Below are 134,266 nucleotides of genomic sequence, written 5' to 3' on the forward strand. Positions count from 1 at the left end.
ATTTAAGTGTCAAATTATATCTAGTTATAATTGTATTTTCCTTTCATTTTATTGATGTGCTCATATGACGCACATTAATCAAGCATCATGATGCTATTAAGAGAACACAATTCAGTTAACTGATCAAATTGATGTAGTCAAAAAAGAAACACCATGGTAAAACACAGATGGGACACCAAGAGGGAAGAAATGAAGAATACATCTTCAAGTGCTGCCAGGATATCATAATGGAAGCAGCGCATTAGAGAACATAAAAAAGACTCCGTTTGATTCTAAGACCAGAATCAGTGCCACGTACCTCTTTGTTTGATCACCCAACAGAAATGCAAATGTCTTTGAAGACTTACTCAATTAGCAGGATAAATTTATGCCTGAAAGCTTTCATGCTAGTACTCATGGATGGTTTTAGTGTTTCAACAGGTGTTGCTATTTTCACTGCATTACGATGTCCAGCAAAGCAATTAACAGTGATGTTCAAATTAACATTCAACAATTTGAAAACTGGAAAGGAAACAAGAGACAGAGCAGACAATCCAGAAGCTTCCAAAATCACTCTGCCCCTCCTTGACCTTCTTGAACTGCTGCAGTCCATGTGGTGAGCCTACTCTGAGTTTGCATTTTGGGCAGCCAGAACTGGACACAGTACTCCAGAAGAGTACTCCTCACCAATTTCCTGCACAACCTGAACATGATGTCCCAACAGTGGTAAACAAGAAACTGATGAATTCCTCGCCCATTTCATGTTTATATGTATGCTGAAATGGTAGCTTCTGGTGTATTCAACCACTTTAATTCTCTCTTCTTCACACATAATTCACTTGTTTTCTAAAATTAAATGCTTCCTCCACTGCCCAGTATCTATTTTCCTGACTATTTCTATTTGTTCCTGACAAAGGGCTTATGCTTGAAATATCGATTCTCCTGCTCCTCGGATGCTGCCTGACCTGCTGTGCTTTTCCAGCACCACACTCGCAACTTTGATCTCCAGCATCTGCAGTCTTCACTTTCTCCTATTTCTATTTGTGACATAAGCTGCAGACCATGTATGTTGTAGCTCCACATAAATATCACTTGTTGCAGTGCTGAATTGGTCAAGCTTAAAAAGTGTAGTTTGGTTAGTTTCCAAATAAAGTCCACTACTTCACAGAAAAGGATAAAAGGCACCATTAATAGACATCGGCTTTATTCGAGAAATTTGGCAGTACACAGAAATATCCATGCTCTGTGGACTCAAACCTTCCCATGATTCCTGTGCATAAAATAAGGAGTAAGCAATGGCAGATTCACAAATATAAAAATGCAGATGTACATGAACAACAAAGCAATTAGGACTGCCATAAAGGACCAAAACATAAAAATGAAAAAGGTTAGTAAAGAATATCAGATGGTAACAGCAAAAATCCTATTTATTTAGGATACGGTCAATCTCATTTTATTCCCTATCTTCTAACAAATTGCAAATTAGTAAACAAAGGATTGCAAGGGAAAGGAAGGCTAAGGGGACAAAACTTTCAGCATTTACTTTCCAGCTATTAATGACCATTTGTTTTCCATATTTCCATCTTTAAACAAGATGTCACCCAGACAGGGGATGAAACGTCTGCAACACAAATTCCCAGCTCGGCGAACAGAACCACAACAATGAGCACCCGAGCTACAAAATCTTCTCCCAAACTTTAAACGAGAAAAGCTAATTTTACAAGGTGAGAATGTCACATCCTCCAATTTATAATTCAACAGTATTTCACATTAATACTATTCAGCTTCTGATTCACAAATGTGGATATCCAAAACTGAGATCATCTTAAGAGATGCAAGGACATTTCCCAAATTTACCAACTCTGTACATTCTGTCCAAACGTTAGCTGTTTAGAAAACAATTTGCAATTCTTGGACATGATCTAAACAAATTTATTGAAACACAGTAAATACAAATATGACTGTTAATATTGTGTATACAAATACAATGAATGCATAACCCCATTATTCAGGATTTACTAGCTTATGCCGTGTAGTTGGGAATTTTCAATGCCATTAGTGCTGAAAATGCAAGCACAAGGAAAAAATATTTTAAAAAATAGCAAAACATGATTCATACAACTTAAAAGAGGTACTCCTGGTTTCACAAAGACCTAAGCAGAAACAAACGTTATGCTGAGTTCCTGCCTGCAGCATTCATCTGCAATGGGAAGTACTATTTGTGAAAGGAATGCCATAGCTTGCAACAACATACTTTGTTTCTTTTGCTGCTTTTTGTGAAATATATCTTCCAAATGTCAAAGCGATGAGTAGTTATAATGTAGTTTCCCTCCAGATTATTTTGACAAATTAATATATACATACCAGATTGCAATCCATTTTCCTAAACTACAGTTCATGTAAATATCAGGTACTCAGGCATTACAAACAGAAGCAACATAATTTTGGCTTATCTGGTGCAGAATGAACTCCAAATTAGGCAGATGTTCATTTGACCTACACTAATCGCAGTTTTCTCTCACATAATCTATTGCTAGGAACAGACGGGTAAGAAGCGCCTTTTTTTAAAAAGCTTTTAATGCATGCAAGTTTGAAAGCTGCCGCATCTGCACTACAGCAGAAATGCTTGCATTTATGAATAGTTATGATGCAATGAACACACACTGCTTGATAAGTCGCATTCTTAGGTCCACCAGCACTGTTCTTGCTCTAGGGATCAAATAAGTCCTACAGTAGCACACACAGATTATCAATAGCTAGAGATAGTCTCACTATGAAGCCTGTTGCCAATTAATTCTACATACTATCATACAACTTGAAGAAACTCGTGAGTATATAATACAAAACTTAAGACTTGTTCCAATACTTAATGCAATTTACATCTATAAGATGACAAATATAATGAATAGTTCAAATGTTTCAAAATCAATACTCAGAACAGGTTTCTGAGATAATGGATGTGTTAATAATGTTAAAAGTATTCTGAGCTGATAAATTTCTTGATCAGAAACTGCACTGGCTAATTTACCTGGAATTGTAAAATCTGTGGTAAGAACAGTATTAAAAAGAAAACTGTGCTGAGATGCCGATGTAACTTTGAAAAGTACATCTCATTAGCATCACCATTCTAAAACTTAAGATTCTAGTTTTACTGCCTATAATTAGCCACCTATAAATGTTCATAACAGCTCATTCAATACACATGAACGTCACGCTAAAGCAAAATGCTGGAAGCAATCAGATCAGATTGAAAGTATCACAAAGATTCTAAAGACATCCATCAATAGTTTTGTTATATTAGCAGCTACATATAAGCAGATGACAAAAACTATAAATACTACTCAATATATAATTAGTGAGTATGGTAAAGCAACCAATGATTGGTCAGAAAATTTGAAAGATTGCCATTTGAAGTATGTTTTTAAATTTTCTTTGTCCAGTAGATCTTTCACAGTGTCCAGTTTAAATAAAGTTCCCCCCCTCTGGTGTTTTCCAGAGCCTTAAATTATATTTTGCTGTTAAGATACAGAAGAGATAGGATTATGAGGAGAGCCCATCTGGGTAAGAACTTTGTCTAGCCACTGAAGTGGACCATGAAGATGAATTTCTATCCAACACGGTGTACTAGTTACATCCTGCCGGTGGTATTCTGCACCCCAACCCTGTGGAAATAGGAACAAAATCATGAAATAATCATTTAGAATGTCCAAAAAAAAATCATTCATACCACAAGGCAGAAGCTAACAATGAACATTAAGCTCAAAAATTATTAATGTGCAACATTTCAAAGCATCTTCATCTTGCAGTTTCAGGACAGGAAGAATGAAACATGGAAAGAAGCAGAGCATGCTTTCTGACATGCCTCATTATGTTTCTGTAGCATATAAGGTGAGCTTTCATGGATGGAGTAAAGAATAGAATTTCATCTGTTTACACACCCTATTAGATGCACAGGAAAGCTGGCTCAACCAAGAAAGCAAACACACTATTAATATTATCATTACTCATCACAATATATCATGTCAAATTATGGTAGGATTTCTTAAAATCCTAACTTCAACTGGGTGGTAACTGTCAAACATATTTCACACTGGACAGTTTAAATGAAGTGTTAGAGCACCAGCACGTAGGCTACGTAATGCTAACTGGAAAGAATCCAGTCATAACAACAGGTTTACATCTCTAACTATTAAGGACCTCTAAGCCATTGCCAAATTGTGGATGAATCCATTTTTAGTCTTGCACAATCCTAAAGCATAATACTCTACTGAATATGCTTCTCTTTCAAAGAAGACATTCTGCATTGACGTATTTCACAACTTGCCCCTGACCAATTTGTCTAAAATATGGTGTACATTTGATCCTAATCTGGTTCATAGAAGGTATCAAAAAACAAAACTTTCCTTGTCATGACTAGTGCTCATAATTATCTTCCTGTGAAGATTTCTGTCTCTCTGCAGGATTACACAAACTGCCCAGTTAATTTCAGGACTACATTCTTTAAGGAGCTGCACCCAAAAGCAACAGCAATATGCTTTTGCACAACTTTCCCAAACAGTAGATGTTTCTCTTCAGCACGATACAATGGATTTTTCAAACTCTTTAAACCCCATATAAGAAGCTCACTTAAAATTAAAAGTTTTCTTAATTCATAGCTTAACGTCTCAACTTCTTCTCACCTTAACAAAGCTCATACGAATGGTACACATCTTGGTAAGTTCATAGACTGCTTCAAAGCCATGATTTACAGACTGAGCAAGAAGCTGGGCAAATTCTTGGTTGTTGAATATCTTTAGGCTGCAACCACTAGGTATCTTACAGACAGTGGTTGGGTGAAAACCATGGTGATAGTTGCAATTTCGACTTTGGACAAAAATGCTGCTGTCACTAAGGCATTCAGCATAGACTTCACCTCCCACATAGTATAGGTGGACACCTATAAAAATCGTAAAGAGAGAATAAAATCAAATTGACACTGGACTCACTGATTAGCAACTTGCTGGTCATCGTTTTATTAACATTCAATATGCTTAATGAAACTAAACAAACTGTTTTGAGTTGTCGCAATACACATAATATTGAAGGAGAATCTTAGCATATTTTTCAAGCTGTTTTCACAAAGTGGAACCAGCTTCAACTACTTAGGTCATTACTGCCTTGCAAGCAAGCAACTTAGAGCAAAGCACTTATCCACTTAGCTATCTTCAAATATTTTTGGACCAAAAAGAAAAATATACATACACAATAAATCAGGAAAGCTAATGGAATGCTGGCCCCTATTTCAAGAGGTTGGGGCATTACAGTAGGGAAGTCTGACTGCAATTGCATAAGGTACTGGTGAGACCACAACTGGAGCACTAGCAGTTTTAGTTCCCTTATTTAATAGATACTATTTCATTGGAGGCAGTTCAAAGAAGGTTCACTAGAATGATCCCTGGTATGGAGGGACTGCCTTACAAGAAAAGGTTAAACAGGTTGGAACTCTAACTTATTGAAGTTTAGAAAAATGAGTGGGGATCTCATTGAGCATACTGATTCTTTTGGGGCTTAACAGGGTAAATGCCGAGCGGATGTTTTACCTCATGGGAGAGCCTAAGGCCATAGGGTACAGTCTTAGAATTGTGGGGAGCTAATTTAAGAATGAGATGAGGAAGAATTTACTCTCAGAGGGTTGCGAATCTTTGGAACTCCTTGCCACAAGCAGACGTTGGGGCAGAGGAGGGAGTGTGGTGCTTTTCATAAGGGTAAGTATTACTGCTGTACTTAGGGAGGATATTCCTGGGAATACAACCAGGGAAGTTATTTGGGTTGAACTGAGAAATAAGAAAGGGATTATCACCTTGTTGAGATTGCATTATAGACCTCCTAATAGTCAGCGAGAAATTGAGAAACAAATTTGTAAGGAAATTGCAGTGATCTCCAAGAATAATAGGGTAGTTAGGGTAGGGGATTTTAACTTTCCAAACATTACTGGGACTGCCATAGTGTTAAGGGTTTAGATGGAGAGGAATTTATTAAAAGTATACAAGAACATTTTCTGATTCAGTATGTAGATGCACCTACTCTTGGGAAATAAGGCAGAGCAGGTGACTGAGGTGTCAGTGGGGGAGCACTTTCAGGCCTGCAGCCACAATTCTGTTAGTTTTAAAATAGTGACGGAAAAGGATAGACCAGATCTAAACATTTAAGTGCTAAATTGGAGGAAGACTTATTTTGACGGTATTAGACAAGAACTTTCAAAAGCCGATATTGGGTCAGCTGTTCGCAGGTAAAGGGACGGCTGGAAAATAGGAAGCCTTCAGAAATGAGATAGCGAGACTCCAGAGACAGTATAATCCTGTCAAGGTGAAATGAAAGTCTGGTAGGTGTAGAGAATGCTGGATGACTAGAGAAATTGAGATTTTAGTTAAAAAAAAGGAAGCATATGTCAGGTAGAGATAGGAGAGATTGAGTCAACCCTTAGAAGCTTACAAAGGTAGTAGGAGTATACTTATGATGGAAATCAGGAGGGCAAAAAGGGGACCTGAGATAGCTTTGACAAATAGGACTAAGGAAAACCAAAGGGATTTTATAAATACATTAAAGGACAAAAGGACAACTAGGGAGAGAATAGGGCCTCTCGAAGATCAGCAAGGTGATCAATATTTGGAACCACAGGAGATGGGGCAGATACAAAATGAGTATTTTGAATCAGTGTTCACTGTAGAGAAGGACAGGGAGGGTATGGAATGTGGAAAATAGATGGTGACATCTTGAAAAATGCCTATATTACAGAGGTGGTGCTGGATGCCTTGAAACGCATAAAAGTGGATAAATCCCCAGGATCTGATCAGGTGTACCCTAGAATTCTGTGGGAAGCTAGGCAAGAGATTGTTGGGCCCCTTGTTGAGATATTTGCATCATCGACGATCACAGGTGAGGTGCCAGAAGACTGGAAGTTGGCTAGCGTGGTGCCACATTCAAGAAAGGTGGAAAGGAAAAGCCAGGGAACTGTACAGCCTGACATCGGTGGTGGGCAAGTTCTTGGAGGGAATCCTGAGGGACAGAATTTAAGTATTTGGAAAGGCAAGGATTGATTAGGACCAGTCGGCATGGCTTTGTGCATGGGAAATCATGTCTCACGAACTTGATTGAGTTTTTTTAAGAAATCAGAGAGGATTGATGAGGGCAGAGCGGTAGACTTGACTTCAGGAAGGCATTCGACAAGGTTCCTCATGGGAGACTGGTTAGCAAAGTTAGAAATCATGGAATACAGGGAGAACTAGCCATTAGGATGCAGAACCAGCTCGAAGGTAGAAGACAGAGGATGGAGGGTTGTTTTTCAGACTGGAGTCCTGTGACCAGTGGTGTGCCACAAAGATTTGTGTTGAATTCGCTACTTTTCATCATTTATACAAATGGTTTGGATGTGAACTCAGGATGTGTAGTTACTAAGTTTGTAGATGACACCAAAATTGGAGGTGTAGTGGACAGTGAAGGAGTTGACCTCAGACCACAATGGGATCTAGGTCAGTTGGGTAAATGGACTGAGTAGTGGCAGATGGGGTTTAATTTAGATAAATGAGAGGGGCTGCATTTTGGAAAAGCAAATCTTAGCAGGACGTTTACACTTAATGGTAAGGTCCTAGGGAGTGTTGCTGAGCAATGAGACCTGGGAGTGCAGATTCAGAGCTCCTTGAAAGTAGAGTCGCAGGTAGATGGGATAGTGAAAAAGGCGCTTGTTACACTTTCCTTTATTGGTCAGAGCACTGAGTATTGGAGTTGGGAGGTCATGTTGCAGCTGTACAGGACATTGGTTAGGCAACTTTTGGAATACTGCATGCAATTCTGGGCTCCTTCCTATCGGAAAGATGTGAAATATGAAAGGGTTTATAAACATTTTACAGGGATGTTGCCAGGGTTGGAGGATTTGAGGTATAAGGTGATGCTGCATAGGCTGGGACTGTTTTGCCTGGAACATCGGAGGCTGAGGGGTGACCTTACAGCGGTTTATAAAATCATGAGGGGCATGGATAGAATAAATAGACAAGATCTTTGCCCTGGGGTGGGAGAGTCCAGAACAAGAGGACATAGGTTTAGAGCGAGAGGGAAAAGATATAAGAGAGACCAAAGGGGCAACTTTTTCACGCAGAAGGTGAAACATGTATGGAATGTGCTGCCAGAGGAAGTGGTGGAGGCTAGTACAGTTACAACATTTAAAATGGGTATATGAATAGGAAAAGTTTACTAGGATATGGACCGGGTGCTGACAAATGGGACCAGATTAAGTTAGAATATCTGGATGACATGGACGAATTAGACTGATGGGTCGGTTTCTGTGCTGTATATCTCTATGGCTCTACGACTCTATATCTTATGGTCTTATAAAATCACTGGTTGACTTGATATACTCACGTAAACAAAGGATATGTAACAGAGTCATAGAGATGTACAGCACGAAAACAGACACTTCAGTCCAACTTGTCCATGCCGACCAGATATCCTAACCCAATCTAGTCCCACCCCATCTGCCAGCCTGTATCTCTCCAAACTCTTCCTTTTTATACGCCCATCCAGATGCCTTTTAAATGTGCTTTTAAATCTAATTCAACAAAAAGAAGTAACTCTGCTTAATGATAATAAATTATTCCAGTAATATTTTGACATAGGTAGTTTATTTACAAATTAAACGTACCTTTACCAATGTGCCGCCTAGTGTTCTCAATAGTAGAGTTGCGATTTACATTGGAAAGAAGACCAAGGCAGAAACGATTTTTGTTGTTAGATGGATCGGTGAAGCCATCCACTAAAACACTGGTGGAGGAGGCATGGAAAGCTTCTCCAACTCTATTGTTTAGCTCATAATACACAATGGAACACCAGTGCTTAGGCTCTTCATAAGCAACAGGTTGAACATCTGAAACAAAGCATGTTACAGCAGATTAATTTACTATATTTTGTATCACAAGGTATTATCTTCTTTCATGTTTCTCTAAAAGTATTGCCATGCCAGCTTGCATTTGAACTACCTATACATAGAAAAACAGAATTTTAAACTTAAGATTTTCATAACTAAAAATAAAAGATACATCATAGTTCTAAAGCAGTTTCTGGTGTATATTTTTAAAACATTTATTTTCAGAAAAGTAAAAAAGACTGCATTTAACAGCTAAAAGTTGAACAACTGCTGTTGCTCAAAATTCTCAAATTCATCACTTATAGTCTACAAAAGAATGCAAACCTCTAACTACTTTGTTAATTATCTTTATACATTGTACAGATCCTGCCTATCGTCTTTACCAAATATACTGGTTGCATCTATCCAACATCTGCTCCAAGAAATAAAGTAACACTCCATCTATCACTTTGTTTTTGTTTTGCGGATGAAGGTTTCATTCAAGTGTTTACAACTATTAAGTATAGCAAAACAACAGCATAGAAGTTACAAAAAAAAACCCACAAAACTCAAGTTAGAAAGTGAGAATATCAACCTGCTTCTTCAACAAACTGTTCTAATATTGTTGGGGTGTTCCTTTGGGACTGCTGAACATTACAGAATAGTCATTCAAAGACAGGTTGTTTTCATGTGAACTTGAAAACGCACATGACATTTAAAGGTTTAGAACTGAAAGACAGCATCTTAATTTCTTTCCAAAATATTCAATTTCTCATGTCAGATGCACCGAAAACTTTGGAAATGAGTATGCTTGACAAAAGACAGTCAAAGCGAGAAAGTAATGACACATATGAGGTGGCCCAAATTTCTGCTGCTTTCTTTTGCATCAATAGCAACTGTCAACATTGGAATTGAGGCAAATCTGCCATGAACTTCTAATTCTATTAGCTACAAAATTATTCAAAATTAGAGTCGGTCTGTGGGAATACCTCTGGTTTATGGAGAATCGCTAAAGGTTATAGCTTATACGCATAAGTTGAAGGTGAAGAATCAATAGACAATGGAATGTATTGAAAATATTCATTCGACAACAATATTATTTAATTGTTAGTTGATTGTGGACATGATTTTCATACACAATTTAACAGGATCATTTCAGCCTTTTCTTGAAGTCAAAAAGGCACAACAGCAATCTTAATCTGAAGAATAGCTATCAGTGAAATCAGCAACGTACAAATGAAGTCGCATTCAGTTCAATAAAAATTAAACCAGACTGGACTAGCCATATAAAAGCCATGGCTTCAAGGGCCATGGGAACTGAGCAGCAGATAACTAATCTCTTGACTCTGCAAAGACTACCCACTTCTATAAGGCACAAAACAGGAATGTGATGGAATACTTCCAACTAGCTTGGATGAGTGCAGTTTCAACAACACAAGAAATTTTACTCCCATCAGGACCAAGCAATGCACTCGATGGGGCATCACATCCAAAATCAACTGGGATCTTTTAATAATAGGAAATTTTGAAAGACAACAACAAAATATTCACCATCACTGCAGCCATTTCAATTAACATCCAAGCATACCATAATATCCAGGGGATTTATCAGCCTCTTACTTCAATAGTTTTTCTCATACTTTTTCCTTCACAATCTTGATTAAGTAGCTTATCAATCCTTCTTGATTTTCAAACATTTTTGGGACTGTGTGCGCATCTTCCACAGTGAAGAGTGATACAAAAATCACTGTTCAAGGCTTCAGTCATTTTTGTTTTGCATCAACAGCTCCTCAAACTCACCTGCTAACGGAAGAATGCTCTCTTCATCTAATCTTTTCCTTCTTATAAATTCATAAATTAGTCAATAAGAGCCCTGATATTTATAGCTAGCTTTCTCTCATTGTCTAATTTCTCTGTCTTATCTAGCCATTCTTTCTTGGTTTCTAGAATTCATCCAATCTTCTGACTTGCGACAAAAGTACACAATTTTGAACATGTTTAGAGAGGAATTCCCTGCCTCGCAGCTGAAGGTACAGTCACCAATATTGCAGCAATTAAAGTCAGGTCAGAGTTTTACAGGCAAATGCAATATTAACATTATTGAAATGTTGGGCATTTAGTGAGAGGCTTTAATAAGAGACAAGACCTGAAGGAAATCAGTATTATTAGGGAAATCGATGGAACTGAAAGTCATAAATTCCCAGAGTCTGTTAATCTACAATCCAGAGTACTTAAGGAAGTGGCCACAGACTTGCTGAATGCAATAGTGATCACTTTCCAAGATTTTATAGATTCTGGAACAGTTCCTACAGATTGGAAGGTAATGTAATACCTCTATTTAAAAAGGGAGGCAGAGAGAAAACTGGAATTGCAGTCCAGTCAACATGACATCAGTAGTGGAGAAAATGTTAAGAGTTCATTATAAAAGATCTAACAGAGCAGTTAGAAAACAGCAGCAGAATTAGGTAAGAGTTGGCACGGATTTATGAAAGGGAAGCATGCTTGGCAAATCCAGTCAAATTCTTAGAGGATAGAACTTGTAGAATTAATGAGGGGGAAGTCAGTGGATGTGGTTTATTTGGACTTTCAGAAAGCTTTTGATAAAGTTTCATTTAGTAGATAAAGTGCATGGGATTGGAGTAATGTATTGCAATGGACAGAAAAAGAAAGATGAGGAATAACAGGTATTTTAACGATTAGCAGTGACCAGTGGGTCAATGCTAGGACCCCAGTTATTCATCAAATATATTGATGAATGAATAAGGGAAATAATTGAGCATATAACATTTTAATATTTTTAAAGGGCTTTGACAGGGTAAATACTGGAGAGTCTAGAACTAGGGGTCACAGTTCGCCATTTTTAATTTCTGGATTGTGGAATAAAAGAAAGATACAGCTTTAAACTGTTGCAATTCCAAAAAATATTACCAGAATCGCATTGGGCATTCTATCTTCAAAGTTGCCTTGTTGAAGCAATGGGATATAATGCTAGATACCTAGTCTCTGGATATTTGCCCAGTGACAGACCTTTAATTCATTTTTCAACTAGGATATATTATGCTGAGCATTCATAAATATGTAAAATAACAAATTCTTGACTGATCCCAGTATGAGTAACCACAGATGTGTGTTGAGACAATACAGCAAAAACATCCAACCCATGAAAGCAGAAGTACCTAAAGCTTTCTTTCCCACTTCTGCATGGAAAAATAAAAGAAAATTCTGAGCAGCTCTGTCTCTCTGCAAATTACCTTAAAAGAAAAACCGGCGAAAGAACATCTTCTGAAACACTGAAAGGCTGAATCACCAGTGAATCTAGGATTAAGAATGTGTGCCCACAACCTCGTGCCCTTAACGAGTCAAAGGGAAATTGGAAGGGAACTGAAGGAAAACAAGACACTCAATTTGGGCTGGTGTCACAACTGATGTCTTGTTTTAACTCTTAGTGTCTGTTTTTATGTGTACTATAATTTTTAAAAGGGGTATATAGTTTAGGTTGTAGAATTAAAGTCAGCAAGTCATGTTACTTTTTTGCCAGGTAAAGTGGTTTGATTTTTTTTTACAGATAATGAGTTTCTTGTTAAATGATAAAAACTTAGTGTGCATGTTTTGCAATATGAATTGGACAGATCATATTGAGCAATTGAGCGAGTTAATCGAATTTTCACATTTACAATAATTTCAGGAACAGTCAGGTTTAATTTCCAGTGCACTACCCAAGAGAGTTTTGATATAGACGATAGTTTAGAAGCATTAATTGCTTCTACCTTACCTCGAGTGGATATAATGGGCAGATTGGGTATGCTGGAGGTCATCATGACATTTCCAGTATCCATAGGTTGTGTACTGTCTTGATTCATCTGCTCTTCTGGTGGCATGTAAGCAGGTGGAGGTGTATCAGCTGGAGGGAAGAGAGCATTCACAACTTAGCAGCATACTGAGGGTCAAAATAAGCTCACGAACCACCAAGTCAACATCACCAAAGCTCATAAAACATACTAATATATCAAGTCACACATATTATGACACTCCAGGTGATATTATTATGGCCACAAATGAGAGACAGAGGAGTCATGGAATTATTCCTATTCATTTTATGAATTTCACTTTTGAGTGCTAGAGTATGAATTAAAGCAGGAGAAAGTGAGGATTGGAGAGTAAAGACAGGACGGCTGCTAAGTGCTTTAGAGAATATCTCCAGGACTCATGCACGAAGCAACCCCAACCGCCCCGCGGCCGAACACTTTAACTCCCCCTCCCACTCCCCCAAGGACATGCAGGTCATGGGCTTCCTCCATTGCCAAACCCTTAGCACCTGCAGCCTGGAGGAAGAACGCCTAATCTTCCGCTTTAGGACCCTCCAACCACATGGGATCAATGTAGATTTCACCAGTTTCCTTATTTCCTCTCCTTCCATCTTATCCCAGATTCAACCATCCAATTGGTATCACCCTCTTCACTTGTCCATCTTCCTTGCCCACCTATCCGCTCCACCCTCCTCTCCGACCTATCACCATCACCCCTCACCTTCATCCACGTATTGCACTCTCAGCTAACTTACCCCTAAGCCCCACCCTCCTTAGCCCACAAGCCTCATTCTTGATGAAGGGCTCATGCCCGAAACCTCGATTCTCCTTCTCCTCAAGTGCAGTCTGACCGGCTGTGCTTTTCCAGCACCACACTCTCAACTATGAATTAAAGCAGTTATGTCACAAATGGTTAGGGCCACAGTACAGCTACTCAAACATGTAACAAAAATTACTAAGCAATTTTTAAAAAAATTCATACTTTGCAAGCAGCACCAATACTGGAGTCCAAAGGTCCTAAACAAACATTTAACTGTTAAAGCATATTACAACAGGCACATCTTCAGAAGTTGCTCCAATTAAACAATTACATCAGATTTTGCTGCTCTCCCTGGAATACAGGCTGTGCACACTGATAAGCACATTTCTAATGATGCACCAAGTTGATTGACAGCAATGCTGCTAAATAGGTATGATGTGGAGGTGCCAAAGCTGGACTGGGGTGGACAGAGTTAAAAATCACAATGCCAGGTTATAGTCCAACAGGTTTATTTGAGAGTACGGGTACACAATTCTTTATCCAAAATTCTGAAATCCGAAAAGCTCCAAAATTGTTTGGTGGAGTGAGGAGTGTCATTTTTGCATGCAAACAGATGACCAACTCCACACCCACTCGAACCACGTTTCTCAGATGTGATGTGGCAGTGTGGCCCAGTGCTGACAGGCATCAATTGTGTCTCAGTGCTCGTACTATTATACAGTCTGCTGTTCGATAATTTTTTTTTATTTCACTGTGAAAATGTCATTTATTCCAAAATCCGAAAAACAACTGGACCCAAAGATTTCAGAAAAAGGATTGTGTACCTGTACTAGCTTTCGGACCGCTGCTCCTTCATCAGGGATCTGTGCTACAAATTCTGTGTCTTCTGATCCTGCTCCACAGACAACTGAAGGAGTAGCACCCTGAAAGCTAGTACTTCCAAATAAACCTGTTGGGCTATAACCTGGTGTTGTGAGATTTTTAATGTTAAATAAAGATGCAATTCCCTCCAACCAAAACAAATTGTAAAAAGTCACGTTTAACAGGTGAACAATTGCAAGTTTTTCATTTTCACCACAACATTCTAATGAACATACATGTAGACATCATTAACTTTCTCAAAAATAGATTTCCAAATAGAAAGGCATATCAAAAGATGCAGTTACATATTAATGTATGCTTAGTTAGAGGAGAAAGTGAGGTCTGCAGATGCTGGAGATCAGAGCTGAAAATGTGTTGCTGGAAAAGCGCAGCAGGTCAGGCGGCATCCAAGGAACAGGAGATTCGACGTTTCGGGCATAAGCCCTTCAGCAAGGTTATAGGACCAGGAGTAGGCCTTTCAGCCCACTCCTCAATTTGTTAAGATCTGAATTTGATTATGGTCTCAACTCTACTTCCCTGCCTGCCCTCCATAATATTAGATTCCCATGTCTGTTAGGCATAACCCACTCTCCTATACAGATCCTGTTTGTTGAGAATCAGTCCTAAAACCTCAGAAATGTAAAGCCTTATTTTCTAAACAAATTTCCAGCAATGTCTTTCTTTGCTTAGACGTCCTATTTCTATTTCTACTATCAGGTACTACTGGGAATTATCCTGAAATTTGACTTCAAAGTCTTGCTTCTTAATCTCTAACTTCCTAAACTCTGTTTTCAGGACCATATCACTTTTTCTACCTATATTATTGGTACCAATGTGAATGTCAACACCCAAAACAATGTTCTGCAGCCACTTAATGGCATCCTTGATCCTGAATCCAGGAGATAACATACCATTCTGCACTATCTACATCTCCTTTTTAGCATTATTCCATCAATGGTAGCTGTGCTAACAGTAGTCTAGGATTTATGCTTTGGAATTTTGTCCCTATTTCATAGTCTCCTTACGTGATATATCTCCTCTGAGTCACTCTTCAAAATCTATCAAAGATTCCATCACACAGCCATCATCTTCTCAAATGCACTTTTGGAGCACTTCAGACAGTTTTATTATGTTAAAAGGTGTTATTTAAAAGCAAGTCAGGAAACATTAATAGAAAACTATTAGGGATTTCAAATCTGAATGATTAAAGACTCCAGATTCAACCTTGGAACTCTTTACACTAGCATTATTTGCATCTATCTGCATACTGGTGAACAAGAAAGTAATTTCAATTGCGGTCTGCAAATAATCTATTCCAAACAATCCAAATACTAGCATTTAGAGATACTGCAAAATTCCAAGATCAATTATTCCACCCGATAATCAGTCAATATAGGATCTTTAATACTCGAGGAACGAAGGACTGCAGTGATTGGAAGAGAGCTCCAAAATATAGAGAAGTGATCATTCCCAACTTCTTTCAGTTTCACTATTTCACAATCGATGGGGAAATTCTCTCGTGTTTACTTGTATGCGGCTGTTCATGCAAATACTTTCATCTTTGAATACTCTGCATTGCTGTATGTGTTGGATTGGTGATTGACAGTTCAAAACTAAAGACAGTCTTGCTGACAAACATTATTTGGTGAAGGAAAGAAAGAATTGTAAAATGTAGTCTTGTTGAAAAACATATACATTTTTTTGTGCATTACTAGCACAAGATATGGCCCAAATCACAAACTAAACTTGATCATTGTGGTTATACACCATTAAAATGGAGGAGGGCAATGCAGACTTAAAGTTGCCTGATTTTTAATAGAATACAAATCTCACATAAATTTTCTTAATTCTCCAAACATTACACATCGTTTGCATACCTTAGTTAAGCTTCTTTTAAGTGGTTCTGCAATCCATGGGATTTTGAATGCACAAAGCAATATCAAAGAAAAAACATCTTGCCAGAAGTGCTCAGCAGATAACTCTGCTTACCCACCTTTATGGAACGGGGGCACCACTGGCTGGTCATCCTGAATTGTCCAGAGGGAATTTAAGAGTTAATCATGTTGCTGTAGGTCTAGGGTCATATGTAGGGCAAACTGGATAGGAATGGCATATTCCTTCCCTCAAGGATATAGTGAACCAGATTTGTTTTCTTGACAATCGACAATAGTTACATGGTCATTATTGAACACTTATTTCCAGATTATCAAGTTCAAATTATACTATCTGCATCGTGGGATTCAAAACCAGATCTCCAGACCATTGCCTGGTCTCTGAATTAATATTCTAGTGATAAAACCACTAGGCTGTCATCCACAATATAGCAAAGGCACTAGCATCGACTGGATTGCTTGTGAACTTGCTCAGACACATTCTTTTTACAAATGGAATAATTTCAACTTGATCAATTATCATCCTAACAGCCTACTTTCTATCATCGGATAGTCATGGACTAGTGTTACGTAGGGTACTTAAAACAGACGAGAAAACAGATTTCCAGAAGCAAAGTGCAAGTAACTGTCCCTAATTTAAAGGTGGCATTCAACAGTATGGTACTAGGAACCAGAGTAAAATTAGTGTTGGTGCAATCAGGGAAAGCCTCTCCACTGGCTGCAGTCATACCTAGCACAAACCAAGATAATTGTGACAGCTGATGAAATATCTCCCAGGTGCTTACTGTACTTGTTCCTTAGGGCAACATTCCTGACTCAAATGTTCAGCTGTTCGGTAAAATGTTTTTTTCTCAAACATGAACACAAACAGGCTGATCGAGTGCTGAGTATTCAGCTTCATTCATAATTGCCCAGAAAATGAAGCAGTTACATGCCCAGTTGATACCCGGACAACACTAAGCTTGGACTGACATCCATGAAGAAATTATGGCCTTCAGCTGGAGAAAGCTAACCAATTATCCAATATTCAATGCCATTACAACCTCAAGTCCCCATCAACAATACTTGGGGGCAATACTGACGACACACAGTGACGCAACCACATTAAATACCTTGGTAATTTGCAAAAGTCAAAAGCTGGGCATTCTGCAGTAAACAGGGCATTTTGCAATTCATCCAATTCTCTTCACCAATCAATAGTTAAATTGTTGCAGCACCTACAAAATTGTTCTGCAAGATTTTTTGGTACTGTACCACAACATAGAAAGTAATTAAATTGTACTCTTAAAAAATATTATCTGGTAAGAACAGTGATGTTTTAAACCAAAGCATGGAAACCTGAAATAAAAAAAACCAGGAAGTGAGCCAACAAAAAAAAATCAAAATGCAGTCTAAGAAAGAAAACTAACAGATCAGCAAAGCTAATTTGCAAACTGGCAAAATTGTATTAAAAAGATTGCTTTGATTGAACACTTTAAAAACAGGTCATTGGGAATGCAGAACATATGCTCTTAGTTGAGAAAAATTAATGTTGTTGCAAGTTGGAGCTTTACAGGATGCATCACAACCTCTCACAGACATTACATCAATTTACAAGCATGCTAAAACTTGCATTTGTATAGTATCATTAAACACAAAAAGCATCCTAAATTCCTTCAGGTGATGCAAAAATGCACTTTCCCGAAAACCAAACTAAGCTATTAATTCCTATGATGCCTGAAGATGAGAAACATCCCTCAAAATAGTTCCTACCTTATACAAAAGCATTTGCAACTCAACAGAAATGCTATGCACCGCTCCGTTTATGAAAAGCTTATTTGATATGGCTTAAAAAATTTAAAATAACCCGATATAAGTTAACATAGTACCTATAACTCCGTTTACTTTTGATCCTTTCAATAAACAAATGTGCAACTTTGATTGTACATTAAAATGCGTCTAATTTGAAATAAGTTTTACTGTGAAGAAACAAACAATGCTTCACATTAACATCAAGGATTTTTCTGATATTAACATTTCTAAAACAGAAATTAAAAAGGTCCTTACCTGGCAGCTGGAAAGGACTGCTTGGTCCAGAACTGGCTGGTGAACTAGGGTAGGTGCTGCTTGCAGGAGATGGAGGGTACGGGCTATTCGGTGAAATAGGAAATGGATTACTATTTGGTTGTTGGAAGGAATCTGGAAATGTGGCATTGTGCGGCATATGCGGTTCATTATGACTCAAATTCCTGAACTGGACCAGAAGGCTATGCTGTGGGTTGAATTCACTGTGTCTTGGAACCAAAACTGGAGGCAGAACTGGAATAAAAAGATAAACATGTCAAATATTAAGTGCTCTATTGTATAAATTTCATTACAGACTGAAAATACCCTCATCAGATTATTTTGTTGATTTAAATGAAAAATGTATTAAGACTTTCATAAATGCAAAATACACAGGCATTTGATTTTCTGTATAATTTTCAAGTTGATACATAAAAAATTAGGAGCATTTAAATCAAAATAAATTTGGTGGGGAACAAGTTATGGTACAGATGCAATTTCACGGTGCTCATCAGCACAAACAATTGCTCACTTCTTGTGTTATATCACTTCTTTCCTGTTAAAAATCACACAACACCAGGTTATAGTCCAACAGGTTTAATTGGAAGCACACTAGCTTTCGGAGCTACGCTCCTTCATCAGGTGATTATGGAGGGCTCGATCACAAGACAGAATTTATAGCAAAAATTTGCAGTGTGATGTAACTGAAATTATGCATTGAAAAATTGATTGTCTGTTCAGCCTTTCATCTGTTAGAATACAGTGACAGTTTCACTTCTTTCATGTGTAAATCACAAAACCCTTCATTTTAAAGTTGCATTCTCGGATTAGCTGCTAACAATGGTGATAGCTAGACAATACGTTGAAGGTGTTAGCCCCCTGTGTTCTCTGTCTATGATCTGATGTTTAGATTGATTCTAATCTAATAAGTGAGATAACAGTGTTTTACATAAATTTCTGCAGTTTTTGAGCTCAGAGTTCTACATGAATATATGCAGTTTTTGAGCAAAGTGCAATGTAACTCTGCAATATAAATTCAACCCACAAAATGTATGTGTGCATGTGGGTCTTTGTCTGTCTGTGTATGTGCGCCTGTCTGGGGTGGGGGTTGCGAGTGCGTGAGAAAGAGTGCATGAGAAAGAGTGCGTGAGAGAGTGTGCGAGTAGTGGGTGCAGAGTGTCTTACGTCTGCGAGGGGGTGCATGTGTGAGCCTGTGTGCGCATCTGTGTGTACGTGTGTCTGTGTCCGTGTCCGTGAAGGAATATCTGTGTGTCTCACACACACACACACACACACACACACACACACACACACACACACACACACACACACATCTCACAAACACACGGACACAGGTACATACAGACACCCACACACACTCCCACCTCACACATGCACCCCCTTGCAGACATAAGACACTCTGCACCCACTACACACACACTCACAACCCCCACCCCAGACAGGCACACACACACAGACAGACAAAGACCCACATGCACACATATATTTTGTGGGGTGAATTTATATTGCAGAGTTACATTGCACTTTGCTCAAAAACTGCATATATTCATGTAGAACTCTGAGCTCAAAAACTGCAGGAATTTATGTAAAACACTGTTATCTCACTAATTAGATTAGAATCAATCTAAACATCAGATCATAGACAGAGAACACAGGGGGCTAACACCTTCAACGTATTGTCTAGTTATCACCATTGTTAGCAGCTAACCCGAGAATGCACCTTTAAAATGAAGGGTTTTGTAATTTACACATGAAAGTGAAACTATCACTGTCTTCTAACAGATAAAAGGCTTAACAGACAATCAATTTTTCAATGCATAATTTCAGTTACATCACACTGCAAATTTTTGCAATAAATTCTGTGTTACGATCGAGCCCTCCACAATCACCTGATGAAGGAGCGTCGCTCCGAAAGCTAGTGTGCTTCCAATTAAACCTGTTGGACTATAACCTGGTGTTGTGTGATTTTTAACTGTGTACACCCCAACACTGGCATTGCCAAAGCATCACTTCTTTTCTGCATTTCTTCACTGCTTTTGCCCTTAAGTAACATCTGTCTAATTCTGCACATTGTGTGTAACCCTGTTCATAATTCACAAACTTCAAGCAATTTAATGAGAAAACTTGTTTAGTAAACTGAATGAGTCCACAAACTAATGTTCTTCAAGGATCTTGAGATATCCTCCCAAGCTATTTTTTGGTCTTATAGGGCCTCATTTTCATTCTCAGTAACATATATCAGGTAATTGGGGGTCAGTAAGTTCAGTTGGCCAAATGGCCAGTTTACAATGCAGTGATGCCAACAGCATGGATTCAATCCCTGCACCCCAGCTGAGGTAATCATGAAGAACTTCTTCTCAACCTCTCTCATGATGAGGCGCAATGGTCCTTGGGTGAAACCACCACCAATTGTCTCTCTTTAATGAGAGGGGAGCCCCATGATCTTCTACAACTTTATCAATAGGTGATACAGCTGCATAGTAAGAATACGCTCTGCATTCATACTTTGGTTGACATGGATTATTCAGATTTATGCAGAAGCAAAATTAGAAGAATTCATCAATATCCTCAATAACTACCAACCTTTATTAAAATTAAAGCCACAATACACCATGAAATCATCAATTTATTAATCAGCATAATACTTAAATTGATATAAGACAACAAGCAAATGTCAGCAGCAAAATTTATTTTCAAAATAACTGACACATTCGCAGGCACAGAAAGACATCACTCGAAACACACTTCTGCAGACTAGTGGGATGATAACTAGCTTTCAATTCGATATCAACAAAACCAGTAGATGTTATTCAGGCAATTGCCACCCTTTACTGCATCTTAGATTTAAACTTAACGGACAATATTAACTACAACAGCATCTAATAGATTATTCCTCTGAATATGTTCATCCCTAAACTGCTCTAATATACGTTTGCAAGGAATTCATTACCTCAGAGATTTCATGTTTTTCAGACTCCTCCTTAGCGAAGTACTCTTTTGTTATCATATTCACTAATTAATTAGTACAAATTAAGGATGGCAGGATAAGTAATGCATGGCAAAGCTCCTGGATGACAATTTGGTCCCCAGCAAACACACCTAATGATGATCAGGGAGGGGAAAAATTACCTGAATGCTTTGTACCATGAGGCAATCACATGGTCAGAATTCAGGGAAAGAAAGGTGCAAGTGACAGTGAGGCAAGGAGGAGGGCACAAAAGACTACAGCCTCAATTTTTCTAACTGCCCAACATGGTTGAGATTCATTCAGCTTTTCTGGATAATTTTAATCTACATATCAACTGGAAAAGTCCGATGGACAAAGGTAGCACAGATAAGCAGTTCAGAGATTGTTTGAGGATAGCTTCTGAGAGCAGTATATTCTGGAACCCACCAGACTGCAGGTTATAGTAGAACTGATACTCTGCAACAACATAGAATTAAGTACTGATCTCATAAGTGAAGGCACTCCTAGATAGCAGAGACCACAATACGATTGAATTTTACATTCAGTTTGAGGGAGGGGGAAATAGGTCAGAAATTCTTTTTAAATTTCAGTAAGAGTAATTACGAAGGAATTAAAGCAGAGTTAGCCAAAATTAACAAATTGGGTAGGTCAACAGTGATCAGTTGTAGATGTTTAAGGGAACATTTCAGAACACAGAATAAATTCAATACAAAAGGATTCCAACTGACACTTCCATTATCTGTAGTTAATTAGAAAGACTAAAGATAATAACAGGCTGAAACAAAAAGCAAACACAGGTGGGAGACAGAGTATATTAAAACAAAAAATTCAGAGAGAGATAATACAGTGTGAGAGAAGAGCTAGCAAGAAACATAAAAAAAAGTAAGAATTTCTAACTATTGTAAGGTAACAAAGTGAGCTATAAAAGAGGATTCTGGAGAATTCGTAATTGAAAGAGCGAGAAAGTAGCAGATAAATTGCACAGTTAATTTGTAAAGGATAAACATAACATCCCAGAAGCAGCAACAATTCAGGAAATGAAGTGGACATGGAACTCAGGAAATCACAATTAGCAAAGATGTGATATTTAGTTGGAGTGCAGACTGACAAATGTCTGGGTCCTAATGGACTTCTACATAGGGTCATAAAAGAAGCACCTAGTGAGATAGTTGATGTACTGGCTCTAATTTTTTTTAAAAATACTTCCTTGAAACAGCAAAGATCCCATTTCAGTGGAGGATACAAATTAAACTTTGTTATTCGGAAATGGGAGGAAAACAGAAAGCAAGAAACTACAGAGGTTACAGCAGTATACATGGTTAGGTACAAAATCAGGCAGGGTAAACATGGTTTTGTGAAGGATAATCATTTTGACCAATCTACTTAAGTCCTTGAAGGAGGTAGCACATTCTGTGGATAAAGTGAAACCAGTAGATGTAATGTATTTAGATTTCCAGAAGGCCGACGATAAAGTGCCACATCATAGACATTTTGTAGAAAACAAAAGCTCTTGGTGCAGGTAGTAGCATGCTGTCATGGACAGAAGATTAGTTGGGTAACAGGAAGTACAGAATTAGTGTAAATGGGTCATTTTCATGTTGCCAAGAATGATGCCAAAGGGATCTGTGCTGGCACCTCGACTGTTTAGAACTTAGATCAGTGGCTTGGAATGAAGGTCTCCTATGAGTCCCAAATTTGATGATGACACAAACACTGTCCAGAAGTATGTTATGAAGAGGACATATCGGTACTCCAGAGGGATATGGATAGGTCGACTGAGTGTGCAAAGATCTGGCAGATGGGATTATATTATGGGAAAGTGTGAAATTGTTCACTTTGGTAGAGAAAATAAAAATGAAGTATATTATCTAAACACCGACAGATTGCAAAGCTACAAGATGTAAAGGGGATCTGGGTGCCCTAGCACATGAATTTCAAAAGGTTAATGAAGTGCAGCAAGTAATTGTAATAGCTACTAGAATGTTATCAGTTATCATGAGAACAGAATACAAAATCAGGGACCTCCAAGTTCTGAAATCAAACGAGACTTAAAGCATTAACTCTGTCTCTTTATCTCCATTTAGTCCCCTTACTGAAGGAAGGATGTCAATGCATTGGAAGCAGTTCGGAGTGAGTCTACCAGTCCAGTTTATGGAAGGGGCAGATTGTTTTATGAGCAAAGGTGGATGGGCTAGTCTTGCGTCAGCTGGAGATTAGAAAAGTGGGAGGTGGCTGAACTGAAATATATTAAATCCTGGGTCATCTTGAGAAGGCCGATGTGGAGAGAATGTTTTCTTTCATCAGAGATCTAAAACTAGGGATCACTGTTTAAAAGTCAGGGATCATCAATTTAAAACAGATGAGGCAATTTTTGTTCCCCACAGATGTCCCACAGAACTCTCTTTGTGAATACTGGTGCAAGAGTCCTTAAGTGCTTTTAAGGCCATGGCAGATAGATTCTTGTTCAGCAAGGCGATGAAAGGTTACAAGGACAGCCAGAAATGTGTATTTGAGGTTACAATCAGATTAACCACGACCTTATTAAATCACGAAGTAGGCCCGAAAATGGCCAACACCTGCTCCTTGCTCCCGTTCAGAACTGTTTTTCCTCCTTGGAATCTCCCTTTCCCCAACTGTGCAGCTGCCCTCTTCCACACCTTCACGTGCAGCTCAACTCCCTCCCCCTTGCCCAACTGCTCTTTTCTGCCTCTTTACACACTCCCCTCCAACGATCCTGGTGGACAGTGCTCTTCCACCTGGCAGTTCAGTTACCTTTTTTACTTAGCTCACTGCTCCTCTAATCACAGACCGTTTTGCTCTTGAAATTTCTCCTCACTGAATCTGTCAATTCTATGATTGGGGTGATCATTCTCACAATGGTCACCCAGTGTTTAAATATTCTCACATTTTAGGGAGCACCCACTAACCCCATGCATTTAAAATTGCTGTGGATATTTTCTTAATTTTAAGAAGGGCATCAATACTGCATCAGTTTATAGCTTTTTTTTTCCTCAACTGTATTAGGACAAATTTTGTACTTCCATGATATAGGAACATCTCGCTCCAAACTTTAAATTATTTTCGAAAAAGCAAGGATTCAGTTTGGTTGGCTGGTTTGTGATGCAAAGTGACACCAATAACAAGGGTTCAACTCCCATTTTGGATGATCACCATGAAGGTTCCATCTTCTTGACCTCGCCCCTCACCCGAAGTGTGATGACCCTCAGGTTAATCACAATCTGTTGTCTCTCTCCAATGTAAAAGGGAGAAAGACAGACAAAGCAAGTGAGCACATGGGTCTGAAAGGGAGAGAGAGAAGAAACCCACACTGCTAACTGACACAGAAATGAATCTGTGCAGTTATTGCCTTTGCTGTTTGAATTCATGTATTGCTGGACATCAGAGTGTGTCTAGGAAAACTTAAACAACAAAATTCACAACTATCTTGGAGGAAGCTGTTTGGGAGAGGTCACAGCACAGAAACAGATAAGTGAATAGTCTAAGTATAGCTTTACTGTAAATCTACAATAGTGAGTAGAGTAGGTTCTTTCTTAATTATATGTTTTATTGTGATCTGTCTCTTGATTAAAATTTGAAAAGATAAACCATAAGTATTAAGTTAGCCTGGAGCAATGTTTTGTACAGCAAAAAGATGATGCTATTTTCTGGGTCTGTCGATTGGAAGGAGTAAAATGGCCTTTACTAGAGTGATGTGCTCTTCTTGTCAGATGTGGCAGTTTCAAGAGTGTTTCTGGGCTACTGAGGATTATATTTGCACTAAATGTCGTTGACTGCGAATCCTGTCAGGTGAATGGATTGGTTGGAGAGACAGAAGGTGGAATTTACAAGAGTTAGGGGGTGTGATGGATGGCAGTTAGAGGAAAGGAGAAAAGCCACAGATACAATGAGGTAGATGGGTTAACTCCAAGAAAGGTAGGCAGATAGTACAGGAGTTTTGTGGTTAACCCCATTTCAAACAAGTATGCTGTTCTGGAAAATGTAGGGGGTGATGGACTTCGTGAGGTATGTAGCATGAATAGCCAAGTTTCTGGTATCAAGACAGGCTGTAACGTAAAGAGAGGGACATCGAGTTCCAGGCAATCAATTTGTTAGGAGACCCTCTGGTCAAAGGCACTCACAGATGTTTCTGCAGCCAGCAGGGTAAAATCAGAATGGGTGTGTTGCCTCCCTGGTGCCAGGATGAAGGGTGTCTCAGAAAGGGTGCAGAATGCTCTCAAAGGGGAGAGGGACCAGTAGGAGGTCATTGTACACATTGGTACCAACAACATAGGAAGGGAAAAGGATGAGATTCTGAAGAGCGAACATAGAAAGTTAGGCTGGAATTTAAAAAGTCGGTCCTCAAGGATAGTAGTATATGGTTTACTCCCGGTGCTATAAACTAGTGAGGGTAGGAATAGGGGGATAAAGCAGATGAATGCATGGCTGAGGAGCGGGTATATGGGAGAAGGTTCCATATTTTTTGGGTCACTGGAATTTGTTCGGGAGTAGAAGTGATTTGTAGCTGACAGTTGGACTGCACCTGAATTGGTAGGGCAATAATATAAGGGCAGGGAGATTTGCTAGAATTGTTCGGGAGGATTTAAACTAGTAATGCAGTGGTTTGGGGGGGGGGGGGTGGGGGGGGGTGGGGGTGGGGGGTCAGGGAGAAGAAACGGAGTTACTGAGGAAAGACGTTGAGAAAAGAAACAAGTCAGTCAGGGCAGCCAGGAACAAAGCAGAGATCAAGGCAGAATTGAGAAATTAAACTGTATTTATTTCAACGCAAGAGGCCTAAACAAGGAGGGTAGATGAACTCAGGGCATGGTTACAAACGTGGGACTGGGAAATAATACGAATTACAGAAACATGGATCAGGGATGGACAGTACTGGCAGCTTAATGCTCCAAGATACAACTACTACAGGAAGGATAGAAAGGGAAGCGAGAGGAGGGGGAGCGGCGTTTCTGATAAGGGTAAGCATTACCGCTGTACTCAGGGAAGATATTCCCGAAAATACATCCAGGGAGGTTATTTGGGTAAAACTGAGAAAGAAGAAAGGGATGATCACCACCTTATTGGGATTGTACTGCAGACCCCATAACAGTCAGCAGGAAATTGAGAAACAAATTTGTAAGGAGATCGCAATTATTTGTAAGAATAACAGGGTGGTTATGGTAGGGGATTATAACTTTCCAAACATAGACTGGGAATGCCATAGAGTTAAGGTTTAGATGGAGAGGAATTTGTTAAAAATGTACAAGAAAATTTTCAGATTCAGTATGTATATATACCTACTACAGAAGGTGCAAAACTTGACCTACTCTTGGAAAATAAGACAGGGCAGGTGACTGAGGTGTCAGTGGGAGAGCACTTTGGGGCCAGTGACCATAATTCTATTAGTTTTAAAATAGTGATGGAAATGGATAGACCAGATCTATCAGTTGAAGTTCTGAATTGGAGGAAGGCTAATTTTGACGGTATTAGGCAAGAACTTTCAAAAGCTGACTGGGGGGCAGATGTTCACAGATAGTGGGACAGCTGGAAAATGAGAAGCACTTTGGGGTAAAAGGAAAGGATGGTAGGTGTAGGGAATGCTGGATAACTAGAGAAATTGAGGGTTTGGTTAAGGAAAAAGAGGCATATGTCAGGTTTTAGTCAAGAGAGATCGAGTGAATCCTTAGAGTATAAAGGCAGTAGGAGTATACTTAAGAGGGAAATCAGGAGGGCAAAAAGGGGACATAACAGAGCTTTGGCAATTAGAGTTAAGGAGAATTCAAAGGGTTTTTACAAATACATAGAGTCATAGAGATGTACAGCATGGAAACAGACCCTTCGGTCCAAACCGTCCACGCCGACCACATATCCCAACCCAGTGGGAGCAAATAGAGCCCCTCAAAAATCAACGAGGTGGAAGTGGGTACGGCAGATGTTGGAGATTAGAATCAAGACTGGAGTGGTTCTGGAAAAGCACAGCAGGTCAGGCAGTATCCAAAGAGCAAGAAAATCGATCTTTTAGACAAAAGCCCTTCATCAGGTTTCCCTCTTGGCCCCTCAAAGATCAGCAAGGCAGCTTCTATGTGGAACCACAAGAGATGAGGGAAGATACTGAACAAGTTATTTTGCATCAATGTTCACTGTGAGGAGGACAGTGAAGACATAGAATGTGTGAAAATACCTGGTGACATCTTGAAAAATGTCCATATTCCAGAGGTGGTGGTGCTGGATGTCTTGAAATGCATAAAGGTGGATAAATCCTGATCAGGTATATCTTAGAATTCAGTGGGAAGGTAAGGAAGTGATTGCTGGGCCCTTCGCTGAAATATTTGTATCATCGATAGTCACAGGTGAGGTGTTGGAAGACTAGAGGTTGGCTAACATGGTACCATTATTTAAGAAATGTGGTAAGGACAAGCCAGGGAATTATAGACCGGTGAGTCTGACCTCGGTGGTGGGCAAGTTGTTGGAGGGAATCTTGAGGGACAGGATGTACATGTATTTGGAAAGGCAAGGACTGATTAGGGATAGTCAACATGGTTTTGTGCGTGGGAAATCATATCTCACGAACTTGATTTTGGAAAAGCAAGACAGAGCACAACTTATACATTTAATGGTAAGGTCCTGGGGAGTGTTCTGAATAAAAACCTTGAAGTGTAGGTTCATAGCTCCTTGAAAGTAGTCGCAGGTAGATAGGATAGTAAAGGTGGCGTTTGGTATGCTTTCCTTTCCTTTAACATCCATGCCTGTTCTCTCTCGTCTAGTTGTGTGAAAGACTATCATGTGATTCCATTTTTGCCTGTCATCAGCAATCACTTGTGTCCACCTAGGAAACTCTTATCACTAGTCATGGGTGCTATGTCCCCTTATGTGGTGTGAGCTTTGAGTATGGGAGTTTGGGGGGTCATGTTGTGGATATACAGGATGTTGGTTAGGCCACTTTTGGAATACTGCGTACAATTCTGGTCTCCTTCATATCGGAGGGATGTTGTGAAACTTGAAAGGGTTCAGAAAGGATTGACAAGGATGTTGCTAGAGTTGGAGGATTTGAGCTATAGGGAAAGGCTGAATAAACTGGGGCTGTTTTCCCAGGAGTGTCAGAGGCTGAGGGGTGACCTTGTTGAGTTTTGTTAAATCGAGAGGCATGGATAGGATAATTCGACAGTCTTTTCCGTGGGGTGGGGGAGTCCAGAACTAGAGGGCATAGGTTTAGGGTGAGAGGAGAAAGATATAAAATAGACCTAAAGGGCAACTTTTTCACGCAGGTGTTGCGTGTATGGAATGAGCTGCCAGAGAAAGTGATGGAGGCTAATACAATTACAACATTTAAAAGGCATCTGGATGGGCATATGAATAGGAAGGGTTTAGAGGGATATGGGCCAAATGCTGGCAAATGGAACCAGATTAGGTTGGGATATCTGGTCGGCATAGACGAGTTGGATCCAAGAGTCTGTTTCCATGCTGTACATCTCTATGACTGAGTGTGCAACCTTGTTATCCTCTGGGACTATGGTAAGTATCTTTTATCCACAGACACACTAAATATTATATCCTTCCAAGGTAATCACAGAACCCCTGCAGTGTAGAAGCAGGGTATTTGGCCCATCAAGTCCACACTGACTCTTTGAAGAGCATCCCAACACGACCCCCACCCCACCCCACCCCCAGCCTATCCCTGTAAGCTTGCTAATCCACCTAGCCTGCACAGCCCTGGACACTATCGAACAACTTAACATGGCCAATCCACCTAACCTGCAATCTTTGGACTTTGGGAGGAAACCGGAGCACCTGCAGGAAACCCACACAGACACTGAGAGAATGCGCAAACTCGTTACCCAAAAGGTGGAAATGAATCCGGGTCCCTGGCATTGAGAGGCAACAATGCTAACCACTGAGCCAGTGTACCGTGTTTGGTGCAATGTGAATAAGCATTTTAAGAACTGGTTCTCACAAGAACTGAATAAGATTAAAAATGTTCTAACTCACTGTCGACAAAACTACTTAAGAGATTGACGTACTTCAAATAGTACAGCATTTTGATGCATTGAAATCGAAGCACTATAAAGTGTTCTACTGCTGAGCTGGCAAACTCAAAGTATGATGAACTTCCTTTTCACAATGGGAATCACAATCAGAAAAGAAATACAAACTGTGGACAAAAAAACTTGATCCAAATAATTGGAGTTTTATGTAATTCGATAAAATGTTCTAAATTTTCAAAAACAAAAAAGTTGCTGGGGAAAAAAAAAATCAGCAGGTTTGGCAGCATTTCTGGATAAAAAGCAGAGTTAATGTTTCAGGTTCAATGACCCTTCTTCAGAACCCAGGACAAACATAATTAACAGGTCCTTCTCTTCATGCGTTGCCCATCTCATCCAGAAAGTATTCTTTATTCCTCTGTCCTTACAAACTATATTCCAAATCCAAACCTATTTTTTCTTTGGACACCTCCCAAACCTGTCCCCCACTTTTAGAATTCCCTGCTTGAATCCTCCAATCAGGTTTCCATCCCTGTAGCAGTATCAAATGGCTCACATCAAAGTTACAAATGACATCTTATTTGACGAGGACAAAACTAAAATTTAGCTTCTGCAGCTTTCTCAACATTAGACCAGACCTTTCAATATCCATGCCTGTTCTCTCGTCTAGTTGTGAGAGACACTATAATGTGAGTACATTTTTGCTTCTGTCATCAGCAATCACTCGCTAATTGAGTACAAGTGCCCACCGCGGAAACTCGTCACTGCTCATGGGTTCTGTGGCCCCTTATGTGGCTGATGAGTCCAATCCCTGACCGCACATTTAGCAGGTATTTCTGGGAGGTGGGATTGTTGCATGGTCTTAGGATTGTTGCCATTCCTTTCACCAGCTCCTTTTCCGTACTTCCTCATGCCACTGCATGAACTGTGTCCCTTCACCAGCTTGTGTCCAGGTTGATTTATTCTGAACAACTGTTCCCCCATGCATTGACATCTATATTGTATTTCTTGAGGGAAGTTGAGCTTGAAGAATGACTGCCTTGTACAAAAGGATCTTTGCATCAGCGGAAAGGTCATGGTTGCTCACAGACAGGATACAATATTGAATCTCCATCCTGATGTCACTCTTAGACAAGTGGAGCTTCCCAGGTAGAGGTAGTGTTCCAGGTTTGGGAGGATATCTCCAATTATCTTAATAGAGGGATGGACTGGAACGTAGCATGGGATGGTCGGTAAAGAATTTGAGTCTTCTTGAGGTTGAGGCTGAGACTAATTCTTCAGTATGCTTCTTCAAGAAAGTGAGGCTTGAAGGTACTCTTCTGGCAAAGCAAAGCAGAGATAACACTGCCATCTGCAAACTCAAGTTCCACAAGCAAGACTGGTGATATTTTCTTATTGGATTTCAACCATTTGAGGTCCACACCACTGTGATGCTCGTTCAGCAAGCAACACCATGTCCCATGAGTGAATTAAAAGAAACAGGAGGGGGCCTGCATGGAACAAACTTCAACATAAAATCAGTTGGACTAAATAATGTGGTCTGTGCTGGAAAGTAAAGGACAGTAATCAGAGATTCCTCTTATTTAATCGGATTTGGAAGATCCAGACGAGGAGCCTTGAAATGAAAACATTTTTGTCAACAGGAATAGAAAGCAATTTCTAATGGAATCTGGTGAAGATTCCAAAACTTGGGGATAGGAGTGTATGTGTTCTGGCACTGGAGAGGAACTAAGAGGAAAAGAAAATTTCAGGGTAAAGAAACAAGGTATAAAGGTTGCATCCAAAAATGACTCAAACATGACCTTAACCTTTCATCCTGAAACCTACACCCGAAATGTTGACTTCTCAGCCTCCTGATGCTGTCTGGCTTGCTGTGCTCTTCCGGTTTCCTGCTTATCTACCTTAGGTTTCAGGAGGCCATCACTAAGTGCATCATTGGGTAGTGATATTAATCAAAAGATGGCATTGGGAATTTCTTGCTCGATGAGTCACTTTTTGCGTTAAGACCTCGTACTTGCCAAGAACACCTAGTGATGGCCATCTTTGGAACAAGACATAATAATAACATACAGAAAGGATGCAAAAAAAAGGCCCCTAGGGCCAAGAGATAGGATGGCAACTATACCTGTAATCTGAAGAATACATTGTGCTCAAAAATCACCACCTTAGGGTATTAGGTAAAGGCTAGTTATTTCAAAAGAATGAATCACTCCTGTTGAAAGGCTTATGCCCGAAATGTTGATTCGCCTGCTCCTCGGATGCTGCCTGACTTGCTGTGCTTTTCCAGCAGCACACTCTCGACTCTGATCTCCAGCTTCAGCAGTCTTCACCTTCTTCCACTCAGACCAATTATAGTTCACTTTAGATGTGCAACTCAGCCAGGTTAGCTGACAGTTGCTTAGACAGCCAAAGTGCATCTTCCTTTCAGGTGGCAGCAGTTCATACTGGAGTACAGTTTCATGGTGCCAGTGACTCAGTGATCCACTGATCTAATTCTTATCTGTGCCTAGTGACCAACGTCAGGCACTTTTCATAACTTGAACTCTATTTGCACCAAGACATTCAAACAAACATACATAAGAGCGAGGAGGTTCATTGGACAGCAAGAATATAAACTCAGATCAAAATATACATTTTTTTTTACTTAGCCTAGATTAAATATGAGTGCTTCAAAATAATCAACTTTTAATGTAAACTACAGACTGAAAATGAACACGTCCTTTGTGGTTAGATACTCTACCACATGGGCTATTTACATATTCGGGAACAAGCATTTAACAATCTGCTGAAAAACTTTTTTTTTCAAAACAATTCCATTACTTTCCTAAAATTTAGTAAAAGTGACAATTTTCCATCCACAGAGCAAAACACCATTACCATCATATGGTGTCAAAAGAGAGTACAGAGGAACCTCAATTATCCGAATCTTGATTATCCAAAGAAGATTTCAAGGTCCCACAAAAATGTTACATCAAAGAGGTAAGTGTATTCAATTTACCTGTACTGAAGATGATGTGAAAACGCTGGCAAGAACAAAGAAACACAAGCAGCTCAAGCGTCAGCAACTGGATATTTTTTAGGTAAGGGTTGTTACACAGCCCTTTGCAAAAGTATTTTATAGTATTCCCAGCACTTTACCAGGCTGTTCATTTTTTTCAAAATGGCCGAGAACGTAAATGCACACGTGAGGCAAGACTGAGTTCCTAGAAACTGATAGTGGAAATGGTCTTGCAATCGTAGAAGACGTATGGGACCTTGTTTAATGCTGGGATTTCATCATAAGGGCTTAGTTCTTCTCATTTTAATCTGTAATTTGCAGACTGCAAGGATTAATTTATTTAAATGGCAGACTCATTAAAATTATAGATTTAAACAAATTCTCCGGTACAGCACAGCATTCGATAAGTATGGCTTCCCCTGTTTAAGCTAAAATCGATGGTCCGAATAATCAATTATCCGAACTAAATAGTGCCTGCCCATCTCATTCAGATATGAAAATGTGTTGCTGGAAAGGCGCAGCAGGCCAGGCATCCAAGGAGCAGGAGAATCGACGTCTCGGGCATGAGCTCTTCTTCAGGAAGAGGCTCATGCCCAAAACTTCGATTCTCCTGCTCCTTCGTTGCTGCCTGGCCTGCTGCGCCTTTCCAGCAACACATTTTCAGATCTGATCTCCAGCATCTGCTGTCCTCATTTTCTCCCTCTCATTCAGATATCTGAGGTTCCTCTATATACAAAAAAAATCAGTGACCCAACAAAACAGCTACTTCCTGACAACTGTTTTCCAATTAATTTTTAATGGCAAAGTCTCATACCTTCAGAAAGCTCTACAGATACAGCTTTGTCCTTCAACACCTATTTGTTATCTATGGAATGAAAACTGGCTAACCCATCCAATTTTCAGACACTGGGAAGTATCACAGCAATCTCAATCCTCTCCTCAGTTCATATTCAGCTACATGAGCTTTTTTACATTTGAAAAGAACTACAGTTTATATCTGCAGCACACAATCTGTGATTATTCCCCATATAACAAGAGTACTTTTGTTGAAAAAGCTAATTTCACAAGGACCAGAAGCAAGCATAAGACCATAGTGATCTGAATGAACCAGAGCAACATCTCAGGGCTGCAAAGTCCAAAGTTTCCAAACTTGTATGCAAAATGTCAAACAATATGCATTTATACTACATTGAATTATTCTCTCAACACGTGATACCTAATGACAATACATTCTTTTACAGGATGTAGGTATCACTGGCAAGGCAGCATTTGATGCCTATCCATAATTTCCCTTGAACTGAAGGGCATGCTAGGTCCCTTCAAAAGGCCAACCACAATTCTGTGGCTACGTAACTGTGCACAGTCCAGACCTGGTAAGGATGGTAGGTTTCCCTCCCAGAAGGAGATTAGTGTGCCAGATGAGTTTTTACATCAATCAATGACAGTTCACATTGTCACCACCTCAAGAGACCTACTTTCTGCCCCAGATTTATTTACTGAATTGAAATTTCACAGGTGTCATGATGGAATTTGAACCCATGCCGCCATACTATCAACCTGGCCATTTAAATTACTATCCCAGCAACATGACCAATATGCCATCTGTACAAATTAACCACTGCATGCATGATGTTTGCACACAGCAAAGTATATCCTGAATGTGTAAACTAATTTTCCAAAGCAAAAACGTGGAAAATTAACTATCTAAACAGAAACAAATCTGAACACTTACATATATCTATTTATTTTTCCAAGGGTCTTTCCAAATGAATCATACTTGGTACCTGTTCCAGACATTTCCATGACTCCAAGATGTTGGCTAAACACTGAGTTTCCATTTTTATTTGAGTACTTTTAAACAAAATCTATCAGAGCAACATATACATTTCCAAATAGGCAAAGTCATTTGATTCCACTATAACATTTTTATTTTCCCTCCAAGCCAACAACACATTCAAATTTAATTAACTAAAATGTATCAGAAATAATAGTACATTTTGAATACATACCAGGACTTTCCACTCGCTTATAATGATAAGGATTGATACAAACTTCCTTCTGTTTCGATCCAAACGGAAATTCGCAAATGTCTAATGGCTTCAGCTCATGATGACTTTGAAGATCTGGCCATCGCCACACACGGCAATAAATGACATGAGGCAGGCCTTTCCTATGAGATACCTGAAGTCGCCCATCTAGAGATCGTGGGATGGTAACACATCTGCTTGGTTGACCTGGACTGCTCAATGCCTTTTCCAAATCCTCCATGGCCCCCTTTTTCTTCTTCAATTTTTTTACTAGAGCATCAACTGCTTTCTCTGCCCATTTTTCTTCTTCATCCCCTTGCTTCCAGCCCAACAACCGTTTTACAGCTGGGCTAGTAAAGGAGAACAAGCTTGCCATCGTCATTGTGAAAAATAAATGGCACAAACACAAGCATGCAGAAATGTGCTTCCAAAGCAAGGTCTGCAGCTGCAAGCAGCAGTGAACTGATTCAAAAGACGAGGACTCAGCTTTAGCAAAAGGAAACCTCAAACATACAAAATAGCATGAGAAGTTTTCTTTCTTCAGTCGTCACAATTGTTTCTTTAGCAGCTGACAATTTAAAATCACAACATCTCAGTACTGGTTTCCAGACTGCTTCCTCCGGCAACAGCTCAGGCAAATGAAAAGCCCACCTGCAAGAATGTCAAATGGCAAAAAAAAAGACAAGTTAGTCTGAAAAAATAAACAAAAGATCAAATGCATTTCATTACAGATGCTAAGCAATACTTTCAGCAACCACCTGCAAACAGCCAGATATTATTTTGGGAAATGCTGCAAAATTCTGTAAGACTTCAGAGAAGCAGACAGCCACATGGAATGCCATCTACTTCAGTTTTGATTTGCCTGTGTTCAAAGTGAAGACTGCCTTGTAAGTCTGGATATTTGCCCAATGTAGTCTGCTTTTAACAATTGTTTGCAGATCAAAAAAAACAAACATAAATCCATCCAATGTTTAAGTTTTTGTTTTAAAGAAACCTGGAACTTTTCAGGGGATTTTTAAATTCTATTTTTAAGATAAAAGAAAATAAGTCAGAAAAATTAGCATGGACATTTGGCCTCAAAAATCAATGGAACTGAATTTATTTTGACCATCAAACACTCAAAAACAAAAAAACTCAAGTTATACCAAAACAGGGTGCAAAACTGGACTCACTAACCAAAGACAAACCCCTGACCCACCTTAGTACAAGGTCCTACTTACAAAGCTTTTGTATTTGTGGTTTTAATATACTGTACCAGAAGCACAGATGCCTGGCCTTCAAGTTACTCTGTTAAAAATAGGTATAAAATATTTAAAATCTTAAGGTTACGAGAAATTGAGTGATTAGAATTCCACTGATTTATAAAAATTATTGATCTATGAAAGGATTTGTATAAAGTTTGGGCTCTTCTACACATTATGATGCTATAGATCCCTTTAATAAATCAGTTTCAGACTGCATAGAAAATTACAAAGATACCGAAAAGATGTGAGACTACATTAAACTATCAGGCAGATACAAATGATATCCAGTTTATCTCATTTCACCTAGCAAAATGATACAGGATGCATAAATAGTGTTTATCAGTGACTATTGCCAAACATTTGCCAAAATTTATGGTCAATTCATAAATTAATCTTTATCACTCGCCATATAAACATCATGTCTGTAAATACACAGTTTTCCCAGTATAAAGAATACTTTAAAATTATTTCCTTCAGACGTATTAACATTGATATGCACCGCCTTCAATAATCATAGCCAGCTGTAACAAATACTGCAATCCTATGCCCCACAGTAAGTGGAGTGAGATTCCGGTTTAAAATGGATGCATTTTATTTTTGCGTGGTAGGAATTCTGATATCCGCTGCAGTGTTTCAAATGACAAAAAGCAACTCAGCCAACAAACTGCTGTGTTGGAGGCATTAGGAGGCAGGAGAAGCAAAAGGGTTAAAAAAAACTATAAAAATAACCCAAAATGATGAGGTGATAGGGAGACGATGGTGAACTGCAAATTAGTGACAAATGCATGGAAATTACAATATTCTTTGAAAACGCAAACTGCACTGAAGGAAGTGATGCAGTACTTCAAGAACACAAGTCTTCAACAGATAGTACAAATAATAGTTGCTGATTTAATCTGGCGCAGCAAGTTATAAAATAAATAGCAGAAATTCACAAGGTCCTGAAACAGTAGCATTCATCTTTATTTTCGTTTATTGTCATTTTTTGTCAAAGAAAATTAGTCAATTGAGTTAGATAGAAAGCTACAATCTTAGAAGGCCCTTGCCCAGAATTCTTCTTTTTTCAAATATCAACATAGTACCTGCCCAAACCACCATTATAAATTCAATGTGCTTGAAGCCAAGACAAAAGCTCTAATTAATATCAGGAAAAAAAGGCAAAATAACAAGGCATGCAGTTTATATTTTTGTTCCATGTCACCAATCAACTTTCTTTTTTCTCCTCCCCATTATTTCTGAAGATGATCAGTTCCACAATTTCTCCCATACCTGGTCAAAGTACTATCTTTCAATGAGGCTATACAGGACATTGGTTAGTCCACATTTGGAAAGATGTTGTGAAACTTGAAAGGGTTCAGAAAAAAATCTACAAGTATGCTTCCAGGATTGGAGGATTTGAGTTATAGGGTGAGACTAAATAGTCTAGTGCAATTTTCTCTGGAGTGTTGGAGGCTGAGGGGTGACCTTATAGAGGTTTATAAAATCACGAGGGGCATTGATAGGGTGAATAGCCAAGGCCTTTTTCCTGGATAGAGGAGTCCAGAACTCAAGGGCATAGGTTTAGGGTGAGGGAGAAAAAGATTTAAAGGGACCTAAGGTGCAACTTTTTCATGCAAAGGGTGGGGTATGTGTGAAATGAGCTGCCAGAGGAATTACAATATTTAAAAGGCATCTGGGATGTATACGAATAGGAATGGTTTAGAATAAATGGGCCAAATGCTGGCAAATGGGACTAGATTAGTTTAGGATATCTGGGTCGGCATGAACGAGTTGGACCAAAGGGTGTTTCCATGCTGCTCATCTCCATGACTTTATGTAGAAGCGAAATTAATGATTAAAACAAAATTAAACTGCCTAAGTAAATTAACAGTGAATGAATACATATCAAACACAAATTAAGAGTAAGATACATCATTGCCAAAAAATCTTTAATTTCTAATTTAAAGCAATTTCAGAAGTAGCACTGGAAAATGGTGAAAGCAACAAGTTCTAAAGTTCAGGAAAATATTGACACTATTCGAAGCCATTACATTGAGGAACATTGCTTTTAACATTCAAATGCCACCTGCAGTTATTGAGAACTTTAACCCAAATATTGTCTAGCAACAAACTAACATTTTTCATCATTATTCAATCAAGTCTGCCTAGAAAGAAATTTACTGCAGACATTTTTGGGAATTATATAGCTTTGCGAACATTATCTTTTTTAAAAAATTCTTATATATTTCTTGTTCGATATGCATTTGTCACACTGCAACTTCCTATTAAATGTAACAGCATAAATGTTCAAAATTAAATTTTGAAATCACAGGTTTCTGTTTTTATTAGCTTGGACTTGAACTAAAATTAACTTTAGACCCAAATGTTTTGTGCTCTGCAGAACAACACATTCTCAAGCAACAATGATCCAGTACATTTACAGGTCACTAATTTCAAGGAAGCTCTTATGGTGATATGACGGAAGCAATGTGCCGTGCCACTGTGTTGATAAGCAATGGTAAAATCTGATCCGGATTCCTTTGTGAATTGCTGCACAAGTCTGTATGAACAATTAAAAGCTGGCAGAAGGCACATGTGGAACTTGGCAAAAGGATGTCTGCTGTAAAGATGTTTCCTTTGTTGCTACTCAGGCTGACAAACAACATTGTTCCCACAATTAATATCTTTACCTTTTTCAAAACTATTCAACAGCTGATAAAAAAAATCATGTAATATTCCCACATTCAGCTGTAACACATGAACAGCAAACATCACTATAAATATCACAAACTCACTCTATTTTTAAGAATTATCATCTTTATCAAATCATTCTTCATCTTATAAATAATTCTTCATATTAAAAACTACTCAGCTATTTTACAACACAGAGTAAACCTGGAGTTGAGGCCATGGAATTTAGTTAATCATCCCTTCCTTCCTAAACTCCCTCCACCTAGAGTTCATCACAAAAGGGAATTAAATATTCCTCAGCCTTAGGCTGTTCCAAAGTATCTGATAGCTGATGAATTGATTTGTGCTCACTGTTAGGTACAACATTTACAACAGCAAAGTTTCAAAACTAGCAGTGAGATAAATCATTAGTGGTAAGGAGGATAATGGAACATTTAACTCAAAAGATACAATTTTAAAAATATCTAGAAACCGAAAATATAAGCATCTGCAGAAATTTTAAATGCAACATTATGTTTAGTTAATTTTACTGAATGCCTTGAAGCAAAGGCAAATAAAGTTATGTCACTGACACATTTTCAAAAGGCCTTGTTAAATTATGGAACTAGCAATTTGGATATAGAACTGGCTCAAAGTAGAAGAAGAGGGTAGTAGTGGAAGGTTGCTTTTCAGACTGGAATCTGTGACCAGCGGTATGCCACAAGGATCGGTGCTGAGTCCACTGTTTTTATATAAGTTGTATAATATAAATTATAAATATATTATATATTTAATATAAATTGTATAAATTTATATAAATGGTTTGGATTTGAACGCAGGAGGTGTGTTTAGTAAGTTTGCAGATAACACCAAAATTGGAGATGTAGCAGACAGAGAAGGTGGTTACCTCAGAGTACAATGGGTACCTTGATCAGATGGCCGCAGAGCGGCAGGCGGAGTTTAATTTAGATAAATATGAGGTGTGGCATTTTGGAAAGAAAAATCAGGGCACAACTTGTATAACTTAATAGTAAGGTCCTGGGGAGTGTTGCTGAACAAAGAGACCTTGGAGTGCAGATTCATAGTTCCTTCAAAGTGGAGTCGCAGGTAGACAGGATAGTAAAGGCAAGGTTTGATATGCTCACCTGTATTGGTCAGTGCATGGAGTATAGGAACTGGGAGATCATGTTGAGAGTGTACAGGACATTGATTAGGCCAGTTTTGGAATACTGCATTCAATTCTGGTTTCCCTCCGAGAGGAAGGATGTTGTGAAACTTGAAAAGGCTCAGAAAAGATTGACAAGGATGTTGCTAGGGTTGGAGGGTTTGAGCTGTAGGGACAGGTTGAATAGGTTGGGGCTATTTTCAGTGCAACATCAAAGACTGAGGGGTGACCTCACAGAGGTTTATAAGATCATGCAGGGCATGGATAGGGTGAATAGACAAGATCTTTTCCCCAGGTTGGGGGAGTCCAAAACTAGATGGCATAGGTTTAGGATGAGAAGGGAAAGAGGCAACTTTTTCACACAGAGGGCAGGCGTGTGTGAAATGAGCTGCCAGAGGAAGTGGTGGAGGCTGGTACAATTACAATATTCAAAAGGCATCTGGATGGGTAAATGAACAGGAAGGGTTTACAGAAATATGGGCCAAATGCTGGCAAATGGGACTAGGTTAATTTTGGACATCTGGTTAGCATGGATGACTTAGATCCAAGGGTCTGTTTCCATGCTATGCATCTTTGTGACTCTAAATCACCACAATGCAGACTCCCAAGATTAGAACATGCAAATTCAGAAGACAAATACTGCAATTGAAAATAAACTGACTACAAAACAGAAATCAAAGTTAGGGTGACAGGAGTGTTATTGGTGGCAAGGTTAGTTAGTCACACTGGTAAAAGTCAGGAAGTAATATTCCAAACGGATTGCTGCCAATATCACCATGCAATTAACTGATTCATACTCTAGAATCTTCTTAAATGCATCTATGTTAGGTCAATTGAAATTGGTGTTTCACTTCCAACCATTCTTTGGGTAAAGAATTATCTGCTGAACTTCCTTTTGGATATATTAGTGACTACCTTCTCTTTATGATTATAAATTCTGGCCTCCCCTGTGAGTAGAAACACTATCTGTCTGGCCACCTTATCAGATTTTTTCATAATCTTAAAGACCTCTAACAGGTCACTCTCAATTTGGAAACCAAAATTTTTTCAGTTCTGATATTATGATAGTAAATCAAGTTCTCAAGGCTTCTGTATCTCTGTTATATATTGGAATACATAAATCACCCTGTGTAAGGTTAACTCACTCAAAAACAAAAGAAAACAAGTATTTCGGGTATATTTCTCTAGAAAACAAATAAAGGTGGTTATATTAAGCTTATATAAATCCTTACCTAAACAACACGGAATACTGTATACAATGCTGATCTGTATATAACAAAAAGGAAGCACCGAGGAAGGTGGAAAAAGATTTACCAGAATGATACCAAAGTGAAAACCGCACCAATAATGTACACATTTCATACATGAACTTTTAAAAAACTTTAAAGATGATCTCTTTAAGATGTGGCTTGCAGCATAAATGTTAGACAGGACATCATAATGAACTTGCAGTTCTTTTTGAAATAAGCCATAGGATCTTTTCCATTCATGGAAGATGGCAGATAAACTCATTTTAACAGGTCATCCTTTTGTACTGCACTCAACTGTCAGTAAGAAACACTACAGACAAATTACTGTCTTTATTTTCTGGGCATACAACTAGGATAAAAGGAGAAACTGAAAAAGCAAAACTAATTTTTATTTTAAGTATTCAATCAAACTTTCATCAGGAAATAAGAATCCAAAGTTGGTTTCAAGGCCAGAGCTTGCTCAGCAATTAACGAAACTTTTTGCACAATTAAGTTTCTTACTGGCAGATTAAAGTTTAACATTTTAACATGAAAATCATCTTTTAAATTAAGCATTATACATTAAAAACCTTAACTGGATATCTGTTGATTGCATCTGTGAAGACCACCATAGGTATTGTGTGGTGAGCTGAGTACCAGTGAAATCAACATCTAATTCCCACATCTAACGCACACTGACATGCCAGAAGTTGTCAATTTTACACAGTAAAGAGTGCAAGCACAAGATTTTTACCATCATTCCAATTACGATGAGAGAGGTAATGTGCAGTGCTTTAAATTCTGTTTTACTTTTTCAGGACAACTCTGCTAAAACAAACTGCAAAGATAACAAAATCAAGTCTTCTCACTTCAGTTTTTCTTGTTAATCCTTCTCATCAGATTTTGTCACTTCCATCTTGCATCTGTCTGGTTTTTTTTTGCAGTTTTGCTCTTATTCCTTTTTTACTATGGTTCGCATTCCCTTTATTTCCTGTATACTTAACTTCTCCTTATTCTACTGTGCCACCTGAAATTGGATTGACTAGAGTTATTTGAACCACCTTAAGTTTCTCAAGTTGCCAGCAGCAAGTCAAAAATCTGACCTACATTCACATACATGGAAAACAGGTAACAAATGCATGCATTTAGATGATACAAATGCTTTTAAGTTGAAACAAAGGCTTGGGGAGTCTTGCAGCTCATGAAGTACTTTCAAATATTTGAAAATATTCACATTCAGAGGTGACAAAACATCACATTTATTCTGGTTTCAGATCTGCCGTTGACACATGTTTGAGTATATTCACAGAAACAGTATAGTGCAACTGGGTTGTTTATTTTCCTGAAGACAGACACAGTTCTTCCAGCTTGTTCATCTTTTTCTAAATAAGCTACTTGTAACTCTATCACTCTTACCATCACCTAAAACAAGGTAAGCCACATCAAGTTCTGAAGAAAGGTCAGTGGACCAGAAACACTGACTCTGCTTTCTCTCTACAGATGTTGCCAGACCTGCTGCATTTCTTCAGAAATTTCTGTTTTAAGCTAAATCAAGACTGTCTCGAGATCAAACGGAGTGAGAAGTGCCTGAAAAAGTGTACTTTAGCCATATTAATTTTATAATACATAGGCTAGTACTGTGACTAAATGGTATTTGACTTTAAGAGTCCAGTGCTGGTGTAATTTCAGGCACTGTTTGATATTAGAGAGGTAAAAACAGGGGGAATTTTTGTGAAATGCATGCAACATCAACATTGGCCACATTGTAATGTGTTAAAAAAAATGAAATGCTGATAAAAAATCTCTTTGCTCAAGGACATGAGCCACTTCTGCAGCATAGTAACACAATCACATGGTTAGCTATTCTGCCCCTTAAATGGATCATAGCAGATCTGCATTGCAGCTCAACAAAAAGATGAAAGTAACTTAACCTATCTCTCCACACAAAACTAAAGCAAGACCTGGTTAGAATGCAAGCTTGTTGTGACACATGACATTTAAATAACACGAAGTGCAAGGTAAAATCCAAAAAGAAAGCACAGCCTCTGTACATGGCTTAAACAGCAACATCTGCATCTTAAGGGTTTACTGACGGGATAATCAACTGGCCTAGCCATTACATGGGTACAAGAGCCACACAGGTACTTGAAATAATAGATCTTTACAAATTGACACAACACTAACTATCAATATTGGTGAAAATAATTAGCATGAAAATTCAGCAACCTTTTGAAAACTGAAGCATTAGACAAACACTAACATGAAAGCAATACTGAAAATTTTCAATAATTAACAGCGTGGCAAAAATTCAGGTCATGAAACATATTTGGAGAGCAACAGAGGTAATGTTTCAGATTGACGACGATGCATCAGAATAGAGACAACACAGAACGTAACATAGGTTTTGAGGAAGTGAAACAGATTACAACAGGATCTGGACCAGATGGGCCAATGGGCTGAGAAGTGGCAGATGGAGTTGAATTCAGATAAATGCGAGGTGCTACATTTTGGGAAAGCAAATCTTAGCAGGACTTATACACTTAATGGTAAGGTTCTAGGGAGTGTTGCTGAACAAAGAGACCTTGGAATGTGGATTCATAGCTCCTTGAAAGTGGAGTCGCAGGTAGATAGGATAGTGAAGGCAGCATTTGGTATGCTTTCCTTTACTGGTCAGAATATTGAGTACAGGAGTTGGGAGATCATGTTGCAGCTGTACAGGACATTGGTTAGACCACTGTTGGATTATTGCATGCAATTCTGGTCTTCTTCCTATCAGAAAGATGTTGTGAAACTTGAAAGGGTTCAGAAAAGATTTACAAGGATGTTGTCAGGATTGGAGGATTTCAGCTATAGGGAGAGGCTGAACAGGCTGGGGCTGTTTTCCCTGGAGCGTCGGAGGCTGAGGGGTGACCTTATAGAGGTTTACAAAAATTATGAGGGGCATAGATAGGGTAAATAGGCAAAGTCTTTTCCCTGGGGTGGGGGGAGTCCAGAACTAGAGGGTATAAGATATAAAAGAGACCTATGGGGCAACTTTTTCACAGAGGGTGGTATGTGTATGGAATGAGCTGTCAGAGGAAGTTGTGGAGGCTGGTACAATTGCAACAATGGCAGGTGGGACTAGAGTGGGTTGGGATATCTGGTCGGCATGGATGGGTTGGACTGAAGGGTCTGTTTCCACGCTGCACATCTCTCTGACTCTAACTGGGGGCTAAGAGAAAAACACAATTGAAGGATAAATCAAATGACAAAAGGTAAAAGGAATAGCAACGATTAAAATAAAGAAACAAAAATATGTTGATATATATGAAGTATGAATGACTGCAGTTGTCAAAATGCAAAGTGCATTTTTATTAAATACTGCTCTTTTTATTAAATTTTGGTATGAAGAATGAGGGAAGACAAAAGCTGCTAACAGAATATAGATGACGGAATCATAAAACAGTTGGGACTAACCAGATTGATTGCCAAAAGCAGCATAGACCCAATGGGCATGATGAAACAATATTTTACAAAAGGAAGCTAAGATTTCAGTAAAAGAAATCAGAAAACCAAAGCAAAGAATCACCGAAGCTTAACGATGCAAAAGGTCATTCAGCCCACTGTGTTTGCACTGACTCTTTGTTATTAAACAAAATGGAGGTAGATCACAGAAAAGTACTTCATTCATTTTTCTTTTACACATTCTCCAACTATTTTTTCTTTCTTTTCTGAAAACTGTGGAGACACAAACATTGGATGAAATACCATAATGTTTTGTATGAAGAATTGAATTAATAAATGGCATTATGAAAGGCGGAGTTTTACTATGCCTAAAATTGTTGAATACAGTACTGACTCCTGAACACTGCAGGTGAAGTGCTGTTCCCTGATCACAGGATCATTATAAAGCAAAATGAAGCCCACAGCAACAAGCTAACGTTAGGCCTAACGATAAAAAGCTTGGTAAAGAGACAGGTTTTAAAGAATTTCATGCAGTAGTAGAAAGTTGGAGGGGTTTAGGGAGGAAAGCTAACATTATAATTGTAATTATGTAGCTTCAACATTATTTAGAAACTAATGGAAAGAAAACATATAAGCAGCAGTTTGACAGGATGCTACCACAATTTGAGCCACTGAAATGTCTGTCCTTTATAGAATCTGTATTGACTTTGTTTTAGCAAATAAATGTTAACTTATTTATGTTAACCAAGCGTATAATCTTGACAACATTGCAATGATAGTTTTAATGTTTTGTCCACAGATTTAATGTTTTAAACACTAATGAAATAGTTTAAGAGTATGCACTGATTAAAACTAAAGGGCAGATTTACCACAAGTTCTTTCCCCAATGTTAGGAACATCACAAGGTTGGATACTACATCACCAAGCTAAAACAAATAGCATGAGAATTTACTTTAGCATGCAGCAATAATATGGAAATTGGCTTTTTTAGTGAATTGCAATACCTTCAAACTGATTAGCAATTCACCTTTTCACATTGTAATTAACAGTGAATATAATTTCATTATTGTACTAAATTAGATTTGTAAACATTATATATATTAATGAGGAGAAAAAAAATGACTGCAATACTAATCACCAGTACAACACAGAAGAACAGCATAATAAATGGGGAAACACAACTTAGGTAAATTAACAATAATTACCATAACCTAAGCAGGCCACATCATTCAAGGACAAGCAAGGAATATGTGAAGAAAATTGTTCTTCCAAGTTTTATACTCTGATAGCAACTAAAATGAAAGGTGAACATGTGCAATATGAATATGTAACTACCTTGTACTGAATTGCATATTTTGGATATAAGCATGGCAACATATTCTCATGTATACACAGACACGCACTTTGGAAGTACGGCCACAACTTTAATTGACAAGATGCACTGCTTTAGCAGATGAATACTGATGGGAAAAAAAATAATGTTGTGCATAAGGTATGCATTCATTGACTAGGCATTTTTAAAAAGCTGACAGTCTCAAATCAAATATCAAGGAATTCTACCTATAAACAGTAACATCAGCTGCCATTAAAAGTAATGCCTTCAAGCAATGACACTGCCATTATAATAAAATTGCCAGATTGCCAAGGCCTGCTATTTTAAATATGATTGATATTGAAGTCAATGTGGCTTATTTGGCTTACAATAATTTAGTTGTGAATATATTCAAGTGCAAAAACTGATCCAAAAAGGCAATCAAATGGTAATATAACAGAAGGCATGCCGATCAAAACAATGAGAAGTGCTCTAGCAAAATAAACTTCTATACACAAGTTTTCTGTTAACTTATACTCATTACATCAGAATTCTCCATTTTATAATAACTTAGAGCACCATTGCTCCTGTACCATGTATTTCAAGCACATGAATTATTCAACGTCTTACAACAATACGATCAGATTTGCTGAACCACATTAACGGGAAGCAAAGTTTCATTTTCCAACAGCCAAGTCTTTTGCTACAAAATCAATACAAGATTACAATAGGTCAGAAAATACTGGAATTCTTGCTTTTACTATGACTCCTCCTGGGAGATCACATCAGAGAACCAGTGCATTATTTATAAAGGCTAAAAATTACATCTCCCTTTGGGCTTTGCTTACATGCAGATCTTAATATCTTCAGATCACAAATTTTTTTTTGTTTCATTGTGCCGGTATTTATTCTCATTTACTTCTTCTCTGCAAATAGTTAACGATCGGTCAACACAAAACCTTCAGAACCTTTACTTCCGAAGAAGGGTCACTGGTCCTAAAACATTGTCTCTGCTTTCTTTCCACAGATGCTGAGTTGCTTCAATAATTTTTGTTTTTGTTACCTTCAACAATTCTTCCTTCATAAATTACTATCTTTATAAATTCTACTTAATACTAGTTTCATTTTAAATTGTTTAATTATTGCTTAGAAGCCTCCCCATATTTCATTCAACAGCATTAAAAGCTGTACTTTATCCTTCTCACATTGTCATTTAATGATCTGACAAATTTGCATCTACAATCTCCCACACAGCAAATTTCTATATTCCTATAAAAAATTCAAACATTAAAGACCATCAGATTAAGTCTGGCATAGGCATGAACAGTAAACTTTGAACACGTGCAAATACTTAGAAATGTTGTTTAGGTAAATCAAGCAACATTAAGTATGAGGAAATCATTAGGAAATGTAAAGAGAGGGAAAACAATCCAGTTAACTCATTTTTCTTAGAAAATAGGTTGAAGATAGTCAGAGCAGAAAAGAATGATTCTTCAGTGAAAAAGTACAGGCTACTGGTTAATAGTGTACTACCTTGAACAGCTATGAAACAGAAAACTCAAAGTTAAGGTAATGACGAATACAAATAACAAGAGGTTCCTACTAAAATCTGTGACAAGATATCAGTATATATCATGAATGACTACAGACTGTGGTATGAAGCATACAACACATGAAGTTGCTTCTCACAGCTGGGCTGCACAAACTGGAGAAATGCACCATTTTTAAAACCAGGTACCAAAGGCTGCTTCAGAAAACCTATTTTCAGCAACCACACATCAGAATATTAAGCTTCCTTCAACAATCAGTGAATGATGGATATTTAAGGCTAGCTGAAGGGCTCAAACTAATTTCATTTTTTTAAACAAGGCATAAGGAAAATCCAAATTAGAACATCCAAGAGCACAAATTTCTATCAAGCTTTTGCCATCTCTGGAAAGGTTAAGGACTCAAGAAGATGGGGTCTTTTGCCTTGATATTAATAGTTATTTTAATAAAGTAACATTCAATGGTGAGTGACAGTTGGTAGACTTGCATGAGTGGAATTTAGAATGTGGATTTGAAACTTATGCTTTACCTCATTTAGGAAAACAAAAGTTTGATTGAAATAATTTACTGCCTTTATGAATCTCTCTGAAGTACTCAAAGCAATCGATCCGAATTCCATACTCTTCATTATTTGCTCCTTTGCAAGGCTCATTCTCGGCCATCTATCACAAATGTTCTTTAGAACTGCAGTAAGGTTGATGGGAACAATATCAGAGACATATGATACCAAAAAGAGTAGAACAGGATAGTTTCAGATTTGTTTACACTGAACTGTACAAAGTCATTGTGTATCCTGTAGGACAATGTCAGATTGGCAGGTGAATTATAAGTAGCGAATCAATTGATCAAAAGTGGTGCAAAGATGAGAGTTGGATATAACTGAAAAAACAAAAGTTTGTATTTCGACAACATATTATCAAATCTTCATGCAAGTCAAAGTACTTTAGAGCCAATTGATTACCTTTGAAATGTAGTCACTGTAACTCCTACCAATGTCTTCTTCCCAGTTTTATTTCTTACCTCTATCCATAAAGATTGTAGCTGAAAATGTGTTGCTGGAAAGGCGCAGCAGGTCAGGCAGCATCCAACGGGCAGGAAAATCGACATTTCGGGCATGAGCCCTTCTTCATTTCCCTGATTTCCTGAATGGCTCATGCCCGAAACGTCGATTCTCCTGCTCCTTGGATGCTGCCTGACCTGCTGCGCCTTTCCAGCAACACATTTTCAGCTCTGATCTCCAGCATCTGCAGTCCTCATTTTCTCCATAAAGATTGTACACAAATGTATACAATCTTAATCTCTTTTTGTATCATAATCATTTTTGTTCTGAATGCCACATGCATGAGACAGGTTTAACCTTTTCAGAGTAAGAGATCCCTTAGGGCACAGTGCCCAAAATATATCTCCTACCCATTCTAAATTGTACCACTAGATACTTTACATTTATCTGAGTTTGTAAACATTCTGAAGTGGAACATTTAACAATACACTCTACCAATAGTATATATAAGGTTACAAATTAATAGGGGTAGAAGTAGGTCATTTGATTCATTATACCTGCTCCACCATTCAACGAGATCATTGCCAATCTGATCATTTCCTGCCTTTTGCCCATAACCCAGTTCCCTTAAAGATCAAAAATCGGTCTTCTTTGCCATTTCCTGGTTCCCCATTATTATTTCTTTGCTATCCAAGGGGTTTATGATCAGATTAGCTTTGATTTTCCTTTTTAAATCTTTAAAAAGGTCTTAAAATCTGTTTTAGGATTCGTGGCTAGTTTGCCAATAGGTTATTTTCCCCTTTTTTTTGGACCATCTTTTATTGGCTTTTAAAACTGCCCAATCCTCTGGATTATCAACAATTTTTGCCACATTTTGTGTGTATTTCTTTTGAAATGATACTATCCTGAATTTCTTTGGACAACCATGGTCAGTTTATCCCTTTCCTAGATTCCTCCTCCTTCAAAGAGAATTGTCCTTGCTGTGAGTCACAAACTATTTTCTGCCATCGTCCCTCAACCTTTTTATCTGCTAAACTCCTTTCCCAGTCCTCTCAATTAACTCAACACTCATTCTTCTGTAATTACCCTTATTTAAAACATTCAGCACTGTTGTTTCCATCCCAAGTTTCTTACTCTCAAACCTAGCTCTAAATTTTACCATATTATGGTCACTGCCCTAAGATCATTTGTTAAACTTGCCTCATTACACATTACAAGATCCAAAACAGACTGATCCCTTGGGGGATCCACAATATAGTATTCCAGGAAACTGTCCTGAATACACTGTATGAATTCTTACTCATGGCTACCTTCACAAGTTTGCTTCTTCTAATCCATATGATGATTAAAGTCACCTATGAATAATGTACTGCTTTTACTACATGCCCTCATTATTTCATGATTTATTCTGTGACCTACAGAAAAGTTACCACTAGGGTCATCTTCATCTTATTTCTTACGCCCAAACATATGACTTCTACATCATCCAATCCAAAATCATTTCTTGCAATCATACTTATTACATCTCATACTAACAAAGCTACCCCACTCTCCCTTCCTTCCTACATGCCCTTTCAAAAGTTCTCAGAATCCTGAATATTTAATTCCCATTTTGATCTTTCTAACCACATCTCTGTAATCACTATAAGACCATGCCCATTAATCTTTAATTATGTCATTAATTATTTTGTTTCGAATAACACATGTATTTATGAGCCATTAATCATGCCATTATACCAATTTGTCCCTCTTTTAACATATTTGCTGCTATTTTATGACTGTATATGCCTGTCCCTTACTGCTCTGATCTGGATCTTATTATCAAAACAGTTCCCTGGCAATGGTGCTATATCCTTTGCTTTGTTATAGAATTCTTAGATTATGGAAAGAGGCCATTCAGCCTATTGAGTCTGCACCAACCTGCTCAGACTCAACACCCATCTCCATCCTTTCCTGTAATCCTGCATTTAACATGGCTAACCTACCTAGCCTGTACATCCTGGACACAATAGGTCAATCCAACTAACCTGGACATGTTTGGACTGAGAAACCCATGCAGATTCGGGGAGAACATGCAAACTCCACACAGTCGCCCAAGACTGGAATCAAACTAGAGACACTGGTGTGAAGGCAGCACTGCTAACCATTGAGCTACTGTGCAACAACCCCCATCCTCGCTATGCTGCCCTTATCTTATATATCCTCCTGCCTGAGCACCCTGCTCCCCAAAAGAATTTGTTTGAAGCCCACAGTATAGCCGTCGCAATCCAAATTGATGTGACACAGATCCTACTACAGTTCAAGGGAAGCCAATCTCACTGAAACTGCTCCTTTCTATCCAAATTCTAGTGCCAGTGTCCCCTGAATGGAAACCCATTCCTGCCACATTAATCTTTAAGTTATGTATCTAACTCCTTGACTTTAGGTACCCTGAGCTAGGATGTCTGTGGTCCAAGCAATAACTCTAAGATTATCTTGGAGGCTCCGGCTTTTAATTTAGCTCCTAAATGTTCACAATCTTTCAGGAGAATATCCTTTTGAGTCCTATCAACGTCATTAGTACCAACATGGTTGGCAACAACTGGATCCCTCCCTTTTCACACCAAGTTCGATAGGTATGTACCAGTCAGGCATGGTGTAAAGGGCCTTGTGAGGCAGCCGTGGTTTAGTAAGGAATTGGAGTCCCTTGTGAAAGGGAAGAAGGCGGCATATGTAAAGATGAGGCGTGAAGGTTCAGTAGGGGCGATTGAGAGTTATAAGGTAGCCAGGAAGGAGCTAAAGAGGGAGCTAAGAAAAGCGAGAAGGGGACATGAAAAGTCTTTAGCTGGTAGGATTAGGGAAAACCCAAAGGCTTTCTATAGGTATGTCAAGAATAAAAGGATGACTAGGGTAGGTATCGGTCCAGTCAAGGATAGTAGTGGGAAGTTGTGTGTGGAGGCGGAGGAGATTGGAGAGACATTAAATCAGTACTTTTCATCAGTATTCACTCAGGAACAGGACACTGTTGCTGATGTGAATATGGAATCACAAATAATTAGAATGGATGCCCTGGAAATATGCAGGGAAGAGGTTTTGGGAATATTGGAAAGGATGAATATAGATAAGTCTCCTGGGCCTGATGGCATTTACCCCAGGATCCTATGGGAAGCTAGGGAGGAGATAGCTGAGCCATTGGCCTGGATTTTTATGTCGTCATTGTCAACGGGAATAGTACCAGAGGACTGGAGGATAGCGAATGTGGTCCCATTGTTCAAGAAAGGGAGTAGGGATAGCCCTAGTAACTATAGGCCAGTGAGTCTGACTTCAGTGGTGGGCAAAGTCTTAGAGAGAATGGTAAGGGATAAGATTTATGAACATCTGGGTAGGAATAACGTGATCAGGGATAGCCAGCATGGTTTTGTGAAGGGCAGGTCGTGCCTCACAAACCTTATTGAGTTCTTTGAGAAGGTGACTATGGAAGTGGATGAGGGTAAAGCAGTAGATGTTGTGTATATGGATTTTAGTAAGGCGTTCGATAAGGTTCCCCATGGTAGGCTAATGCTAAAACTTCGGAGGTATGGCATTGAGGATACATTAGAGGTTTGGATTAGGAATTGGCTGGCTGGAAGGAGACAGAGGGTAGTAGTTGATGGATTATGTTCATCTTGGAGCGCAGTTACTAGCGGTGTACCACAAGGATCTGTTTTGGGACCATTGCTTTTTGTTATCTTTATAAATGATCTAGAGGAAGGACTTGAAAGCTGAGTAAGCAAGTTTGCGGATGACACGAAAGTCGGTGGAGTTGTGGATAGTGAGGAAGGAAGTGGTAGGTTACAGCGGGATATAGATAAGTTGCAGAGCTGGGCGGAAATGTGGCAAATGGAATTCAATGTAGCTAAGTGCGAAGTCGTTCACTTTGGTAGGAATAACATGATGATGGATTACTGGGCTAATGGTAGGCTACTTGGTAGTGTGGATGAGCAGAGGGATCTTGGTGTCTATGTACACAGATCTCTGAAAGTTGCCACCCAGGTAAATAGTGCTGTGAGGAAGGCATATGGTGTACTGGGCTTTATTGGCAGAGGAATTGAGTTCCGGAGTCCTGAGGTCATGTTGCAGTTGTATAAGACTCTGGTGAGGCCTCATCTGGAGTATTGTGTGCAGTTTTGGTCGCCATACTATAGGAAGGATGTGGAAGCTTTAGAACGAGTGCAGAGGAGGTTTACCAGGATGTTGCCTGGAATGGTAGGAAAATCTTATGAGGAAAGGCTGAGGCACTTGGGGCTGTTCTCATTGGAGAAGAGAAGGTTTAGGGGAGATCTGATAGAAGTGTATAAGATGATTAGGGGTTTAGATAGGGTAGATACTAAGAACCTTTTACCGCTAATGGAGTCAGGTGTTACTAGGGGACATAGCTTTAAATTAAGGGGTGGTAGGTATAGGACAGATGTTAGGGGTAGATTCTTCACACAGCGGGTTGTGAGTTCATGGAATGCCCTGCCCGTATCAGTGGTGAACTCTCCTTCTTTATGTTCTTTTAAGCGGGCATTGGATAGGCATTTGGAAGTTATTGGGCTAGTATAGGTTAGGTAGGACTCGGTCGGCGCAACATCGAGGGCCGAAGGGCCTGTACTGCGCTGTATCCTTCTATGTTCTATGTTCTATATGTTCCTTTCCAGCACTGAAGAAATGCCCTTAATCTGATCAGCTCGTCATTGCAGTAAGTGCCAAAGTACATCGCAACATCTGAATTTAGTATGAATCAAGAACATTGTTACTAAGCCAATTTGTCATAAAGTTTGTCATGGTTACAGGTAACTGCAGAATCACAAAAGTGCAACAGCACAGAAGGGGTCCATTCAGCCTTTCGTGGCTGTAGTAGCTCTCCAACTGTATATCATGACTTAGTGCTAGACGCCTGCCCTTTTCCATGCCCTTGCATATCGCTTAAAAACAATAATCTAATGCGTTCTTGAACGCCTCAACTGAACCTGCCTCCACCATACTTCCAGGCAGTAGATTTCAGATGCAAACTATTCATGTGAGCAAACAGCTTTTCCCAGCACATCTGCTTTCGACATCTGTTTTCTAGGTGCTATCAGTTCTGAAGATGGGTCACTGGATTCAAAATGTTAATTTTGCTTTCTCTCCACAGATTCTGCCAGACCTGCTGAGTTTCTCCAGCAATTTCTGTTCTTGTTTCAGATCTTTAGCATCTGCAATTCTTTGTTTTATTTTATCATTGCATTGTGCTTGTTTAATAGCGAGAGTTGAAAATTTTCAACCAATGTAGTCTGGAAGATCATAATTTTTTGTCACTTGCATGCAGTTAGTATAAGAATTAAATGTCCCTAATAACCTCAGTGATGAATGTAAGGAGTTAAAATCGAGACGCTATCTAGACAATCTTTCTAACCTGAAATCCTAAGTATCAAATATGACGGCTTTGGAATTGCTGTTTGCCGATGACGGAGTTTGACTTTAGCATGGCATGAATTGATTTTTGCAAACAACTGACAACCATGGGCTAACATCAGCTTAAGGAAGACAGACGCTCCAACCAAACACCACCAAATTCTGACCATAATCCGCAAATGATAATCATCAACCACAGAACTTTAAAAAGGTTGTACACACACTTTACCTATCCTAAAGGTGTAACCTCTTAATTAGCAGCAAGGCAGGAAACAATTTCTAGAGCAAGCTAAGCAGCTTTACACAACTGACTATGGAAGAAATAAGGTACTAAATATTGCAACAAAATTTACAATTCACAAAGCTGTGGTAATATCTATGCTCCTTGAAGCCAGTGAAACATCACTCCTAATATTAAGCAGTTAAGCAGGTTCTAACATGAGATGCATTCAGGATATCATGGGAATCAACTCGGAGGACAAAGTGCCCAATACCGAGATACTTCAGAACAGAAGTGTTTGGATTTGAAGCACTCAAAGAGCCGAACTCAGATAAAACAGATATGTAGCATCTATGACTGAAAATCAAATACTTAAAAACTGTAATGTACTCCCAACTTAAAAGTGGACACGCCCTGTCAGATAGATCAATATTAAGGTTCATAGGCTCCTTGAAGTTGAATCTCAAGGAACATGGCAGGTCTGTCACAGACTTAAAGAAAAAATGCACAAGAAATATTAACATTGGCAGGCTGCATGGTGTTGCATCTTTTCAATAGCAAAGAACATAGATAGCTAAAGACAAAACACTAACTCGATAGACCAGGCCCAATAAAATGAGAAAATTCAATCTTTTTGGAAAACAATGCAGGCAAGAAACCAACTTTCCTCTACAGCAGTGTTAGAATGCACAACAGATGGTTGTTTTCAAATAACAAAGAGAAATTGACAGACAATCAAAACAAAATCTCTGTCAACTGCAGTATGGATCAAGGACACCAGTGATATCTTTGGTGAAAGCAGGGAACATACAGATGCGCTAAGTGTAACTGTACCAGAGGACTGAATGGTGGCAACATACGTGACTATTTTCAAACTGAATAGAGATAAGACAATTAACTAGACTGAAGTGACAGAATATCACAACCTAAACAGCAGAAATCAAATGCAAATTTAAAAATAAATTAGAGGGATTTGTTTTAACAACTGATAAATTGGCAAAGATTTAGATTATCTAAAAGTGGATTGGGATAGGGAAAATATTTTTTGACGTTTTCAGCTTTGTTTTGCAGGATTGTTTCTCAAGTCAATATGTTGTTACTTCGTCATGGAAGGAAGCACTCATTGACCAAATAGGCAAACTATAAATGGGGAAATAGTAACCATAATATAATAATTGGGGAAAAAACAAAGATCATTTTTTTAAAAATCAGGAAATAAAGACATTACCAAAAATGTTTAGAAACTGACAAATTCAGAAACATCTGTCGGAGAAGTATGTAAATGGAAATAAGAAATCAAATGTAATTACAGAACTTGAATGACAATGCAACTTTTACAACTTTAGGTCTTCCCAAATGGCTTTACAACTGGTGAAGCACTGTTGAACATGCAATAATATCAGAAAACGCAGCTGTGTACCTGCATAGCAAGGACCTACAAAGAGCAAGAGTTCAAGTGCTTTAGTTTTGTTGTTTAATGGATAACTATTAGCCAGAACAACAGAAGACCATACTGTAGCATCAGCCAAAGATATGTAATCGATTCTTGATAGCGAAGCTTGAACCCACATCTTCTCGACTCATTGGCTGGAATTCTACTATCTAACTGAGAAGACCTAATATGAGGGGAACAAAGAAAATTTGCAAAACCGAGGTAATAAAAGGAATTTTACATACATATGTATTAGTTGTGTGAACACAAGCATATTAGGCATACATTATTTATTTTGGAGCTTAAATTCCGGGATCCTTTGGTGAAAAAGGAAACATACAGCTACTCTAATTATAATTGCACCAGAGGATTGGATGGTTGCAACAAAAGGTGACTATCTTATTTTCAAAATGAATGCAGCGACAATATAATTACCAGACTTCAGTAATCAAATTATTGCTGCCTGTACTACAAATGAAATGCATGGGTTTATGGATAAACAGCAGCTAATTAGAATGGATCACATATTTCCAAAAGGCAGATCATGTTTGACAAATCCATGCATTACTTTTAAAAAGTTTCAATGAATGCACCTTACAGTGTAAATTGCAAAAGACATTTGTAAACATATTACAACATAAAAAGAACACAGGAATTTAAGAAGTATGTAACCACCTGGAGATAGAGACTATTGGAAGGCAGAACAGGAGTACTTTTTACAGAAGGCCCTATTGGAGATACTCTACAATATCCCAATGTTACACATAAAAACATAATCTGGATTAAATAAATAAAGTTTGCTAATCATCCTCAATCGGAGGATATTGGCAAACTGTTAGTCACTGGTAAGATGACTTTGCAGGATAGCCAGAAAATGGGGGTCGTGGATGCAGTGTTCAATGTATAACAATTGTGAATGAATGGAAATATAGGGAAAATAACGGAAAATCCAATTTTCAGATTTCATACAGGGCAACAGGTCTGCAAAATAACGTGAAAAGTTGGAATTTTAGACAGATATATCTGCAAAATTCCTGTCTTTTTATGTCAAGGCAACAAAATTAAGAAGTGGTAATGTAAGCCAGTGCAGAATTTGATCCAAGCAATGTAAAAGGTACAGTACAGTTAGTGTGCTATCCATGAATACAAAGACAAAGATTTTCTCTACTGCAAACCATCTTCTTAATCCATAATTCCCTCATCTTACCAACAAAGAGGATCACAGACTTCTTTGGCACATCAAGAAAAAGGTCATCTGTATTTGCTATATCCTTCACACAATTTCAAGTGACCAAACCTTATTTGCCCTACCCTAATACTGTCTGTTCAGAAATCTTATTACATATCTCTGAAGCAGATGCAATTTGAACCTGATTGAGGAGTTGGGATAATACCGCTATACGACATCTGCCACCCTCCTCCCACCCTAAGCTCACTTGGTTTCCTTGATTCTACCACCATTGATATGATCACCTTTCCCTCCTCAACCCAACATTAGCCAACCTTGTGAATGGCTCTCTCTCTCAGGTGATCTCTCTCTCTCTCTCTCTCTCCTTTAACTATCTTCACACTCTAATTTCTCTCCACAGAAATGAAAGATTGAAAAACATCTTGATTCTCAATGATGAATTGCCAAAGGTTAATATGCAGGTACAGCAATTAGGAAAGCAAACCGAATGCTAAGATTTATCACAAGGGGTTCTGAATACAAAAGTAGGATGGTTATGCTCCAGTTATATATACAGGGCATAGGTGGGACTACATTTAGAATACTATGCACAGTATTGATCACCTTGCATTGGAGGCAGTTCAGGGATTTACTAGATTAATAGTTGAAATGGGTGAGTTATCTATACAGGAAAGATTGAAGAGGCAAGACATCTAATGCTGAATTTAGAAGATCAAGAGGCAACTTGGTTAAAACAGAAAGTTCCAACGGATCTTGATAAGGCAGATTCAAAGAGGATGTTTCATCTTGTGGTAAAATGGGGAACTCTAAAAATCATTTTAAAACAGAAATGAGGCAAAGCTTTTAATCTCAATGATGACAACCTTTGGAATGCTCATCCTGAAAAGGCATTGGAAGCAGAGTCCTTCAATACTTTTACCGCAGAGGTAAATGGATTCTCGTTAAGCAAGGAGTTGTAAGGTTATCAATGATAGACTAGAATCTGCATTTGAAGTTACAATCATATCAACCATGATCTTCTTAAATGAGACAGCTGGCTCAACAGACTGAATAGCCTACTGCTGCTTCAGATTCACTTGTTCTGTTTACAACATTGATGCCAAATTTGAAACAAAGATGAGCTTCCAATCTTATACTAGGACTTCCAGTTTCCACTCCAAGGTCACCCAAGTCGTCCTCCTCAGATCCTTACTAATGAAACCCTCATTCATTCTAGTTACTACTTCTCAAGTTGAATATTCCAACTTTTGTTTTCTGCTGGCTGATGCCTGCACACAACCGTCCATAAACAAGGCCTTCTTAAAACCGTGCTATCTATATATTGACCTGCTGCAAGTTTCGGTCATCTATTAGCTCTGCCTGCTGACCTACACAGACTCCTGGCATTACCATGATTTTAAAATACTCAATGTTATTTTCAGATACATTCATGGCCTTGCACATCCCTATCTCTAATACACTCCTATGCCACATCTGAAATCTCTCTCTCCTTCAATTCTCTTCTTTTTTTCAGAGGATGTGGGTGTTGCTGGCTGGACCAGAATTTATTGCCCAAATTCAGAGGGCAATTAAGAGCCAACAACATTGCTGAGAGTCTGGAGGTACACGAAGGCCAGACCGGGTAAAGACTGATTTCCTTCCCTAAGGAAACTGTGAACCAGATGATCTTATGACAATTGACAGTGGTTACATGGTCCTGACTGGAATAGTTTTGTCATCCAGATATCTTTTCAAACTGAATTCAAATTTCACCATCTGTAATGGTAGGATTCAACCCCACATCCTCAAACACTAAACTGGGGTTCTAGGTTACTTTTGGGTAGAGTGACCACTAAGCCATTGGTGTGCGCTTCTCTAATAATTTATTTATTGGTGGTGGACATGCCTTCAGTTGCCTCTCTTTCATATAACTATAATCTTCTCTGCCTTTCCACCTCACTTCCCTCTTTAAAACAGGCTGCTTAAAACTTACTTGATTTGACCAAACTTTTCATTACCTGATTTAATATCTCAATTGTTTCAGTGCAATGCTCATCATGAGATGTTTCTTGACGTCAGTCATTTTGTGAATTGGTGGTTGTCAGAGAAGATGACAAATTTGAGTCTTATCTTCCACTGTCTTCCTCCATCTCACTAATGTAAATTTTTAAAGAGATAATCAAATGGAGGTTTTGATAAAGCAGACTGTAACAGATTATTCCACGTGTGATGAAACAGTAATGAAGAGGCACAGAAATAAATTATGAAAAAGGTCAAATGGAAGACCAGGAAACATCTCTTCACTTGGGATGGGAGGTGACACAGGAGCTTAGTGTGAAATTCTGTGCCACTAATGACCTGCTTAGCTCATAAGGAAAGCAGCATGATCTTGATGACCAGAGTCATCTATTCCTATACTGTAACATTCAGCATTCTTAAGTAGTCGAGTGTGTGTTGCTGGAAATGCACAGATCAGACAGCATCCGAGAAGCAGGAGAATCGATGTTTCAAGCATAAGCCCGTCATCAGGGGCAAAGGGCTTAAGCCCGAAACAGCGATTCTCCTGCTCCTCAGATGCTGCCTGACCTGCTGTGCTTTTCCAGCGTCACACTCTCGACTTTGATCTCCAGCATCTGCAGTCCTCATTTTCTACTAGTATTCTTAGGAACACAAGATACTGTGTATTATATGAATACTGAAACAGTTCAATTTTGCAGATCATTAAAAATCAGGTTAATTTAGTAGCACTGTTAAACAAATAATGCTTAAAACAGAGAGCACAGAACAATACAGCGCAGATCAGGCCCTTCGGCCCTCAATGTTGCGCCGACCTGTGGACTATTCTCAGCTCGCTCCCCTACACTATCCATCATCATCCATGTGCTTATCCAAGAATTGTTTAAATCTCCCTAATGTGGCTGAGTTAACTACATTGGCAAGGAAGGCATTCCACGCCTTTACCACTCTGGAGTAAAGAACCTGCCTCTGACATCTGTCTTAAATCTATCGCCCCTCAATTTGTAGTTATGTCCCCTCATACAAGCTGACGTCATCATCATAGGAAAAAGACGTTCATTGTCTACCCTACCTAATCCTCTGGTCATCTTGTATGTAGAGAAGGAGGAACATTTTGAAACAGAACTGTTAGGACAAGGAATATATTTTCAGAGTTATAGGTCAAGGCAGAGGCAATTGAACCTTTCAACTCTAGATTGAATTGGCAGATGAACAAAAACGGGTTCTGGGTATGGAAGCAGCTGGGAAAATGCAATCAAAATTAACTGCTTGTATAAAAACAAAATACCAACGTGAACTGTTGGTCCAAGTCAGCTGTTTTAATGTTTGAGTTTATTTGTGTATACATTTATATTTAGATGAAATATAAAACTGCAATGTTCAGTAGTTTCTGACAAGTAGTAACTGAATAAAAATCAAATAAATGTAATAGTTTCTTCATATACAAAATTTAAACAGAATGAGTCGAGATTTAGACCACAAAAATGTTTATATAAAACTGACATGCTCATGCTGCTAGTTGTCACAATAGGTTTACATTTTTTATAAAAAGATGTCTATTGAAATTACTTACTGAAATTCAGAATGTTCCTTTTTCTAAAAAAAGTTTTACAAAATTTGAAGTTGCCCCAAGTGATTAATTTCATGCGAGAGGATCAATTACTTTATTTCTTTTTCATAATTCTAGCTCATGATTCCTGTTTAACTTGATTTCACATTGTTACACATTTTCACATTAGAAGAAACTAAATTAATCAAAACTGCTTTAACTATTGCCAATTACAGATCATATACTACATAATTTCCATTGATACAAAGCAGCAGTAGTTTTATTACAACATGAATTATGCAGTCCAACTTGGATATCTGAGCAAACAAATGGCAGAGGAACTGAAAAGGTTCGGTGCATCAGTCTTCACACTGGAAGACATCAGCAGCATACCAGAATTTCAAGAGAATGTGGGGCAGAGGTGAGTGTTGTGCGACCACCAAGGGGAAGGTACTGGGAAAGCCAAAAATTCTGAACGTGGATAAATCACCCGAACCAGAGTTCAGAAGTAGATAGTGGGGAGATAGTAAAGGCATAGGTGGTGATGTTTCAGGAAGCACTGGAGGCACAGATGGTCCCACAGGACTAGTAAATAGCTAATGCAACACCTCTGCTAAGAAAAGAGGGAGGTAGAAAACAGAAAATTATAGGCTGGTTTGTCTGACTTTGGTTGTTGCTAAGATTTGAGAGTCCATTATAAAACATGAGATTGCAGAATACTTGAAAGGCAAAGAGTGGGGATAAAGGAGTCTTTTTCAGGATGGCAGCGGGCAGCCAGTGGAATTCCACAGGGGACAGTGTTGGGACCATAAGTATTCACATTCCATATTAACCATGTGAATGAAGGAACTGAGGGCATTGTTTCTAAGTTTTCAGATGACCAGAAGATAGATGGAGGGACCTGTATGTTGAGGAAGGTGAGAGTCTGTAGGAGGATTTAGATAAGCTAGAAAAGTGGTTAAAGAAGTGGCAGACGGAATACAATGTGGGAAGGTGTGTGGTAATGCAGTTTGGTAGGAAGAATAGAGGCATTGTCTATCTACTAAGTGGGGAAAGACTTTGGAAGTCTGAAGAAACAATATTAGAACTTGAGGCTGAGCTGTTTCAGTTCTCTGACCAGGGCGGCACAGTGGCTCAATGGTTAGCACTGCTGCCTCACAGCGCTTGGAATTGGGTTTGATTCCTGGCCCGGGTGACTGATTGCAAACTCCACACACATTCTTCCTGTGTCTGCATGTCAAAGGGAAAGGGGTCTGGGTGGGTTACTCTTCGGAGGATCGGTGTGGACTGGTTGGGCCGAAGGACCTGTTTCCACACTGTAGTGAATCTAATCTTAATCCAGTAATTAGATTAGATTCCCTACAGTGTAGAAACGGGCCCTTAGGCCCAACAAGTCCACACCGACCTTCCGAAGAGTAACCCACCCGGACCCATATTCTCACATTTACCCCTGACTAATGCACCTGACACCATGGGCAATTTAGCATAGCCAATTCACCTAGCCTGCACATCTTTGGACTTTGGGAGGAAACCAGAGCACCTGGAGGAAACCCACGCAGACACGAGAAGAATGTGCAAACTCCACACAGACAGTTGCCCGAGGCTGGAATCGAACCTGGGACTCTGGTGTTGTGAGGCAGCAGTGCCAAACACTAATCTCTAGGCATTCAAAGCCATTTGCATGGCCATTTCCCAGTTATTCAAAAGCTATTTACATTGTCATCTCCTACTATTTACTTTTTCAGCTCTTCAGAAATCAATAAGAACATTACAATTGAAATTTGACTAAAGTCCCCTACAGTTACAAAAAATGATTTCCAACAGATTTGACCATTAAGGGATGATTTACATTACATTGTTTCTGAGGATGAAGTAGTCACTACATTGCATCTTGAATAGCATGCGACTGTGGGGGAATGCCTGGGGGTTGTCTTGTGGGTATTACTAACTGTGATATAAAGATTTTGTATAAAGGAATGGCTATTTCCTTTGTCAAGGGAGAGCTTCTGCCATGACCCCATAAGTCCTGTGAGGCATGCGTTAAAGGTTCCTCCAGAAAGTTTGTACTGTCCTGTGTTTAATAAATTTGGTTGTTGTTCACAGAAGTTGGCGTTTGCAGTTATATCAAGTGTGTAAGAAAAAAAAGAACTTAACAACTAGCCGTGCTAGGTCCACTGCTTTTTTCACTGATTCAAATTACTTGAATGCAATTACAGGAGGAGTATATTAGTCAGTTTGCAGATGACCAAAACTGGTGGGGGTAGTAGAGAGTGAAGATGGTTACCTCAGAGTACAATGGGACCTCGATCAGATGGGCCAATGGACTGAGGAGTGGCAGATGGAGTTTAATTTAGATAAATGTGAGGTGTTGCATTTTGTAAGGCAAATTAGGGCAGGACTTATACACTTAATGATAAGGTTCTGGGGTGTGCTGCTGAACAAAAACCTATGGGGCAGGCTCAGAGTTCCTTGAAAGTGGAGTTGCAGGTAGACAGGATAGCGAAGAATGTGTTTGGTATGCTTGCCTTTATTGATCAATGCAGCACTGAGTATAGGAGTTGGGACATCATGTTGCAGCTGTACAGGACATTGGTTAGGCTCCTTCTGGAATATTGCATTCAATTCTGGTCTCCCTGCACGAGGAAAGATGTGAAACTAGAAAGGACTCAAAAGATTTACAAGGATGTTGCTAGGATTGGAGGGTTTGAGCTACAGAGAGAGGCTGAATAGGCTGGGGCTATTTTCCCTAGAATGAGGGGTGACTTGTACAGAGGTTTATAAAATCATGAGGGGCACGAATAGGGCAAATAGCCAAGATCCCCCTCTCTCTCTCTCACCACACCCCCCAACAGTAGGGGGTCCCAAACTAGGGGGCATAGGTATAAGGTGAGATAAGAAAGATTTAAAAGAGACCTGTGGGGCAACTTTTCACACAGAGGATGGTTTGTGTTGGAATGAGCTGCCAGTGGAAGTGGTTGAGGCTGGTACAATTACAACATTTAAAAAGCATCTGGATGAGTACAATGAATAGGATAGGGTTTAGAGGAATAGGAACCAAATGCTGGCAAATGGATCTAGATTAATTTAGGAAAACTGGTTGGCGTGGACGGATTATATGGGTTTGTTTCCATGCTGTACAACTCCATGACTCTATGTCTTGTGGTTTAAGTCACGTGAAGAGCTGAACAAAAAACCTGCAATTTTGTACCCGTTGATAATCCGGATTTTAAAAAGATTTCCCAGACAGCTTGATAAACCATTTAAGAAACCTTTTACATTTCTGTGCTGTATTGTTAATTTAAGAAATGTTGTCACTTTTCTAATGGCATTTTTCAAGTTTAAGCTGAAATGAAGTACCAATGTACAAATCTCAGCACACGCATCATGTAAGAACTGAATTCAACTTTTTCTGCCAAAGAACCAACATAAAACCCAGAATCTTATGTTCCTAACTGTCCTTTGTCAGTCAACGCAAGCAACTGCAGTCTAACAGTGTCCATTAATGGAAAAAATAATAAACTATCCCTTAAAAAGTGATGGAAGATGTTGTCAACAATGCTAACAAACAGCATTTACACAGTAATAACCTACTTAGATCAGAGGCCAGGAATTCTGAGGGAAATAACAGACTCCCCAAAGCCAGTCAACCATCTTGGAGGTAAATATCAGGAGCATGACAGAATACATACACCTGGCTGTGGAGTACAACTTGAACAACTCTCAAGAGGTTTGAAACCCATCTTGGACCAAGCAGCTCATTTATTCACTCCTTCTACAACTAATGCAGGGACAGTTGTGCATACTATCTGTAAAATATGTTGCAACAATTCATCAATAGTCCACTGACAACACCTTCTGAACCCACAATTTCTACCATCCAGAAGGACAACGGGCAACAAATATAAGGACCATCATGCTCATCGACTGTAACTGTACTACTGTGCCTTCAATATCACTAATCAAAGACTGCATCTCCCTTCCTCAGAAGTGTACTTAAACGAAATGGATTGCAGTTGTTGAGGCAGCTCACTCCAACTTCTTAAAAAGGTGAACAGGATTGGATATAAATATTAGCCTGGTCAGAGAGGCCCACATCACACAAAGTTTTTTAAAATGCTTAGTTTACTGCAAAAATACATTATACATCAACATAACTACGTCAGTCACCAAAGCTGGGTACAGCTAACATTTTCGAATGCTTGTTTCTAGATAATATATTTTTTCAAAACTACTTGATGGATTTCAATGTACACCCAATAGGACATTGCCCAAGCAAAAAATAGTTAGGTTTTGGCAAAGATGTAGATCCAAATTCTGGGATTTTAAAAAAAACAGTTAACATTGGAAAGATATGACAAACTGACTCTTTAAGAAATAAAGAGATTAAGAGATAAGCACAAAGCAATTGCCCAACAATGAAAAGGTGATGTTGGCCAATGAAGAGGAAAAGGCAGAAGAGGATAATAGCCACAGCAGCTGGGTAGGTCACACGCAATAAACACAAAGATTCATGCAAATAATCACAGCACAGAAATGCGAAAGGATAACACTAAAGAAGTGTCTTTGCATTTTTTGTGGGGCAAGAGGAAAAGAGGTAAGCCTACTCTGGACAACAATTACGTAAAATATTAGTTATGCTGATTAAATACATAATCAAGATACATTAATACAGTACAATTCACTCAACTTAATTATACACAGTCACTCTTCACGTAACCCTCTGAAATTATAATCTCTTAATTTTTACTTTCCCTTCAAAAAAGTGGGATTTAATTTCCTCACTGATATTTGAAATTCAGGATCTGTGTCCCCAGTACAATTTCAACAGAAATGTAATGCTCATATACAATTTCTTGGAACTTTTAAGAAATGATTGGTACAATTTACAACAGTGCCTACACACATTAACAGGAGACCCCTTAGTTTGTTCGTTAGCTTGTAGTGTGATTTATTTAGAATCGGTACTTTGGAACATCGATGAGCTTACTTATCGGAACATTAAAAAGAAATCCCTGTAATTTTCTATAACCCCAACAAACAAACGATTCAGAGTGCGTACACATTTAATGTATTTGTTACAATAATCTCGAACCGTAATGTCTTTGAAAAATAAATGTGGATACAAAACGACATTCGATCAGAAAACCTTCTTGACAAAGTTAGCACGCCCTAAACAAGCAGATTTACGGCCGCTTTATATATTTATATACCAAAACATTGATTAAATCTAAAAGTGTTTCAAAGTCTGTGAACTGCCTTCGAGTTTGGCAGGTTCTGGGTAATGGCTCAACAATCCAGCAGCTGCTGTTCTCCTGCCGAGAACAGAACCCAACATTCAACCCCCTCCCCCGCAACCAGACTCACTGCCAGCCGATCAGATTTCCTTTCAAGCACCGGCAATCTCGGCTCTCCTCCCGGGAAACCACACACCCATCTCTTTCTCAGGTCTATTACAAAGGTTGGGACAGACAAGCTTCGGGAACTGGACGTTTCATCCTTTGTTCCTCAAAGCGGTAAAAAAAATACAAAATCATTTTGATCGTCCCCCCCACCTCCCGCTTGACAAAGTGCACAATAAATAGCCACAACTGTAACTGCGGACGGGACACAGCGCCCACTTCCTAAAACTTTCTACCTCAATCTGTCTCTCCCCCCCTCCCTCGGCAGCCATTGCGGTAAATACACCCCCCTCTGTCCCGCTGCAGTTTCAGGCCGAGCCCGGGCCCAGCAAAAAAACACATCCCCGAATAAAGGCGGCTTCCCCGGGGCACGGCGCCGGGAAAACAACTGGGTCCAAGTCAGTACTTCCAGCTAAATATCAGCCGAGAGGTTTGAAACCGGCTGGAGCCGGGGATGGGGCGGCGGGGAGGGGGGATTGGTGCAGCTCCCGGCCCGAGGCCCGGGGCCCGGGGCGACGCCATATCCCGGACTCTGCTGGAAAACTTCACACAAACCTCCCCCCAACCACACTCCCCAAAACCCGCCGCTATTCTCCCGGTACCTGGAACTCAGCACTCCTGCCAGCTTTCCACCTCTTCTCTTGATTTTTTTTTTCCCCCCTTTTTTGTCTCTCTCCTTCTCCTTCTCCTTCTCCTGCTCCTGAACTTCCCTCTCGGATCCAGAGAGGAGCTGGCGACGCTCAGACTGCAGGCGGAGCACAGGGAGGGAGGGAGAGAGAGAGAGAGAGAGTAACCCTCCGCCAGCGGCCTGGGTGGGGGAGGGGCAGGACCAGCAGGCAGGACACTGACATGGGGGGAGGAGGGGTGAATTTAGGCGGTGAGGGTGTTTGGGGGGGGGGGGGGTAAACGGGATTGGGAAGTGGGGTGAACAGGATGGGTTGGGGTTGGGGTTGGGGTTGGGGTTGGATGGGATGAACGGGGTGGATTGGGGCTGAACAGAATGGGGTGGGGGTGAACATGGGGCAGGGGTGATGTGGGGTGAAGGGGTGAGGGGGAACAAGAGGGTGGGGATGAATCATGGGGAGTAGAGGGTGAATGAAGGAGTGAGGGTGAACGGGGGGGTGAGGGTGAACGGGGGGGTGAGGGTGAACGGGGGGGTGGGGGTGAACAGGGTGGAGGTGATGGTGAATGGGGAAGGGTGACATGTGGGGGTTGGGGGTGAATTTAGGCGGTGAGGGTAATCAGGAGAGGGGTGAGGGTAATCAGGAGAGGGGTGAGGGTGAACAGGGAACTGGAGGGTTAACAGGCTTGAGGGTGAATGGAGGAGGTGAGGCTGAACAGAGGGTGAACGGGGGTGAAGAGGATGAGCAGAGTGGTGAGGGTGAACAGAGATGGGTGGGTAGGGGTTGAGGGTGAATTTAGGAGTGAGGGTGAACAGAGGAGTTTGAGGGTGAATGGGGAAGGAAAGAAATGGACATGAAGGTTGGGGAGGAGGGGTGGGAGAGAGATATGAAGGAGGAAGGAGTGAGAAAGAAGGACATTAAAGGGAGGGGGAAGAGACATCAATGGTGAGGGGAGGTGGAAAGAAGGACATCAAGGGGAGGGGGAAAGAGGGGCATCAGGGAGAGGGGAGGGGGAAAGAGGGACATCGGGGTAGGGCAGAGAGGGATATCAAGAGGCAGGGGAGAGAGGGACATCAAGGGTGAGGGGAAGTGGCAAGAAAGAATGACATCAAGAGTGGGAGAGAGGACCACGAAGGGTGTGGAGAGGAGTGGCAGAAAAGGACACCAAGGATTGGGGGGGTAGGTGAGAGGGATATCAAGTTTGTGGGGGGGATAATCCAGGGTTAGGGGAGGAGAGAGGGATATCAAGGATGAGGCCTCAAAGAGGGAAAGAAAATGACTATCAAGTGTGGTAGATCAATATTGTGGGATGTGGGAGATGGAATTTGATGGGATAAAGGTGAGATTGTGTGGGGACGGGAATACTTGTCAGGGGAGAGGAGAGATGTTATCAGGGGAAGAAGATATAGGGGGTCAGGATATCATGATGGAATATCGGGAGTGGGGAATATCTTGGGGAGGGGAATAACATGGGCAAGGGGGAATATCAATGGGAGAGATTGGAGGCAGGTATCAGGGATGGTGGAGGGGGAGTGTCATGATGGGAGTGACACCGTGGGAGTGGAAGAGCGAACATCACGAGAGGAGTAACATTGCAAGAATGGGGGAAATATCATGGGGTGTGGTTAAATGGAAGGGATCATTACAGAACGAAGCAGAGCAATGAATGAAATATATCACAGTGAAAAGCATGAACAGGGTAGAATATTACAGAGAGAAAGGGAATGGAGGGAAATTATAAAAGGGGTGAGGAAATGGAGAGGTATTATCACACATAGAGGGGTATCACAGGTAGAGGAGGAGTAGAGGATGTATAATACAGGGAGAGGAATGACTGGGGTATATAATATGACAAAGCGAGATGAGTTGAAGGGGATATCACAGGGAGGAGGAAGAATGAATATGTTTGAGGGGTAATATCACAAGGTGAGATGGAATGGAGGGAGATTATCACTGGGAGGGGGGATGGCGGGGGCTTATCTCAGTGACAGAAAGGTATATCATAACATGAGGGGAAAGGAGTGAGACTGGCATGGGGAAGGGATTATCATGGAGACGGTGGATAGGGGGTTTATCACTATGAGGAAGGAAAATATCATAAGGTGAGGGAGAATGGAAGGGGCTTTATCACAGAGGAAAGGGATTATCATGAGGAAATGGAAAGGGAATATTTTAGGGTGTGGTGGAATGGAAGAAGATTATCACTACCATAGTGGGAATAGGTTTAATACAGGAGGATGAGAAAATAGAGACAGTTATAACAGGTTGAGGGGAATGAAAGAAGTTATCAGAAGGAGAGGAAAATTGGATTGGAAATATGGGGATGCAAACAGTGAGGGAATGCCATGTTATCACAGATTTACTTTACCACTGGAGTGGGGCATGAGAGGTTTATCAGTAATGCAAGGTGATAGTCAAAGATCAGAAATAGATGGGTAAGTATCACACAGATATGGAAGAAAGGTTAAATTTTCATTGGGGAAGCTCTAATAGTGGGGGGCTCTCACCGGGAGAGTTAATGGAGAAGGAATTGAGGATCTTTCTTATCAGGAAATGTTTGATCATTTTCATGGGATAGAAAGGAATGGAGTTACATTATCATAGGTTGTGGGAATGGGCAGGCATTATGAGGTTAAGGAGGAATAGAGGGGGAGTAACAGAGGGTAGGCATAAAATGAAGAGCGAGGTAGGAAAGAAAAGCATTAATCACAGGGTATGTTGGCCAATAATCACATGGAAGGAGGTAAGAAGAATGTAGAGGGATAATCCCATGGAAGCGGGTAACAGGGAATGGAGAGGATTGTGGTACTGGAAAAGCACAGCTGGTCAGGCAGCATCCGAGGAGCAGGAAAATCGACATTCGGGCATAAGCACCAGACTTTCAACTCTGATCTCCAGCATCTGCAGTCCTCACTTTCTCCTAATGGAGGGGGATTGTCAAATGGGGGGAAGTAGCAAGGAATAGATGGAGATTATCTTTGGGTACATGGAATAAAGAATGATTATGATGAGAGTAACAGAATGCAAGAGGATTATCATGAGGGGGTGTCTCATGAACTACTTGGAAAATTGCGCTGATACTTGAGTCCCACTGTTGCTGGAGTGTTAGAGATTTAATCAAATTACTCAAAGTCCCCAGTTACTTATCTGATGAACTCAGGTTGACAGAAAACACTGATTAAGTTTCTATACTTAACAAGAAACTACTATTGGTTACAAAGATGTCGACTCTGATCAAGGGCAAACAAAACAATAAATCATCAACATAACTCTGGAACTCTGACACCTTTCTTTATTTTGTAAATGTATTTATTAGCAATTTTTTAAACTTTACAAACACATAAGATTATTGAAAAAAAATCAATAACAAATATCAGTATAATAAAAAGAAAAAAAACACAAATTACAATACAACTACTATCCACTAACCACTAACCTACCCTATAATACAAAGCAAACCCTAACACTGTGCAAAGCAACACCAAAAAAATGAAAAGCAAAAAAAAAACAAAATACAGAACAGCTATGCTCGGCGCAAAATTCCCAAAGGAACGGGAGCATTGTATTAACCCGTATTAACTCAGGAGAACCCCTCCAGGGCCCAGGGCTTCACAAATCTAATCATCCTGGTTAAACAAACACCTTAGTTAAGATAACTGACAAATCCACATCCAAATAACTCAAGTAAGGCTGCCATGTCTTATAAAAATTGTGTGTTGTGTGGTGCACCATGTTTGTAAAAAAGTCCAAGGGAATGTGCTCCATAATTAATTTCTGCCATCCCAGAAAGCCCGGCAGGTTCTCAGACACCCAATTCATCAGAGTATTTTTCTGTGCACAGTTTGCAAGAATATTAAATAGTTTCTTCGCATGCCCGTCTAAAGATGGTAAATTCGGTAGACCTAAAAGGAGAGATATCGGGTCTACTTTGACTTCAGTCCTCAATACCCTCCCTATCTCTCCCACCACAGCGCTCCAATAAACACGGAGCCTGTGGCATGCCCAGAAGCAATGGGTGAGAGTACCTATACTTATTTTACATTTGGGGCACACTGAAGATGCCCCTTTTTCAAACTTCGCCAGACAGTCCGGAGCCAGATGAGCCATGTGCAGAACTTTTAACTACATGCCCTATTACAGATTGAGATCTTTCGAGTATTCTCCCATATGTTCTCCCATGTTTCAGAAGAGATCTCCACTCCCAGCTCTTGCTCCCAGACCTCACATAACTGGTTAATATCCTGCCAGGCCCTGCCACCCACCAGGCGATAGAGGGCACTAACCGAAAGGGTGCTTGTGAAACATAGCAACAACCTCTCTGTATCGGGCTTAGTGAGAAGCGTAGTCTTCTTCTGGATGAAATCCCTAACTTGAAAAAAATAGAAAAGATGTCTGCTGGGCAACCCATATTTGCAGCTCAGTTGCTCAAAAGACATCATAACCTCCCCCTCAAACAAGTTTTCCAAACTATAAACTCCTCTTGCTGCCCATAGTTTGAACCCTGAGTCCATCATCTCTGGTCAGAACCCTGGCATGCCAATTCTAGGTGTAAGTGGCGAAGTCTTGGTTGAACAACCTTCACTCTGACGCATCACCCTCCATGCCTTGACTGTACTAGGTTCTGGCAGTGGTCCATAACTGTCCTCACCTTATCCATGAACAACAGGTTCATAAGAGGGCACTTTGCCTGGGAGGCCTCGATATCCAGCCATATTGAATTTGGATCATGACCTACCCAATCACAGACAAAGGACAGCAGGGAACTCAATTGACACCTTCTGATGTCAGGAAAATCAACTCCTCCCCCTCCATGAGGCAACTGCAATTTCATAAGTTTCATGAGGGGCCGCTCATGATGCCATACAAATGAACCAAACCACCCCATAAGCTTCCGCAGTGTTGACCTGGGAAACATTATAGGGAGCATACGCATGGGATAAAGCAAACGATGAAGAACATTCATCTTAATGAGAGATATTCGTTCCAGCCATGAAATTGGAAGAGCCTCCCATCTCTGGAGATCTTGCCTAATATTGTCGAGCAAGTGAGCAAAGTTAGTCCGAAATAACAGATCAAAGTTGAGGGTAATAAAAATGCCTAGGTATTGGAACCTGCCCGTGACCACTTAAAAGGGAACTTAGGGCCACCTTCAACTTCTGGTACATCCTTAAGGTTCCCCAAAGGCGTAGCCTCCGATTTTGCAACGTTGATCTTATATCCTGAAATAGCCCCAAATGAATTGATACGTTGTATCAATTGAGGTACAGAGGTCATCGGGTTCGATACTAACAGAAGGACATCTACTCCATACAGTGTAATCTTGTGTGCCCTCGATCCCACTTTCACAGCAGTTATGTGGACGTTCTAACAAATGGCTTCTGCCAGCGGCTCTATCACTAACGTAAACAACAACGGTGAGAGGGGGAAGCCTTGCTGACTACCCCTACCAATCCTAAAGTTCCCAGATTTCACCCCATTGGTGATGACCGCGGCCAGAGGCTGGCGATATAAACCTCTACCCACCGAGCAAAGACTACACCCAAACGGTTCTAAGACATAAAAAAGTTACGGCCATTCCACCCGGTCAAATGCTTTCTCTGCATCGAAGGAAGTCACCAACCCCTGAATCGATCGTTGCTGACAAGCTTGGACCATATTCAGCAACCTTCTAATATTATTAGAGGACCTACAGTCCCTTATAAAGCCTGTCTGGTCCTCTTTAATAATATGGGGCAACACCCTTTCCAATCTCAGTGCCAGAATCTTGAAATCTGAATTTAATAGAGAGATGGGCCTGTATGAGGCATAATCCACAGGAACCTTCCCCTTCTTATGAATGAGGGAAATATTAGCTTCTCTCAAAGATGGTGGTAGGCATTCATGCATATAGGAGTGATTGTACATCTCCAACATCGGCCCTGACAGAATTCCTATAAACTCCTTATAAAACTCACCCGGAATACCATCAGGGCCAGGCGCTTTCCCACTCTGAAGTTGCCTTGCTGCCTCCTGTATTTCCTGAACTGTCAAGGGGATATTAAGGAGAGAGGCCTGTTCCAAGGTTACTCCTGGGAGGTCCTGGTTCTTAAAAAGCTCTCCATTTTAGCCCTCCTGTCCTCGCAACTTTCAGCCCGATACAGTACAGAGTAAAAGCTCTGAAAAACCTCATTACTCATTTTAGCATCGTATGTAAGTACCCCGGCGCTGTCTCTGATTGCAGTAATGGATTGGGGACCATGCTTTTTCCTCATCATGTATGCTAAATACTTCCCTGGCTTATCCCAGGCATATTCGAACAGCCTTTGTCTAGCAAAAGCAAGTTCTTTCTTTGCGTTTTGTGTCAGTATTGAATTCAAGGCAGCCCGGAGAGCCGTGATCTGCTGTAGCATAGTCACCGAAGGCCGCTCAAAATGTGCCGCCTTGGTGGCTTTCAACCGCGTCTCAAGTAGACACTTCTGTTCCTCCTTCTTTCATTTCCAGCTTGCTGAATAGGAAATAGCTAATCCCCTAGCAAAGTCCTTAGCAGTCTCCCATAGCATAGATGGACTATTAACCGTGCCTGTCAAGAATTCCTGAAACTCCTTCAAAAAGTATTCCACAAATTTGAAATCCTTAAGGAGAAAAGGGTCCAAATGCCAGTGCTGCAGACCTAGCCCCTCACTCTTGGCCTTAACCTCCAAATACACTGCTGCATGATCAGAGATAGCTATATTCCCAATTTTATAACCCATAATCAAATCCAGAAAGGCCAAGGGAGCCAGAAAGAGGTCAATCCTCGTGTGACATTTATGTGGGTTTGCAAAAAAGGTGAAGTCCCTGTCAGTAGGGCAAAGACATCTCCAAATATCCACCAGCCCCAGCTCCTTGCATAAGTCAACCATCTGCTTGGCCTGCGAAGAAATAGTTGGGGGCCCACAAGGCATCCTGTCCACTGTCGGATCCAAAAGACAATTAAAATCTCCCCCTATAATAATGTGCCGTGTTCCAAAAGCACTCAACTTAGAGAAAGCACTAAACAAAAATTTGAGGGGATGCGCCAGAGGATAGAAAACATTTAAAATGCTATATTCCTCCCCAAGTATCAGGGCTTTAAGTATCACAAACCGTCTATGCTCATCTTTCACCTGCTCTAATAATGTAGGTAAGTACCGCTACTCCCCTACTTTTAGTAGTAAAGGATATAAAGAATACCCGGTCATAAACCCCCTGCTGTAATTTCAGATGTTCCCCATCATCAAGATGGGTTTCCTGCAACAAAGCGATATCAACCCTTTCCCTCTTAAGGCTAGAAAGCACTTTTTCCTTTTAACAGGCGAATTACTTCCCTTAATGTTCCAGGTGCACCATTTAATAAGACCCTTAGCCATATCCCCTTTCAGAGACCCTTGAATCCCTGGGAGGGAGAACTCTGCTTACAAAGCGCCGAGCATAAGTAAATAAAGATTCATAGAGTTGAAGAACTATATATACAAAAACTACTTTGTCGTAACTATAAACAACTTTTACTATCAAAAAACTACAAAAAAACCCAACTAAAAAACTTTGAAAAACTCTTCCCCCTGCCCACTGGGGACACTCACCCTACCCATCCCTTCCTTCACAGCTCCTTCAAACCCGGACTATGCCCCAGCCTTAGGTCAGAAAAAAACAAGGAGATGATCCTGAAATCAACAGAAAAAATACCAAGTCAGGATGAGCACTCCACCCATCCCAGGCTTCATGTCACCCCTACTTGTGACTAAAAGACAAACAGAAGAAACAAAAAAAAGGGGAGAAACAACAAAGAACATCCACAAAATTTCCCATCAGAAAATCCAGTTATTAAAAAAAGGAACAACTTATTCCAAAGTCTTTTCCCCCCTTTCCAAAAAGGAAATTATTAGGGAGAAAGAAAGGAATAAAAATAAGGAAGAGAAAACATGGGGAAAGATAGAAAAGAGAACAAACATTAACCATATTCTTCAGGCCAATCCATCTATTTTAAAATGTCCACAAAGTTTTTAGCTTTACCCACTGAGTCAAATGTATAATCTGAGTCGTCATGGCTGAAACGAAGTACTGCGGGGTATCTCATGGAGTACTGGATGCCCAGGTTCCTCAGCCTCTTTTTAATTTAATCAAAAGACTTCCTCTTTCGAATTACAGCTGCAGAGAAATCCTGGAAAAACATGATTTTTGACCCCTTGTACAGCAGTGCCTGCGGATCTTTTCCCAGGGATCTGGAAGCTTCTATGACTTTTTACTTGTCCTCATATGAATGGAAGTGCACTAGGATCGAGCAGGGGTGCTGCACTGAGCCTGACCTGTGCACTGTAACCTGATAAGCCCTTTCAATCTGAAGCCTGCTGGACTCGATGTGAAGGCCCAAAAACTTCAGCAGCCAGTTTTCAAAGAAGTTAACTGGCTGCTCACCTTCCTCACCTTCAGGGAGCCCGACAATTCGGAGATTTATCCTCTGATCTCGATTTTCGAAGTCGTCGATATGGTCACGCAAGGCCCGCACCTCTCACTCTAGCACCTGAATCAGACTGAGGAGGACTCCAACGCAGCTTCCAAGGCCTTAGTTCGACCCTCCATCTCCTCTAGCCGCTCCCCGAGACTCTGGATCTCCTGCTCGGGCTTCTGCAGCATGGATGCGATAGGTTGGACCTGGGCACGAATCTCTCCACGGATCTCCTCAATCACAGCCGCAACTTTCAAGGTAAGTTTCTCCATCACCGTAGCCAATTTCCGTGAGTCTGTCAGGTCCTCGGGGGGTTCAGGAGAAGCTGCTGCAGTCTCTGGTATGCCTGGTGCTGCAGGGGAGTGTCCTCCCTGCTGCTGTTTGCTTGCTCCTTTTCCCTTTGGCATCCTTCCCACTCCCAAATATTAACAAATATGTGTTCTGTAAGGTTTTAAATTAATAATTCCACCACATAAGTTGGCCAGGGATGGCAAAAAACACCGGTATGCCTTGGCTGTTCGGCAGAGCTGTCCACAGCAATTCTACAGAATTGTCGCCATCTTGCCGAGTCCTGACACCTTTCTTAAACCCTGACACACGCACATATACATAGACCGATAAAGCTAAACATAAGATGGATATTGTGGTGGAGGAAAACAGTACTGGGAAACAAAGTTCAACTGCATCTTTGGCTTCCCAAATCCTTCTGATCAGCAGGTTTCTAATCCTTTCCAAGTACAGTACTGCAGACACGAACTACTACAGTCTCTCCATCTCTGGCTGAAGGTAATAGCTTATAGTAAATTGTGTGACAGAATAGCTAGCTGTCTTCCAGCTCTTGTTTTTATCTTCCAGTTTTGTTTACTTACTGCACTGAGGTTCAGACATTTTCTCTCCTCAAGTCTAGAGGCTCTGCCTCTGTATTGTTCACACCCTCTCTATTCAATTACATAGAAGCCAGTAAGAGGGTTATTGTCATGCTGATGGCTCCTGGCTTCTGCAATTTATCCTCAATGCACAAAGCAATCAATGATCTCTCTCTGGGTGAAACTTGCTCTGCATTTACCCATAGGCGTCATGGCATCTTATACATCTTCGCCTAATTCTTGAACAAAATGAAAAGTAAATACAACTCACAATGAGTTCCAACAACTTGTCTGTAAAGGTTTACCAACTTCTTCCACAGTGTTTGAAAAAGCTGGCCTTTTCCCATCTTGGTCCACAATCTAAAATAAAGAGCAATAAAAAGGTGTGGTCTTTACATACCTTTACCTTTACAAAAGATGAAACACAATAAAACATGATTTGGAGATGCCAGTGTTAGACTGGGATGTACAAGATTAATCACACAACACCAGGTTATAGTCCAACAGGTGTATTTGGAAGCTCTAGCTTTCGGAGCGCTGCCCCTTCAATCAGGTGTTTGTGGAATATAAGATTGTAAGACACAGAATTTATAGCAAAAGTTTTCAGTGTGATGTAACTGAAATTATATATTGAGAAAGGCCTGGATTGTTTGTTAAGTCTCTCATCTTTTAGAATGATCATGTTAGTTGCAGTTCTTTCATATGTAAATCCTGTAACTTTTTAAAAGTTACATTCTCAAATGAACTTTAACAATAGGTGCCATGTTGGCCCAGATAATGCATTGAAGGTGTGAGGTGTCCTGTGTGAGGCTGCCTGTGCCCCAATGTTCAGACTGATTCTATTTCTAAAAAAGGTATTTACAGAATCTTGCATAGATTCATGCAGTTTTTAAGCAAATTAAAATACAAGTACAAATTCACCTCACAAATGTGTTTGTATGTGTTTGTGTGTATGTATATGTGTGTAGAGGGTGTGAGTGTGAGACAGTGTGTGTCTGTGTGTGAGTATTAGTGTAAAGGGGAATAAGTTTGTGAGAGGCCGAATGTGTGAGTCTGAGAGTGTATGTGTGAGCATATGAGAGAGAGCTTGTGTATGAGAGGGTCTGCGTGATTGTATGGGTGTGTACGAGTGTGTGTGTGTATCTATGTGTGTGCATGTATAGTGCAGTAGGATCACCTGTTGTGTGACATAAACCCAAGATCCCGTTTGAGGCCATCCCCATAGGTACCAAACTTGGTTATCAGCCTTTGCTCTGTTGCCTGTCCCTGAGTCCGCCTTGGAGGATGGTCACCCGAAGGTCCAAGGTCAAATGTCCAGACTGCTGAAGTGTTCTCCGACTAGGAGGGAATACTTCTGTCTGTTGATTATTGTGCGGTGTTGATTCATCCATTGCTGTAGCCTCTGCTCAGTCTCGTCAATGTACCATGCCTCAGGGCATCGTTGCCTGCAGCATATGAGATAGACAACATTGATCGAGTCACATAAGTACCTGCCATGTACAAGGTGGGAAGTGTCCCCACCTGTAATGGTGGTATCCGTGTCGACATTCTGACACATCTTGTAGCATCTACCGTGACAGTGTTGTATGGTGTTGTCCTGAAAGCTGGACAGTTTGCTGCAAACGATGGTCTGTTTGAGATTTGGTGGTTGTTTAAAGGTGAGAAGTGGAGGCATGGGGAGGGTTTTGGCGATAATGTGTTGCAGGCAATGAAGAACATGGTGGAGATTTTCAACTCCTGGGAAATACTGGACAACAAAGGTACCCTGTTGGTTGCAGCTCATGTCTGTCTCCTGAGGAGGTCATTATAGTTTCTCACTATGGCACATCGGAACTGGCAGTCGATGAGTTGACCATCGTGCCTCTTCTTATGAGGCCATCTTTGAGTACTTCCAAGTGCCCGTCACATTCTTCCTCACTTGAATAAATCCTGTATATGCGTAGGGCTTGTCCATAGGGGATGTCAGTTTTAATATATTTCGGGTAGAAACTGGAGAAGTGTAGTATCATGAGTATATAATAAAACATGATACTTACTACTATCCATCCTTCATTCCCCTCCCCTTCGCATACCCTGTACAATCATTCAGCATTTGTTAAAACTTTAAAATATTCTATCTTTTACACCCAGAATAACGCACCGATAATCGCATTATCTTCTCCAGCAATGTGAATAATTTTAATAAAAATTTGACTCACATTCTATTGTGACAAAAGGTCTGGCCAGCTGAAGAAGGATCATCTAAATATTGGAACCAGGGAGCAAAGACCATTGAGCTGACTTTCCAATTTTTATTGTACATACAATAATCTATTTCTATCCGATTTGTTTGTCTGTGTGTGTGAGGAGAGCTTATAAAAGGATTAGAGTTTTGATTGGTAGTGTTGCATGCCAATGATTTATATTTATTTACCTGTAGTTATAAATAATTATAATAAGTAATTATTCTTGGTTAGTACAGAAGCCTGTCCATGCTTTCTGTCAACCTTGGTCAGAAATGTAGGTGAGTTGGGGTACTGTCAATACTTTTTAAAAATGTTTTAACATTTGGTGCGATGCTGGAAATAATGGGGTGTGATTATAGAACATGCTACCCCAACTGGTTATAACATATTGTAGTACATCCTGATGTATGTCCACAGTCTTATTGTACTTCTTAAGTGGTCCTACTAAACCCTCCCATTGTTTGTCCTTTAAATACAAGAACACAGCTAACTGTTCCAGTGTTTCTTGATGACTTGGCAAAATGTCAGATGTACGTTTTATAAATTTTACCTTTCCTTTTATGTCAATCTTCTTGAATCTATTAGCTTCCATTACTTTTGCCATCTGGCACAGATATTCATCTTTATCCTCTTCCCTGTGATGATTTTGTTTCAACATGTTTACACGACAGAATTGACTCTTCTTCCTGTGATCAGAAGTGTCTATCAGGTAAAGTCACTCTACTAATCCTAACTACCTTGTAATGGACCACTGAACTTTGCTTTTGGAAGTTCACCTCACAAAGGCAATCATCCAATACTTTATCTCTTTGAAACATTCTTATTAGAGACATAGAGATGTACAGCATGGAAACAGACCCTTCTGTCCAATCCATCCATGCTGACCAGATATCCCAATCCAATCTAGTCTCACCTGCCAGCATCTGGCCTATATCTCTCAAACCCTTCCTATTCATATACCCATCCAAATGCCTCTTAAATGTTGCAATTGTACCAGCCTCCACCACTTCATCTGGCAGCTCATTCCATACACATACCACCCTCTGTGTGAAAAAGTTGTCTTTTAGGTTTCTTTTATATCTTTCCCCTCTCAATCTAAATCTGTGCCCTCTAGTCCTGGATTCCCCCACCCCAGGGAAAAGACTTTGTCTATTTATCCTATCCATTCCCCTCATAATTTTGTAAACCTCTATAAGGTCACCCCTCAGCCTCCGACGCTCCATGGAAAACGTCCCCAACCTGTTCAGCCTGTCCCTATAGCTCAAATCCTTTTGTTGCATGATCATTTGCACATTCTTTCATTTTTGCTTCTGAAATTTTAAATTCCCTTCTGCTGCTTTACATACTCATTAGAGGCAAAATAACTGTAGATGCTGGAATTCAAAGTAGACAAGCTGGAAAAACACAGCAAGCCAGGCAGCATCAGGAGGTGGAGAAGTTGATGTTTCGAGTGTAACCCTTCTTCAGGAATGGGGGTGGGTGTAAGGGGAGCTGCAGACAAAAGGGGTGGCGGGGGCAGGATGGTGAAGTTGGGATAGGTGAAGACAGACAGAGGGTCCGACCTGGTTGGTCAGTGGGAGGAATGAATCAGGTAGGTGGCTTGGAGAAGTGGAAGGGAGGGATAGGTGGCTGGGAGGAGAAGAAGGGAAGGGGAGGGCCAGGAATGGAGTCGGGGGATGGGAAGAAAGGGAAGTTATTTGAAATTGGAGAACTCAATGTTGAGTCCTCCATGCTGTCCAGCCGGGAGATGAGGTGTTCCTCCAATTTGTGGTTTGGTTCATTGTGGTAATTGAGGAGGCCAAGGACAGTCATGTTTGAGAGAGTGTGGAAAGGGAAATTAGAATGGGCAGTGACTGAGAGGGCGAGTCAGCCCCTGCAGGCCCAGCTGAGACACTCAGCGAGCCATTCCCTAAGTTTACGTTTGGTCTCCCCAATGTAGAGAAGACCACATCGGGAGCACCTGATGCAATAACCTAGGTTGGATGAAAGGCAGGTGAACCTTTGTCTCACCTGAAAGGACTGGTTGGGGCCCTGGATGGAGGTGAAAGGGGTGGTGTGCTGGCAGGTTTTGCATCTTTTCCAGTTGCAGGGGATGGTACCTGAGGGTTCGGGGTGGGGGGGGGTTTGGGAGGGTGGTGCAAACCAAGGACTGGCAATGTGAACGTCCTTGTGGAAGGCAGAGAGGGATGGGGAGGGGAAGTTGTTCTTGGCGTGGGGTTTAGTTGGGGTTGGCAGAAGCATGGTGGCTCAGTGGTTAGCACTGCTGCCTCACAGCAGGACCCAGGTTCGATTCCAGCCTTGGGCGACTGTCTGTGTGGAGTTTGCACATTCTTCCCGTGTCTGCGTGGGTTTGCTCCGGATGCTCCGGTTTCCTCCCACAGTCCAAAGATGTGCAGATCAGGTGAATTGGCCATGCTAAATTGCCCATTATTCAGAGGGAAATGGTCTGGGTGGGTTAGTCTTTGGAGGGTCGGTGTGGACTTTTGGGGCCAAAGGGCCTGTTTCCACACTGTAGGGAATCTAATCTAATCATGATGTATTGGATGCAGAGACTGGTGGGGTTGTAGGTGAGGATAAGGGAGGCTCTTTTTATTGCATTGAGGGGGGTTTAGGGTGGTGCAACGGGGATTGGAAGTGGTATGGTGGAGGGCTGTCTGGATGCCAGAAGGGGGAGAAGCACATTGTTCAAAATAGGTGGACATCTGGGATGCTTGGAAATGGAATGTTTCCTCATCTGAGCAGATGCGGCGGTGGTGGAGGAATTGGGAGAACAGGCTGAAGTTCTTGTAGGGCTCTGGGTGGGAGGAAGTATAGTCCAAGTAGTTGTGAGAGACTGTGGGATTATAGTAAATATCCAACTGGAAACTGTCACCAGATATGGAGAGGTCAAGAGGGTGAGGTAGAAGGTGTGGGCAAAGTCAATGAACTCCAGATCAGCCCTGGGTGCAGGGTGCTGCACCGATGCAGTCATTGATGTTATGGCAGAACATTTGGGGCACAGTGCCTGTGTAGGTACTGAAGAGGAACTGTACAACAGAGCCAATGAAGAGGCACATGTAGCTGGGCCCATCCATGTATTCATTGCCACCCCCTGGATTTGAAGGAAATGGGAGGAGTTAAAGGAAAAGTTAGTAAGTATGAGGACCAGTTAAACGAGGTAGAGGAGGATATTGGTGGAGGGGGACTGGATAGGTCTGTTGGAGAAGAAGAAACGGAGGACGTTGACACCATTCTAGTGAGGTATGGATGTGTACAAGGACTGCACATCCATAGTGAAGATTAAGAGCTAGGGGCCAGCGAACTGAAAGTTACTGAAGAAATGGATGGTTTGATTGGTGTTGCAGATGTAGGTGGGAGTGAGTGCCTGGGGGGGGGGGTGGGGGGGGGGGGGGGGGGGGGGATGGAGTCGAGACAGGACGAGATGAGTTCAGTGGAGGACAAGTGTGCCAAGACAATGGGAGGGCTGGGGTAGTTGGGCTTGTGGATCTTGGGGAGCAGATAGAACTGGGCAGTGCGGAGGTAGGGGACAATGAGATTGGAGGCAGTGGAGGGGAGATCACTGAAGGCGATGAGGGCACAGACCATGCAAGTGATTTTGACCTGATGGGTTCCAGTGGGGTCGTGGGCAAGGGGAGGTAGGACATGGTATTGGAGAGTTGGCGTTTGGTCTCTGCAATATAGAGCTCCGTTCTCCAGTCTACCACCATCCTGCCTTTGTCAGCAGATTTGATGATGAACCAGGGGTTGGTGCGGAGAGACTGGAGTGCTGCACATTTGGAGGTGGTGATGTTGGAATGAGTGAAGGGGGTGAGGAAATTGAGACAGCTGCTATCACGTCGTCGGTCAGCAATGACGAGGTATAGGGTGGGGGGGGAATCAAGTGGAGGAGGAAGAATGGAGGCTGGAGAGGAGGTCCTCAGAGGGAGGTTAGGTGTTTTTGTGCCACTATCCCTCCTGACCTCCAACTCTCTGAGGCCGAATGGACCATCCTCAGTAAAGGGCTCATGTTCATGCCCCTCCACCCCACATCCACGAATTCCACACCCGCCATGACATAGAGAACTTCTTCCACCACCTCCACCTCCATGCCTTCTTTTTTGACAAAATCTGCCTGGTTTGCTGTGTTCTTCCAGCCTCCTGCTTGTCTACTTTACATACTCATGTCAGTCTTTCTGGAAACATGTTCATCTAATTCAACATTGAAGATTCATATTTTTGCCTTAAGAATTTTTTCTTAATTTTTTTTACTGGAAAATTAAGGTATGACCATAAATCAATTCAAATAGATTCAACCTGGTAGATTCATTTGAGAAATCGCTGATAGTAAATAGTAAGAAATCTAAATCTTTGAAAGACTGGAGCGACTGGACTTGTATACCCTTGAGTTTAGAAGACTGAGAGGGGATCTGGTTGAGACATATAAGATTATTAAAGGATTGGACACTCTGGCAGCAGGAAACATGTTTCCGCTGATGGGTGAGTGCTGAACCAGAGGACACAACTTAAAAATACGGGGTAGACCATTTAGGACAGAGATGAGGAGAAACTTCTTCACCCAGAGAGTGGTGGCTGTGTGGAATGCTCTGTCCCAGAGGGCAGTGGAGGCCAAGTCTCTGGATTCATTTAAGAAAGAGTTGGATAGAGCTCTCAAGGATAGTGGAATCAAGGATTATGGAGATAAGGCAGGAACAGGATACCGATTAAGGATGATCAGCCATGATCATATTGAGTGATGGTGCAGGCTCGAAGGGCAGAATGGCCTACTCCTGCACCTATTGTCTATTGTCTATTGACTCAATCCTATGAATTTTCATGACAGTATGCCTTAATCATGGTTTTGAGAGTCTGATACCAACTCACCAAAGTTCCATGACTGCAGATGAAATACAGCTCGTAGAATCAATGAATCCCTACATGAGGGAAGGTGGCTAATTGGTGCATTAAGTCCACACCAACCCCCCCGAAAGCTTCCCAACCAGACCTACCCCATACCCAATCCCTGTAAATCTGCATTTCCCATGGATAACCCATTGATTCTACACATGCTTGGACACAATGCGCAATATAGCAAAGTCAATCCACCCAACGTGCACATTTTTGGACTGTGGGAGGAAATCTGAGCACCCAAAGGAAACCCACACAGACACGGGGAGAACGTGCACTGAGCTGCCCTCTTCAATTGACTTTCAATTGTTTTAATCCAAACTACTGATGATGACCTGGAAATCTTTAGATATCAAGTTAGAATTCTGATCAGATTGTATTTCAATTTGTCGTCCGTAATGAGTGTAGTAGCATCCTGTATCTCCTTCAGTCTCAGCTTCAGTGTGAGCTGTATTTGCTAAGTTACATAACTCTGTATCTGCTATCTAAACCTCAATTAATGAAGACACACAAACATGTCTTTTAAATTATCCTCATTCTTAAAGAGAGTTTTGACCACTGTAACATCTGCTTGTGTTGTTACCCTGGCCTCTGGTGAAGACATTTGTTCCAGCATTGATCACCAAATATGATAGAAAAATACTTGAAACCTGTTCTTGTAATTGTTCCATCTCTTTAACGTCATTTGAACTTTCCATAATAATAAGGAAAGTTATAGCTTTCATTCCAGCCATCCCCAAGACTGTTCACTCCATTCACAGGTTGTTTTTAATGACTACTGGTCCAGGTAATAAGTCACATTCTAATTAGAATTTGTACAATGGAATCAGGATATACTCTCCACTTTTCACACACTTCAGTTTTCATAGAACTCTTTGGAAGTAAAATGAAACGCTTTTCAATCATTAAACTTCAAATAGCCCCATACCCTTAGTATATGGTTGTATTATTTGATGTAAACAGGTTTATCTTCCCTTTAGGAAAAAGATCCAATTATTTCATCACACTAATCACCTCTCCTGTGCTAAGTAGCAGTGTTGGCCCATATCCCTCTAAACCATTCCCATTCATATATCCATGCAGATGCCTTTTAAATGTTGGAATTTTACTAGCCTCTGCCACTCCTTGGTAGCTTATTCCATAGTTCGCACCACCCTCAGCGTGAAAAAGTTGCCCTTAGGTCCCTTTTAAATCTTTCCCCTTTCACCGTCAACCTATGCCCTCTAGTTTTGGATTCCCTGCCCTGGGAAAGAGACCTTGGTTTTACACCCTATCCATGCGCCTCATGATTTTATAAACTTCTATAAGGTCACCCCTCAGCCTCTGATGCTCCAGGGCAAATGGTCCCAGCCTATTCAGCCTTTCCCCATACCTCATAACACTCCAACCCCAGCAACATCCTTGTAAATCTTTTCGGAACCTTTTCATGTTTAACCATATCTTTCTTGCAACATTTTACCTGAACACATTTCACTAAACACCTTTGTTTTGCATTTTGGATATGAACTTCATCTTTCCAGCTTCTCAATTTTACCTATTCCCTTTATAGTTCAAAGATGTGTATATTTTACTTCTTCTGATAAGACTGTCAGTTCCTTTGTTTACTTTTTAATCACTTGTTCTTTTACTTGTTTAAGTCCATCCGCTTTGTAGATCCCTTACCTCACTTCTAGGTGATTTGAAATGCTCCTTCACTGATCGTTGCAGCCTTCTTTATTCTTGCTGTTTCTGTTTCAAACTACCTTCAAAAGTCTTTTCATGTAATATTTTTAAATTTAGTTCAGCAACTAACACTCCTATGTTACAAAAAGCAGCTCTGCTTACTCCATTTTTTTAATGAGTAATAACGTGAATTTTCCTTCAATGTATCCAGCTCTCATGTGCACAGAATTCTGAAGAGATATAAAATGTTCAGCACACAATCTTTCTTCATAAATTGAATCAAAAAGAATCTTTTCACAAGAGGTCATTAGACTTCCAATTCTAAAGTTAATGCTGACATTAACTCAAACTCTGATGGAGAATTTGGTATTATCCAGACATCCAAAATCAAAATAATGAAGCAATTTCAGTATGAGAAAGAAATCTTGATGGCAGTAAAAACAACAAAAGCTCTGATCAATAAAGTTACATTTTGTGACATTTTTAAGTGCAGCAAGAAATACTCCCTTTAGTTGTAGATGTAGTTTCTAGTCATACAATTAGCAATTTTTGAGTTGTCTCATTGAAAAGATTGGAATCACTGTTATAAGGCAATCTGCTCATTCCAGATATTTGTCTTGTAATGCTTCTTTGAAGTGCTTCCGATGCTTTAACATCCTTCCAAAGGTACAATGATCAGTACTGTACACAACACTCCAAATGGGGCCCTGGATAACTGAAGCACAATCTCCCTATTCTTGCATTCAATTCCCCTTGCAATAAAACATAACATTCTATTAACTTTTCTGATTATTTGTTGTACCTACATCCTAACTTTCTTGCACTAGGACACCAAGACCTCTCTGCATCTCAGAATACTGCAACATCTCACATTAGATTGTATGCTTTTTTATTCTGTCAAAATGGATAATTTCACACTTTAGCTATTTGCCTCCAGCATTAACTCATACACAACTAATATAGCTTTTTATAACCCTAGATATCTTCCCCAATAGCATTTATTTCTTGTGCTCTCGCTCCCAACTGCGTAAGTAATGTCCAGTGTTCCCCGATCAATTAATTTGCCCCTCTATTTTCAAAAAAAGACAAAGAATGCCTGCACATCCATTTCCTTAAATTGTGTAAAGGCTTGTACAAACATCCCTAAACATTTTAATACAAACATTTCTTTATTGGAAATTAGATCATGACTAAGAATCTCTCCATTAGAGTCTAAATTAGCATCTAGTACCTTTCCCAATTTACTTGCCAATTCAATGAAATTGGCTTTTGAAATTTCACTTAAGTTCACTGGGGACAACACTGCCACCTGCAGGTAATCCTTCACAATTTCCTGCGCCGTATCTTAATTGTTATAAAGAACCTAGTGTTCCTTTAATCCCTTATCGCTTACTAATGCTACACCCAATCATCATTGTTTCAAAATAATCTTGCAAGAGCATTTAATCTTTTTCAGAACCCACTTGAGAAATTGTGCTCATACTTAACCTTTCGTAGCACAGTGGTAGTATCCCTACCTCTAGTTTGGAAGGCCCAGGTTCAAGTCCCACCTATTCCAGATTACCATCTCTAAACAAGTTGATTATCTGGGTGAAGCTTGCTCTGCACACATCCATGGTATCATGGCATCCCAAGCTCCTTGAACAAAGCAACAGTGTGATCACAGTAATTTGCTTTTAAAAAGTACAACTACTCATATATAGTCATAGAATTGTACAGCACGGAAACAAACCCTTCATACAGTTCTTGATTTACATCATTTCCCATTTTGGTCCACCATCCAAAATAGAGAAAAAGAAAAAGAAAAATGTGATTTTTACAGAGAAACTGAGAGAAATTGAGGAAAATTATCAGTGCAGCTGGGGAATTGGAGAAGGATTATCACTGGGATAGTAGGAATAGACGGGACTGGAGAAGGAGGAAATGGATGGCATTAGCCCATGTGGAGCAGGGTAATCAAACAAGGAGGTGAAATGGAGGGACATTATCATAGCACAACATTGGAACACAACCAGAAGAGTGGGATATGTAGTCGGAAAGGAGGGTGATTGTCTTGGGAGTGAATGGAACAGGGAATGTGGGAGGATTTTCATAGGGAAGAGAATGAAGGTGAATTATCACATTGAGACTTTCACAGGGAAGTAAAGTATTAGGTGGAGGTGGAATGGACAGGGTATTATCACAGTGAGCGAGGTAATGGAAGTGGATTATCAGTGGGATAGGGAAATTGTAGAAGTATTATAGAGTTCACGAGTCATGGAGATGTACAGCACGGAAACAGATCCTTCAGTCCAACTGGTCCACGCCGACCAGATATCCCAACTTAATCTAGTCCCATTTGCCAGCACTTGGCCCATATCCCTCTAAACCCTTTCTATTCATATACCCATCCAGATGCCTTTTAAATGTTGTAATTGTACCAGCCTCCACCACTTCCTCTGGCAGCTCATTCCATCCAAATATTATCCAGATTGGGGCGCAATGGAGGTAGATTAACCCAGCAGGAGGAGAATTGGAGATGTATTGTTACAGGTGAGGGGGGATGTAAAGAAATTCTCACTGGAGGGTGGAATGGACGGGGGTTTTCACAGGCAGAAAATTGGGAGGGGATTATCACAGGGAATGGAGGGATATTAACACAAAGGGAGTAGAATTAGAGGTGTATTACCGCAGAAGAGGTAAAGAGGGGGGCTATCACTGTGGAGAATGCAGGGAGATTAACAAAAGGAGAAATTGGAAGGGGATTATCACAGGTTGAGGGGGTAATGATGCAATTTTTTCCTTGTTCCACAAGTTTTTGTTTCCCTGGTGTTGCTGGTTATCATTTCTTTCTCGTTAATGAAAGAAAGTAAAACTGAAGTGTGGCCTCGAGATCTTTTAACAAGTTCTCACACCTCCTGTCATCCTCAAATACGCAAACACAGCAATTGCCACCCGGCTGTCCACCGGAAATGACGCAGATGCCAATCATCGTTTCTCCATTGAATTAATAGATGGCTTTCTGAAAACGTCACAAGATCGCGCCTCCAGCCGCCATTGAACTGTAGATGTTGCCTCTACATTCCAAAGATCACCCCAGGACTTCAAAACAAGAATAAAAGATGCATTGTACGCAATTTGATTTTGTTCTACGTTGCTTTTTTGAAGATGCTTCTACATGATATGCGGGAAAGTGGAACTAAGCTCGACTGTTCTTTCCAAAGGCCCAGTACTGGATTGATTCGCCGAAAGGGCGAGTTCTGTACACCTGGTGTTTATTATTTAGACATTTGTACCTGTAAAATACGACAGTCTGAACGTTTCTGATGTCAGATCTAACAAAAAAGTACTAAACAGACACCAAGAATAACTATTCAGTTCAGGTTAATTTATGAAAGATTTTGAATTTGCTTCGTGAACACTTTTGATACTGAATTTGGATTTCAGGATTGGTTGGTAGACGAAATATTTTTAAAACTTGCATTTATTCAGCGCCTATTTCGACTTGAGGTGGCTTAAAACGTTTTACGACGTAACGAAAACTTACTCTAATCAGTATTGCAATGTAGGAAGATTCCCTCAATGTCGATTAGCCGCCAGCATCTTTTCAAAGGAAAGAAACTACTTATTTTTTAACAACCATTTAACTTTAGTATTGATATATTGTTGTGGTTGTGTTCGCCGAGCTGGAAGTTTTTGCTGCAAACGTTTCGTTCCCTGGCTAGGGAACATCATCAGTGCTATTGGAGCCTCGTATTGATATATAATATCCGAAATCCTCCTTTCGATGTGATGTAACCTCCAATTCATCTTTACACTTTTTATTGTGAATTTTGTGCTTCGGAAAATCAAAAATTACGGAAACACGTTTTTGAATTGCTATCGACTCCGCAAAACCTAAAACTACGCGATATTTCTCAGAAATATATATTTCGGATGAAAGCATTTTCAACACTTTTTAACATCACAAGTATTGCTACGAGAGCAAATTGCCATGTTTGTAAAAACAAACTTTTTTTGTGTGTTCCTTTCTTAACAATTAGTGAGCCACATGAATGTAGAGCTAAATATCACATTTTTGTAAGAATGATTTCGTGCGAGATTCCAGCATCGCCTCAACAAAATCGATCTTTACACATTTCCGGGTTTCTTGCACTATCCGAAAAAAACGTCCGGAATTATTGAGGGGGAGTATATAGCTTTATCGTGGTTTTCAAAAATGCTCCAATCAAAATGCGGGTATAATATTTAGCAGTGAATAAAACTAAAATGAAGGAAGTAGCTTGGAGCTTGTATTTTCATTTGTTTTGCATACTTTGATTAGTGACACTGCGACATTCTAGAAACGCGTTAAGCAGTGAATCGGGCAAATGTATTCTCAGTGAAATTTATGTATCAATTAAAACTTAAAAATCGAGAACGAATGATTATCAGAAAACTGATTTCTTGGGATTATATCAGTTTATTGCAATCTTGTGTTCCTTTCTTTGTCTCCCTATTTGCTGTGGCGGATGTACTCACTTCTAACTATTGAGTTTTCTGTTCATCTCAGGTCTGTGATTCGGCTCCTCACTTTTGGCCCAGTGGCTCCATGACGTCATCGAGGTTGGCGACGCAAAGTCTGCGATTCAAAATCCCAGTGAATTTGTCTCCACATCACCGCAAAACAATACAACATCTGGAGCTTGCACATTAAATTTCAAGGTGATTTTCAGCGGTGATTTAGCACTTCGTAATTTGACTTCAAAGACTTTAAATTCACGCAACAGCGGAAAAAAAACTAATTTTCCATACTTTACATATGCGATTTTAAACATTTTCTGTAAAAGGCACCAAGCAGAAAGTTTCACAAATATCATGTTACTTTATCTGCGCACTATTAGAATTTTTAGTTCCGTTGTAAATTTATCAGCATTTACTTTTTAGTAGAATGCAAGTTACTTGATGGGTTGAATAAATTATGATACATTAATATTAAAAGTTAAATACATGGTGTCAAGCTATTGCCAATTAAAACTAAATGTTGTTAAATTGTTTGTGTTATCTTTTTCTCAACATATTTATATAAATGATTTAGATGAGAATATACAAGGCATGGTTAGTAAGTTTGTGGATGACACCTAAATTAGTGGTATAGTGTACGGTGAAGATGATGTTGTGGTTCTATTCACTGAGCTGGAAATTTGTGTTGCACACGTTTCATCCCCTGTCTAGGTGACATCCTCAGTGCTTGGGAGCCTCCAGTGAAGCGCTTCTGTGATGTTTCCTCCAGCATTCACAGGAGGCTCCCAAGCACTGAGGATGTCACCTAGACAGGGGACGAAACGTCTGCAACACAAATTCCCAGCTCGGCAAACAGAACCACAACATCGAGCACCCGAGCTACAAATCTTCTCCCAATCTTTGAAGGTGAAGAAGGTTATCTAAGATTACAAAGAGGTTTTGATCAATTGAGTCAATGGGTTGAGGAGTTACAGATTACATTTATCCAAATTAAATTCAAGGTACTGCATTTTGATAAAACAAACAAGGACAGGACTTAAACAATTAAAAATAGGACCTTGGATAGTGTTGTAAAACAGAGACCTAAAAGGTTCAAGTACATAATTCTTTGAAATTTGTGTCACATGTAAACAGGGTGGTTAAGAAGGCATTTAGCACACTTGCCTTCATTGCTCAGACTTTTGAGTATAGGAGTTGGGACCATGCACTGAAGTTGTATGGGATGTTAGTGAGGTCTGTTCTGGAGTGGAGACATTTGTAAAGAGAAATACCTCTGACCACAAGTCCATCAGGAAGCGGTCAATGTGTAGCATCTTCAGGACCTTATTGGAAAGGTAGAGGCTGGATACTATTGGATTGTTCTCTGAGCAGACTATCAAAGTGATTTGGCAGAATGCTTTATCACCAGAAGTTTTCAACAAGCACCAAAACATTGCTTGGCTGGTGGTGAGAAGGGCTGTCAGATCCTTCATGTACACCCAGACTCTCTGTGCCATCACTGGCCTCGAAGTGGCTGCAGTGGGTAGAGACATCCCACATCTTCTGCTGGAATGTTCCTTTGCAACGGAAGTCTGGAGAAAGATACAGTAGTCCCGAGCAACTCTGTGATGTAGGTTTCTCTGCTGTATGGTCGATTCCCTGGAATGAACATTAAGACAAACATTGACTGTGCCTGAAAGAGCATCAACTTGGTGAATGATGTTCTTTGGTATGCCTGCAACTTGTAGGTCTTCCAGAGCAAAACATTGACCTCGACCAAGTGTCACAGATTGGCACATTCCAAGGTCCAGCTTGGGACAGCTGCTGCCAAGATACAGCGGGGAAAGACCACCATCTAAAGCCTTTCTGCCAAAATGAAATGGGAGCACATTTAGTTATCGGACCCTCCTGATATCTTAAATATATGTAAATATAACTTTGTATAAGTAAGATGTGACTTTGGTTTGTTTGTTGGATTGAGTCAAATTCCAATGTTTGTTATTTCTTCTTATACTACTGTACAGAACCAAACTGCTTTAGTGACTGTGTACACATATAAAGATATTTTTAGGAATAAAGTATATTTTCGAAATTAAAAAAAAGTGATGCCTCTTCTGGAGTATCTTGTCCAGTTCTGGTTGCCTTGTTATAGGAAGGTTATTATTATGCTGGAGTGCGTTCAGAAAGGATTTACTGGTATGTAGTTAAGAATGGAGGATTTGAGTTATAAGGAGAACTTGGATAGGCTGGGACTTTTGTCACTAGAGTTTAGGAGGTTGAAGGGTGACCTAACACAGGTTTATAAAATCAGAAGGGGTATAGATAAGGTGAATGGCAAGTGTCTTTTCCCTAAGATGGGAGAGTTCAAATCTAGGAAGTATATTTTTAAGATGAGAGGAGAAAGATTTAAAAAAAAACATCAGGAGCAACTTTTTCACTGGTTTGAGTGTGGAATAAACTTCCAAAGGAGATGGTAAATACGGACACAATTTCTTATTCATGCACCTATCCAAATGTATTTTAAAATACATTTGGATAGGTGCATGAATAAGAAATGTTTGGAGTGATATGGGCCAAGCACAGGTAGGTGGGATCAGTTTAGTTTGCGATTATAATCAGCATTGACAGGTCGGACTGAAAAGACTGTTTCCATGCTGTATGACTCCATCACTCGAAGTGTTAGTTTTGAAGTAGCAAATTTTGAAGAAGCAAGGATTGGAAGTTCTGACCTAAATTGCTGCTTGTTTTGTATCAAAGATCATGGTGAATTTCCTCGGGACTTTTCAATCTCATAGCTCTAACTTAATTACCCAGCTTGAAATACAATATTATGGTCTTCACCTGCCACTGTAATAACAAAAGGTGTTTTTTTTAAACAAGCTGTTCATACCTGTTATTTCATACCTCTGGAGATGGGGGTGGGGGAACTTGAAACCAGACCTCCTGGTCAAGAAATAGAGATCACTGGACCACAATGAGTAATAACAAGAGGATCCTCTCTTCCCACAGTGACTTTTATTTCGAGGGCCAGTAACTCAATATTGCAATTTATAATTGTGTCAAATCCCTTGTCTCCCATTTCAAATGAAATAATAACTAGAATTAGTTTATGTATCAAACCATTTTATAGTAGCACTTATAAAAGTAGCAATACATTTCCCAATGTTTAAGGGAATATTTATAACTATGGCTATTGATAACAGGAAAGTGGAAGTTTGTGAGGGAGGTGGTCAGAGACTGTTTTAGTGAGTTCTTTGCCTACAGTGGACAATGAATGGTTTCCAGGCAAAAACTCATACTCTTCTCATAATAAAATGTGGCATGGGGAGTGTTATGAGGTTGGCATTTGCAGCTTCTGCTGCAGTTACTTTAGTGTTTGATTTTCCAAATGAGCATGCTGTAACAGCAGTTAATTAGGCACAGAAGTTAACATGACATAAAAGTAATTACATTGTTCAGCCAGAAAGGTGGTTTATTTGAAGATAGTCATGATATCAAATAAGTATTTTCACAGGAAACTAAAAGCCATCTTCCTGAGAACCTGTAGTTTGACTCTTTGTATAAACTAAAGCATTTTAATCAGATCGCAGAGGAGGAAAGGCTAAAAGGACATTTAATAATAGTGTTTAAAATCACGAATGGCTTAAACGAATAAATGAAGAGGAGACTGTTCACAATGGTAACAGGATTGATAACCAGAGAGCACAGGTTAAGGCAATTGACAAAAGAATCTGAAGACACGAGGATAAAACTTAGACCAGTAGTTACGATTTTGAATGCGCTGAACATCTGGAAACAAAGCTACTCTACCAGCTGCTCCTACCACACAACACAACCCTTAACCATCAAAGTCCACAGAAAGTCCCTGGACAACATGATTAATTTCTCTTACCTTGGGAGCCTCCTTTCCAAGTGAGCAGACATTGAGAAATCCAACATTGACTCCAATGCAGCCTACAGACACGTGAGGAATAGTATTTGAAATGCTTTCCTGAAGCCCAGCACCCAGCTCATGGATTACAGAGCAGCCATGGTTCCCACCCTCCTGTAATGCATCAGAAATGTGAACCATGTACAGCAGGCACTTCAAATCCCTGGATAAATATCACCAGCAAGGTCTTCGCAAAATCCTGCAAATCACACATGAAATGGGTGGGTCACATTGCCTGCATGCTGAACACAATACACCCAAAACAAGTACTCAAGTTCCAGCTTGTTATGAACTGAGTACAGACTTGAGAAGGGACTTCATTTGCCGAAAGAGTAGCGCTCTGAAAGCTTGTGATTTCAAATAAACCCAATGGACTATATCCTTTCTGACTCTGTCCACCCCAGTACAACACAGGCAGTTCCATATCAGGTCTAAATCTACCCAGACAATTTAGGATTAGAAACACTAACTTTGTATTTACAAATACAACTCAACCCTGTGTCCTATCTGCTGTTCTGACTTAAGGAGGTAAGTGATGGTGTCATTGGAAACGTGAGCTGGTTGAATTTTTCTTCTGCCCATGTTATTCTCTGGCAGTTGTTATGAATATAGCATCTACCAATCATCCCAAACATGTTATTGTCCAGGTTCATTGTAGCATGGAAAGTTTGGAATCGTTGGAATTGTGAACATTGCTTTGACAAATGTAGTTGTTGTGTGTCAATCCTTTTTTCTCCTGCAAGTCCATATGCACCTATTCAGCAAGATTTGAAAAGAAGAAACAAAGTGAACATTCAGGTATCGCAAGCAATTGGGAACATATGTGATACATCAACCCATATTGGAAAGGATTAAACAACAAGATTTTATTTTATTTGATTTATTACTGTCACATGTACTGAAATACATGTACCAAAATGAAAAGTGTTGACTCACATGCTTGACAGGCAGGTCATACTATACAAATTCATTAGGGTAACAGAACAGAATGCAGGATATGTTCTGAAAAGGTGCAGAGAGAGATCAACATTGAAGAGGTCCATTCAAAAGTCTGATAATAGCAGGGAAGAAGCTGTTCTTGAATCTGTTTGTACATGTTTACAAGTTTTTATATCTTCTGCCCAATGGAAGAGGGTGGAAGAGAGTATGACAAAGATGGATAAAGATTTGATAATGTTGGTTACTTTCCTGATGCAGTAGGAAGTAAAGGTGCTTCTCTTCCTGAAGTCAATGATCAGCTCCTTCATTTTGCTGACATTGATGGAGATATTGTTGTTTTTACACCATGCTATTAAGCACAGAATCTCCTTCATCAGCAAACTTGTAAATAGAGTTGGGGCGGAATTTGGCCACACAATCGACATTGTATAAAGAGTATAGTAGGTGGCTGAGTACACAGCCTTGCAGGGCACCAGTGTTGAGGATTATTGTGGACGAGATGTTGTCTCCTTACTGAGTGTGTTCTGTTGGTCAAGAAGTCTAGAATCCAGTTACAGAGGAGGGGAAGCAGAGACCCAAGTCCCAGAGTTTGGAAATTAGTTTGTTGAAGATGGAGCTATAGTCAATTTGTAGGAACCTGACGCAAGTATTCTTGTTAGCCACATGTTCCAGGGAAATGGTGTCTGCCATGGACCAGTTGCGTCGTTAGGCAAACTGCAAAAGATCAAGGCAGTCTGGAAGCTGGAGTTGATGTGAGCTATGACTAACCTGTCTAAGCACTTCATAATTCTGGAGGTTAGAGCTACCAGGTAGTAGTTATTGAGGCACACTGCATGATTTTCATTTGGCATCAAGATGATGGTAGTCTTCTTGAAGCAGGTAGAGATTTCAGATTGTAGTAAGAGGTAAAAGGTGTCTGTGAATATTCCCACCACCTGGTCCACACAGGAACTAAGTCCACAGCCAGGACTCCATCCAAGTTGGTCGCTTTCTATGGGTTTATCCTTAAGAAGCCAAGCTAATGTCTGCGGCAGTGACCATGAGGCTGCTGGGACAAGAGACATTGTTTCACTGACCTGTTCAAAGTGAGTGGAGAATGTATTGAGCTTGTCAGCTGGAATGTACTGTTGCCCGCAATTCTGTTCAATTTCACTTTGTAGCCTGTTATGTCATGTAAGCTTTGCCACAAATGATAGGTGTCCATGTGGTCAGTCTGGATCTCCACCTTAGTTTGTTATTGCCTCTTGTCCTTCGCAAAGCCAACTGGGAGGCCATAACCGGATTTTCTGTACAGTTCAGGGTCACCCAACCCATGGGATGCCTCAGACCTGGACTTCAGTAGGGAGTGGATCTCGCAGTTCATCCATGGTTTCTGATTGAGCAATGTTTGGATTAACTTCTTTGGTACGGTCATCTGCACACTTAATAATTAAGGCTGTAACAGTAGCGTGATACTTGTTTAAATCGGCCATTGAGTTCTTGAATATGGATCATCCATCAACTCTAAGCAGTCCTGTAGATGTCTTTCAGTTTCCTCAGACCTACACGGCACTACTTTCTGCATTACGTCCTCATGCTTCAATTTCTGCTTCTAAGCCAAGCAGTGGAACACAGAATTGTGGTCTGATTTTCCAAAATATGGATCGGGGAGGAGTGGTATACGTCCTCTATGGTTATGTCACAGTGATCAAGGATTTTCAGACCTCTGGTAGGACAGGGGATTGTTTGTGGAATTTTCTTGAGGTTGGCCTGGTTGATGTCACCAGCTATGATGAACAAAGTTTCAGGGTATTTCACCTCAAGACTGTTTGAGGTGTTGTACACTTCATCAAGTGTAGTCTTCACTTCTGGATGGGGGGGGGGGGAATGTGGACAGCTGTCAGGGTAGTGGAGGTGAATTTGTGCAGCAAGTAGCATAGACAGCATTTCACTGTTAAACATTCGAGGTCCGGGGAGCAGTAACTCACCGGGGTCACCAGGTCTGAGCACCAGGTGGTGTTGATTAGGAGGCAGACCCCACCGCCCCATGCCTTGCCCGAGAATGTCGAGTAGTCCATTCAGTGAATTGGGAAGCCCCCAGGTTGTCAGGTACAGTTGGCTGAAGCAAGAGTGAGCCAAGTCTCTGTGAAACAGAGCACACAGCTGTCCCTCAATTTTCTTTGGGAAGTAAATCTAGCTTTAAGTTTATCTATTTTGGTCTTAATGGCTTGGATATTTGCAGGAGTATGCAGGGAAGGTTGGGCTTGAAATCTTGGAGTTTCAAAGAGCAATTAAGTCATGCTGCAGCCTTACAGGGATTTAGTGAGTGCATCTGTAATGAAATTTTGTTCAGTATGTGGTTTTGTAAACCACAACTACAAATGTACATAATTGCCTTAATTCTGATGCAGTGAAGGTTCACTAGATTGATTCCTGCATTAGAGAAAGACTGAGTAGAATGGGTCTATAATCACTGGAGTTTAGATAATCTCATTGAAATCTTTGAAGGCTTCACTGAGTAGATGGTGAAAGGCTATTTCAGGATAAGGGTACAACCATTTCAAATTGAGATGAGAACTTTTTCAGAGTGGTCCTAATCTTTGCAATGTTTTATCTCAGAGGGATGTTGATGCTCAATCCAGGTGTACATTCAGTACTGAAATCAATAGATTTTAGGTCTGTAAGAAAATCAAGGATATCAGGTGAGAAAGAGTTGAAGTTGAGGATCAGTCAAAAATCTCTGAATGATAAAGAAGGCTCAAATAACTTACTCCTTCTCCGAGATCCTACTTATCGTGCTTTTGTAACGTAAACCATACAGGTGTTAGATAGACCACTTCTAGAATACTACAGTTTTGATCCCCTTATCTGGGATATACTGGCATTGAAGTGGTCCAGAAAAGAATCACTAGATTGATCCTGCGTACAAAGGAATCTTCTTAGGAGGAGTTGTTAATTAGGTTAGGCCTAAGGGGATTGACAAGCTAGATGTAGAAAGGTTATTTCCCTTTGTGGAAGAGTCTGGTATCAGAGGGTATAATCACTGAGGAAGGGGTTACCCAGTTAGGACAAAGATAGAACATAGAACAGTACAGTGCAGTACCGGCCCTTCAGCCCTCGATGTTGTGACTCCCTGTCATACTAATCTGAAGCCCATCCCACCTACACTCTTCCATGTATATCCATTTGCCTGTCCAATGCCGATTTAAATGCACTTAAACTTGGCAAATCTACTACCGATGCAGGCAAAGCATTCCATACCCTTACTACTCTCTGAATAAAGAAACTACTTCTGACATCTGTCTTATACCTATCTCAGTTGTGTACCCTCGTGTTTGCCGTCCCCATACTAGCAAAAAGGCTTCCCTCTATCCATCCTATCTAATCCTCTGATTATCTTGTATGTCTCTATTAAGTCACCTCTCAACCTTCTTCTCTCTAACAAGAACAGCCTCAAGGCCCTCAGCCTTTCCTCGTAAGACATTCCTTCCATACCAGCCAACATCCTAGTAAATCTCCTCTGCACCCTTTCCAAAGCTTCCACATCCTTCTTATAATGCAGTGACCAGAACTGTACACAAGTGGCCGTACTAGAGTTTTGTACAGCTGCAGCATAACCTCCTGGAGTCCCAGAACTCAATCCCTCTATTAATAAAGGCCAAAACACTGTATGCCTTCTTAACAATTCTGTCAATCTGGGTGGTAACTTTCAGGGATCTGTGTACGTAGACACTGAGATCTCTCTGCTCATTTGCACTCCCAAGAATCCTACCATTAGCCCACTACTTTGCATTCCGATTACTCCGGCCAAAATGTATCACCTCACTTGTCCACATTAAACTTCATTTGCCACCTCTCAGCCCAGCTCTGCATCCTATCTATGTCTCTCTGCAACCTACTACATCCTTCGTCACTATCCACAACTCCACCGACCTTAGTGTCGTCCGCAAATTTACTAACCCACCCTTCTCAGCCCTCATCCAGGTCATTTATAAAAATGATGAACAGCAGTGGACCCAACACCGACCCTTGCGGTATGCCGCTAGTAACTGGACACCAAGATGAACATGTTCCATCAACTACAACCCTCTGTTTTCTTTCAGCAAACTAATTATTGATCCAAACTGCTAGGTCTCCCACAATCCCATTCCTCCACATTTTGTATAATAGCCTACTGTGGGCAACCTTATTGAACGCCTTGCTGAAATTCATATACACCACATCAACTGGTTTACTCTCATCTACCTGTTTGGTCACTTTGCCAAAAAAGTCAATAAGATTCGTTGGGTACGACCTACCCCTGAAAACTGTGCTGACTGTCCCTGATCAGATTATTCTTTTCTAGATGGTTATAAATCCTCTCTCTTATAACCTTTTCCAAAGCTTTACCAACAACTGAAGTGAGGAATTTCCTCTCGGAAAGTAGCAAATCCTAGGAATTCTTTACTGCAGAGTGCTGTAGAGATTGCATCATTAAGTATATTTAGTGCAGAGACATAGATTTTTAATCAGTAAAAGAATTAAGGGATACAGGGAAAAGGCAGGAAAGCAGAGCTGCAGATCATCAGATGAGCTATGATCTCACTGAATGTGAAGCAGAATGATTAACTGAATGGTGCACATCTACTCGTGTGACTTCTGCAGAAACTTTAAAATTCAAATGTTGACCAATGTAAATTAACTACTATTAATGTAATTTAGTTTAATTTCTTCTTCAACGATAGCAGGAATTAATAGGTCATCTTACGAGGATGAGTTGGACAGGCAGAGTTTCTTTCCATTGGAGCTTAAAAGGAATAACTTGATTCAACTGTATAAGTTCCTGAATGGTCTTGACATGGTGGCCCTGGAAAGGCTACTTTCTCTTGTGAGTAGTCGAGAACTAGGGGGCATTGCGTTCAAATTACGAAAAACCCTTTCAGGGCAGAGATTAAAATAATTTTTTTCTGAATATTGAGAGAGTTTGGAAGTCTCCGGAGGTGGTTGAAGCAGGGTCATTGAATAATTTTTAAGACAAAGGTAGTTTGACTTTCTTGCCCAACAAGATTAAGGAATGTGGAATTCAAAACACAAATCACTTACTGAAGAGCAGACCACACCTGAGGGACCAAATGTTCGACTTCAGCTCTTAATTTGTTTATGAATTTTTAGAATGTTATCAAATTGTATTTCCACCATTTACAGTATCATCTGATGAAAAAACCCAACAACTCAGTTTTAAAGTGTGATCTTTTCCCCTGAAATACAAGTCTTCGGAATCTAGTATTTACCAAGTTATTTCTTATACGCACTAAAATATGCAAGCTGCAAAGCACCAAGACCACTGAATTCACAGGTTAAATTAATACAATTCTGCATCAAATTGCTGACTACTAACTTGTTTTCATTTTTATATAAATTCTAGCCGAAGGTGGTTCAAGAATAAAAGTACTAGCAAATGATCAATTGATATTTAGTATTGCTGCTTGAAGATGCATTCAGTCACTCATTAATTTTGAACATTCAATAAAAGAGGTTATAAAATCCATTGCTCAATGGGTTGTACAATTAACAATTGTTAACAATAAATAGATAGCAGAGGCTACAGAAATCATATGAAGAAATAGATATTTTACTCCAAATGAAAACTAGATTGAGCTCAATGAAAGGAATATAGCAATTTCAAAAATAGTTGTACATCATTTGCTCCAGAATACCATTACTATTGATAACTACTGAAGGGTTTGTTGCCATGGGAGGGAGGGAAAATCGAGAGTAGAATAACTCAGCATACAAACGAGGTAACAAACATGCACATGGCACGTCATATAAGGAATGGAGGACCTGCAACAGAATCAGATGTGTAGACATAGCAAAGAAACAAAGCACGCAAGGTATAATGAGATAGTAACTAAAGTGTGTTACTGGTCTAAGATCTGCAGAAGTAATTATTCTTTTGTATTTTATTAATGGCAGTGAAGATCACCCTCTACCCTCCACATTTAAGTTGATTTTCTTTTTCATTCATTCATTAGTAAGATGTGAACACTGGCAAAACTGAGAACTTACTACTTATCCTACAATATCTTTGCAGAAGTGGTGTTAAGCTGGCTTCTTGAACTGGTGTATTCCACGTGGTGTATGTCAGGTTCGTGATGTGTGATCTGCTAACCATGTTAGTGTAAAATACAAGTTATTGACGTACAATGCCATGATTGGGATCATCTTGATGAGATGGGCCAATGGGCTGAGGAGTGGCGAATGAAATTTAATTTAGATAAATGTAAGGTGCTGCATTTTGGAAAAGCAAATCAGGGCAGGACTTATACATTAATGGTAAGATCCTGGGTAGCATTGCTGAAAAAGAGAGATATTGGAGTGCAAGTTTATATTTCCTTGAAAATGGAGTAGTAGGTATACAGGATAGTGCAGAAGGCATTTGCCTTTATTGGTCAGTGCAATTATTATATGAGTTGGGAGTCATGTTGCAGCTGTACAGGATATTGGTTAGGCCACTTTTTGAAATACTGTGAGCAGTTCTGGTCACCCTGCTATAGCAAGGATGTTGTGAAACATGAAAGGGTTCAGAAAAGATTGACAAGGATGTTGGCAGGGTTGGAGGGTTTGAACTGTTGGGAGAGGCTGAATAGACCAGGGCTGTTTTCCTGGAATGTCGGAGGTTGAGGGGTGACCTTATAGAAGTTTATAAAATCATGAGGGTAATGGATAGTGAGTAGACAAGATCTTTTTCCCCAGGGTGGGCAAATTCAAAAATAGAGGGAATAGGTTTAAGATGAGAGGGGAGAGATTTAAAAGGGACCTAAGGAGCAACTTTTCCACGCAGAGAGTGGTGCATGTACGGAATGAGCTGCCAGAGGAAATGTTGAAAGCTGGTCCAATTACAGCATTTAAAAGGCATCTGAATGGGTACATGAAGAGGAAAGGTTTAGCGAGATATGGACAAAGTGCAGACAAGTGGGATTAGATTAATTTAGAATATCTGGTCAACATGGACGAGTTGGATCTATAGGTCTGTTTCCATGCTGTAAACTCTGTGACTCTATACTAGAAACACTCATTCTCACTGCTCTCTTAACATCACAAACAAGACCAGCTACACCAGCGTAGTACAAATGATCATGTGAGAGCCACAGCAATACAGTTTATAAAGCTTTGTTATTATAGAGTATAGAACATTACAGCGCAGTACAGGCCCTTCGGCCCTTGATGATGTGCTGACTGGTGAAACCAATCTGAAGACCATCTAACCTACACTATTCCATTCTCATCCATATGCCTATCCAATGAGCATTTAGATGTCCTTAAAGTTGGCGAGTCGACTACTGTTGCAGACAGTGTGTTCCGTGCCCCTACTACTGAGTAAAGAAACTACCTGTCATCTGTCCCGTATCTATCACCCCTCAATTTAAAGCTATGTCCCCTCGTGCTAGCCATCATCATCCGAGGAAAAAGGTTCTCACTGTCCACCCCATCTAACCCTCTGATTATATGTCTCAATTAAGTCACCCCTCAACCTTCTTCTCTCTAATGAAAACAGCCTCAAGTCCCTCAGCCTTTCCTCGTAAGACCTCCCCTCCATACCAGGCAACATCCTCACAAATCTCCTCTGAACCTTTTCCAAAGCTTCCACATCCTTCTTGTAATGCAGTGACCAGAACTGTACGCAATACTCCAAATGCGACTACACCAGAATTTTATATAGCTGCAGCATGGTCTCATGGTTCCAAAACTCAATCCCTCTACCTATAAATGCTAACACACCAAAAGCTATCAACCAGGGTGGCAACTTTCAAGGATCTATGTACCTGGACACTGAGATCCCTCTGCTCCATCTATACTACCATGAATCTTACCATTAACCCAGTACTCTGCATTCCTGTTACTCATTCCAAAGTGAATCACCTCACATTTTTCTGCATTAAACTCCATTTGCCACCTCTCAGCCGAGCTCTGTAGCTTATTTATGTCCCTCTATAACCTATAATATCCTTAGTCACTATCCACAACTCTACCGACCTTAGTGTCATCCGCAAATTTACTAATCCATCCTTCTACATCCTCATTAAGGTCATTTATAAAAATAACAAACAACAGTGTACCTGAAACAGATCCTTGCAGATCTTCTTCCAGCTAGCGAATTTCTGATCCAAATTGCTAAATCACCCTCAATCCCATGCCTCCGTATTTTGCGCAATAAACTGTAATAACGTGCATTAGCAGTAATCGATTTTCAAAATTGAAACTGAAGATAAGGAAGGATCACCAGAGAACTTGAAGCCAGACTGAAGATATTTTAAATATCAAAGGATATATAAAGTATCTTCCAAATATCTAAGTGTCTGTACATAAATTACTCCTGAATAGGACCACTGTCATGAACTTTGAAGGGGGTTTCACAGCAGGAGGGAAGCAAGGATAAAGAATCAGAATTCAAACATGGTGTAATAAACATAGATTTTAGCTTGGAATCAGACATTACTCGAATGGGGTCTCATCAAAAGCAGCGCTATTCGCTCCATTAATTCTAATGCATTTTTTTTTCCAGTGGCCAGTGAACTTGAGTTGTTAGGATTAGTACCTAAATATTCATCTAGGCAAAAGTGAGGACTGCAGATGTTGGAAACCCACAGCAGGTGGACTGCAGCAATTCAAGGCGGCAGCTCACCACCACCTTCTCAAGGGCAAATTAGGGATGGGATATCAATGCTGGCCAGCCAGCAACACCCAAGTCCCACAAATGAATAAAAAAAACTGCTTGAACTCTTCTTACTGTTTATATTCTGTGCAAAAGTAAGAAACATACTTACATCGACAAAGCAATAAACACAACCTCAATGCCCCAAAAAATGCTTCAGAAATGATAGTCGCCAGTGATTTGTGGGGGAAGACAGCCGATAATTTGTGCACAGCATAGTTCCAAAAACATAAATCAGAGAGATGTTGTCTGTTGTGGTGATAATCACAAATGATGTACACTGTCAAAACAGCAAAGTTATCCGATCATTTCTGCAAGTTCCAGAATTAATGGATTTGAGTTTAATATTTCAAGCAACAGGGCCTTACAACAACGGAACACTCCAGTATACCTACCAACCTAAATATATTTACTCAAAAACCAAATTTGATTGCAACCACAATCTTTGAATCAGAAGCAAGAGCACTGCCACTTACCCATAATGACACTATAAATGGTTTCACTTTAATATTACAGCCTTCTGTTAAATCACACTTGGTTAAGAAATCAAAGAAATGTTTCAACTTAGTACAACTTTCAAATTTGAAATAACAAATTATACAACATAGAACTTGTTCACTGCAGTTCAACGTGGATTAGTGTAAAACATCTCCAATTGCAGCAAGGTACAAATAATCATTTTAAAGTACTTATAGTGGAGAGGATTAAATCAATCAATTGCCTTAATCACTGGTCTAGCTTACTACTGCATCAACTGAATCGTTATGCTGGTAGAGTATCATGGAGAAATTCGGAATTCATACTATGATTGATACAAATTAAGTTATTCAACAATCTCACTAATGACTTTGAGAATATTGTAGTAAATTTGCAGATGATAACATGGAATAGCAGTCATATGACTGATAAAAGAAACAAGCAAAATGGAAGTAAGAGACAAAAGCAGAATTAAAGTGAGTCAGAGGTGTCAAACGTCAACTTGCACTTGAGTCAAAACTTTTAAGAGTCTCCCATGGCACAATTTGAAAAAAAAATTCATTCTGGAACTTCAAACTTTGTGCACAATTATTAATTTGTATAATTGAAAATGTATGGATGTATACCAACACTGCATTTTATTATTCTTTGTTGCTAAACTGGGCTGTCAATTATACACTTCTTTTACAAATCAAACTTTTAATTTACAAACTTATTTAAATTACATTGGTTCAGTTTTTATAAGATTCAGATAGCTTGCAACGTAACCAAAATATTAAATACAATGAATTAATTTTTAAAAAGGAGCTTTCTGTAGAGGGAAGTGCTTTAAATGAAAAGGCTTTCATCTGTTGTGAAATATCAATAGCTACGTCTTGCACCACGGTTTTAAGTTAAGATCCATTTTTGTAAGTTGGAATTAATTAAACACAAAATATGAAGTAAGTTAAACATTTTACATGTAAAACTACTTCCATCAACAGAGACCCCTCTCCAGCAACATTAAGAAATTGACTGTATAAGGGAAACTAACATTTAAGTTTTTGTTCAAGTCCATATACAAGTGTCTCTTTTCATTCAACTCAAAGCAAAACTGTAATATTTAACCAGTGGGACTTGGATCAATTTATCATCCCTGTGGTATTAGTAATGCAGTCATTAATCAGATCAGAACAAAAAGCACATGGCTCAGGCCAATTCAGTTCACAAAGGAAAATGGTACATAACCTACTATTCAATATCACATTTCAGATCTATGATACAAACACAGTGAATGGAATGAACTAATTGCAAAATTATATTTACTTTCTACAGGATACTCAGATGATGAAAAGATCAAGATTTACAATTAACAATTTTATTTTAAAAATTGATGTAAAAAATCTTAATTCTATTTCTTACTTTAAACAGGTTTAATTACAACATTAATAACAAGAATTTGATAAAAGCATAAACAAGAACAATGTTTTAAATGAACTCATTTATGTTGAAAATTAATAACAGGACTGTCATAAAATAAGCTAAATACCCCAGTTGAAATTCCTGCTTTTAGCTGTTTAAGTCAATTGAATTAACATAATAATAATTTATAGGGCATTAGTGGAACTGGAAGCTTTTTCCCTTCCATTGTAATAGTGAAAATTCCACTCTACAAGGCATTAAAATACTTTGTGAAAATACACAATAAACGTGAACATAAAAAGGTCTAGCCCTGAAATAATTTTATACCCACAGCCATCCTTCAGGAAGAATGTTTTTTCAGGCATGGATATGTAATCTCAAAATAAAACCACAAGGTTATTACAATGCACAAGTCCATGTTGCTCCAGCTTATTATTCCATAAAACAAGCAAAACAATGTGATGTAATTTTCACTCCAACTCACCTTTCAAGAAAAACAAAGAGGAAACAAAAGGAAAACAAAGTGTTGGGGGGAGAGAAATAGTGATTAATAAAGATAGAAACAAATAAACTTAGATCAAAGTACAATCCCAAAGGGTCCTACTGGACCACTGCAGATTGACCCCAGCCTGGCTTCCCTCTCATGTCACTTACTGATTTGGAAAACAATGGGCAACAGCACAGCATTTACAAATGTTAAATGGCAAATGTTTTCTTCTTTTAATAAAAAAGCAGCCAGATTTAATACCTCTAGGCAGTACACTGCCAAATATCTCCAAACTGTGTGTTAGGAGAATAACACTCATTTTGTAGTAAAATGTCTGTCTAAAAACATCAAGATTTGATAAAACGTCTCAGCTGTGGTCAGTGCTGTTTGCTGTTGGTTTCTTCTTCTGATGTCCCAGCTGTCCCATTGTGGTTGTTAGTTAAACCTGATCCAAGACCATACAAATGTCCACAGTATTTTGTGTCATCAATGTTGTCTTCAAAAAATAACTGAGAAATAAAAGTATAAATATTTAGGATAAATTTACAACAAACAGTAAACATTGGACAGGCACTTCTCAGGATCACCTGTGAACAAAGCAGTAATCTAGCCCCAGAACCTAAGGTTAGCTAATCTAGTTTGTGTACTGCACGGTACCATAATCACAATTAATGCACTTGGAGGTGAAGTGGAACCAAAATTTGGGCAGCAACGACTACCAAATTTCTGTTGGCCAAGCCCACAGCATTAACATTTATTGTCTCCAAGAGGGGAGCCACAATTCTGAATTTGCGCACTCTTTTTTTTCTTGTTTAGATAAATACTACATTTTACTCTTTGATTTCATATAGTTTTAAATAGAGTAACTTCATATTAAAATTGCATATGGCAACAATAACGGAGATAAACTGAGTTCTCATGAAACTTCCAGTCAAACATTTTTCTCACCCCATACCTCAGGAAAACAGGTTTACTATTTGTTTATATCATAGTTAATGGATTGATTTGACTTCTGTAAATGTTTGTGCCAGTGATCAACTCTTAATATAGATTAACATTTTTAAAATAATTTTTTCTTGACATTTGTCACTTCCATACCTCCCTCATTCTGAAGAAAGCCATGCCTGTCAATAGTGAATCTGAGCCTGCCTGGTGCTGTCGTCCAATTCGCTCCAACTCAAGCTGTTCAGCAACTTCTTGTAGACCACCCTGTGGAAAATGTCCACTCACTGTTAAATGTGACTGATTAATTTATATTAGACAGCTAATTCAACAACTAAATTTCCTAGCACTGTTTTAGTTCAGAAGAGAATGTGATTCGGAAGGTGGCAAACTGAGATAGAAATTGGATTAAGCCAGCCTGCTGATGCAGAATGAACATGAGGTATCATCCCTTTCTCAGAAAGGGGAAACCTAGGCTGTAATGGCCAGAAGCCTCATTTATGTTCGACTGACAAGCTACAAGTACCTCCTGGATGTCCTCAAGCAGATTGCAAGTGAGGACCATTTGGATTTTAGCTGCTCTGTCACTGGCAGTGGGAAGAGACAATGATCAGGAGTGAAAACTGAGGCAGTAGGAAATGGGGACCTCAGGGAGGAGACAGATAAAATATTCAGTGGTGAGCTGTGGTTGCCATGTGCAGTTGGGAAGACGTTCTTGCGCCTGAAAGGAAACAAAACCACAGTGAAATGAATCACTGTGGTTGATATAAACTGAAGACTTCCATGGTTTTAGATATTAAAAACATTAAGGGTATGGAGAGCAAGTGGAAATATGGCCTTTAGATAAAGGAGCTGCCATGATCATATCAAATAGTCAGGGCACTTCAAAATGCCCCCCCTACTCATAGTTTCTGTGTGTTTTACTCAATAAATAATAAAATGTTTAGACTTCAGAAGAAATTTTGCCAAGTGCATTACAATGATTTTAGCCAATGACAATTTCCCTAACATTTGTAAAATACTGACATATAGGTAAGTACACACTGACAAAAATTCACAATACCAGTCTACTTGAAATAATTTCCCTAACATTAATGGCACCCATCACAGACACATTTAGCTAAATTACTACTGTTCAGTTGTGATTTTCAACCTAACCAGAAAACATGCAATTTAATTTCAATTTCATGCAAATACCTTAAGATTTTTACAGCTTTTCATCAGATATTTCACATCATAGATAGCAGGAAAGAACAAATGCAGGATATCAAAGAATTCTTGCTCTTCTTCTGGTAGTCGTGAATGGGTTAGAAGCTTGATCAAGTAGCCAAAGTCATAACCACTGTATCAGATACAAATTTCTCAAGGTTAATACAATTTTAATAACTTGTATATTAAAATGGCAGTTTGATGCTTAAAATGTAAACTTAAAAGTTTTTAAAAAAAAACTAGTGTTATAAGACCAGAAGAACAAACAGAGATCATAAAGATTGCAAAAATAAAGATTACTGAAAGGAAACGCTCTTTTCCCCATACATTTTCATCCAATGCAACACACATCTGACATATTAAATGAAAAAGTGGCAACGTTTCTGTGAATATTTTTATACAGCTGTTAAGTCATAAATCTGTGAAAACAGTTGAATATTCCGAAGGATTCTCCTTCTCAACCTCTTCCCTCGCATGAGGCGGGTGACCCTCAGATTAAACCACCTGTCATCTCTCACTGATGAGAGTAGAGTCCTCTGGTTCACGTTTATAATGGTGACTTCACTGCTGTCAGTGATCTGTGGATACACACTGGAAATGCCTCTGTTTTGTGACACCTCAAATCAACACCTGACTAGTTATTGTGCAATTCTTTGCCTTTTTTTCCCTCCATCTTCTTTGTGCTGAATTCTGCCTGCAAATTCCTGTCCACCTGGTGAGTACAAGACATCTTCCTACAGTTCCAGTTTGCTTCCTCACTATCAAGCACATGGCCCATTTCATTATCATCTATAAACTTATTAATCTGGGTCCCTACATTTATATCTAAATTGTTGATATATATCTTGAAAAGGAATGTATCTGGCACTGACCGCTGAAGAACCCCACTGGAAACACCATCACAGTCACAAAAACAGCCATCAGACATTACCTCTTACTTCCTGCCACTGAGCTAACTTTAGATTTACCCCTAACAAAGAGATCTTGGAGTGCAAGTTCATAGTTCCTTGAAAGTGGAATCGCAGGTAGGTCGGATAATGAAGGCGACATTTGGTATGCTTGCCTTTATTGATCAGTGCATTGACTGCAGGAGTTGAGAGGTCATGTTGCAGCTGTACAGGACATTGATTAGGCCAATTTTGGAATACTGCATGCAATTCTGGTCTCCCTGCTACAGGAAGGATGTTGTGAAACTTGAAAGGGCTCAGAAACGATTTTAAAAGATGTGGGAGGGTCTGAATACGCTGGGGCTGTTTTCCCTGGAGTGTCAGAGGCCGAGGGATGACCTTATAGATGTTTGTAAAATCATGAGGGGCACAGATAGGGTGAATAGCCAAGATTTTTTGCCCAGGGATGGGGAATTCCAAAAGTAGAGGGCATAGGTTTAAGGTGGGAGGAGAAAGACCGAAAAGGGACCTAAGGGGCAACTTTTTCACACATGTATGGAATGAGCTACCAGAGGAAATGATGGAGACTGGTATAATAACAACATTTAAAAGGCATCTGGAAGGGGAAATGAATAGAAAGGGTTTAGAGGGATATAGAACAAATGATAGGAAATGGGACTAGATTAATTTTGGATATCTATTCAACATGGACAAATTGGAGCGAAGGGTCTGTTCTGTGCTGTACAACTTTATGCCACTTTCCCTTGGACAACGTGGGCTTTTATATTTTAGACATGTGTGCCATATAGGATATTTTTCAAAAGCCTTACTAAAGCCCATGTCTGGCTATCAACTTACCTTGTTACCTCAGCTTTTCATTTCATCAGCATATAATTGGAAATGATCTACCTTTAACAAGTCTATGGATCTGTCTCAGAGTCATAGAAATGTACAGCATGGAAACAGACCCTTCGGTCCAACTCATGGCTGACCAGATATACTAACCTAATCTAGTCCCACTTGCCAGCATCCAGCCCATATCCCTCCAGACCCTTCCTATTCATATACCCAACCAGATGCCTTTTAAATGTTGCAATTGTACGAGCCTCCACCACTTCCTCTGGCAGCCCATTCCACACACACGCTACCCTCTGCATGAAAGAGTTGCCCCTTAGGCCTCTTTTATACCTTACCCCCCTCACCCTAAACCTATGCACTGTGGATCTGGACTCTCCCAACCCCAGGGAAAAGACTTCATCTATTTACCCCATCGATGCGCTTCATGATTTTATAAAGCTCTATGAGGTCACCCCTCAGCTTCTGACGCTCCAGGGAAAACAGCCTCAGCCTATTCAACCTCTCCCTATAGCTCAAATCCTCCAACCCTGGCAACACCCTTGTTAATCTTTTCTGAACCCTTTCAAGTTTCACAACATCCTTCCGATAGGAAGGAGACCAGAATTACACACAAGATTCCAAAAGTGGCCTAACCAATGTCCTCTAAAGCCGCAACATGACCTCCCAACTCCTGAACTCAACACTCTGACCAATAAAGTAAAACATACCAAATGCCTTCTTCACTATCCTATCTACCTGTGACTTTACTCTCAAGGAGCTATGAACCTGCACTCCCAAGGTTTCTTTGTTCAGCAACACTTCCCAGGACCTCACCATTAAGTGTGCAACTCCTGCTAAGATTTGCATTCCCAAAATGCTGCATCTCGTATTTATCTAAATTAAACTCCATCTGCCACTCCTCAGCCCATTTTAATCTGAGGTAACCTTCGCTGTCCACTACACCTCCAATTTTGGTGTCATCTGCAAACTTACTAACTATACCTTCTATGTTCATATCCAAATCATTTATGTAAAGGACGAAAAGTAGTGGACCCAGTACTGATCCTTATGGCACTCCATAAGACATAGGAGTGGAAGTAAGGCCATTCGGCCCATCGAGTCCACTCCGCCATTCAATCATGGCTGATGGGCATTTCAACTCCACTTACCCGCATTCTCCCCGTAGCCCTTAATTCCTCGTGACATCAAGAATCTATCAATCTCTGCCTTGAAGACATTTAGCGTCCCGGCCTCCACTGCACTCTGCGGCAATGAATTCCACAGGCCCACCACTCTCTGGCTGAAGAAATGTCTCCGCATTTCTGTTCTGAATTGACCCCCTCTAATTTTAAGGCTGTGTCCATGGGTCCCAGTCTCCTCGCCTAACTGAAAAAATTTCCTAGCGTCCACCCTTTCCAAGCCATGTATTATCTTGTAAGTTTCTATTAAGTCTCCCCTTAATCTTCTAAACTCCAATGAATACAATCCCAGGATCCTCAGCTGTTCCTCGTATGTTAGACCTGCCATTCCAGGGATCATTCATGTGAACCACCGCTGGATACGTTCCAGTGCCAGTATGTCCTTCCTGAGGTGTGGGGACCAAAACTGGACACGGGACTCCAAATGGGGCCTAACCTAACTGGTCACAGGCCTCCAGTCTGAAAACATCCCTCCATCACCACCCTGTCTTCTACCTTTGAGCCAGTTCTGTATCCAAATGGCTAATTGTCCCTGTATTCCATGAGATGTAACCTTGCTAACCAGTCTCTCATGGGGAACCTTGTCAAACGCCTTACTGAAATCCACATAGATCACGTGTAATGCTCTGCCCTCATCAATCCTCTTTGATTTTTTTTTAAAAAGAAGCAACATTTAAGTTTGTGAGACATGGTTTCCCACACACAAAGCCATGCTGACTATCCATAATCAGTCCTGGCCTTTCCAAATACATGCACATCCTGATGCTGGAGGAAGTGCTGGATGTCTTGAAACACATAAAAGTGCATAAATCCCCAGGACATGATCAGGTGTACTCTCAAACTCTGTGGGAAGCTGGGCCGCTTGCTGAGATATTTGTATTATCGATAGTCACGGATGAGATGCCGGAAGACTGGAGGCTAACTAACGTGCTGTGACTATTTAAGAAAGGTGGTAAGGACAAGCCAGGGAATTATAGACCAGTGAGCCTGACGTCAGTGGTGGGCAAGTTGCTGGAGATAACCTTGAGTGATTCAATTAGCTATCTCTTGATCATTGTCCAGAATGTAGTTAGAAAACTGGTGCTTTCAGCGAGTTTCTCTTGCCAGTAACCATCCTTCACTTCTAGGATTGTGAAGACCTTTACCAAGAAATTTCTAGCAAAATTCCTTCAATGATTGGCAAGATGTAATGAGGTCTCTTCAGAACTTTAGTTCAGTTCTTTGGGTTAGTGACTATTCTCAGTTTCAAGGTTATTTCACTACTACTATACTGTTAATCCATTCTGTAGAAGTTATCACCGTCTTAACTCCACCTTCTTTTTCTTGCTATTCAATCCTGCCTTGTAGGCTGGTCTTTTTGAAAGCTGGAGCTTTCCTTGGCAGATGCTGAATTGACCTTACACTGTTATCTGCTTAAAAATTATATTCCTCAGGAATATATCCTAAATGTGTAAGTACATGATTTTACTTCTCTAGGCCTGTTCTGCAGTTCATGGCGTAATCCACGTTGCATATTGGAGAAATGCACTTACTGAAGGCATGGAAATTTATTCAGATCAAAACTAATGTCATACCACATCCACACTACTCTTTGAATAGCAAAAAGTTATTGAAACCTTAAGCAGTAACAGGCGTGAGTGGCTACATCAATATGAAATAACAGAAAGCCAACCATTGCTAGAGTTGAGTATTAAGAGACAGCTCAAGTGGTAACTGGACATATATGGAGTAACAGTCATCTTGATCATATATGGTGGAAGAGAATGACCATAGGTATTGTTGCAACCTTGGGCAGTTACAACTGGAGAAACTGGTTTCCATCAGTGAAAAATCAATCAGGAAGATATTAACTCATCATCTGCACAGAGCACAGATGAACCATCAGTCCCAGAGGTCCACACTTCTCCAACAATAGAAATGAAACAATAGGTACTTTGGCAACAGTAATTTGGAATTAAAACTGTAATTTGGGTGAAGGCATTGTTACAAAGATGAACATTAAGAGATCTGCACAATTTAAAAACTACAAATACAACGCATCTTGTGAAAGATATTCCGATTCTGTTTCAGGCAAAGAAACAGAGATTATGTTTAATTATTAGCACTGTCTCAAGAGATTAGGGGATTCAAAAGTCTCAGTTCACATGTAATCCACTAAAATGTTAATTATTTTTTAACATTTTGTTGTGAGAAAGGTTCAGCTGCGATTGGATTATGTTTTACTACAAGACCATACACTGATAGAAGAACAGGCATCTCATCAATTCCCAATAATTTCCATTGTCATCCTTGCTTCTATTGACACAAGGTCTAGATTATCTAATTTAGCTTAGATGATTTATCTTTCTACCCAGTTTTAAGCTCACACAAAGAATGGCCAGAGGGATGAAATGGCAGCTGGTTCCTCCTGTACTGTTGCAACATAAGCCAGTGTTTTCAGGACAAGAGTAAAAAACAAAACTAAAGGGAAGTGAGAAGCAAATAATTGGCTCATAAACTAAATAAATCAGTGTCAAATACTCTATTTTGTTTGTAGGGACCAACCTGTGAAACGAAAGCCATTTGACATTATCGCACAGCACCACCCCAGATGTCATGAGGAGCTCTGCAAAATAAGAAGTTTCAATTCCTTCTTCTTCATGTTTTTTGAACTGTAGCCCAGACGTTCTCAGCAGATCTATCGAGTCTTGTGAGTACATATCCTCCCTTTAAGATAAACAATTTTCAAAGTATGTCTTTCACTTCCATTAACAATGTTATTCTATTGACATTAAAACTCACAGCTAATTTTGTTATTTTTCAATACATTGAAGTAACCTTCGGAAGTTTTTTCACCCATTATGCATGAATGATTTCTGTAGTAAAAACAGAGTCTCTAAGTGTGAAGAACTAAATTTAAAATCTTGAAGCTAATATACATTAAGAAAATTAAATAACAGCCAGTTAAAATGCATCAAGAATCCCCCAATCATTTAGCATGTTTATCCAGTAAAAAGGGGCTACATAAGAGGTAAATCTTCAATAAAAGTAAGTCAACCTCATGCATGGCACTACAACTTCCATTCGTACATTTGGAGAGGAGAACTGGAATCCTGCTCCCAAATACTATCCAGCAAGCCCTATTGCAAGTGTGTTTGTGACACTGGCTCAGGTGCAATAGGATTAAAGTAATTTGTTGCATAACATCCACTTGGCTGTGATTCTCAAGGAGGAAGCAAGGACTGCAGATGCTCGAGATCAGACTAAAAGGGTGGTGCTGGAAAAAGCAAAGCAGGTCAGGCAGCATCCGAGCACAGCAGGAAAGTTGACTTTACAGGCATAAGCTGCCTGACCTGCTGTGATTCTCAAGGGTTGACTAGGACGAGCAACCAAACACAGCAACAAATCACAGGAGAACACAGTACAGCATTTTCCTTACTCACGTAAGGTTGAATTTAAAGTTGAATTGCCAAGTGGAGGTTCCAGGAGGATACTGGTTTTTCTCATTCATAAATGTCAATCCCAGTTGAATGATTTTCAGCAAGTCCACATTACATCGAAGAAGCTGGTACTGATAATCTACAGTGCTTCGGAATTCTCCGATTGGTCTTACCACAACACCAGGAAACTCCGTATCCTAGTAATTTTAAATATTTATTATCAAAAGTTGATCAATTATTAATAATTTTAAAATGTTGTAAATTAATTATCTAAGTGATACAAAATATAAACAGCTCATGAACCAAGAATACAAGTTATAATATGGATTACAGATAACACTTGTTAACTGAACACAGAAGAATTTCATTTATGCTGAGAACCAGTACTGAAATAACTATTGTAACAATTTCCACACTGGATAGACATTTAAGTAATTAGGTAAAAGAATCAGGGTGGACAGAAGAAAATTATTTTTGGACAATGGTATGATCTGCAATTTGCTATCCGAAGGAGTGGTGAAAGCAAATTCAATGATAAAAATTTTCTGAAAAAGAGGTAATTATAATACTGGAAGAGGAAACATTTAAGGACAATGAAGAAAAATGGAGGGGGACTAATGGATAGCTACTTCAAAGAGCAGGCACAGACACAGTGGGTCAAATGGCTCCTTTAATGCTATATGATTCTAATACTGTGCTAAAACCCATTCATACTGTTTGGCAATTTCAGGAATAGTATTTCTGCTGTTGATCTGCAGATATCCACAAAGCATGAAGGTTAAAAGACAAGAAATATAATAAAAATATGGAAAAAACATATAAAGTAGTTGGAGAAGAGGCAGGAACAACAGTTGTGATTATATTTACAGTACTGTTTGCTAATTTTGGGTACTTAGATACTTTCAAAACATCACTGATGAACTGATCATCAAGGAAGATAGAGAGAAACAAGTTGAAAGTGCAGAAATTGGAACTGCGCTTGATTTTATTGTAACTATGATGTGGAGATGTTGGTGGTGGACTGTGGTGGACAAAGTTAAAAATGACACAACACCAGGTTATAGTCCAACAGGTTTATTTGGAATCACTAGCTTTCAGAGCGCTGCTCCTTCGTCAGGTAACTCATGGTGCAGAATCATAAGACACAGATTTATAGCAAAAGATCATGGTGTCATGCAACTGATACAATACACTGAACAAACCTAGATTGCCATTGAGTTTTTCATTTTTTAGAATGATTTTATTGTGGAAAAAATGTAGTGGAAGTCACTAAAATGCAGAATCCAGGTACCAATAAAGATTATAGGGAGCCTTGATTTTGAATTTAAAAAATTATAGGCATAGTGGAATGCGTCAGATTTGAAATGAAACTGTTACACAGGTGGAGGGAATTACTACCTCATGTTTCCAAGATTTAAGCCAGTTCCACAGAATAATTTGTTGTAAGAACTTTTTTAAGGAACTTTAACATAAATGAAGTTAAACATTGGCTATAAGGTAAAAGTAATATTCAAGAATAGACAGAAATTTGTTTTTTAAAATACTTGAGTTTCAAACTAGGCATTGTCAACAATAGAGTATGCAGAAAAGAATTTAGAATTCCAACATAAAAACCAAAGAGTGCACTTTTCGCCATACTAGGATAAACAAAATTGTCTTGCATTATTTAATTTCTAGACTGAAAAATTCTTTTCCTTGGCACAGGAGTCATGACAAACAGGTTTGAGGAATTCTGCATGTTTTGGTACATGCTAATTTATGAAAAACTGTGATATATATTCTAGCACAATTTTACCCCTTTACTGACTGATACAAAAAAGGTAGTTTCTAGTCCAGGAAGACTTCAGAAAATTCTCATTGTTTTCACATTCCTCCATGGCCTTAGTCTTCCCTATACCTGTAACCTCCCCAGCTCCACAACTTTGAGACATCTATGCTTTTTTAATCCTGGCCTTTTGAAGTTTTCAGATTTTAATTATTCTACTACTGCCAGCTGTACTTACTGTGTTTGTGCTACATAATGTCCTTGAGAGACTTAGGACATTATGCAGCTTCTTCAGTGCTGCACTAACACAAATTATTTAAGTAACCAACAAATTTATTTCTTTTTTCTTTTCTCACTGTGTTTTGGTACAAAATGAATAATTATTAAGTCATTGCAATGTTGCAAATTTGGCTTTGTTCAGCTTTTCTAGCATATGCAAACACATACCTTTTCATTAATTTTTTTGAAAAATATCAAAAACTGTATCACTTTCATTCATCAGGCAAAAGATCTTTGTTTTATACCCACTACTATATTGATGTGGCAATATTCAAAGAGCAGGAATTTTTCCCAATTGTCCTAGCATTTATTCCTCAGCCAACTTAATTGAAAGGTAGGCGAATGATATCAAGTCGTAATGCTAATCCCATGTTTTCATACAACACAAAACAGTAATAGTACATCATTAGCTGTGAAGCCACTTTGGAACTCAGATCGAAAATGTGCTGCATAAAGTTAATTCTCTTTCTTCATTCTATGAAACAGTATGTATAACAACTGTATAACAATTTTTTTCTTTTGAAGAAAATACATCTCATCCTTACCAATAAAAGTTTAAAACTTCAAACCTTTTTAAATTAGTGCTTTCCCAATTGATTTTCCTATCTATGCTTTTGGCTCACCTTTCTAAGAGTATGATATTCGAAGCTAGGAATTAAGATCTCTAAAGTGGCTAACTCACGCTTTTGTCTACATATTATAACCCAATCTCAATTGTACAGAGCCCTTTCATCACTTTAACATAAACTAGAGCCCTTATTTTCTAGTCCATCTCACGATAATTTATGTAATATTAAGAAACATACACAGCAAGACTTACTTCAATTCATTCCCTAGGCTTGTAACCAGTTTTTTTGCTCCACTGACAGAAGTGGAATATTAGATACTTATAATTGAAATACTCTTTCACATGGTTCATGAAGACTTACCATAGCTATATAGTTATATTTTTGAATAATTAAGCGAATTTTTCTCATCTCTTCTTCCAGGTTATTTGCCCATACCTCACGGATTATCTGACTGTGGTCTTCTTCTGCAGCTGGCATTTTGAAGAGGTTGCCAAAGTGGACTGATGGGCACTGGAAACAACAAAAGACATAAACCGTTTAAGTCATGCTAATTCTAGCAAATTCAATGGTTTTCTCATGATTTTGTGCTGGAACTTTAAAACCACACTTTTTTTTTAAAACGACTGGTCTGCTACTGTAGAAGTCTGCAAAATAATCTCTCTAGCAGGTGGGAGAGAAAAACAAAACAAAAAAAAGCCAACCAAATTGAATAAGTTCACATTAATTAGTCTAAGACTCATGTAAGCATTTTACAGATCACACCCTGGTATTGGCCAAATTAGTATTCATAGCAATAACATATTTAACAAGCTCAAGATGGATTTTTTTATTAAAAAACTTTTCAAAATTAGAGTTGCCTTCTCTTCAGTTCAATTAGAGTACTCACTTGAATATAACACTGCCAGGAACATTTTACAGACCCTGTGCAAATCTAACCCAGTTTCTATGCATTATTTGATAATTTAAGGAATATAAATTGCTACAACTTAAAGGAAGATTTAAATAACGTAAAAAGATAACTGTGCCATGAAAAATAAAAATAAGTGATGAACTTAAATAGAAATGCTGATAATTTGGCTATGCTTGGATACCATTTGCAGATAAGCTTTAAGTACATTAAAAACAATTCAGTTGACATGCACTGTAATCTTAATATAGTCTTAACTTACAGTTTATCTTTGCTTTATTTGTCACTGCCTAAATCTGTGAAAGAGTCTTCAAATTGCCATCAATATTTGAGAATAAGAACTAGGGCATGAAAAAAACCATTTGCTCCTTTCAGCCTGTTCTGTTGTTCAGGAAGATTGTGCTGATCTTCAACCTTAACTTCATCATTGTTCCGGAATCCCTCAATTTTTTTAAATATTAAAAGCCAATCACAGCCTTGAACGTACTCAATAAGCGAGCATTAGAGACTTCAGAGACAGAGAATTCCAAACAGTCACATACCTTTCTGTGAAAAAAGCTTCTCACTTTGGTTCGAAACGAGTGATAATTTATTGAGACTGTGATCCAGATTCCCCAACTGGAGAAAATTTTCTCCAACATAAGTCTGCAAAGTCCCTTAAGAATTTTATGGTTGAATTAGATCATGTCCATTTTCCAAAACTTCAGAGAAAACATGCTTGGTCCATTAAAACTCGTCATTGTTTCTTGGAATACAGGATATCCAATCTGATAACTCACTCTCAAAGTGACTAAGGTAAGGTTAAATCTGCATGGTATTCCAAGTATGATCTAAACAATGCCCCGACAAAATTGGAGCAACACTATTTTATTCTTATACACCAATCTCCTTATAACAAAAGTTAACATATTACTTGCCTCCTTCATTGCTTGCTGTGCTTGTGTGTTAACTTCGGGATTCATTTGCAAGGCCCTCTGAATGCAAATATTTCCCATTTTCTCACCATGCATAAAATATTCCACTTTATTTCTGTACTAAAGTGGATAATTTCACATCTTGCCACATTTTATTTCAGCTGACGTGTTCTTGCCACTCATCCAACTTCTTTATAACAAGTCTTTTTTGTGTCCTCCTCACCATTCACTTTTCTCCTAATTTTGCTATCAGCAGCAAATTTGGATTCATTTAGCTCTGTCTCCTCACTTAAGCAATATTGATTGTAAATAGTCGACCCCTTCTCCCGCCTCCAACACACCCCATCCACCTGGACACCCCGTGCTGGCCTCCTACCCGCCCTCGACCTCTTTATAGCCAACTGCCGCCGTGACATTAATCGACTCAACCTGTCCACCCCTCTCACCCACTCCAACCTCTCACCCTCAGAACGTGCAGCCCTCCACTCCCTCCGCTCCAATCCCAACCTCACCATCAAACCCGCAGACAGGGGAGGCGCGGTGGTAGTTTGGCACACTGACCTTTATACGGCTGAAGCCAAACGCCAGCTCGCGGACGCCTCCTCTTATCGCCCCCTTGACCACGACCCCACCTCCCACCACCAAACCATCATCTCCCAGACCATCCATGACCTCATCACCTCAGGGGATCTCCCATCCACCGCCTCCAACCTCATAGTCCCACAACCCCACACCGCCCGTTTCTACCTCCTGCCCAAAATCCACAAACCTGCCTGCCCCGGCCGACCCATTGTCTCAGCCTGCTCCTGCCCCACCGAACTCATCTCCCAATACCTCGACACAGTCCTGTCCCCTTTAGTCCAAGAACTCCCCACCTACGTTCGGGACACCACCCACGCCCTCCACCTCGTCCAGGAATTTCACTTCCCCGGTCCCCAACGCCTTATTTTCACTATGGACATCCAGTGCCTGTACACCTCCATCCCCCATCACGAAGGACTCAAAGCCCTCCGCTTCTTCCTTTCCCGCCGCACCAACCAGTACCCTTCCACTGACACCCTCCTTCGACTGACTGAACTGATCCTCACCCTGAATAACTTCTCTTTTCAATCCTCCCACTTCCTCCAAACTAAAGGAGTTGCCATGGGCACCCGCATGGGCCCCAGCTATGCCTGCCTCTTCGTAGGATATGTGGAACAGTCCATCTTCCGCAACTACACTGGCACCACCCCCCACCTTTTCCTCCGCTACATCGATGACTGTATCGGCGCTGCCTCGTGCTCCCACGAGGAGGTTGAACAGTTCATCAACTTTACTAACACCTTCCATCCCGACCTCAAATTCACCTGGACTGTCTCAGACTCCTCCCTCCCCTTCCTAGACCTTTCCATCTCTATCTCGGGCGACCGACTCAACACAGACATCTATTATAAACCGACTGACTCCCACAGCTACCTGGACTACACCTCCTCCCACCCTGCCCCCTGCAAAAACGCCATCCCATATTCCCAATTCCTTCGTCTCCGCCGCATCTGCTCCCAGGAGGACCAGTTCCAACACCGCACAGCCCAGATGGCCTCCTTCTTCAAGGACCGCAGATTCCCCCCAGACGTGATCGACGATGCCCTCCACCGCATCTCCTCCACTTCCCACTCCTCCGCCCTTGAGCCCCGCTCCTCCAACCGCCACCAAGACAGAACCCCACTGGTTCTCACCTACCACCCCACCAACCTCCGCATACAACGTATCATCCGCCGTCATTTCCGCCACCTCCAAACGGACCCCACCACCAAGGATATATTTCCCTCCCCTCCCCTATCAGCGTTCCGCAAGGACCACTCCCTTCGTGACTCCCTCGTCAGATCCACACCCCCCACCAACCCAACCTCCACCCCCGGCACCTTCCCCTGCAACCGCAGGAAATGTAAAACTTGCGCCCACACCTCTACACTCACTTCCCTCCTAGGCCCCAAGGGATCCTTCCATATCCGCCACAAGTTCACCTGTACCTCCACACACATCTATTGCATCTGCTGCACCCGATGTGGCCTCCTCTATATTGGTGAGACAGGCCGCTTACTTGCGGAACGCTTCAGAGAACACCTCAGGGACGCCCGGACCAACCAACCCAACCACCCCGTGGCTCAACACTTTAACTCTCCCTCCCACTCCACCGAGGATATGCAGGTCCTTGGACTCCTCCACCGGCAGAACATAACAACATGACGGCTGGAGGAGGAGCGCCTCATCTTCCGCCTGGGAACCCTCCAACCACAAGGTATGAATTCAGATTTCTCCAGTTTCCTCATTTCCCCTCCCCCCACCTTGTCTCAGTCGGTTCCCTCAACTCAGCACCGCCCTCCTAACCTGCAATCTTCTTCCTGACCTCTCCGCCCCCACCCCACTCTGGCCTATCACCCTCACCTTGACCTCCTTCCACCTATCCCACCTCCATCGCCCCTCCCCCAAGTCCCTCCTCCCTACCTTTTATCTTAGCCTGCTTGGCTACTCTCTCTCATTCCTGATGAAGGGCTTATGCTCGAAACGTCGAATTCTCTATTCCTGAGATGCTGCCTGGCCTGCTGTGCTTTGACCAGCAACACATTTTCAGCTGTAAATAGTTGAAAGCCAGCAAATACTGTTCCCTATACCACTTAACCTGCCCATGTCCAATTTTGAGTTTACTCCTGTTTTCTGTCACCCCAATCTTGTAAACTATTGAGTATTATAATTCACATGAGAAGTCCCAGATTGCTAATCTATCAGATTGGTTTTAGCCACTCTCTCTGAGTTGTTAGCATTTTACAGTGTAAGAATTGAGAAAATGCCTTAATGCTCATGTTGCGCATGTTCCACGAGCATTTTTGGCAAGCTGCATACCTCTAATTTGTGAAATTCTTTACTGCAGAGGCTAGTTCTTTAAGGCTATTGAAGTCTGAGATAGATAAGACTTTTAATCATGAAAGGAATCAAGGGATATGGGAAAAAGCAGGAAAGTGGAGTTGAGGATTATCAAATCAACGATGATCTCATTGCATGGCTGAGCAGATTCAACAGGCTGAATGGACTGCTTCTTCTGTTCCAATGGCCTATTGTGTAGCTAACTGCATTTTGCATTCAGCCAACTGTTTGTTTTTCCAATCAAGTACAATCATGACTAAATCACAATGAATAATTCATTGTAAATTACTTTTATTCAATCCTGTCCAGACTTATTGTGGTTTTCTTCCTAATTGGTGAAAGATAAAATAAATTCATATAATATTGAAGTTAGGCAGGAGACAGGTTTTCCTTTTTGACCATTATGGTTCCATCTTTTCATATCTGTTTTATGTGTTTGGGGCAAAAAAAAGCAACTCAATTTATCGCTTGAGCTTCAATTGTTTGTCTCTTGGTTTGAAATGACATTGGCATTAATGCAATATTAAAATCTTGACACTGGGATCCAACACCATTTTCACTCTATCAGGAAATAACTTTTCATGTACAAGACTTAGCTTGTATGCTTTAATTCAGAATACAAGTGATCTAAACATGTTCCATCATCTTCAATTCTACACCAAATATCGAGTGATCGAAGAATTTTGCGCAGATTTGATCATATTCAGTGGCACAGCACTGTGTCCCATAACTAGTCATCTAATCCAAACTGAAGTTTACGTAAAATAAAATCCTTGGTGCGAAATCTACGGAGATGGCAACGTCGTCTTGATAACGGATTGCTGCAATAAGATGACATTCAAGTAGAGACTGTTGGTGTAATAGCTCTTGAATCAGCAACATCAAAGGTCAGGTATAAAAGAAAGTCCCAGGAAAAACTAAAAGCGCGCTGGACGAGTTAACGGGCGGACCGTCTGTACTGCGCCCGGGTAGTGGCGGGAAGGTTTTAAACGTTGGGCTCCCCTCTCCCTCCCGCCCGGGAACCACGTCGCTTCTCAGCATCCGCTTCAACTCCGACAGGCCACGACAGGCCAGGCCAGCCGTACCCCATCACTGCAAATAAAACCCGCCGCTTACCTTGTATCCGTCACTCGCCAAAGTTAAATATGACCTGCACTCACAGAGCAGACCAGCTTCCCATCCTGACTAACAGATTTCCTTGTTTTAATGTGGATTCGTGAGGCTCCAGCAGTTTGCCAACCACCCGGAGCGAATTGTGAAAGGACAATGACGGCAGCCGTGGACATGCGCGCTGGGTGCTCGGGGCGGGGCTAACGTAAACGGAACCTGTCAATCATTTAGTAGACAATGAGCTCAGAGCCCGCGCGGATCAGGGAGATGCTCAAGGTGTGGTAATGTCCCTACGTCTGGATCAGGGGGTCCGGCTTCAAGGCTCATCTGTCCTGGAGGTAGCTCATAACATGTCTGAGCAGGTTGATTTAATAGTATCTTAATGTGACTATAACCGTGGGCTCTGCCATTCAGGCTTTAATCAGACATACATGTATTTTTTTCCACCAATTCCAATTGTAAATCAATATTTCATGTTTTGGCTTTATTCAAAACAGGTTACGTGGACTTTACACACCAATGAGGGAATCAAGGCATGAGATTATGGTGGAATTCAGGTTGAAAATCAGCCAGGATCTCGATGAATGGCGATGTAGCCTCAATAGATCTTCTTGCTTACTCTCTCTTCCATCAACCTCCTCAGGTGGGACTTTCCTCACTACTCAGACAAATAACCGCACGGTCAGAGAGAAACTGTAGCAATGGTTTCCGATCCTGTTATCTCTGCATCACTACTGAATAATCTCCTGAGTATCCATCATTAGCACCTCTAAAGATTGCAAACTCTACGGGAGACATCCCTGATGAAGGGCTTATGGCCGAAACGTCGACTCTCGCTTCTTGGATGCTGCCTCACCTGCTGTGCTTTTCCAGCGCCACACTTTTTGACTGGAGAAACTGTTCATACAGAGTCAATCACTTCATGTATTCATCATGCAAAGTATGCAATTGTTGTTGCATTTACCGTATAATGGTTGGCTTTGCTAAATATCTTTGCTTGTAGTCATTTAGCAGAACATATGTTCATGAACATTGCTGACAGTTTGTCAAGACGTTTCATCTTCCACTCATCAGGACATTTTGCAACAACAGCGGTTCAAGGGGAAACGAACATTTATACTGTATTAGGGGAGAGCAAGCCTCTCATTTTCCATGACAACTTCTCCACCAATCAATCAGAGTTAACTTGTCAACCAATCAATCCTGTCATTTAGCTGTACAATATGGAAACAGACCTTTTGGTCCAACCCGTCCATGCCGACTTGATATCTTAAATTAATCTAGTCCCATTTGCCAGCTTTTGGCCCATTTCCCTCAAAACCCTTCTATTCATATTCCCATCCAGATGCCTTTTAAATGTTGCAATTGTACCAGTTTGCAATTCCTATGGCAGCTCATTTCCCATACGCCCCACTCTCTGTGAAAACGTTACCCTTTAGGTCCATTTTAAATCTTTCCTCTCTCACCTTACACCGATGCGCTCCAGTTCTGGACTTCCCCAACCTGGGGAAAAGACCTTGGCTTTTCATCCTATTCATGCCTCGTGATTTTATACACCACTCAGCCTCCGATGCTCCAGGGAAAATAGCCCCAGCCTATTCAGCCTCTCCCTATAGAACAAACCCTCCAATCCTTGTAACATCCTTGTAAATCTTTTCTGAACCTTTTCAAGTTTTATAACATCCTTCCTAGAATTGCACACAGTATTCCAAAAGTAGCCTAACCAATGTCCTGTACAGGCACAACATGTCCTCTCATGAAGTATCAATGTTGGTTTTCATTTTGAGTACGTATTCTTGCAAATGTCCTGATGAGTGCAAATTGAAAAACTTTAACAAAATATGTTTTTCAGCATTATTCATCTTCATTTATAGTTTATTTCTTCTTTCAGAGGATTTGGCCAGAGCTGGCTGGGCCAGCATTTATTGCCCAAACCCATATATCTTTGAGAAGGTGACTTCTTGAAACCTTACAATCCGTTTGGTGTAAGGACATCCACATGGCTTTAGTACATCTTGTAAATGGTGTATACTGCTGCTATGGTGTTGGAAGGAATGAATGTTCATAGATGTGCCAATAAAGTGGATTGCTTTGTTAAGCTTCTTGACTGGTATTGGAGTTGAACACATCCAGGCACGTAGCGAATATTCCATCACACTCCTGACTTGTGCCTTGTAGTTAATGGACAGGCTTTGGGGAGTCAGGAGATGAGTTACTGGTTGTAGGATTCCAACCTTCTGACCTGTTCCTATGGACACTATTTATATGGCATGTCCAGTTTAGTTTCTGGTTAGTATTATAGTTTCTGGTTAGTGGTAACTCCCAGGGCATTGGTCGTGGGGAATTTAGTGATGGTAACGCTTTTGAATATTAGGGCAGTGGTAAAATTCTCTTTTGTTGGAGATAGTTATTGCCTGGCACTTATGTAGCATGAATGTTATTTAATACATCGGTCCAAGCATGGATATTTTCTAGGTATTGGATATGGATAGGTCTAGGTTATGAATATAGAGTTATAGTCATCTATGGATTGCTTAGTATCTGAGAAGTTGTGAATAGTGCTGAACATCTCCACTTCTAACCTCATGATGGAGGGAAGGTCATTGATAAAGTGGCTGAAGATGTTTAGCCGTGGGACACTTCCTTGAAGAACTCTTGCAGAGATGTCCAGGAGCTGAGATGACTGCCCTCCAACCATCATAACCATCTTTCTATGTGCTAGATATGACTCCAATTTGCAGAGAGTTTTCCCTTGATTTCCACTGACTCTCACAGTCAGATGCATCCTTGAGGTGAAGGAGTTTCACTCATCCAGTGTGGAATTCAGCTGTTTTGTTTTCATTTGAACCGAAGCTATAATGAAGTCAGCAGCTGCGTGACCCTGGCGGAACCCAGTCTGGGCATCAGAAAACATGCTTTACAAATTCAGCCTGTTGCTAGAAGTTGCATGACAACAACTTTAAACAACCGCTTTTCATTTTCCCTCATCAGATTCAGATTGACAGTGTGAGGAATTTGTATTGGTCACTCCAAGACAACTACACAAAAGTTACTCCTGAATCCTTCACTATACGAAGTGACTCAAGTTCATATGCCAATAACTTATTCCAAAGTATTTCAAATCTAAATTGTGTTTTCCACATTGTCAAAATATTGGTTACTTTTCCTATTCTATTTTAATTCGCATTTTAAACTATTTTTCCTTGTTTCCACTGATCTTACATCGTTGGTGACGTTACAACATAATCAATCCTTCAAATTTCACAACAGAACTGTAAAAATGCAGCACAGCAAAAACTAAGCCCATTAAGGGATTTTAGTACATCAATTTCTAAAAGACATGATGAATTATAAAGCTATAGCTAAAGTGAATAAGTTATTCATGTATATTTCCAATGCAATTCATTATAAAATGAAGAATAACATTTTATCCTTGTATAAGACCTTGGTTAGGTCTTGGAGTATTGTGTTCACTTAAGGATTCCTCATACATAGGGTGACGTTGAAGCTTCAAAAAAGGTGCAGAAAAAAGAATTTCCAGTTTCAAGGATCTGCATTATTTTAAAGAAGTCTGCATGACATGATTTGATCAACATTTGTAAGATGACTAAAGGACTTGTTTGTGTATTCGTGGATGTATTATATTAACTGAATAGATTAGGATTGATGAGGAGTCAGTCTTACATAAGGTCATAAATGTGCTCGATGTTCTGAAATTCATCGTTTTTTCAACAAGTATTGGATCTGTGAAATAGGAACTCATACTTCCAAATGAAAATCTGGAAAAAGAAGTCCCTAACTGCTTCTGTACTGTTTTGATTGGATATGACATCTGGTGTAGCTAAATAGCCATCCAGTTTTTCAGTTTCAATAGACTTCATTGCTTGCAGCTCCCAAGGCTTATTATTGTTACGAATGATTGGCTGAATTTCAAAAGGTTCAAAAAGACATAACTCAGGACAGTTTTAGGAATTTATTAAAAGATAATGTGACTTTCATGGGTTAGTGATATGTTTGATTTTACAACAGACTGACCACTAGAGGGAATTTACATTTTCAAAATTGACTTTCAAATGCTTCATTTAATAGTAGAAAATGTACAATATGTTTTTTGAAATGGTTAAAAAAATTAAGTTTCCAAAGTGTGTATTGGGTGAATGTTATGGATGTTGCACGAAGTGCAAGGAGGATTATGAGGTCGTGTAAGTAACTCAGGGAATGAGAGGACATGGAGTTATGAAGGTGCAATGGCATTATGAGGATGCACATGGGCAGTGTGAAGGCCTGATCTTTGTCATTAAAACTGGTAAACTGAAGAGGTGTTATAGCCTGCCAACCTCAACACCTACCTACCTTAATTGTTGGTTTGAACTCACCTGCAGAGGCAGTCCAGTCCCAGCCAAATTGAAGATGCCTTTTAAACAGGATTGAGGAGAAAGTGAGGTCTGCAGATGCTGGGGATCAGAGCTGAAAATGTGTTGCTGGAAAAGGGCAGCAGGTCAGGCAGCATCCAAGGAACAGGAGATTCGACGTTTCGGGCATAAGCCCTGAAGAAGGGCTTATGTCCGAAACGTTGAATCTCCTGTTCCTTGGATGCTGCCTGACCTGCTGCGCTTTTCCAGCAACACATTTTCAGCTTTTAAACAGGACTGGTTGGGCAATGTCCTGATTTGGCATATTCATTTAATCCTTGAAAATTCAGTTAATTGTGTCCAATTCAGGACATTTACAGATGATTACAGAAGTGAAGAAAGATCACAATAATTATTCCAGAAAAAAAAGGAATTCAGTTAAATTGATAAAGCCGAACTGTTCTTCATGAAGATTTTGAGAGATTTGACAGAGACGCTCAAAATCACAACGTGTCTAAACAAAGTAGATTTCATCGAGAAAATCAGTTACCACTGGCATTAATGTAGAGAATAGCAAAAGATTCAACAACAGTACGACGAAAACAAATTAAATAGTAAATGGTTAGAATCTGGAATACACCACCTGAACGACACTTTCAATATTGGATGTTAAAGGCACATTTAATAAGAATCGGAAATTTGAAATAAAACGCCGAGCGGGAGCAGGGATTAGTGTGGGACAAGTTAATGAGCTCTTGGAGAGAGCCAGCACAAACAAAATGGGCTAATTAGCTTTCTGTGTTACAAAAGAATGACATTTTTTAAAAATCTAATTGCAGGTTAGACCAACTCTTACTACTCGCTGAGAATCTATGGGACTGTAAGTGTAGTTTTGTTGTGGGAAGTCACAGGTTGATTGTGGAGCAGCTCAGACTCATCATACTTTCTTACGCTGGCCGCCATCTTGTCTCCCACGTGACGGTGTAATTTGCATCCATTGACGTCAGGACAACGAGCGGCCTATTGGCCTGCTCCCAGGATGCCGCGCGGGCGGCGTCTTCTATTGGCCGCTGCCCCAGAGCGAGGTCACCTGACTGGTAACCTGCTTTCGGTGACGTTGGTGGGAGGCAAGTTACAAGGTCGTCGGTTTGGAAGCTGTAGCTTGGCAGCTGTGGCTTTTAAACCTCTCAGACATTTCCAAAACAAAAACTAGAGCACAGATACAAAATTATACTGAAAGGGAGGGAAATGGGAACAATGACTCTTGAACAACCTTCTACAAGTACATCTGTGACAGTCACTGGAGAAGATAGATGCCAAAATCTCTCAGTACCTGAAAATCAAAATACTCTGAGGAAGACCCTTGTGGACGTGAGGCTACTGAATTCATACCTCAGTTCCATTGGAGAGACCAGACAAATTTATGAAATAAAACTTGACAAACTTGATTGCATCTTGGCAGATTTTATTGTCTCTGTACGTAAAAAGAATGGGGACGAATTTGAACCCAGTTCACTCCGAGGAATTTTGGGTAGTATTGACCGGTGGTTGCGACGTCACAAGTATGGCCATTCTATCTTTCAAGGAACTGGAAACCAGTTCAAAAAAACAAAAGATTCTCTGAAGGCAAAGCAAAAGCAGCTTAAGGAAGAAGGCAAAGGTAATCGACCAAATCGTACGGAAGCACCAACAGAGGAGGAATTAAATAAGTTGTATGAGTGTGGAGCTATTGGTCTACAGGACCCTGCTGCATTAATTCACATGCTATTCTTCAATATCAGCATATATTTTGGTTTAAGTCCCAAGGAGCAATATGATTTAAAATGGGGAGATGTTAAATTACATGTAGATTCGTCAGGCTTGGAGTATCTTGAGTATTGGGAAAGGCAAAGATCTATTACTGGGGTTGATGTTCATGGTATAGATGCATTTAGGCTACGCATGTATACAAATCCTAACCCAGAACGCGATCCAATAAAGGCATACAAAATGTATTCCAATCAACGCCCTCCTGATATGCAAAACTCAGAATCTCCTTTCTATATTGCCCCAAACTACATGTACAATCCATCTTATTCATTATGGTATCGAAACATGAGAATTGGTAAAAGCACCCTGCGAGCTATGGCAAAACTTGTGAAACAAATGGACTCCCTAACAAATGATAATAATTTCACTGGTCATAGCCCAAATGAAGCTTCAATTGAGGAACTTGTGGAGATTCGTGTTCCTCCAATGGAGATTCCTCAATTATCAGGAAATAGAAATCTTCAGAATATTAACAATTGTTCTGAATTGTCTGATGGAAGAGAATATATTGCTCATATTCAAACTCGATCCATTCAGAATTCCAGCCTAAATGCTACAGTAAAGCCTAATGTGTCTTGTTACGACAACGGTGGACATGTGACTGGAAACTCTCACTTAGAAGATACTCTGAGTTCCAGCAGCATGTATAAACAAATCAAGGAAGAACCACAGAGCAATAATTTGCCTAATAAGCTGCAAGTAAGAAATCTTCCACTTATATCACAGATCCACAAGGGAACAGATGGAGTTAGTGCACACAACACATCTGGAATTATGTCCAGTACAATCCAGTCTATCCTTGAGCTTCATAAATCACATGGTGACATACATGTTCATGTTCATGATGGTCCACCACAGACACATTTTAAGTGTATCATCATCAGATCTGAATGTGATGATGACTAAGCTTTCTTCCACCAAAAAAACTCAATCTTTACAATGTAAATATGACATTATTAATGTTGCATTTATAATTTTGGAATTTAAATATTTCAGTTTAGTATCTGTTGTGTCATTGTTTATTTTGTTAAGCGATTTAACCTCTGCTGTATTGCCAAGTTGTATACTGTATTGTACATAATAATGAATGAAATACTGTATCAGGTATTTAAACATTAGTTTGACTTGCCATTGGTTAGATAAGATTCCTTTTAAGTATTTAGACTGCTGTGAAACCACAAGAGGCAAAATCATCTAGGATCACTTATAATATTCAATTTAGATTATTATTCTTGATTGTAAATGCTACCATGGAAAACTTGATGGACATCCCCTATACTGACATATATCATGTAAAACATTAAATACTGACTCTGTGTACTGTCTGTATATATGCTGTTTCTGTTATGAAACTAAAGTTGCTCAATACCTTTTAGTTACAATCACTGAAATGGAACCCACAGATTTAAAATTAATTGACTGACATTCAATCCTGACTGTGAAATTATCTTATTGATTTAATGTAAGGGGGAAATATTTACATTAGATTGAAAGATTTTCAGTGTGAAGTATGCCAGGATTGAAGTTAAATTCACGGTCACTTTATTATATTACTCAGTGCACCCAGAATTCTGAACTCAAATTTAATCAGAAGTAAGATTGTACTTTATTTAATGGGAAAAAGGCATGTTATTTTACCTAAGGACCTGGGTTTAGACCCAGCCCTGAATTAAACTGCAATGCTATTGTCTTTTTGTAGTCGTTAGTAAAAAGCTTGGACATTCTGAAGCCTTGTTGCACCATCAAGAGTTCAGAACAGAACACTTTCTGTATTTTGATGTCTTTCAGTTGTTTCACACAGAGACCAAACAGTATACCAAAAATTAAAACAGTAATTTCTGTAGAAACTCAGAGTCTGGCAGCATCTGTGAAGAGAAAGTAGAGCTAACATTCTGGGTCCAGTGACCCTTCTTCAGAATTAGCAGTAGCTAGGCAAGTTGGCCTTGCTACTATGAGTTCTGAAAAAGGATCACAGGATGTCACTGCACCCAAATTGGTAACTCTGCTAACTCTTCACAGATGCTGCTAGATTTGCTGAGTTTCTGCAGCAATTTCTATTTTTGTTTCAGATTACCAACATCCACAGTTTATGTCTTATATCAAAGACAACTGAATGTAGTCTGTAAAAGAGACCCAATCTACTTGCAATAATGCTATGGGATTTTATGAGAACCTTTTGGCATGCATGTGTCTGAAACATATAGAGTATATGATTAGTCATTGTTGAATACAAAGCATGAGCTGCAATCAATTGCTCACCTATATAGCTACTTCTTTCATTATGATTAACTTAACCAGAATTTCCAGTTCAGTTTTGTTAAGTTTTAATTTTAAATTGTAATATCTAATTGATGAACGTACAAAAGGTTAATAAACCTTTTGACTTAAGTCTTTTAACTCATTCACTGCCATTTTGTTTACTGATATGTATTTCTTCTAAAGAATTTGGCAAGGTAGGACCTAATATGGAAGATTAATGCACAAAACAATCTGTCAACATAATTCATCATGTATTCTGTTCAGACAGGGATTCACATTATTATTAATTTGCGACTGAAAGCTAGTGACTAATAATGTTAAATAAAATGTTCACATGAATAACTTTGTTTTCCAGTTTCTGGTTATATAAAAAATGTGCAGTCACTTACACCACTTGGAATGTGAAATGTGTCTAGCTGAGGAGTTGAATTTTAATTGGGGGGATCACTTCTGTCTGAGTCAAAAGATTGTAGGTTCAAGATCCATTTTGGAGAGCAGCATAAAATCTAGACTGACACTAAAACACATTCAAGGGGAGCTTCTCATATTGAGGATAAGACATTAAACCAAGATCCTGTGTGCAGCTGAGGTGAACAGAAAAGAACACATTACACCTGAAGGGGAGCAGATGAGTCCTCCCTGATGTACTTACAAATATCCATGCCTTGCTCAAATAATCAGAACAATAACTTGTATTTAAGTAGTACCTTTAACATTATAAAATGTCCAAAAACATGTCACAAGAAAATTATAAAATTTGGTTCTGAACTGCATAAGAGATATTAGGATCCATAAAAACTGTCAGACAGTAAGGATATACCTAGCATGGGCGGCACGGTGGCACAGCAGTTAGCACTGTTGCCTCACAGCGCCAGAGACCCGAGTTCAATTCCTGCCTCAGGTGACTGACTGTGTGGAGTTTGCACATTCTCCCCGTGTCTGCAATCCAAAAATGTGCAGGTTAGGCGAATTGGCCATGCTAAATTGCCCGTAGTGTTAGGTGAAGGGGTAAATATAGGGGAATGGGTCTGGGTGGGTTATGCTTCAGCGGGTCAGTGTGGACTTGTTGGGCTGAAGGGCCTGTTTCCACACTGTAAGTAACCTAATCTAATAGCAATGTTTTGGATTATTTAAAGCTCACAGAGCATGTAGTATCAGAAACCAGCCAGGAGTGCATAGATGTAACAGAGAACTTCCATGGTCCTAGATGGTGGTAAAGAAAGACACTCCAGTCGGAACTCATCCGCTCCACACATTCTTCCTGTTCTTTTCCTATTAGTGTTTTTTCTCTTCTTCTCTCCTGGCCTCAGATGACTCTCAGCCTCCAACAACTCCTGGCCTTCCGTAGCGGCATTGTGACATGGCATTGTGACTTCCCGGCTTGGCACAGCAGCCTCCCGGCATGGTGTGGCAACCTTCCAGCCTGGCACAATCGCTTCCCCAGAAGGCCTCATGGCATGGTGTCCTCCTGTCATGATACGGGAATCTTCAACTCAGCGTCTGAAGTGATCCCTCAGCCCCAAGATCCTCAAGGTGAAGCCTGGCACGGCCTGGAGTCAGGCACCAGTGCAGACTGGAGGCTAGGTGCCAGTGTGGGCTGGATTGGAAGACCACAGTTCTGAACTTTTATTTCTACAATACTGTACCTTTTATTTCTCTATTTTCTAAGATAATTAAAGTAATTAAAGTTGTAGAGTTGAAGAGTGCAGTGCTGGAATTGCACAGCCAGTCAGGCAGCATCCAGGGAGCAGGAGGGTCGACGTTTCGGGCATAAGCTCTTCATCAGGAAACTTGGATGCTGCCTGTCTGGCTGTGCTTTTCCAGCACCACACTTTTTGACTCTGATCTCCAGCACCTGTAGTCCTCAACTTTATATGATTGATTGTAACCTTACTGCGAAGCCTCTTCCAAGCATGCCTACCTTGAACAAATGCTCCTCCTCCCTTTACGAGGATCTCAGTGAGTTTCTCTCTCTCTCACTCCCCCACCTGCCAAGGTCATTTCATCTGCACTGAAGCTCTTCAGCCACATCCTGAAGCAGACTCGCTACCACAGCCACATCTTCAACAGCGCCTGCCTGCGGAATGGACCAATGCTGCATGGACTCTGGACTACATTCAGACCTGACCAGGACAACCAGTACCTACAGCAAATCCAAAGCCTCCAGAAATGACTCTCCCTCTGGATTCTCCACTCCATGCTTGCAGCCATGCACTGCCACCTACACTCTCTGCAGTCATCCCTGCCCTAGCTCAGGGCCACACTCTCCCAGACGTGCAAAGAACCTCTGTTATTCTTCATCCTTAGAAGAATTCACACCCTTAACAAATGTTTTTTTCTCTCCATTATATCAGACATCAAGGAACTTTCATATCCTTACCTCTGAACTCGAGATTTCTCAGCCATTCCAGAAGCTTCCTCTGGCCCTGAAACCATTTGGGTGCTATTAGCTATGTGGCTGCTCCAGTGATGATGACATCACTCCTGCACCCATCACCCCACAAACTGCAGTCACTGCTGACTATGCTGCCTCCGTAACCACTGCAAGATCCACCAACTGCCGAAACCAAGATGAAGTATACCTAGCATGTCACTTCCGACCCCATTGTTGCTGCCTCTACAGCCACTTCTGCCCCCACTGATGTCAGTCACCTGAACACAGACAGCAACATGGCCCTTCAGGACATTGGCATATGCTCGAAACATTGACTCTCCTGCTCCTCAGATGCTGCCTGATCGGCTGTGTTTTTCTAGCACCACACTCTTCGACTAGACAGACAATAAAGGCTAATTCTAACTCTAAAAATTACCGTAGTCAGGCAAAGTTGGGTCTTATAACTGAGGCAGAAACTGGTCATCTTTGTAATATCTTGCATATGTGCTCAAAAGCTCATCTCAGGATCAAATATGATATCAAGATTGTGAACAGCTTGGTTCAATGTCAGGTAGATGCCAGGGAGAGATATAATGATGAGGTACCAGGACTAAAGGCAATAGCTTTGTGCCTTTCAAAACTTAATCAGGAGATATTTCTGTTCCTCCAGCACCAGATATTGGCCATGCAGTCTAATCATTTACCAGTAGACAGTTGAGATGTCAAAAGACACGATGATGAGTGGAGCTGAATGTTGTCAGCATTTGTATGAAAGCACATGCGCTTCTGTTGATGTCACCAAGGCAGAGCATATCATTATGAAATGGGAGGCAGTCAAAGATGGATGATCCAGGCACACCAGTGGTAACTAAGAGAAAGTGAGGACTGCAGATGCTGGAGCTCAGAGTCGAGTGTGTAGTGCTGGAAAAGCACAGCAGGTCAGACAGCATCTGAGGAGCAGGAGAATCGACATTTTGGGCATAAACCGTTCATCAGGCATGAGGCTTGTGGGTTGGGGCTGAGAGATAAATGGGAGGACATGGGGTTTGGGGGAAGGTAACTGAGAAAGCAATAGGTGGATGAAGATGAGGGAGAAGGTGATAGGTCAGAGTGGGGAGTGATGGGCGGGTCCAGAGGGTGGTGCTGAGTTGGAGGCTTGGGACTGGAATAATGTGGGGGAAGGGGAAATGAGGAAGCTGCTGAAATCCACATTTATCCCACGTGGTTGCAGGGTCCCCTGGCATTGGGTGGTAATGGTTTGGCAGTGGAGGCAGCACAGGACCTGCATGTCCTTGACGGAGTAGGAGGGGGAGTTGAAGTGTTCAGCCATGGGTGTTTTCCCAAGTTGTAACTTGGCAAGAGAAGGCAGGTAAGTAATTACAGAAGTAATTAAGGCTAGAATTAAATAAATGTGCACGGAATCTACAGAGGGCAGTTCCACATAAACGAATAATGGAGGAGACACTTTGGAAAAACATAGTGTTATGATTGTTGGCTTTTAATCATGCAGGTTGTAATTCTAATAAGAACATAATATAATGGAAATTAAATAAGATTTCATAAAAAGGGGTTACAACAACAATAAGACAAATTTTCTGTTCTAGTCTTTGCACAAGAATCAAATAACAATGGATGCATATAAATATCAATGAATTTCTGTACATATTGGATTGGTTAGATCAAGATTGGATGGATGTGGGCCACAAACAGCAGACAGAGATCAGTCAGAGGTGGAACAGAGCTGGAACAGAATATTAGATAAAAGTCTGTTTAGCCAGTCTAAAACTGAGATTGTTTGAACAAACACAAAATTAACCTACAAGTTGTAGCCTTTTGTGATTTGTGTGAGAATAACTACAACAATTGGCATAGGTGGCAGGATATTTATACCAGATCCTTGGTTTGGCACCCTTGCGATAATCAATTATTTGGTTTCTTTCAGAGCCGCAATCATTTTTGTTTTCATATTTTGTACAGGTTCAAGCACATATGAGAACTGTGAACTGACTGCAATCACTTACGTCTTGAATATAAAATCATGAAGCCTAGACATAATTGTTTCTGAAAAGGAGATTGATAAAATTACTTGAAAAATTTGCAAGTGCATGCACACAATGGGAAATTTAATTGAAGCTGGGATAAATTTAAATTTATTTAAAACAAGAGCCAATGGAAATAGCCTAGGTGGTTTTAATTTCTATCAAAAATGGAAAAGATTGTTTGGAAAAAAAACCAATCGACCATTTACAAAACCTGTCAGCCAACTACACTGCTGTTAAACAACAATGACAAGGAAAAGGTGGCAATATCGAATGGGAATGAGTCATTTGAGGTTTAGTTAAAATGTAATATATCAAGTGAAAGTAAAATGTAGTCTTTGCCCTGAGGCTTTGTTTTTAAACACAACTGAATTGGATGATTTGACCACCAGACAGAAACTAGCAGCGAGGATTCATATGCCGTGCCACTCCTTCCAACCTCCCCAACTT

At 40.1% G+C, this 134,266-nt stretch overlaps 2 protein-coding genes and 1 long non-coding RNA gene across 4 annotated transcripts; 1 reads left to right on the forward strand and 2 right to left on the reverse strand.

The window, feature by feature from the left end:
• Positions 1-1,166: 1,166 nt before the first annotated feature.
• Positions 1,167-65,715, reverse strand: smad5 (SMAD family member 5). Its single transcript, XM_060837229.1, has 7 exons — positions 65,575-65,715; positions 34,186-34,854; positions 18,220-18,471; positions 12,627-12,755; positions 8,654-8,875; positions 4,659-4,915; positions 1,167-3,641 (listed from the first exon to the last, which is right to left on the reverse strand). Exons 2-7 carry the CDS (start codon positions 34,583-34,585, stop codon positions 3,498-3,500), a joined length of 1,404 nt encoding a protein of 467 aa, XP_060693212.1. The 5' UTR covers positions 34,586-34,854; positions 65,575-65,715; the 3' UTR covers positions 1,167-3,497.
• Positions 65,716-102,824: 37,109 nt separating this feature from the next.
• cnot8 (CCR4-NOT transcription complex, subunit 8) lies at positions 102,825-121,149 on the reverse strand. Of its 2 annotated transcripts, none has more exons than XM_060837231.1 (7): positions 121,034-121,149; positions 115,512-115,661; positions 112,542-112,735; positions 111,664-111,825; positions 106,185-106,329; positions 105,144-105,254; positions 102,825-104,554 (listed from the first exon to the last, which is right to left on the reverse strand). In XM_060837231.1, exons 2-7 carry the CDS (start codon positions 115,626-115,628, stop codon positions 104,423-104,425), a joined length of 861 nt encoding a protein of 286 aa, XP_060693214.1. In that variant the 5' UTR covers positions 115,629-115,661; positions 121,034-121,149; the 3' UTR covers positions 102,825-104,422. The 2 variants fall into 2 exon arrangements, with proteins under 2 accessions (XP_060693214.1, XP_060693213.1); XM_060837230.1 differs by having other exon boundaries at positions 120,990-121,148.
• Positions 120,882-123,081, forward strand: LOC132823417 (uncharacterized). Its single transcript, XR_009645546.1, has 2 exons — positions 120,882-121,321; positions 121,481-123,081. It is a non-coding gene; the product is annotated as an uncharacterized LOC132823417 (long non-coding RNA).
• Positions 123,082-134,266: the final 11,185 nt, after the last annotated feature.

Source organism: Hemiscyllium ocellatum, chromosome 16, assembly GCF_020745735.1.
Source record: "Hemiscyllium ocellatum isolate sHemOce1 chromosome 16, sHemOce1.pat.X.cur, whole genome shotgun sequence".
In the NCBI taxonomy this organism is placed as follows: Eukaryota; Metazoa; Chordata; class Chondrichthyes; order Orectolobiformes; family Hemiscylliidae; genus Hemiscyllium; species Hemiscyllium ocellatum.

What these genes read in the sequence shown, in the direction of transcription:
- smad5 (XM_060837229.1), bottom strand. Translation starts at nt 34,585, where the DNA reads ATGACGATGGCAAGCTTGTTCTCCTTTACTAGCCCAGCTGTAAAACGG. An exon ending in CAGTCCTTTCCAGCTGCCAG is followed by an intron (nt 12,756 to 18,219) that starts GTAAGGACCTTT and finishes TCTTCCCTCCAG; the next exon opens with CTGATACACCTCCACCTGCT. An exon ending in GCCCATTATATCCACTCGAG is followed by an intron (nt 8,876 to 12,626) that starts GTAAGGTAGAAG and finishes GCTTTGTTTCAG; the next exon opens with ATGTTCAACCTGTTGCTTAT.
- cnot8 (XM_060837231.1), bottom strand. Translation starts at nt 115,628, where the DNA reads ATGCCAGCTGCAGAAGAAGACCACAGTCAGATAATCCGTGAGGTATGG. An exon ending in AATATAACTATATAGCTATG is followed by an intron (nt 112,736 to 115,511) that starts GTAAGTCTTCAT and finishes TAAAATTACTAG; the next exon opens with GATACGGAGTTTCCTGGTGT. An exon ending in CTTTCTTCAGAATGAGGGAG is followed by an intron (nt 104,555 to 105,143) that starts GTATGGAAGTGA and finishes TTTATTTCTCAG; the next exon opens with TTATTTTTTGAAGACAACAT.